We start from the raw sequence: 125,183 nt of genomic DNA on the forward strand, positions 1-125,183 counted from the left end.
CGGTGCGACTCTAGGGGAGACCCTTTCCGCGAACCAAACAGGACCCATGGGTTGCCGCCAGCAGAGGCAAGCACGTGCAACGTCGCCTAGGAGAGAGGGAGAGGCCGCCAAGCATCGACGGGACTCAGTACATGTTACGTGACGTTGACGTGAGCAAAATCCCGCCTACGATTTTAGCGGACCTATTTAAGCGGCCCCGCGATGCATTTTTTATTAATTCATTCTCTTCTTATTTATCCTTCGCCAACCATGGAATAAACAGTGCATGTGTATATCAAGTGTATATAAAGAATGCCTTATAAATAAAATAGAACGCATACAAAAATTAGCGATTAGGTTTGTGTATTCGGATTACAAAAGGCAGTCCAGTATCTCAGGTCTGCTAGCAAGGGCAAACCTAAAATCCCGCTCGCAGTCAGTGATCCGATAGAACCAGCAGAGTGTCTGAGCGCCCTTTCGACCACCCGAAGAAGATAACTTATACCTCTGGAGCGCTACGAAACTACCAGCCAAAATGCCATAAGACAACGCTTATGTATGGCATCACTGCGTATCTTTTTTTTTTTTTCCCCACTCCTTCGGCGGCGCGTCGTATTGCGCATTCTGGCGGACACATTTGAAAGTTTTAAGAAAACTTTCAGCCTCTGAGGTGACGACTGCGGATACCTAGCATTTTTCAACCGCTCAGCGCTTTGTCTGTGTCCCTGTGTTGTTGGGCGCAAGAAAGGCTTCAATTCGATCGTCATTTCATGAGACAACTTAGTTCTCTCCAGAGCTCAACTGCGCTTCCCTCCTCCTGGCACCCATTCTGTAACTTTAATAGACCCCCGGTTATCTGCTTTGCACATTACATGGCCAGCTAAACTCAATTTCTTCCTCTTAATCTCAACTATATCAGCTACTTACGGAATTGACACATGTCTGGTCTTTCCCTCACGGTGCCAGCTGGCGGTTCGACCCCGTCACTGGTGCACCATTGGCCGGTTTTCATGTTCTCCATTAATCGCCACATTATAGGTTGCATCTCAAGTGCTCTGTCGACTACTCTACTGGCGCAAGTGGATTCGTTCCTATTTCCTAAATGATGTTATCCGAAGTTGCGATACTGAACCAATCCATCCTTTCTCCTTTTCTGCATTCTGAGCTTTCTCCCACGTACAAGCCTTTGAATACATTTCAATCATGCAAAGTTGTACTTTACATATCACCATTATTTCAATTCTGCTTGCATTCTTGCGAGCGATGCCTATCACTAAATATTTATCGGGTAGGTTGTATTGGGAACGCAGTCGCAGCGGCGTATGTGAAACGTCTTGTGTATGCTGCTGAAGGTGTATGGGCATTAGGGAACAGAAATATCGTAACCATATATGAAGTGACGATTTATTCACACATTACAAAGCTTATATGCTTAGGACACATAGTGGGGGTCCTACAGTCTAATCTTGCATTCGTGCTCGCTGTTTATTTGTTATAGGGCCACCCCGGTCAAAGCTAGTGGGCACGTATTGGCATCCATCTGTCTTGCTGCCCGAGACTCTTTACGTCATTTCTGGACCCTTCGAGTGGAACGCGGGGGCGCCATAGCCGAGCAAACGTCCAATTTCCGCTACAAATTGCGCACTGGTAAGTGTTATAACTCGTGATGAGCACAGGTTTAGGTTTGATTGATTATACGTACTATGGCTGAGTGATCTCTCTCAAACGCGACCACTCCCGCTCAGATCGAGAAACGTACTGCCGAGCTACACCTCTTGGGACGTGGAGTGAGAGGCTAACCATCAAACCGATCGAGAAATGGATTCTTTGTTCTACACAAATTAAAGGGACACTAAAGGCAAATACTAAGTCCACGTGTACTGTTTAAATACCATTGCAGAAACCTGGCAACGCTTGTTTCGTGCCAAGGAAAGACTTACTAGTTTACGAGAAAATTGCATCTGAAGGGCCCGAACTTTGTCGAAATTCAAATCTCCCGCCACACAACCAGGGGAGTGGTGACGCTGCATACGCCATCACTGCACTTTGCTGCCGTCGGTGAGTAAAACTATAAAGGCTAGACGCATGGCTAGAAGGTTATAGCCTCTATAGTAAAACGTACGGCGCGCGACAGACGGCGGTTCCGAGCCAAGACAGAGCGGCTGATTCGCCGCTGCAGCTGCTTTTTGGTCAAGTGGCGTGGACCGTTCGGGCATCCCGCGACATCAAATGGAACTTGAATTCTCTGGACCTTGCAGTTAGTGTAAGTTTAGCGAGCCAGCAAAACCAGCGCGGCACCACGCGATAACTACTAAAACGTGAAAGCGCAGGTGGCGCGGAGTCGAGCGAAAACGAAACCTTTCGGCTGCCCGCATTGTTGTCAGGGTTATTTCAATGAGTTCCTTTTTCTTAACGTGAAATAGAACTGGACAAGCAGGATTTGTTTTCGTCTTATAACACAGCACAAGGGTGATTTGTGCAATGAATGATTGAGTCCCGGTGACAGAATTTAACTGAGGAGTGTTGTCGTCATCGGCCAAGTTCTTTAATGTCCTGGGGGAGCCTCTAATCATGTCCTGCATTTACCTCAATTTCTCGATTATTAGGGCTCTATTCGCGACAACATTGACGCCTTAGACCTTCTCCAGCATTAATCTATCACTTGAGCTTGACTTAATATTTGCCTTTAGTCTCCCTTTATAAGGTGCATGGGTAGTGCGATATAAGCGATAATAGTATTACATGTGTTCGTTGCATGCGTTTTGAGCAAGCTATTTTATTAAGTGATGCCTACCGCCGAAAGCAGCTTGCATGGAGGACACATGTAACTCTGCTGTACGCGACGTTGCATGTTCCCTGCACGTCGCCGCGCGCTTTGGAACATCCTGCATGGTTTGGAAATGTGCACTCGCAGTGAGCCGTTAGTAGACTATAGTTGATTACACTGAATGATGTGGACCATAAAAAGTGATGTCGCTTCGAAATTTGAGCGAGTACAAAACAATGATATAAACAATTCCTCTATCTCTCTCTGTCTTTGTATTTTTTTTTTTTTAAGGGAGAAAACTCAGTCATTGGAGGTATGGAGGTAGACATTTTCTTTCCTCCATGGTGGTAGTGCCCCGCATCGCACCCCCCAGCGACCGTGGAGGAACGGAAAAACTTGCAAGACGCTTAATCTTCGCCTTTAAGTGTAGAACACGATAGCGTTCATATCTGTCCTCTAACACACTTCATTAAGTTAAACACCACAACCCACTCACACACATAGCGTCCGCGACCGCTAAGACATACCTCAAACGGCAGCTGGAAAAGACGGTTTGTGTTTGAGTTTCCGCGCAACAGTATTATGTTTTCTCGTTTATTCAAATAACAGTCCGACGCTATGATGTCTGTATAGGTCGTAAGTCGGACTTTACGAATTTTCTGACCCATCTTCCTTTGAGAAATTCAGTTAGTTCAGTAACGCCCATGGGTCATGCGTAGGGCCTGCTTGGTTCCGGATAATTTTTCTCTAACCGACAACGACGCCTACACCGGATCTTCTGTGACACGGGACCCTTAACGATGTTGCGTTAATAAACTTCCTTCATCCATGTTAGCGACGGCTCCCTCAGAGGCCATGCTTGAGCGTACAGCAGACGCCAGAAGTGATAGCAGGCGCCGAAAAACGTGATGGTCGTAAACGCACCCAGCCCCCCTCCCCCCCTCCCCCATGAATGGTCTAGCTTTTTGACACTCCAGGGGGAATTAGGGGAGGGCGGCACTCCCTCTGCATTTTTTTTTTCTAGAGCCGCCCCTAAATCGCAAGGCTGACGACGGCTACCTTTGTGTAACTATCTCGAAGGCCATGCTTTTTGTGTACTTCAGGCTCCAAATAAGATAAAACGTCATAGTCACCGACGGGGGTGTCCAAAACGTGGTGAACATGATGTGTTTTCGGCTCAAATCGCACTTCCAACAAAAGCTCCCTTGGAGCATACAATTATTGTATCAAACTTTATGACTTCGTGTAACATAATATCTACGGCAGTGCTTTTGTGCATTGGAAACGCCAGAAGCAAGCATGTGAGCCGAAATCGTCACGGCCGCCTTGTTTTGACACTTGCAGCGCATAAAAGCATGGCCTTAGAGATTAACGTTTACACGCCCTAGCCACTGCTCTTTCTGAGGCAACAAAAGGCAATCTCGAAGGCCATGCTTTTGCTAAAACCAAAGCTTTTTTTTTTTTTACCTACGCCTGCTACACGAGTATACGTAGTGTAGAAAATTGTAGTATTTTTTTAACTGGTGTATAAAGAGCGTCGCTCCCCCATGGAGCCTTCTTCCATGCGCTCCCCCTACCTACAAGAAGCCATTTTTTAAAATGCCAATACATATATGCCAAAAACATTTGCGAAGGCAGAAAACGTCATAGACGCCATATTTTGACTGTCGTAAACCAAGGTTGCGATTTGTGCATGGCGATTTGGACAGCCCCAGTACAGAGGCTAGAAGGTTTTCCTAGTGTCGTGAACGGCCGCCATTTCAAGGGGCCCCTGTGAAACCAGTTTGGATGCACTGCGTAGGTGGCGCTGCAGCTACCAGGCGAGTTTTGGCCGCGCTGTTCTAGGCGCGCCCTCTTTATTCTATGGCGCGCCGTTCGCCCAGCCAGTTGGCAAGTGCGCGCGGGCTGGGATTTGTGCGTGATTTGTTTGTGCCTCTAGATGCACGTGTAATAATGCCGACAAAAAAGGTCGCACGTGTTTCGTGCCGCTCTGCAAAGGTGGCTACAAGTCGTCGAAAGAAAAAGTGTCGTTCCGCGCCCCGTCCGACCCTCATCGGTCGCAAGAATGGGCTCGAAACATAACGCGAGATGACAAGGCTCTCGACGAAACCTGTGTCGTGTGCTCAAGGCATTTCAACGAACGCTACGTTCAAAGCACGAGATAAATTGCTACTTTGTCCCGGCTGTTAGATTGAGCCTCTCTCACCTGGCCAACATACACAGTATGGAAAAGCGTACTTCTCGAAACCCTGCACTGTGACGACGTCCGATATGCAATACTTGCCTACGATGCAAATACTCAAGAAAGCTTATCTTGAACCAGTTCAGCTGGCAGCATAAGAAACGACTAACGACTTTGAAACAAATAAATGCAAGGAAGCGAAAATCCCTTGACTTATTCCGCCCCCCCCCCCAAAAAAAAAAAAACTTTCAGCAAGACCGTCAAAGACCTCCGGGTACTCCCGCAGTCCATCCCAACTATTGTGCTGGAGGAGAAAATCGGAGGCCTTCCTCCAAAGCAGCGCCTTGGTGTGAAGGCATGTTTCGAGGCAGCTTCCAGAAAGTCAACCCGGGGCATGCGGTTCAATCAGCTGTGGGTGTTGGAATGTATCCTCATGCGGATGAGGAGCCCACAGCTCCTGATCCGCATTTGCAAAGGGACAATGTCTGAAACATCGACACGACAGAACGGTTTCTAAAACTAATGGAAAGACTAATTTTTATAATGTCGTCTAGAATCCCATCAAAAGGCCTTCGTGCTGATTCAAGAAGTGCACAGTTTTTTAATGAGTTTATTGTTTTTCTCAATGCACGGGTAGAATATGCTGCACAGCATGGTGGCGGCTTTTTAAGTGCAAGAACTGCCCTTGGGCTGCGTGTAACGCTGCAAAGCACACTGCCGCTTGTAAAATACCTAACCACGTCCCTGCAATACAAGTACTTGTTGACCGCAAACCTAAGCCAAGACAGGATGGAGAATGTATTTGGTATTGCGTGCCAGTGCTTCGGTTGCAATGATCATCCAATAGTGGTGCAGTTTTTGATAATTATCAACAACCTGGCTTTCTACAGCCTCGCAAAGCCTCCAAAAGGAGCAAAAGTACCTGCAGAAGTAGTGACTGCCCTCTTGCAGCCATCTCATGTCCCCAAAGAAAAAAATGCGCGAATAACTGAACTTGTCGATAATTTACTGGATGGCGGAAACTTGGCTTCTGCTGCATGCAGAGCTGCTAGCACAGCAGCCTGAGCGATCCTCAGGGCTGTGTAGACAAAAAAAAAAGTGACAGCAGACTAATCTTTTTATGTAGCTGGGTATGTTGTAAGATAAATCCTTAAAAGATTTCCTTGCCCTCAATGTGCAACTTGTTTCAGCACTTTGTCTTTGCAAGCCGAGTCAAACAACAATACCTCGCTTACTCGAAATTTTGACCATGGAGGCTTAGTTTATCCATCAAGGCCAATTGAACAGCTCATAGCAAAGCTTGAGGACGCATTTACGGTGTTTTTCAGTCGCAATAAGCTACACGCAGATAGCATGGTCAGCTTTCTGCATTTTCTTCAGGGACGTGAGCTTCAAGGTGAGAGCTGCGAGGAGCATGGACGTCGAATTACGACAGAAGTGATGAAGTTTTACGCCTTGACTAGGATGCATTTTCTTGTAAAGTCAGTAAACAAAGCGCGCAGCGATAAAAGAAAAAGCTGCTGAAAATGAGGCGCTGTCGGTAGCCTCGCACAGGGCACTTCCCACAAGGAAAGGCATTAGTATATTGTTGCCATGGAACCTTGTGTAATAAAGACATTCCGCCCTGCAATTTGTCCCGCTTCATTTTCTCGTTTCGGTATCATGTACAACACTCTAAGAACAGTTTACACCCTTTGGCTTGCCCCTTCTGCCACACAAAAATAATCGTCATCTGCCTTGATGCGTTCCCTTTCTTTATCGCTGCAAGCCCGGAACTTTCCAGTGACGAACGGCACGCGCGTTATCAGACGAGGCACTGCAAAGGGTGTAAACTGTTCTATGCTGATAACGCGCGTGCCGTTCGTTACTAGAAAATTCCGGGCTCGCAGCGATAAAGAAAGGAAACGCATCAAGGCAGATGACGATTATTTTTGTGTGGCAGAAGGGGCAAGCCAAAGGGTGTAAACTGTTCTTAGAGTGAAGATGTGTTCTTACGCTTCTTTACGGCGCAGTAGGTCGGGCCCGAAGTGACGCTTGCATTTGCTCCTGCCGCGGCACGCTCTCAGCGTTACAGCTAGTCCGTGTCGAATCTAAATGACAAGAGAACCTATGCCAGAGTTTGCACTGTCTTTAGCATTTTAACGCCTTGTCAAAGCAGTGACAGGAGCACACACACGATCAACCGACTGAACCAGATAGCACTACCCCCATGAGAGCTTCTTACGCCTGCCCGCGCGCCAGCGGGCGGTAGCGCCATCTGCCTTGCGCATAGCAAGTTATTTCAGCTGCGCCGGCTCGGTCGTGACACTAGGAAAACCTTCTAGCCTCTATAGCCCAAGTATGGTAGCTCTTTCTCTACGAAATTTCTTTCTTTGTCTTCTCTTCTCTGTTACTCTTTTTTTTTTTCCGGGAACTAAAGTTATGGAGAAGACCAAAGCCAGAGGCTACAGATGGTGAACAAATTCACGAGCCAGTAGTGGCGCCCTCTGAATAACAAATGCATATTTTTCCTCGTTGCATTAGTTGTACCTGTTCTCTTACCCCCACCTTAGGCCACAGGCCTTCCTTTCTAATAAAATGTTTCAATCAATCAATCAATCAATCAATTGCATGCGGCGGAAGCGAGTGCTGGAGCCGAAAGCACGTCGTAGGCGTCAGGTGCAACTAGCAAAGCATAGCCTTTAAGATCCGCTTCTAAAGTCATAGAGTTACTATACTGACTCTAGAGGACAAGCTACCCATAGGGCCCATGCATTAAAATCGGGAACCTCAAGAGCGCAGCCATGTTGCTACGCGCCGCGGTTGCCAGCCCCTGAGACGCTTGCTAGACTTGGCGACAGTAGTCAGTTTTAATCCGGCAACCGTAGCAGCGTAGCAGCATGGCGTCTCGCTTGTAGTTTCTTTTGATGTGTGCGTGCAGCCGTGTGTTTGGGCTTTATAAGTTGGTTCTTTAATCTATGTTGCGGGACGGTGTGGGTGCGATCCATGTTGGCCGTACAGGTGGCAGTTATGCAACCGAGGGATGATCCTGTTGAAGTTTCCGGCGGTATGCGGTTTTCAGCGGTCACGCCTGTTGCAGGAGTGTCACTCGACGAGGTTACCTTGAAGCTGTGGTCAGATTCCTCGTTGGCGTTCCGTAATTCTGTTCGCACGGACGCGGTATGCTTCGAAATCCGCTTTCGCGATCTATCGTCGCGACGATAGATCGCGTTTTTTTTTATTATTATAAGTACTGATCCAGCTGTAAGGCGCATGTAACCGACAAACGGAAGTCTCAGGAGAGCACCTGAGATTATAATAAAGCAGGCGGCGCAGGAACTCGAGGGCACCCAAGGGAGAAGTGGGGGGATCAAAGCTCGAAGCAGAACGGTACGTAGGTTGGGGCCGCCGAGTCAGGTGTGTGCCAGGGAGTGTTCGCACGGACAGCTCCCCTGGCACGCGCAGCAGTGCCTCGCAAGGTCGAGATACTTTAAAGGCACCTGCGCCCATGATCTTTCTTTTGCCTCGGTGCAGTGAACACGATTAACGAGAATAATATGGAGGGCATCCGGTGCAGTCGCGAATGCGTCATGGCATGTAGCTCGCGTCGCCTGGCGTGTGTAGTAGTATCAGAGTTGGTTGTATGAACTTTATGCATAATACGCTTTGTTTCGGTACCTTAACAGAATGGGTCTAGACGGAGTTGGTACATTTTTTTCGTACCGCCCTAATCCTATACCCCCCACTACAAACACACACACACACATATCCCCCTTTTTTTATGTATACATACAATTCCTTGCCATGACGGATCATAGCCTCCTTTATTTTTGAAAAATAGAGGAGGCTATGGACGGATTGACCAGTTCAAGTTGTCAACTTGTCAGTAACTGTCATAGGAATCACTGTAATAAACACAATTCCACAATCGGATTGCTTACTTTCATTTTTTGTTGTGACACTGAGGACTACATAGAACTTTATTGTGCATATGTGAGAGAAGTATGTGGATATCATGAGCTTTAGCCAATGTGCAATACACAGACAAAGCAGCTGCTACAACATGAACTGCATTGAGGGCCACACAACACATACGTAAGTAAATGTGCAAAATATAGGGGGAAGCTTCAAAATATGCTCTGTAGCGCTGCAAAGTATAACATATATTGTATGTGTACAATAAATGTTCAAAAAAACAATGCATCATTGTCCCATTTGCCTTCAAGTTTATTATGAGCATATGTACGACAGGAATCTACTGACACACCTGCAGTCAAGGTGGCTGTTCGAGGTGTGCTGGCTGCCTCAGTGTAAGTAAAAAAAATTGGGTGAATGTCGACACCAGTGTCACTGCTTCTTGCCTCTGACCTGCACGTGCCTCCGCGGCATCTTTGTGCACAAGTGTGCTGGCGTGGCGAGGCGTAGGAGTCATCCGAGAGAAAGAGTATTGTTTAGATGGAGAAGTGGCTGTTCACATTGCCTGTTGCTTTCCCTCAAATGTTTCCTTGGTGAGTAGGGTGACACACCCACAGTCAAGGTGGCTGTTCGGGGTGTGCTGGCTGCCTAAACGAAAGAAAAAGAAAGAAATTAGATGAATGTCGAAACCAGTGCTATTGCTTCTTGCCTCTTACCTGCCTTTGCCTCCACGGCCTCTTGGCTTGCGGAGTCTGTATGAGGGAGCTGCTGTGGCTAGGCGTAGGCATTGTCTAAGCAAAAAGAAAAGGCCATTCAAATGGGGAATTATGGAAATAAATGCAGTTATGTCTGCTTCTTGCACTCCTCTTGCCTAAATGTTTTCAAACATAGTGTCCAGTACACACCAGCACTTTGACTGCTTTTTGCTTTTACCTGCAGGTGTTGCTGCGAGATCCTTAGTATGGCTGCGTGCAGCATTGTAACACTTAGTGGAGGCATTTGAAGTGGTAGCCAAAAATATAAAGAATCATCCTTGTCTGCATGAATGCTTTCAATTTCTAAATGCAGTGGTAACTATCACTATTAGTGCAAGGCCACCCACATCTATGCGGCAAGTGCCATAGCTCGAAACTGAATTTTTCCTTTTGTGTTAAAGGCGTCTGATATGTCCACATTAGATGTGATGTGTTTGTTTTTATTTATCCCAGTGTGGAGAGAGCATCATTAAATTTGTTTTTTATTTTTGCGTGTCTTGTTTTTTGGTCTATTTCTGAATTTATCAAGCAGCAGCCTCATGACGCTAAAGTGACTTATGTAATGGCAATCAGCTTTTGTTTTGCAGAAAAACAACGCATTTCCTGACCCATAGTTTGACATCCCCTCTCTCGCATAATTTTGCAGAGTATTCTACCTATATTGACTTGCTTGACCTCCACTGAACAGTCTTGCATTTTCAAATACGACTCTTTCCTTAAAATCATTCGACACTTCTCATAATTTCTGTACCTTGGGCTTCTGATACTCTGCATTCACTATTTTTGCTTGTTTCTGACTAGAAATGTCTTCTTTAATTCAGAGCTTAAATTTTACCTTTGGAACACACGGAAGGGCTTGCCATTGCATGTCTGCATAAAATTTGGGAAACATGTTTCATTAAACATTTGCAAAATCCAATTGAAGATTGATGAATGCAGCTTGCAGTGTGATATGACTGAATGAGCCATAAAAGTAACTCATCTCACTTGGTAAATTAAAGCACATATTAGCGTGATGTACAAGATACGTTACACTAACGTGGTGGGTTCTCTTGCTTATACAGCAAAATAATCGGTGTGCGAGAAAAAAATTATTTTTGCATACCCCTTGTACACATTGATTTATGGAAAATGAGCTGGAGCTGTCCACATGATCTACTTATTTTACCTGCGAGTATGATCAACAAAAATGTGTCCCAACTGCTTAGTGGTATTTGAGATTGTCAGTATTGTATATGTGCCTGTTGTCTATAATAAGTGAATTTTGAAAATGCTCGCAGGGATCTGATGTGCACATCTGCAGTTTATGGATACATGTAAAAGACTCAGCATCAAGTGCAAGTGAACGGTCCCACAGGCCCGGAGTCGATCATGCAAATAGATTCGCTGCACAAATTTGTGACCAGAAAAGATAATCCACATGAAATGGCATGCAAGGAAGTGTTGAAAATATTGCACAGTTAACAAAATGCCTACGCTATTAATATGTGGGTTGATGCACTTGTTATGCAAAACGGAGGTGAGGCGTGCAGACAGGACACAAGAGTAGAGTATTTAGTAAACAACACGAGCGCCGCCCACTTCTCTACTCTTGTGTCCTGTCTGCACGCCTCACATCTGTTTTGCATAATGAATCCTTACCAACTAGCTCAGCTTTCTGTCGTTCTAAGTCTCGATGAAAGAGCTCGATTTCGTCCGCATTAGGCACTCGCCTCTTGATTACTTCGTGGCACAGAAATACTCGGCATCAGGCTGTTTTTCTGCTGTGGCCTTTGTAGAAGCATGACTGTTCAAAGTGCAACAATTAAACAGATTCTTTGAGTTGCTTGTGGCTTCGCCAGTACAATTCCAGTGCGCTGGTCCGCCTGCAGCAATTTCCTACTGAAGGGAAACCTGCAAATAAAATCACCGCTCCGCATGTAGAAAAGTGACGCTTCTCAAACGATTGTGATGCACCACAAGAGCTCCCTACTCGCGTGATATTCTCAACAAGGAGATACATTCGTTTACTTACATGTGGAGGTATATGCCAGAGCACTTCGGGGCTTCGGTGGCACATAAGGCACGAGTGTGCCATCCGATGTCGACGCGCGATCGCATGTCAAACCTAAACTGTACGAAACTACTACGCATCCAAAAAACAGATTCGAAACCGAAATTCGCGTCATCCTTTATTGCATGAATGCGTACATCGTGATTTACATAAGTCACGGACTTAGCGATCGCTTTCTGTAAACTTAATATTAACGCACCACCTTCATAAAGCCATCAAATATGTGTTTTAGATGACAAAGCATGAGGTGACCTGTACTTGTTTTCAGCTCTTTCAATAGTAATTGCGCTGGCCACATTGACCAGTAGCAACAGGGCGGCGCCCTAGAGGTACCTGAACATCGCCCCCGAGTGCTCCGTGATCGCTGCGCATGCGTGAGCTGAGAGAAGGTGAGAAAGGAGAACAACTCTTTTTCGCAGGATGTGACGTCACATTGTTGCTTGTTTTTACTTTTTTGAAAGAGCTACTCTCGAACGTAGATACGCCATTGCCGTCGTGTCGGCTGCAAGAGGTTCTGCGCGCGCTTTTGTGCGTGTCGAGAGCGTATAACGTGCGCGATATTCGTGCGAGCGCAGTTTGACTTGAGCAATCGTGGGCTTGGACTCCGTGAGATTTGCTTTCGTCATATGCGAGTTAGGGGCTTGCCGACAGGTAAACCGCCGCTGTACTTAAGTGAATACCTTGTTTTTCGTGGTCCTGAAATAAATGGCGCGTCGTTGCGATGGCGACTTCAATCGAGTGCGGTAATTGCTGCGCATTACGGGCGATTTAATTGCACAATACGTTCTGCATTATCGGTGTAGGCAGAGAAAACTTATCCTGTGAGCCTTACTTCCGTCAGTCAGTCGATTACATGTTTCGCTCTTTTCCAGTGCACATTCCTTGATATCCACTAACGAGCTGCTTCAAATATCGAAGTGTCTATTCATCGTGCAGATGTTTTTTATTATTATTATTAACACAACTGGCGACGAGCAGCAGAGTTACAGCCGTGAGTTTTCCTTTCGAGCAAACCTTTTCAAATTGAAGTTTTCGCTCATGTTCGCAAGATAGCAAATTTAAGTGTTATACTCGCCGCTGTATTTATTGATTCCATGGGACCTAGATTTAAGCTGCCTCAGGTTGAGGTTGTATTAACGCGCACAGAGGCTTTTAGAAAAATAGTAATGCAGTGGGCCAGTTTATTTGAAATGGTGCTATTTGTGAAGTTGATATTTCCCCTAGTCATGCTCAACAACTTACTGGTCAGATGCTTGAACTTCTGAAGAAGTATTTGCAATGTTTCCCTTCCAAATCAGCATTGTAACCAACGCTTTTCAGAAGTATGAGTGTGGTATTTGCCCCTGCAGCAATGCCATGAGTTCAAATTCAAATTGTGCCCACCGGCTGTCTATCCGTGTGCCACTAGAAAGTACAAAGAATTCATTTCTGAATTGTCGCAACATTTCTTTTTCATTCCATGTTTAAGGAATTTGTTTACTTCTTTTCCTGGTCATTGTGGACTTGCACACATTGAAGGTTGGGATAGTTTGGCAAAAGCATTGCATAGTGGGCCTGTAGGTTTTTTTTTTGTATTTAGCGCATTGCCCTTCTGACTGGCCAAATTGTGACCCCTTCTGCCTGTTGGGCTTCAAATCTTGTAGAAAATGGTGTGAGCAGCCTGGAGCGCACCTGAAGAGTAATGCTAGTTTGTGCATGATCATGTTGTTGCTGCTGGGAAGATGACATCTTAGGCACATATTTTTCATACTATTAACACAAATGTTTCCATCTTAATCCCTTTGTGGCTCAATCGTAGTAGACCTGTTCCGTTTTTCAGTTACTTTGTTGTTTATTTTTGTTACATATCAGTATTATGTACTATCAAGTTAGTGGGAATATAAAGCTATTTGATGTTGTATTCATGGGGAATCCTAGCTGATCCCTCGTCATGGGTTTGTGCATGATCATGTTGTTGCTGCTGGGAAGATGACATCTTAGGCACATATTTTTCATACTATTAACACAAATGTTTCCATCTTAATCCCTTTGTGGCTCAATCGTAGTAGACCTGTTCCGTTTTTCAGTTACTTTGTTGTTTATTTTTGTTACATATCAGTATTATGTACTATCAAGTTAGTGGGAATATAAAGCTATTTGATGTTGTATTCATGGGGAATCCTAGCTGATCCCTCGTCATGGGTATGTGCCATATGTCACAGGCAACAGTCATTCTAGTCTCTGCTTGTGGTAAAAGTATCCCAAAGCCTATTTTGCACGCTTGCAGATGAGTTGAGATTTAGACATCAATGCCAGCTCACAAAGCATCTTATACGGCAATCAGCCAGCCACGTCCGCAGATAGAGAATTCTGCATTTTCCAATCGTATTGTTTCTGTTGTCCTTGGCAGAGATGTTGATTGTACACAGAGGGAATATATTGTAGGACAATAAAAACTTGTGATTACAAGGGCCATATATGGTGGAAATTATAGTAGACTATGACCAGCATCAGTGGAAGCCCTGCGGTATCTAAAAAATTAGTAATGTGCTGGTTTTCATATGCTACAGCTGCTATGTGCATTAAGCTCACAACTCCCTTTTTGGCAACATCACCCAGGAATGCCCACTCCTAACACTCTGTCACATGCACTTTGACAGCATCTGCTTTGATCTACTTGATTGCATATCAGTAAAGATGGGTCTAGTTCACTAAAGACTGACAATGCTGCATTCGAATGGAACCAAACCGTTCTCAAAAAGTTATTGAAACCAGCCAAGCAGGTTTTCGACAACTTTAATCTGGCAAAATGACAAAAAGAAAGTTATTTGAAATAAGTGATGCAATGCTGATGAAGTTTGGGCAAGCATTTCAAGGTGATTGGCCTTCATTATCTCTAGTAATAGTGAACCTGCCAAATTGGCAAAGATCTTGAATGAATTCTTCACAAGGCCCAACTATTTTGTTGCTGCCCTATATTGTCTCTATAGGAAGAGTGCATACCAAAAATCTTGTGGCTTCCTGTTATAACACCCTATAACTTCCTTAGATGTAGGGCCGTTTGATATTCACCAATATATACTTACACAGGATTTAGATGATGCCTTTAAAGATGTGTCCCTCATGCTTACATGTAAAGGAGCACTGACATTAAACTTTTGGACTGGACTTTTTTATATTAATCTGGTTCTACATGGCAACTTTTATGACCATACCATGCCACTGAAAGCTGCGTGTGCTTTGAGGGATTCTTAATGTGTGCTAAGACTTGCTTCACTAAATAAATTTTCTTATGACTCTTCTCAAACATCTAAATTAAAATTAATTTAATTCCAGTGTTCTATAAGTCACAACCACGATACGATTACGAGGCATGCCATAGTTGCAGACTCCGGCTTAACTTTAATCGCCTGAGGTTTTTAACATGCACCCACTCCACAGTGTGCACCAAGACAGAAAGGAAAGACCAATGTTGTGCTGCATAGTGGTCTTAACATGCTCAGTTTTCAATGACCTAATAATGGCATGGCTTACTTATGAACTGCAGCATGCATCATTTGTTTGTGACCTACCATGCAATGTTGTCACCAGGTTATGGGGCCACACTGCCTTTGGCACATGTTTAAATGTTTGCATTAAGGATATATTTGTTGCACATAGAAGGAATTTGAAGTTTTGTAGTGTAATTGACTGAATGACAGCTACACATGCATAGGAAAAAAAATTATGCCAGGACTAGTTAAACTCTGCAGTGTTTGAGCTTGACGAATTCTTGCGATTTTACACATTTTGGATGACTGCAGGTCATTCATTACAGTTATACCAGCTTTTGTACTTTCTAGACATGCTTTTTGCCCTGGTTTTATACAGTGATCATAGATAGCCACACCACACCATGTTGGTAGAAGAATTCAGAATTTTAGTAAAATGGGGTTGCTCCATGTTGAGGTGCACCAGCATGTCATAGTAAATGGAAGCCAGAAGCAGCAGCATTTTAAGGTATTGTGCCGCACCATGTAAAGTCAGATTATTGTGCCCCACTTCACTCGCTGGCAGAACCTGCTGGTGAAGCATTCTGAGGAAGCTTTCGAGGTATGCTGCACTTTTTCCAAAACAGCGTCCGAGGCGGCCATCTATTTTGCCTACAGGACGAAAAGTCCCTGGCCAGGAGTGCATCAAACATACGGAAATAGCTGTCAATTGCGCTGCTGAACTTCTAGATAGTTATAGTTTTGCCCTCAGTTTGCAGAACACAGCAATGCTATAGCAAGCAGCGTGGAGAAAGCTGTTTCGGGGCTCAACCACGGCATAGCCAGCACTGCATGTGCATACTATACACAAACATGAGGTTTTAGCAGCAATACTTAAGAGGAAGCTTTAGCTCAGGTGCTCCTATCTAAATACATGTAAAAGGAGAATTGATTTTTCTCGGCAACCACTGCAACGAATTTGATGAGGTTTGTTGCATTTAAAAGAAAAGCTTGAAATCTAGTGAATGTTAGTTCCGAATTTTCGATATAGGTCATTAATTTTTTATTAAATATTGGCAGAAATTGAAAATTTCCAAGATACGAAGCTATCAAGTTTACAACTCTAACTGACAATGATGAAGGATAATACAATTCTGTGAATTGCATCTAATAGTACATCTAAAGCGGACAAAATTGATGTACACATGAATATAAAAAATTTTAGTAATATGGAAATACAACTTTTGCAGAACCCTTGTAACCAACGTAACAAATTCACGTAATATGTAAAACGACCTATCGAATTTGTCCGCTTTGAATGATCTAATGTATGCTGTTTACCGAACCGCAATGTCTGTTCTTGATGCAGACCTATGAATTTGTAAACGTGCTTCTATTTTTTTTCAAACGGTCGAATATTTGAAAATCTTTTTAACAAAATTCAGGCCCTAAATCGAAATTCCACTTCCAACAGTCACTAGAATTTAACTTTCTTTCTCAAATGCAACAAATTTCATTAAAATCAGTCCAGGTGTAGTCCCAGGAAAACATTTTTGCGTTTTACATGTATTTGAATAGGCCGCGTCGGAGATGGGCCCGAGCTAAAGCTTCCTCTTAACAGCAAATGGTATTTGTACTTCACTCTGTCTAACATTGCCAGGCTTTAAAATAGATGAGGTCACTCTCTTTCATTTGATGTGTTTATACAAAAGTGTGTATGCATGGTAGGGGTTAAGGCTCCTTGGTCAAGCCAAAAAATCCTTCCTGACATGAAGTGAACCCTTGTGCATTTCAGTCTGCAGTCGCTCACTGCACTTTCAAAAGCGCAATCACCACCGAGAGCACAGGAAAACACACAAGCAATAGTTCAGCAATTTATTTGAAACAAATAAAACTTTCTTTTACAGAATGACCACATTCCAAAAAAGCAACCACATACTATGCAGATAATACAGCCAACTTATGTTAAGTGGACAGCTGTTAATGTGTCCTGCCTTTATATGTGCAAATGTTTCAAGTCTCAAAATGTGCCCCTACTTTGCAACTTGTCCTTGGAACGATGGATGATTTCAAATGCTAAATTTAGCACCATTGCCACACTGATAGAAGAAAACTACATATTAAAATGACAAGTCCTTGTAGAACAGAAAAGGGTGTACAGTAAACTTCCAATAATCCGACTCTCGTTAATTTCATTTTTCAGTTAATTCGGTCCTGGCCGGTGCCCATGCATTTCTATGGGCCTAAACATTCAGTATTTTGATCCTAAAACTGGCATTCGCCATATAATGCGAACTTGACCAGACCCCAATAACGACCCCTTTTAGTGGCAGCGTCTGCCTGAGCAGAGCTTAGGGGACAGTGAATGTGTTATACAAACGCTATCTCCTGCCTGAAATGCTTATTTTTGACCCAGCTGAGAAAGAATTTTAAGCTGTAACGGTAGCTGACAATGTCTGATTGTAGTACGTATCTGATTCTAACGAACAGTTTTTGTTTTCCAAGGACATTGAGCCGAAAATTGCCTAGCTGTACAATCAAGTGCGAAACTAAAACCATGTTTGTAGCATTCATATGCTTCACGTTAGAAGAGTTAACTGCTGGGCTAGTTGGTGATCTTGCATACTGAAATGATTTTGCACCAAAAATCAACGCACACATGAAAGACGACACCACAGGTGCCCATGGTGTCGTTGTCTTTCTTGTGTGTGTTGTTCTTTGGCGCGAAATCTTTTCAGTATATGCTTTACCGCTTATCATGGCTGTAATACAGCGAAGCTGACTTTAGAAAGTTGGCTGGCATACTAAAAAATCAGGTATGCGTAGGTTTCCACTTTGGTTTGGAGTTGTCATTTCTACTTTAGTTTTATACTTTGGACAAATAGAAAGTTGATGCATGTTCGTTTTAGAGGCAAATTGCGCAAGCACATACTGCCAAATGAATCAACGGTGTTTCAGCAGGTTTTTGCATCTTAATTCGACCCGTCAGTCTCGTCAGGGTAGAATTAATGGAAGTTGACTGTAGAAATCGTGCGATGAAGCACAAAGAAAGTTACCTTGCTCAGGTAGTGAAAAAGCAAAGAAAAAGTGCTTCACACAACATCCACCGATGTTCTGTTGCAGATGCAAAAGCTGCCTCCCTTATCTTGAACAGAATAAATTCCTTTCGAAGACAAAATAAAGAAAACAGAAAGAGAAGTCATCAAGGCATTCCACATCTATCTTATTCAGTCTTTACAGTGTTGCTACATCACCATTTCCTGAGCCTCCTATGCCAAAAAAAGTTGTTGTCAAAAATAAAATGACCTGATTCCCATGTTTTTCACCATCCAAGCAGTGTTTACTGTCAATTATTACTGCTTTTTGTAACCTCACCTGTGATTACTGTATGTTAACACTGAGCTATATGATAAGCTTAGTAAAAGTTGAAAAAGTATACTGAATGTTTATTTCTGTTTTTTTAGACATAAGGAGGGGTGCTTAAAAGCGAGCCGCATTTGCAAAATGCTTGCGTAAACAGCAACTACCCCGGTCATGTCCTAATTGTGGCCATGTTGTCCCTGCAAACTTATTAATCTCATCCGCCCACCTAACTTGCTGCCGCCCCCTGCTACGCTTCCCCTCTGTTGGAATCCAGTCCATAAACCTTAATGACCATCGATTATCTTCCCTCCTCATTACGTGCCCTGCCCATTTTTCTTGATTTCAACTAAGATATCATCAACTCGCGTTTGTTCCCTCACCCAATCTGTTCTCATCTTATCCCCTTAATGTTACACCCATCATTCTTCTTCTTTCCATAGCTCATTGCACTGTCTTCAATTTAAGTAGAACCCGTTTCGTAAGCCTCCAGGTTTCTTCCCTGTACGTGAGTACTAGTAAGACACAGCTGTTTCACACTTTCCTCTTGAGGGATAATGGCAACCTGCTGTTCATGATCCGAGAATGCCTGCCAAACGCACCCCAGCCCATTCTTATTCTTCAAATTATTTCAGTCTCATGATCCGGATCCGCAGTCACTACCTGCCCTAAGTAGATGTATTCCCCTTACCACTTCCAGTGCCTCACTACCTATCGTAAACTGCTGTTCTCTTCCGAGACTGTTAAACATTATTTTAGTTTTCTGCAGACTAATTTTTAGACCCACCATTCTGCTTTGCCTCTCCAGGTCAGTGAGCATGCATTGCAATTGGTCCTCTGAGTTACTAAGCAAGGCAATATCATCAGCGAATCGCAAGTTACGAAGGTATTCTCCATTAACTCTTATCCCTAATTCTTCCCAATCCAGGTCTCTGAATACCTCCTGTAGACACGCCGTCAATAGCATAGGAGAGTTCGTATCTCCCTGCCTGACGCCCTTCTTTATTGGGATTTTGTTGCTTTCTTTATGGAGGACTACGGTGGCTGTGGAGCCGCTGTAGATATCTTGCAGTATTTTCACATAAGGCTCGTCTACACCCTGATTCCGTAATGCCTCCATGACTGCTGAGGTTTTTACTCAATCAAACGCTTTCTCGTAATCAATGAAAGCTATGTATAAGGGTTGGTTTCTTAATTAGGTCTTTCATCTCCTGCGATAACTTACCGGTATCCTGTCTAACGAAGTTACAACCGACTTCTATTGCACACTCCTTAATGATGCCCATAAGATTTTCGTTCATTGCTTCAACACTGAGGGTCTCTTCCTGAGTTAAAGCCCAATACCTCTTCCGCAGCCTGATCCGAAATTCCTCTACTTTCCCTCTTACCGCTAACTCATTGATCGGCTTCGTATGTACCAGTTTTTTCCATTCCCTCCTTTAGTCTAGGCTAATTCGAGATATTACCATCCTATGGTCACTGTAGCGCACCTTGCCGAGCACGTCCACATCTTGTATGATGCCAGGGTTAGCGCAGGGTATGAGGTCTACTTCATTTCTAGTCTCGCCATTCGGGCTCCTCCAAGTCCACTTTCGGTTATCCCACTTGCGGAAGAAGGTATTTATTGTCCGCAAATTATTCCATTCTGCAAACTCTACTATACTGATGGGCGACTTCAATGCCAGGGTAGGCAAGAAGCAGGCTGGAGAAAGGTATCTTGTTTTGACTTTATCCATCGCCGATTCCGTCTTCATAGAAGCTTTCGACTTGCTGGTCACTGGATGTAGGCGGCTAGACATGTACGGCCTTCAATTTGTACCTCTTCTTAAGTTTTACAAGACCTGCTACCCTCTCGTTAATGCTACACAATTCCTGTATGTTACCAGCTATATCCTTATTAATCAGGAATCCAACTCCTGGTTCTCGTCTCTCCACTAAGCCCCGGTGGCACAGGATGTGCCTGCTTTTTAGCGCTGTATATGCTTCATTTGTCCTCCCAACCTCACTGAGCTCTATTATATCCCGTTTAATGCCCGCTAATTCCTCCAATAGCACTGCTAGACTCGCCTCACTAGAGCACGTTTTAGCGTTAAACGTTGCCAGGTTCAGATTCCAATGGTGGCCTGTCCGGATCCAGAGATTATTAGCACCCTCTGCGGCGTCACAGGTCTGACCGCCGCTGTGGTCAGTTGCTTCGCAGCTGCTGGGGACCGAGGGCCGGGGTTTGATTGCTCTATTCATATAGGAGGTTGTGGCCAATCCTGCTCTGGTAAGGGAGTGCATTACCAGTTCTGGTCACTGGGGTCAGGCCACCAGGCCTGTTTATACAACTGTATCAACGTGGATTTTTTTTATCCGGTGGAAAATTGTGTGGCACCTGGAGAGAGAGAGAAAGAAGTTTAATGACACGAAATGCCGAGAGGTCGGCCTGAGGTATATTCCTCTAGCCAGCTACTCGGCATTGGGGGAAGGGGAAGAGGGAAAGAAAGAGGGAAGAAAGAGGTGCATGATGGGTGACGATGACGATAGAAGGAAGATGTAGAACATATGGCAAGCAATTTGGCATGCTCAAAGTCTGCAATCCAGGCCCGTAATTTTTAAAAAGTTCGGTAATGCCTTGATTGCCTTGAAACTCGACTGAGCGTCTGGCCAAGGGCCTAAAATAACGTCCTCCGACAACGGTGCGCTGTCGAGACGCGTAAGGTCCTTGACCAACCTATCACGCTCTTCCACAAACTTAGGGCAGTCACAAAGCACATGACCTATAGTCTCAGTCACATTGCACACCTCACGTGTGGAGACTCGGTGCGTCGCATGAGGTGCACGTATCCGCGCGTAAACGCTACCCCCAGCCTTAGTCTGTGCAGAAGACTGGCACAGCTTCGTTGAATTTTCGGTGGTAGCCTAAAATTCATAGTGCGGTCCAATCTCTGGAGTCGTCTGTGGCGATTATCCGGATTGTCCCAGTGCTTTGCTGTCAATTTTCGGATGACACTGGAGAGGAGACAGTTGGCGTCCGCTCTTGAAAAAGGAATTGAAAGCAGTGACTCTCGTTCTTCGAGTGCTTTCTTCGCTTCGGCGTCGGCCAGTTCGTTGCCCTGTATACCGCAGTGACTAGGAATCCACTGAAATGTGATCTGGTGGCCGTTTTCTTGCGCTAAAGTGTAGAGCTCGGCAGTTTGAAGAGCCAACACTCTGTAAGCGCTTTCTTTCAACACCACTCTAAGTAGTTGAAGAGCCGATTTTGCATCACTGAAAACTGTCCATATTTGAGGAGGCTGTCGCGCAATATATTGAACGGCCTCTCTTATTGCCACTAATTCCGTAGATGTTGTAGTCGTCTTGTTATGCAGACGAAACCGTTGAATGACTTGATGCGCAGGCACGACAAAAGCCGCACCAGACGCATACGACGAGACCGAGCCGTCTGTATACACGCTCACCGAGGAGTCATATTCTTTCGACATATATTCAAGTGTTAAATGTCTGAGGCCGACGGTAGGTATTCGTGATGTTTTAGAAATTCCGGGAATAGATAGACGTACCGGTATTTTGGACATTACCCATGGGGGCATATGTGGAAGGTCAGCCGGGGCAAAGTATGCTGGCACCTGGATTTGAACCACAGTCCTTCTGCACGTGAGGCGGATGCTCTACCTCTACGCTATCGCTGTATCAGGGCGCAAGTAGTAAGTAATTATACGGGAAGCGTTTTATTTACTGTAATTGGAGGATTGGAGTAGATTAGTTTGACCACTCAAACAGTGGGACTGGTCCAACTGTCAGAATTCTGACAAGTTATAAGGACTGGAATCGCATAACCACAACTCTGTAGGAATGGAGTGGGAATAGAATGGAGCACCCCCACTCTGCAATTCTGCACCATGCCGTTAGACCCTGTTCTTGGGCAATGCCAGCACAGCTCTAGAATCACAAAGACGACCGCACTACCAGGGCGAAACACATAGAAGGCCCGTCAGCTGCCGCATGATCACGTGCTGCCAACGAGCAATCCTGCACATCCTATATATATATATATATATATATATATATATACACAGTGCACAGACTGGTACCCTAGGTAGGGGCTAGGACTCGCAAAAACTATAGTGTTCTCCACAACTGTGACGAGTACCAGGCCACCAAACTCCTTGCCCTGTGCACGTTGCTGTCTATCTTCATGAGCCTAGATCCTGATGCAACCACTGGTGCCACACTGCTATTTTCAAAGGCCACCACTAGGTAAAGTGCCAGGGCCCGCCCAGGCCAGGGGTCATCAGCTTGGTCCAATACACAAAAGACAGTAAACTTCGAATTGAGAGGACTACGAATTGGATTAGTAAATTATTAACTAACGCGAACCAATTTGTAACTACTAATGAATTTTCTTCTCCGTGATTGCTAGTAAGATCCGGTGTGCCACGAAGCTCTGTATTGGGACCAATTTTATTCCACCAAAAACATGGCTCCACACATTGTTTGAAAACATGTGAAGGCATATGCTTGTATCGGACAGCGAGAATAAGTAAGAGTCAGTAAGCAATGTCAAATACATGCAATCTGGCTCACAAAACAAAAGAAACTGGTCACTATTTAGTAATAGTTTTCTTTTGTGTGAAAGAACTGCACCCTTGAAAAGTTCCTCATTCTACAAAAGTTTATATAGTGAAATATAGAAATATTTGGATGCATTTGAGTTGTCACCTGGCCCAGGGAACTTCTAGTGGCGGTCTGTCTCTATCTCTCAATTCCTGGCACTCCCCAATATTGTCACGTGGGCAGCAAAACTGTTATTAATGAAACGAGCGTTTTATTGGGCGAACTTGTGCCCTCAAAAACAGGCTACACTCAAAGAAGGATGGTAGCGGCGAACACGATCGGCGGTCGTCGAAAATCTGATGAGCGGGTCAAGCGCGTCGGCTTTTATACATCTGTTGTCGAATGTTCCAGAGCAATCGCTGGGACCCGCGTGCCTTTCACAAAGTTTCACATTATTCACGTCACGTACACATGCATTTAGATAACACAAGTTGCAGTGAAAGACAGTGGATGGAACCCATCGATAACTTCCAGAAACTTCTTTTACATGCAGGCACGTCCTGCGCAGCGCGATTACATTTGTTAGGTGGCGAGAAGTGGTCGCCCGATAAAGAAGTACACGTGTCAATATACAGCATGCCTGACTGCTGCAGTGGTCAAGTGCTCTGCAGCTGTAGGAAACCAAGGGATAAGGGTTGATTTCACAATTTATGGCATTTCCAGATTTTTTACTTAGTACGATCTCTACACTATGTCGACACTATGCCACTAGACCATTGCTGTGCTGCAGTCATCATAATATTAATTACTCATTGTATACACAAGCTATACAGCTGGTTAGGCAAAATTTTAAACTCCGCAAGGAAGACAGGACATGAACTGAAACATAGGCACACACAAAGCACAGGCTTCCAACTGGTTTTATTTCGTGAAAGCAGAGAATATATAAGGTACTTCAAATTAGCAAAACAAGGAGCAATTGCGAATAATTTGTGCATGAGGCAGTGATGAAAAATATCATGGCCATGTATGCATTAAGAGTGCAGGAGAGTCTTAATGTGCCCATCTGAGTAATTCTTTCCTTGAGAATCTCCTCTTGCAGTGCAGGAGCTGCGACAGCAAAAGCTGCCTGCCTCATATGGAACAGAATAAATTCCTTTCGAAGGCAAGCTCAAAAGCAGAAAGAGAAGTCATCAAAGCATTCTACATCGCTAAAATTTGTGACAACTAAGTTAGCTCACCTTCTTGATACCTATCAAGGAAAGAAATAGAATTCTTAGAAGGGCACCTTGGGACTCTACTGCACTCTTAATGCACAGGTGGCCTTGCTATTTTTCATATCTGCCTCTTGCACAATTTCTTTGCGAATGTTTTTTGTTTTGCCATTTTGAAGAACCTTATAAACTCTCTGCCTTCACCAAACAAAGCCAGTCGGAAGTCTATACTTTGCGCATGCATCTATGCTTTTGTTCATGTCCTGTCTTCCTCACACAGTTTAAAATTTTGCTGAAGCTACAAGCTGACTAGCCCAACAACATGCCTTACTTCAGTGTCCAGCTGGGCTTGTTGGTAAAGCTACACAATGCCAGCTCAAGTGACCACCGTGTGTGTCTGCTCTTCCGTGTTCGCATGTGGCTCAGCCTTGATTGCATGTGTAGTTTCAATACTAGCTACTATATTTTAACTACTAATATAACTTCTATCTTCAACTTCCAGCTAGACAGAGTACCTCATACTACATTCTGAACATTGCTGCAGTCAAGAAGGATTTCTGTCTAATGCGCTGGCCTCTACCACCAAATGCCTGAAAAATTAAGAAACATTATGTAGATTCCAGACACAGTCGGGATTTATGTTGCACGTAAATGGCTATGTAGCGTTGGTTTGGGTTCTTCCAAACATTGCAGTGTTGACCAATGTGTTTGTGTATGGCGAGTGATTGCATATATGACACAAGCTTTGTGAGTAGAGTATGAATGCAAAGGCATGGTTTCTTTGCCTCTTTCCTAACACTGTGGTGGCAGCTGTTTTGACGAGTGGAAAACTTGGCTTATGCAGTATGCGCAAATGGGCACGTGCCTATTCTAGGCCCATCTCATAGAATGGGTATGTGTCGCTGCAACACAAGTATACAAGCCTTACATGTAGTATTAAGATAAGTGTCATATGTCTCTGTGCATACACCTCTTGTCAACGTTCTTCACTAAACAAGCACATGTCACCTTCATCCTCACTGCACAGAGACCAGCTATAGGTGATAAGGTGGCTTCCCTGCATAACATGCCTGTGACATCTGCTACTGCTAGCTTGCCAACGCAAATACGCTTTCCATCATTTGGATTGCAACAATGCATTAAATATGAATGTTTCATAGATTCTCATTAACCACTTTTAACATGTATGTTGGATCTACACAATTCCTTTTTGTACTCCAGTGAAGAAACATTACAGCATAAAGGTACAGTGTCCATGTTGTGCTAGCTGCTACAGTGAGGGGGACTTGGAAATGTGAGCGAATCCCGAAGGTGGTGCATTCTAACAAAGCACCTCGAAGTCCAGCTACAAAGGAAGAATGGGAGAGACTGACATGCTCACAGTTTGATAAGCAACTTGTATATGCACACATGCTCTGACATGTATTATGCACTGTTATACACGTGCCACTATCCCATACACACAGCAATGCATTGGGGAGCAAGAAGTATGTGCACGACAGTGGTCAAATGGCTAGAGTGTCAGGTTGTTATGCTGGGAAACAGGCTCGGGGTCACTGTAACATATTTTTGTTTTCAATGCAGAAGACCGAAACGAGTCGGGACGTAAAATTGCCTACTGCAAAGTGCTTGGTATGAAAAAATAATTATTTGCATTAAAAATGCCCAAATCTAGCGCATGCAAGTGTGCATTCCCACATACCTGAAACGTTTTGAGGTGCAGCACATTGCAAGTGCAGTGGCTTTGCCACAAGGTTGACGTGTATAACAGTAAAGAGCATAGCAACAATGGTAGCTTTTCCACATAACCAAGGTGCATTGCGGTGCAGCACATTGCAACAGCTGTGGCTTCTACACAAAGCTAATGTGCATAATGCTGCAGCATGATGGAGCATGTTTTTAACAGACACAACATAGAGGCTCTTTACATGTACATCAATGATTTTATGAGCAGCTAAAGTGGTTGTGAATGCTGCAACGATAATGTTTTTGTTTTCACTTTTCAGACTGCAGAATGCCGATTTCTACATTATACTAGGGCAAATAAGTAGCTTTTTTATTCTCAATGCCTTTTAAGCAGTGTGGTGTTATCGCGACCACAGTATATTAGAGAAAATATGAAAATTTAGTATAATACAACTAATAAGCTTTGCTTCTAGTATCACTGAAAATCATATCAAGAAGCTTGGAGAACTGTCTCCTACTGAGTGCACATAAAAAGCATTTCGAAATGGTGGGCTCAAAGCACTGAAACTTCAGTCACAGGCTGCATTCTTAGTCTTCCCCCAAATATAGGTCATGACCCTGAGACAGCATACATCAGATTCAGCTTGCAGTTGTGAAGTGGCTTGGGAAGTTCACAAATAGATCTGAAATTATTTTAAAGTTCAGGCTATAGCTTGTATGTGCAGTTGTGCCTGCTCATAGCACAACTGGTGCTGTATAGCATACTCGTGATAAAAACAGTTCCCCAACAGAAAGGCACTCCTTTTTGTGCAACTTCCGTGACTGTCTATTAGACAGTCACGAGAGCACGAAAAGGGTTTGAGACTTTTAAGACCAATTTCCTTGAGGCAAAGTTTAGCATGGAGCCAGTTTGGTCACAAGTTATTCCTACTCACACGTCTGTTTTCTTTTTTTTTTCATTTAGTTTCAGGTCCACCTAAATTATTGCCGTCATGACAGTCTTCACATAATATGGTAGCATCAATTGTTGTATTAATCATTCGAGCATCGAAATCTAAAAGTTTGCAGCAGTGTAAAAGGACAGGAGGACAACGGAAAAAAGGAGAAGTATCACATTTTAACATTAGTGGGTTGCAGTGCAACAGAAATAGGCAAGCACTAATTGAGCAACGAGACCGCTGGACACAGGAAACGCAGATTTAGTTGAAACACAGCAGCCTGTAAGGAAGAGATGGAACATTAATTCTTTGCGAAGCTTAGTCTGCATCACTATTTTGTATGCCATCGGTGATCATGAACATGCCAGAGGCAAAGCATACTGTTATGGGGATGTTGGAAGTATAGAAAGACTGTATTTACAATATAATGCCACGAGAACTTGGTCACATTCACAACAATGATGGAGAAAATCAACGATGTCTGTTGCACAACTATAGTTGGCAACACCTTTGTTATCGCGTAGCGTGTCGTGTAATCAGTAGCGATGGCAATCGACTTGTTAACTCTAGTCGTCGGAAAAGTGCCAGGCAAGTCAAGGCCTAAGCGAGAGAACGGTTCGGAAGGAACTTCAACTGGATGGAGTCATCCGACAGGTGGTCGGGGAGGTTTCTCTCGGTGCTGACACAATTCACAAGTTGCGACATAAGAGTGCAGTAAGCAGTAGAGACCCAGCCAGAAGAACCGGTGTCGTACGTGATCGTATGTACGCAAAACTCCAAGGTGTCCCGCCGTCGGTGCATCGTGACATTCAAGAACAGATTGCAGATGACAAGGAGGGACAAGGAGCAACTCAGGGCCATCAGCGTTGATAGTGCTGTGGTAGAGGATGCCGTTGTGCGACACGAACATGCGGCATGTGCCGTCAGTGCTGCTGGAGTGATTGTATTCCGGCGATGATGGGCTGTAAGGACTCGTCGCGTTGTTGTTCGCCGCGCATGTCAGTCATGTCAGTGAACGCCATCACACAGGTCATCAGATCATGCGTAGAAGGATTAAGTGGATCCACGGGGTGACGAGAGGCAGTCAGTGTCCTTTTGGAGGCATCCAGTCTTGTAAGTGACAATAAATGAAAATTCCTGGAGCCACAAAGCCCAGCGACCAAGCCGCCCTGTCGGGTCCCGGAGGGAAGACAGCTGGCAGAGTGCATGGTGGTCTGTAACAATCGAAAATGTGCAGCCGTACAAATATGGCCGGAACGTGACGATAGCCCAAACTAAAGCGAAGCACTCCCACTTGGTGATGGGGTAATTTCTCTCGGCAGGTGACAGCAGGCAGCTGGCATAAGCTATCACGCACTCGGTACCCTTGTGTTGTTGATCGAGAACAGCGCCGATGCCATGACCGCTTGCACCAGTGTGGACTTCGGTCAGTGCAGATGGATCAAAGTGGGCAAGTATGGGAGGGGTGGTCAGAAACCCGATGAGAGCGGCAAAAGCGTCAGCCTGCTCCGGGCCCCGTGAGAATGGCGTGTTCTCCTTTAGAAGATCTGTTAAAGGCTGAGCAATGTTGGCAAAGTTTTTGACAAAACGGCGAAAGTAAGAACACAGGCCGACGAAGCAGCGCACGTCAGAAGCAGAATGTGGCACAGGGAAACTGCGTATGGCACGAACTTTTTCCGAATCTGGTTGAACACCGGATGCGTCAATGAGGTGTGCCAACACTGTAATCTGACGACGCCCAGATTGACACTTCGTGGAATTCAGTTGGAAGTCTGCTTTTAAGAAGACCGCAATAATGGCAGCGAGTCGGGTAAGTCGGCTGCCGAACATGGGAGAAAAAACAACAGCTTCATAAAGGTAACAAAGACAGGTGGTCCATATGTAGCCTCGCAGAAGAGAGTCCATCAGACGTTCAAATGTCGCTGGAGCATTGCATAGGCCAAAGGGCATGACTTTGAACTGATATAAGCCATCCGGCATGATGACGGCTGTCTTCTCCAACCATTTCATCAACTGAAATCTGCCAGTAGCTGGATCGAAGATCGATGGACGATAAGTATTTAGCACTGTGCAAGCAGTCCAAGGCGTCATCGATGCATGGTAGTGAGTAGACATCTTTTCGTGTGATCCCATTTAAGTGGCAATAATTGACGCAAAAATGCCAGGCACCATCTTTCTTTTTTCACACGGACGACAGGCGAAGCCCAAGGGCTGGCTGATGGCTCGATGACCCCCTTGCGGAGCGTTTTGCCCACCTCTGGTTGGATGACTCGATGTTCATGCGATGCACGATAGGGACGCCGACAAATAGGATTTGTGTCTCCAGTGTTTATACGGTAGTGAACAACATATGTTTGGCCTAAAGGCCTGTAGCCGAAATCAAAGATGCCATTGTACGATTCAAGCAGGAGACGTATGTCCCTGGCCTGTGTAGAGGTGAGGTTAAGTGCAGTCATTTTTGCAAAGTCATCCGTTAATGAACCAGAGCTGGGAGCTGCAATTGGCACTAATAAACCCTTCTCAGAATGCAGACTCTCAACATCAAATTCAGAACCACTAGAAACGCTGTCCAAGAAAATGCTGGCTGGAATCACTTCAGGGCACAGGCTGAAATTCAGAAGCGGTAAAACGATGTCATTATTAGTAACCGTGACTGGTTCAAAGCACATCGATGATGGGGCAAAGAACATATTCACCATCAGGAACCTGTGGCTGGGCGGTCAAAGTGACGTAAGTAACTGCATCGGGTGACAAACGCACATCGTGAAGTGAGCACAAGTGCGGGGAGGCGGTGCTCGGAGCATCGGCTAGTTGAGGCAGTTCTAACTGAAGAACGCCGGTCATTAAGTCGATGAGAGCAGAATGAGTGGATAAAAAGTCAAATCCAAGGATAACGTTATGAGGGAAGTCGATCACAGCAAAGAGAACAGAACTAGGGCGGCCAGCTATACTTGCAGTACACATTCCAAGAACAACCAGCATGCCACCGTCAGTCATATGAAGCACTCGGGCAGCTGCTGGGGTGAGGAAATTCTTTAAACGTCTACACGGGCTAGCACTCATCACAGATATGTGGGCTCCACTGTTGATGAGTGCTTGGACAGCTATGCTGTCTATTTTAACGCCAATTACACTTATTCTTGTGGGCATAGACAGAGGATTTGCTGCAGCATTAGGCAATGCAGCACCACCTCCGAGGGCTGCATTTCTTAGTTTTACGAACGGGTGTGGCCAAATGCCACAGGGGACCAAAGGCGACATGGCTGCAGCGAACAGGAAGATGGGCAACATGTTTGCGGTGAACGAGACTGGTGTACGTGTGACGATGGTGAGCAACTGTACCACATGTGCCTAGCAGAGTTGGCGCTGTTAGATTCAGCGGTGGGCGAAACATTTTCATCAAAACGGCTCAGGTTGGTCGGCGTGCGAAGTGTTAAGGGCGACGAGCTGCGACAGTATCAGGCGACATGACCAATGCGGCGGCAGATGAAACATATCGGCTGGTCGTCTGCAGTTGTCCACTCAGTCGGGTTGCGATAACACGGAGAGAAGCGTCGGGATGGAGCAAAAATAGTAGAAGGGTATCTGTTAGCTCTGGTGTTGGCAAGAGCACAGACAGAACATAAACCAATGTTTTCAAGTTCCTGGTGAATGATAGCTTGTGAGAAGGGGACTGAAAATGTAGCATCAGGGATACGCGAACAGAAATGCAGGCGCCATCACATCCAGTTCATGTCAACGATTCACACCACGTCCTCCGATGGCGGTGCATGCTGCTGTGTGGGTTGATCTTCACACGTCTGCATTGCAGCAGTATTAGGAAGTCTGGCGAATGGTTGCAAGACGCATCGGCTTTTGGCCTGCTGGAATTCTCGGCACTCTTTAAAGATAACATCAACTGTAGGGCAGCTTTTGCACATGAGCAGATTAAAGGCGTCGTCAGCAATGCCCTTAAGCACATGCCCGACCTTCTCAGCTTCTGTTATGTTGTGATCGGGTTTGCTTTACGACAAAGTGCCAGCATGTCCTGGATGTACAAGAGACAGGACTCCATGGGGGATTGGGCAAAGGAGGCCAGTTCCTGTTTTGCATCAATTTTACGGCCGGCTGGTTTGCCAAACAACTCTGTCAACTTCTCTTTGCGTTGGTCCCAGCTTGTTAGCTCATCTTCGTGGTTTTCGTACCACACTTTTGCCATGCCTCTTAGGTAGAACAACAGGTTAACTAGCATATGCGTAGGGTCCCATCTGTTGATTCCACTCATGCGTTCGTACATAGCTACCGACTCTTCAACATTGGCGCCATCGGTACCGCAGAAAGTTCCAGGATCCTTATTTATCACCGCCGCTACTGCGTTGGGGTTATAAATAAGGATCCTGGAAGTTTCTGCGGTACCGATGGCGCCGATGTTGAAAAGTGGGTGGCTATGTACAAATGCATAAACTCGGACATGCGAGAAATCGTCAGTGCGTCTCTACGGGACTGCACGGTAGTCGAGGCTGAAGAAGCGGCCGTCGCTCTAGCGGCAGCGGAGGGCTATCGGACTAGGTGGTTTTTAACAATACTAACCAACTCCCAAACAGCATGCCGAAACTACATGTTAGGCAGAATAGGTCACAGAGCGCTCCACATACTTCGCTCTGAAGATCACCACACACAAAACCCAGAAAAAGAACAACCAATTAGACACACGATAGTGTGGACGCCGGGTCACACGGACGTGGAAGGCAACCGTGAGGTTGACAGGGTAGCTCGAGAATACACAGCATACCGAGCACCCTCCACCAATGACCTCGAGGAAACTGAGCCAGTCCCCAGAGAATACTCGGCTATCCTAAACCACTATAAGGGCAGCAGGAAGCGGTACCCCCCACTGCATAGCTCTCTCACTAGAGAGGACTCCATAGCTTGGAGGCTGCTACAGACGGGTGCATATACGAACTTAAACACACTCAGTAAAATACAACCCACACAGTACACTGACAAATGCCCATGGTGCCAGGAAACACCCACGCTCTACCGTATAACGTGGGCCTGCCAGAAAAACGCGGCACCAAACCTGAGTGCGGAGCAATGGAAAGGAATGCTCTCTAGCGACTGTCAGGACATCCAACTAGGGCTGATCCAACGGGCCCAGCTGGCAGCGGCATCCAGCGGAGCCCTGGACTAGAGGCAGAGGGTTATTGCTAAAAAGATGGAAGACACCATCTGACTCCGCGAAATTCATTAAATTTTTCTAGAGCTCAATAAACGTTTTTGCTCCTTTTCCAGGATCCTTGGGTTGCACAACCACAACCTTGGCTATGCCCAATGACAAGGGACAGCAAGATGCTACTTTATGCCCAGATGTCACCTCTTATGACATTTCAAGGCAGCGAAGCTGAGACTGCACTGTATTCAGCGGCACTGACAACCATGATGTAGAGGACTGACTTTCCCCCTATGTACAACACATCAGCAGAATAAGAACAAGGAAATGCCCCACACAGGTGCGTGGCACTAAACTGGACGCACTACCTGCTGTATGCAAGAGAGAATTAGGAAGAATGAGCTTCCCATTACTCCTGAGCACCTACCTACAACTGTTTTTATGGGCACAGCATTGAAGCTGCAATTGAGGTAATGCCTAACACCACATGAAATACAAAGCACAATACGTCAACACAGAGAAACCAAAACAACTGCACACACAACTTCTCACCGAAATAGACACAACGTCTGCTTTATGTTGCATCTGAGCTGAAACGGGAGAATCCCAAACTCTGTGTCACATAACATCTGAAAGAATCAGTTGCTATGAGAGAACCAGTGAGATTAATCTGGCGCGCTATGCATGCATCTGTAGCCTAACGGGTAAAGAATTGGGCTGCTGCACTAAGGACCCAGACTACCCCACCATCAGGCACGTTACTATTATTGAGCCTATCTGACGATGTACAAAGAAGACAGGAGACAGATCATGATAATGCTAATAATGATAAGCTGAACCCACGTTTTCTGCCTTGTGCTTGCAATGCTCTACCAAGTGAGCTTAAATGGCAGTTGTCCCAATGTCAATTTTCTTGGATAGCTGCGCATGTGTACTAAGCATAGCCCTAAGAGTGCTGGGCAGCAGCACTCACAGTCATGATGGCAGATGTTAAGTATCCTTTAAAACACCCATACTACAAAGTACATGATCTTAGAAGCTGGCAAGTGGCTAATAAACACTCGTTTTCTACCATGAGGAACCAAGGCAGCCGAAATCAAAACATTTGTAGCTTATGAGCGAGAAAAATCAGGGGAGTCACGCAGCTCAATTTTTTGTTTATAACAAGCATACGATGGCAACAGACTATGAAGCAACAATGACTATATAGAAAAATGGGTTAGAGCTGACGACAATCATTGGCAGCTCACACTATAATGCTTTCTCTACAATGTATTGTCTCAAGACATCTGGCAGCAAATCTTCTGGATTCTTCTACTATGTCTTTTGCAACTGAAATTTTAAATGTGTGTAATACTTCACGGCAACTTAGAACACTTACATGGTTAAGCATCTACATACCTTAAATTTGTGGACCAGCTTTGTCACCTTTCTAGAACAATAACTCCCTGGTGTCATACATCACTCAAACCACTACTAATTAAATCTACCTTTAGATAAGCAGTACCTGCATTAGATGCAGCAGCATACCCTTTTAGCAAATGCATATACATACCACGCTCAGACTGAGCAAACCAAACAAACCAACAGCGACCAGTACTTGTGTCCATTTGTCTTCAACGAGGCAGAGACAGGCCAGGTCTCAATAAACACAACAAATATAAGGTGCAGGCAGAGGAAATAAGCAGAAGCTGTAAAGACAGCAGTAAAGTGAAACAAATTAGACAAATTTGCACACAGTCAGCGATCTGGGCCGAGGACAATTCACAACGTTACTGCCACAATTAGAAGCAAATGCTCCTCATGCAACAAGAAAAAACACGTTTTAGCTGTAAACAGCACGAGTGCGTGGAGTTGGTTGATATTCTAAAAACAGCACAGACAACAATTAAAGCAGACACACTACTTGTGTCATCTGCCTTCTTGCTGTTTTTTAAATATCGGTCACAGTTGCAAAGCTACGCACATGATCTATGAACGAAAGCAACGGACGTGCATATAAAGCTTGGTGAGCCGATTCATACTCATATATGTTTAATTTTGAAAGTTCCAGTAAAAGCGATAGTAGCAGCAGCAGTAAAGTTGGTTCGTTTACCAGCTCGCTCACAACGTACGCATTGTATGATTTAACTCGACGGCTCGCAAAGGGGCTACTAAGAAGCTTTAAGTGAAGGAAATACGCTTTCGTTATCTCACTGCAACGAATGAAAGCCTCTGACGCCCATACCGCGGTCAGCAGTGAAAAAGTTAATTAAATGCAGCAATGCGCTGCATGGGTAAATAAGAAGGGCATAGCGTAGTCATCCTATAGAGATGGAGAAAAATAGACTTAAGAACGCGATAAACATCATAGGACGACATCCACGCTAGTTGAGTGCATGCATTTCTGGCGCGTGGAAGATGTCGCTGTTTTTTTGTTAATTTTTTTACATCGGTGCAACGCGTAGGAACTGCAGTGTTGAAGGCACGAACGAATAAATTATACTGCGATCACTGCGGGACCTGCGACAACCGTTTCGTGTTCCTTCGAATTTCGAGATCACATCGACCACAGCTCGAATGCGCAACCGGTTTTTTACGTGTCAGCAAGATAACGGGTAATCGCACAACACTTACCGTTGCTCCAAGTACGTCGCGGTAGCACCAGCAGCTGGGCCACAAATGTCATCAAGCCCTGGCCCACCGCAGTGTCCTCAACTTGAAGCTTCTATAAGCATTCGCCAAAAACTAAAAGCGGACCACAGCCATACGTACGCGCGCGAACGAGACGCAAGCCATGCGTCTGAGTTCGAGGGTAGTTTTTTCAAAAAAGCAAAAACAAACAACAATGTGACGTCACATCCGGTAAAGTCTATGTGTCCTCCTTTCTCACCTTCTCTCAGCTAACGCATGCGCAGAGACCACGGAGCACTCGGGGGCGATGTTCAGGTCCTAGAGGTTCCCACTTTTCCGGCCCAGCTTTTCCTCTAGAGTTGTTCTACTAACTCTATGCCAGAGGGCATCTCTCTATGCGACGGCGATTTGAAGTGGTGTCCAACATAAAGTTTCCTACAAAAATTTTTGTAGGAAACTCTATCTTGTCCAAGACCCGATATATGTGGCGTGTTTTCGGTTCCCCAGAGTAGTGTCTGGCGCATTCAACAAGCAAAAGTGTTTCGTTTTAAGACCTTCTGCATTTCAAATCTAGAGGACGCCACCCTGTGGAACGCGGATTTCATGGTAGATTTTAACACCTCTCCATCACCAGTCAATCCAATCCGCCAGCCAAAAGCAGTGGAGGCGGTAAACGCGGCGCGGATGCGACGCGGCACTTTTGGCATTATTCTCTGGGGACGTTCTGAAAAGAGTGTACTTGTGTCGTGCAGTGTTCGGTGACTATCACACTAACAGCTGCACTTCAGAACGTTGTGGTGGTGACTCGCCTTATTTTGATACTTCAGATATAACTGCGGACGTCACACAAGCTTCACTGAACGATGGGCGACCGTGCGATTGTGGTGAAGTACTTCCGAATTGCAGGTGTTGTAGGTGCATACTGGCTAATTTCAATATCCCTTGTTTTCATCAACAATACTTTGCTGTCGGACAAAAAGAGGAAGCTTGATGCCCCGCTGTTTATCACGTTCTTTCAGTGTCTTGTGTCTTATGTGCTGTGCGTGATACTGAGCTTCCTCAGCGAGAAACTTCCCAGTGTGTTTCATTTCCCGAAGATTAATCACGACTTTAATACACTAAAAGAGCTGATGCCGCTTTCTGCATTTTTTGTTGCCATGGTGACATTCAACAACCTCTGCCTGAAGCATGTTGGCGTCGCCTTTTACACCGTCAGCCGATCACTGACGACTGTTTTCAACGTGATATTCACCTACGTCGTGCTGCGCCAGACCACATCAGTGCCTGCCGTTGCGTGCTGCGGCATAATTGTGGCGGGTTTTCTTCTGGGAGTGAACCAGGAAGGTCACATGGGATCTTTGTCGGTGTTTGGTGTGACCTGTGGTGTGCTCGCCAGTGCAACCTTGTCGATGTACAGTATCTACACAAAGAAGGTGCTGCCGGTGGTTGGAGACAGTGTGTCGTTGCTCACATTCTATAACAACGTTAACGCTCTGGTGCTCTTCTTTCCCCTAGTCATACTTTTTGGGGAGGTGCCTGTCATCTATAATTTTCCATTTTTGTCGGACCCTGTCTTCTGGAGTCTTATGTTTGTCAGTGGAGTCTTTGGGTTTCTGATTGGCTATGTAACGATGCTGCAAATTCAGGTTACATCACCACTGACCCACAATGTTAGTGGTACAGCGAAAGCTTGCACACAGACTGTGCTTGCAGTAATCTGGTTTTCTGAAGTGAAGTCCGCCTTGTGGTGGGTTAGCAATGGGTTGGTACTTCTAGGTTCGGCGGCATACACACGTGTGCGTCAACTTGAAATGGTGAAACACCACATGCACACAACTAAGTCCGAGACCAAAGGAAAGGACTCTGTCGTCCAAGTTTGAAGCTAGCTGCCGTAAATTCAATAAGTGAAGATTGTACCTCGGATAAAATTGCATAGTTCTTATGCAGTGATGGTCTATCGTGCAATTTAGTGTGTTTGGTCTAACCAAGGTAATGCTTGGAAATGTATGAGCTTATGGTGTAGTAGAGTAGTGGGAATCAATACTTTGTATTCACGCAAGATGATGTCCAGATTAGTGTAAGTCTTGTCTGGATAATTTTTTCATTTTCTGTACTCATTTGCGAAATTTGCCATCCTGTTGAAGCAATGTGCATAAAAGCGTATGATTTAAAATTGTCTTTACATTACTGGATTTTGTACATTTAAGCACACAACCTTTGGTATATTTGGGATCTCTTTTGTGTGATGCTTAAGACAGCTTGTGTTGTCTGCTGCACAATCTAGAGCAAATCCTGTAGGAATATTTCCATGTGATAAACAGTGATGCACCTTACATGCATACATTGCTTTTGCAGGACTAAATTGGCTTCTCCATTTGCCTAAATATTGTTAGAGTAATATCAACTGACCTGAAGCGCTAAACTCATATAAATCAGTTTATTTTCACAAGTTATCACTTGGTAATAAACATTGAGTGGGGGCAGTCATGTTGACAAGATAAACTTGTAAATTCATATATGTATGTCAGCAGCAGGCAAGTGTTTTTATGTGGACTAGTGGAATGTGCCCTTCATAAACTTGGTTAGCCTTACTTCTCTGATGCAGTTAAAAAATTCCTAGAACCATTCGTGAAGCTATCGGGAGGCTCACACAAAAGAATAGAGTGCCATTCACATTTTTTTGCAACAATTCTATGGCTGGGCAGAGTAAATTAAGGTGCTGCTTTTTACTGTGACGTCCAACACGGCAGCCATAATAATTTAAAATGAACTGTTATTTTAGACTAGTGTCGGTTTCAATAACTTAGCTTCCTTTGTTTTTGGATGCTCATAGACAATTATTTCCAATAATTATTCACTAAACATCATTAGGCACTTTCTGTTTATTTTTGTCATAATAAGTGTATGTGCGGAATGAGCACACAATATGGTTGACAAATATGCAGAGAAAAAAATTAGCTCGGGCATATGTTGTATGATGAATTGTGAAGAAATAAGAATGCTATCTGTTAGCTGATATATAACACCTGCTCATGCTAATTGCCCATTGGAACATCATGCATGCTTATAAGGTACAAAGGACCCATTGCCATTACAAGACTGTAAACAAAGCATCGTCATTTTTTTTTTTTCAGAACGCGTGATTGCTTTTTGTTGTGAGATGAGAAAGCAAGCTTTCTGTGTTTTCAACTCCAGTTTGCTTCTGTGCAAGTATTTGGACAGTAGCTTGCTGCTATATATAATTCACTCTCTTGCAAAGTTGCCTCATCTAGTCAAATATACTGAGCACAGTTTGCACCCATGTAAGTGAAACAATTAAAAGTCTACATCTTGCCTTTTGCCTTTCCTCATGCTGTCATTTTAGTTGTGCAACTTTAATTTTGTTTTGCTGCTAGTTGTTCTGCCTCCATGAGCTATAAATGTAACACATATCATTGACTATTGGTTGAAACATTCATGGCTATCTTGTGCTTTCGTAGTGTCCTGCCTCTGTGAGCTTGCTGTCGCAAGAGTTATTCCTTGCCTGGCATAAGGTGTTTATTACGAACTTAAGATAAACACATGATATGGACATAGTGAGCTTTTCCATCGGCAGTCCGTTAACACAATTCTAACTGAATGAAAAAGCTGCCATACTTCTGAGACACTCGAGTTCTTTTTTTGACACATGCCCTGAATAAGGCAATCCTGAATGCATGTGCCTGCCACATTCATCTGTCCTGGATATGGCAATCACTTGTGGAGGAACATAATTAGGGTCCCTCATTTTCAAGTTTCATATTTCTTGAAATTGGGTGAGGGGGGGGGGGGATAAAAATCAGGTGCTCCTTATATTATTGCAAAACGCTTGTTGACATAAATATATGGTGCTTTGGGAGTGTTTGGGGGGAGGGACTTGTCGGGCTTTTTGCCTTTCTCTCATCATCCTGTCTTACTGGGTCAAAATACACTGTCTTGTAACAAAATTAATGGAATATGAACTAGATCAATAAGTCCAACTTCTTTGAACATAAAGTAAGATAAATATCATCTCGGTGTCACAGCTACCATTCGCAATGCACACCAACATCAGCACTGTGTTGATTTGCTTCCTAGCGCATTACCGTTGTTTACATTATGTGACGTGGAAAATTAGATGTAATGCGCCATTTTTTTATTCATTTAAACACAGCTGTTAAATTGAAAAAGCTACAAGCTATTGTTCACTGAAGGCCGGCACGTGCTGGATATATTGTACCATTATATATACCAGTTTTAACTTTTGTGTTAAGCGAGACCGAGGCATATACCATAATATAATAACAATAATATATATTCTGACCACGTGCTCACAAAAGGTGGCCAGCATTCATTAGTTTTGAAACACCTCCATTTATTATCATTTACAGAAGGGCAAAATTCGAGAGAAAATTGTCATAAATTGTCTTAAATTTTGTTCGGGTGCAAAAATTAGGAGTTATTGAGTTTTACTCGAAAAGAAATGACCCCAAACATAAGCAAAGGTCTTGGTGAATATTTTTTTTCTTTTTCTTTTAAAACCAGTTTACTTGTGCCAAACCTTAAATATAGGTCTCCATATGTAATAGGTTGAAGCTTATTCATAAAATTCACCAATAATATCAAGCGCAGCCCCATGTACCAGTACAAAAGCATCTACAGTATTTGCTGATGTGGTTGGGATTGATGTTTGCCATCACACCCACAGTGGCAGCATGTTAGGGGGCTATGTTAGGCATGATACATGAAACTTTTCGTCAAACCATTACAGTCGACTACCGTTAGTTCGACCGACGGAACTGACGAAATTATCTGCAGGTCGAATTAAAACGTCAGAATGCACTGCCGATTCATTTTGTAGTACTTGCCCGATTCTAACAAGCCCCGAATCAACACGCGCTCGCTTTCTATGCGTCTGAAGTAAAAAACTAACGTAGAGTTAACATTAAAGCTTCTAAACGAAGTAAAAACCTAAGACACCCGATTTTTAGCAAAAAAAAATGAGCACTGATCTAATACGTATTGCACAGTGGCGACCGGTTTTCTAAAGTCAGTTTCACTGTAATAAAGCTGCATTATGATGCAAACGGAGCTTACAGCCCAATTCTCTTAGGGGGGGGGGGGGGGGAAGAAAGGCACATGTTAGAATCGGATAAATACCGTAATCAGGCACTGTGAACTACCATTATTACTCAAAAATCTCCTTAGGGCAGGCCAAATATAGGCTTTCTCAGCGGCAGATGACGTGTTCAGTGCATTCACTGTCCCATAAGATCTGCCGAGACAGACGCTGCTAGTAAAGGGGGGTTGCCATAGAGTTCATGTGCGTGCATGCTAACTGGTCAAATTTGAACTATTCGGCGAAGGTCAATTTTAAGATCAAAATAATGATTGTTTAGGCCCATAGAAATTCATGGACGCCAGCGGAGATCTTAGGTTGGGATTGAATTAACCAAAAATTTTAATTAACTGTAGTCGAATTATTGGAAATTTACTGTATTTTGTTATGGAGCATGTGTATGCAAGGAGGGGCAGCTACAAGAAAACCTGTAGTGGCCCCTTAGCAACACTTTCTATCCAAGTCTTTGCCACCTTGTGCATCACCTCAACGTAGAGTACCAGCAAATCCATGGCATTGAGGGAAGAAAGTGGGTTGCATGATGCGACGTCAAACACTATTCATTGTAGATAGCCTCTTGTGCTCAATGCAGGAAGCCTTTGGGGTGCTTCAGCAAAGCTATTTTTGCTTCGTTAGTTGATCTTGCACACCATCCTAATTGACTAAGAAAGGTGCCATACTTCCAAGACATTCAACATTTTTTTTAGCAGGTGCCTTGAATAAGACAATCCTGCAAGCCTTTGTTGGTTTCTTGTTCTTGAACTTTCTTGTTCTTATGATGTACAATTTGTAGTGGATGTCTTCATGAACCAGAGGCTTGACACCTAATAGTTGCTTCTCAGGAGTTGTTGACTTATTGGGGTCACCATTGAGATCCTTCTGGACTGACGCCATCCTAATATTATTGGATTGTTGAGAATACTCAATTTTCTAAACCAAAGGTAACATGTCACCCTATGAGTCAAGCAGCTCTTACTACTTTGGAGGCAAATGATATTGCAACAGAAAGTTCCAACAAAAAGACTACGAAGGAGTGAGATGCAAGCTTAATCAAATAATGAGGTTTAAAGTCCCAAAGTAACACACGGCTTATGACCTGTGGATGAGCCACTTTAGTGGAGGATTCCTGAATAATTTTGATTTTTTACTAAAATTTAAGTATGCTAGTGTCTTTGCATTTTTCTATCAGAATGCTGCCATCGTAGCTAGGAATCAAACCTGCGATGCGTTTAGCAGATGAACGACACTGCCATTGAGCCGCCACAGCAGGTCAGTCTGTAAGCTGCTGTGTAAGGGTAACAGATGGACATCACTGCTTAATTTTTGCACACATCCGTCATCCTTCAGCTGGTTCTTCTTTCTATTTAGGGTTGCCGTTTCTGAAAAGTTTCTTCTACTTTGCCCTCTTAGTTGCCCTCTCCTCCAGCTTCATAATGTTGAGATTCTATATTTCGTATTATCCTATCACTTCTTCTCAAACCTACCTTGTTTCTTTTTTCCACCAGAGTCTGTTGTCGTTGCTTTCTTACCAAGATAACTTGTCTCTTCTCATTACATGCTGAAACCATTGTAGACTTCGATGTTGAACCTTTTAAGGCTATGGTCGCACCATTGACTGTTCCTTGTACTTGGTCGTCACTATTTCTCTGCGCCTCCATATGTAACGTGCACCTATACACAAGCCTACGGAACGGAAATTTTGTGAGAAGACCTCATTTCTTCACAGCCTTTGTATACAGTCTGAAATGAGGGAGGCACTGCATAAAGTGCAAGCAATCCTCCATGGTGCATGCCTCAGTTTCTGTCTGTTTACTTGTGTGAGCACATGTAATCAGGTCTAGATCAGTACTGGCCTGCTCAAAGGCTGAGCTTTCATTTTGTTAGATCATCATTTGATTATAATAAAGCCAGTCAGTATAGGTAAGCTGCTCACTGCAAGTCTTCTTACTGCATGAAATTTGCAAAATTTGGATGTTTATATATGAATGTATCAATTTCACTCTGAAAGAGAGCTGGCCTACCAGGCCAGCTTAACTACTTTAACCTACCCGTGTTGAAGCAGTGAAAGACCAAAGCACTAAACTGCTCCAGAGTGCCAGGCTGAGGTTGACGCCATGCTGAAGAGAGGGGAGCGACAATGTTTGTAGTGTAAACGCCAAAATATGTAGTGTTTTAGTTTTGTCTTAGTTCGAACACATTCTTAAAATATTGCATGGAGCAGATAGCAGAACTCAATCTGTTCGGGTAGATTAAGTGAAGCAGCAGACATACTTGCACGGCAAATTGTAATGTCCAGGTAGCTAAATTAGAAATTTCACTCATTAATCCTGTAATTGTTCATTTTAAGGCACATGTTGCAATTGAAAAATTGAAACCAAGCAGCGAAGTAGTTCTGTCTGCTTAGCAGAAATAGGACTAGCACCATTTCCGAGACATCCATCCTTAAAATATGATACAACGTACAGTGGCATTTCAGTTAAGAAGTTACCCCCAAGTCCTCCCTCTAGTGGTTTAAGACAATCTTAACTGGAATACCAATGCACTTTCTTTAGCAGATTTTGGAGATGGATATCTCAAAACTGGTGCTATTCTTAGGATTTCTGCTAAGCTGAAATGACTTCATTACTGCCAGGCATCAATTTTGCAATTACATCTCCCCTAAACAGTATACTTAATTAATTAAGTTGCTGTAATTAGCTAACTGAACGTCGCTATTCCTAATGCAGATGACTTTCACCTCTTCCAGAAATCCACCTAAGAAACCAGAACAGTGATATATGTAAAAGGCGAGTTGTGAAACCGGTGTGGCGTTGGGCAAGTTGGTGATCTCCAGAAATGAACATGTGTGCAAAATGGGCACCACATAGAGAACACCAAGTACTCTGTTGTGTTCTTCTCTGTGTGGTGTCCATTTTGCGCAGACGTTTATTTCTGAGTAATGAAACTTTTTTGCAAACTGAATAAACAGGTGATATATCAAAGTATGCTCCATGTTTGATGCTGTACTGTGCTGAGCATTTACCTCCATGATTAGCGTTGCAGTTTATCACTTGTTCCATAGTTATGTTTCTGGGCAGATTGTGATAACTAGACTTGTGCAACTGTAGACGAATGTCATATGTGGTTAATATAAACCTGATGATATCCCTGTGTGGGTGCATAAATATACAATGAACAATGCTTTTCTTTTAAGCATGTTTCTATGATGCAAGTCATCTGTAATATAGTACCAAATGAACATCAGCAAAATGTTCTAACCCACACGTAATGATAATAACAATGCTCTTACAAAATATTAAGTGTGACTGTTATGTCACTAGCATAACGATCCTTGCGCAAAATTGATGGAATGAAGTCACAATTACAAAAGCTTGTATGCATAGGCAGGAAATAAGAAATTGGATTACAATGAAATGCTGGCCATGCTAGCTATGCAAGTTCTTTTTCTTTTTGGAGGAATACTATTTCTCCTGTAGCTTCTGATTGCAAACAAAGTGCATGGGGGAGATATCTTCATTTATTACACGAGCATAGAATTCAGATATCAGAGCTACTGCTTACTTTTCCATGCACATTTTGTTATAGAATGAGACATGCACGACTGTTTTTGTGTATTAGTGTACACAACACAAATATTGCACAATATTGTAGCAGTCTGCATTACTGCTAATGTGTTACGAGGTCTGTTATTCATTTTGGCACATTTTGACTGAAAGCAGCTTCTTAAACTATTTAAAGAGAAGCTCATTTGATGGGATGTGCACGTTCATTAACGCACAGCTAAAGGCTTTATTGAGGGTGGCAAAAGGATTAGATGGAGTGACAAGATCAGGAAATTCATTAGTATGGCAGGAATTCACTTGAAACAGAACCGATTTATTTTGAGATCTCTGGGAGATACCTCCGTCCTGCAATGGGCATAGTAAAGCTGATGATGCTCGCATATTCTTTACTGCATAACCAGTACTTATGTTGGGATAACATTGTAAATATGCTTCTCGTTTCAACCAGGTATTTTTGTCTCCGATATTACCAAAATGCCGCTTACAATTGTGCTTTTGAACTGTAGCAGTCATTTTTTTTTTGGCAGTCTTTCATTATAGATTTCAATTTCTATAAGCTTTGTCTTCAAAGTTTCATTACACTTATCTAGAGTAGATAAGTGAATGTAACATTATTGGCTGATGGTACTCATAAACACAGGAATGCTTGTTTAAGTATTACTTAAACAAGAGAACAAGATTACAGAGAAGCTATTAATGGTTACTGAGAGGTGAAACCTATTTAATTTATATAGGTTTCGGCACAGAAAGGTCAGGTTAAATAGAATTGAGTCTGATTATTTAAACTGCAGTAAGAAAGGGGGGGTTGGTTTTGCTACCAGAAATCTGGACACATTTGAGCTACAAATTGCTCATGCTAACACATCCAACATTCCTGTGTTCCATCTCTTCCTTACTCTCCATAAAAGTATCTGCTTCCTCAGAATTTCGAGTTATGGTCAGGCACAGTTTGCCACAGGGTGAAATCGTAGTATCCATTCAGTATTAAAGCAATTCATTCTAATGCCTTGTTGACTTTCACACATTTTCATAGTGTGAAAGCTTTGCATGCTTCATGCAGCTGGTAAAATGCTTATTATTTCATGTTTGCAGTGTAAATCCAAGTAATTCAATGTAAAACGTAGGCAAATACTTTGCTGTTTCTCACCGCTACAACTGAATACCTTTGATGAAGGAATGCATGACTTAGTGGCATAGAACAAGTCACGTCTTTTCATTGCTAGGATGTACATAACCTGACTGCACAGACGTCCTTGTATCTCTAATGCAAAATTCTAGCTTGGTAAGACTTAGGAGAAGCTGTGCATCTGTTTTGCTCTTAACATTTGGTTCACATGAACAATTTCGATAACGTTGTGGCAAGAAGTTAGACTTTGGGGTTACAAGTTTATTTAGTCTCACATTTTCACTCCACACATCTTGCTGCCTCAGGCTAATGAACATGGTTCATAGATAGCCGACTTGGTTTTCAACACATCTTTTCTTGTGCATTCACTGTATGTATGCTCCTGCTGTGTTCTGGTGCCATGTCACTTATCATTCCTTTACTTACAACTTAAATTTGTAGCAGTGATTTTGCTGGGCGATTGATGAATGAAATCACTTGACATTACAAACAGGAATGGTGCCTGGTGAGAGTGATTGCAGGCAAAAGCGAATCACGATGACCCTTTCACAACAAATGCCACTAGGGCAGCCAGCAGCAAGGCTGAAGCACCAATGGTGGAGGCGCCCGAGCCACATGGCCGGTAGTCAAAGTTTTCACAATCCTTTGTGCTGGCCTTTCGAGCAAAATGGGCCAGGATTTCAATGCCATCATTCTGGCACTGTTTTCTCTGATACAGGCTCTTGATGCACTGGTTTGCCCTCATCAGTGCACTGAAATGAAGGAAAAAACAGGCATAAATAAAGTTTTTGCAATATGGACCTGCACACATGCTGTATAATCAAGGCACTGACATTGACAGCTGCCTTACATTTGGAAGAATCTTGGCAGAAAATATGTTGTGCAAGGTCACATTTCGTGGCAGGTTTACAGTAATAAGAGGAAGCTGTGCCAGAAGGCTAACCCAGATACATGTAGAGATGTTTTGACCACATGAAATGCTTTCATTGCACCGAGCCTATGTTGAGAGCTTGTTTTCTTACAAGCAGAAAATATGGTAATTTCTAAATATTGTGTAACATGTGTCCTCATCATTATATATAAGTGGCTTAGATAAAGCAGCATGCACTCAAGCACGCCTCTATTGCACTATTCATTTCATTTAATAAATGAATTTTTTATGAAACCCTATACAAGAAGGTTTTTCAAAAATTATTTTTGAGTGAATGAATAGAATGAGGTTTTGCATGAGCAGCAGTATCAAGGCTATGCACACAGGCTCTGGCCTCTGTTCATTCACAAGTGTTGGGAACTGCACTTCTGCTTATTGCTTTGTGGTTGCATGCACACATACACTCCCACTGCAGACCAATCATAAATAAGGAGGCACAATTTACTCAAATTCAACCTCCCCAATCCTTCAGTAGTGCCAGCAGCATTATGGATGAAGCTGAAAACGCATACACCTAACTTGATATAAGAATGATGCAATACGTAAACACCCAGTAAATTTGGTCCTAGAGATACCAAATAGAATTGTCACCTTTGTTCTTTATCAGTATTCTCGGTTAAGTGTGTAAGAGTTATACTGAGCATGGCTGTCTGGGGAATGTGGGAATTTGGGAATGGTGGCACAGCAATCGTCCGATTAATCACAAGACTGGGTTTTGCTCCTTTGCAGCAGTTTAAAAGGCAATGTTTGGCTGTGCACCACAGCTGGAACATTTGTCAATGGTAGAATTGTGCCCACTGCCTCATATACTTATGGACACTGTGAACAGTAAGCCACACACATAAGGTCTCGTGGACATTTTTGGGAGCTTAGGTCATGGGACATATCACTTGAGAATGTGAAATTGACTGCTACAAAATTCTTCATTTTTTGTATGGCTTTGGTTTCAGCAGTGACTACTGTGATGCTAGCTTACAGTCAGATGTAGGCACATATGGTAGTGTTCATGAAATGAATAGAATCCTTGATTTTTGTGTTTATTAAATAGAATCTGTCTACAATTACACAGTAAAATGCCATTACCATTACACAGTAAAATGTCTGAATTATTCTGATTATACTTAAAACTTAATTTGCCTTCATCAGTATAACTGGCTGAAAACATTTATTGGACATTTAATTGCTTTTAATATTTAAGAACTATCAGAAAATGAAGCAAAATACAAAGGAGGGGAAAAAATTGCAACACTACCTAATTCGCATGATGATGATATTTTTTTTCATGTGCATGCGTGTGGAAAAATGACCTATGCTGCTTATTGATGATGTCATGAGACCCATTTACTAAATGATTCCTTTTCTTGGTGTGCCACTGCACACAAATATTCATTGCATAATACATAGTTGTACGCAATGAGTACGTGTGTGCCTTAACTACCATTTTCTGTGAGCATTGGAAATGAGGCAGTTCTGGCATAGTATTTAAGTGTACTACCAAGTAAGCCACAGTCATGCCTGAGGAATAAGGAAAATTGTCAGTTTTCATGTCGGCATTAATTTTGTTCCAAACCGAAAAAAAGAAAGTAATGCTCTGGTGCTTCGTATCCGAGTGCATCATAGTAATGATCCAGACAGCGTGAATATGCTTCTGCATCGAACCATTGTGTAGTGAAAGGTGGCACAGTTGTCAGGGCAGGTTCAAAAGCAGTCTGATGCTGAATGTGATCGCTGCAATCAACGAGAGCCACTGAGTGATAACCGTGGATATGGACTGATACGTTTGCAAGACCACAATTAAGCACATGGAACCACAAGCTAAAACACAAATGCGTGCCATATACTTGGCTTCATTGCAAAGCGATACTGGCACCTAACCATAAACTGGAGCATATATATATATATACTTTATTATTATTAGAGGTAACTCTATTGTTGTGATTGTTCAGCTACCACAGAAACAATGTACAAGATCTGTCTAAAATTCATACTTGCAGCTCCAGAGGTTCTTAAGGCATTATGTGTTACACTGTTCTAATTTTCCACGAAATCTTAGTTTTCTAAACATGGCAAGGCACTATAAGCCTCTGTGCACATGCATAATCATTTATAACACATTATATTGTTGAAATTGATCACTTTGCAATGTAGCAAAGCCATATATGAAGCGAAGAGGATGAAGCTTATGCAAAACCATGTACTGCCCATCACCTCCGTAAGAGTTTACTAGTACATTCGAATTAGCATGTCCACTGAACCACCATCAGTGGCATACCGAATAATTCTCAAGTGAAGGTGGGGAGGGGCAAACCACAAACCATACGCTCTCTCTCTCTCTCTCTCTCTCTCTCTCTCTCTCTCTCTATATATATATATATATATATATATATATATATATATATATATATATATATATATATATATATATATATATATATATATATATATATATATATATATATATATATATATATATATACATATGGGCGCCGCCAAAAATGTATATATATATATATATATATATATATATATATATATATATATATATAGTCATATCATAAGAAGCCAACAAACACTGACACCAAGGACAACATAGAGGAAATTACTTGTGCTTAATAAATGAAATAAAGAAACGATAAATTAATGGGAATGAAGGTGGATGAAAAAACAACTTGCCGCAGGTCGGGAATGATCCCACGTCTTCGCATTATGCGTGCGATGCTCTAACTGATCGAGCTATGGCGGCGCCGTTTTCTCACCCACTTGGGCATTTGTGCTTTACTACTAGAACAAACCTTGGGAGTATTAGCCAGATTGTGTGTGTGTGTGTGTGTGTGTGTGTGTGTGTGTGTGTGTGTGTGTGTGTGTGTGTGTGTGTGTGTGTGTGTGTGTGTGTGTGTGTGTGTGCGCGTGTGTGTGCGTGTGTGTGCGCGTGTGTGTGCGTGTGTGCGCGCGTGCGTGTGCGTGTGTGCGCGCGTGCGTGTGTGTGTGTGTGTGTGTGTGTGTGTGTGTGTGTGTGTGTGTGTGTGTGTGTGTGTGTGTGTGTGTGTGTGTGTGTGTGTGTGTGTGTGTTTTGACATTTACTATTGCATTGCGAGGAAGACCTTGTAAATGCATCTGTTTATGCGTCACATTCACCACTTATCAGGTGTGAATGCGAAAGCATTAGAGTCCAATTGAACACCGCTGAGTCATCCTTTCAGATGTGAACTGCTCGCGGGCAAGCGAGCGCGTTGAGAAGCTTGGCCAATGCCTCCTAGATAGCACAAAGCCAGTGCACTGCGATCCGTGACGTCGTACTACCTTGCCCACTACAATCTTATAGGGACGCTTTCGAGTAAGCTGCGGGGCTATTGACGTCACTGCTTTCTTCGTGCCAGGCTCAACAATGGAAATTTCGGTCCAAGAAATTTCATGACATGTATATTACGATGTCATACAGCAGAGTGCACAGGCCTGCTATCTAGGAAGCGCTGGTTTAGCAGAATGGGTAAGACGCTCGGCCTCTAAGCGTGGGGTCGTAGTTTTGAAACTCGCTACCAACAGCATTTTTTCTTTTGAGTTTGTTTTGCTTTCTTATACATTAACTTCATTATAGCGATTACTAAGGCGAAGTTAGATTGCAGGCGAGCGCTTGCGCGGACAGGGAACGCGCGGACAACACAGGCCTCCGAGCTAGAGCGAGGATGACGTGGCGTCATAGAGATGCCCTCTCCCCTCACGCAACACTTGGTGCGCCAGCACTCCAGCAAGTGTTCCCTTTCACTGTGATTCATCAAGGTGCGCACGTCACGTGACGTCACAGCCAATTAAAATTTAGATGCCGTTTCGCTGCTACAGATGCCGGTTTTTTCGCTCAATGAGTAATCTGATGCTCTCGCATCAGAAGACAATTAGTGCCTGTAAGGCCGAGCATGCATCACTTAAGCATGCGTCATTGTAAGGCCGAGAATGACTGACAGCAGTGACCAACTGTGCTACCTGAGAAAAGACAGACTAACTCAAGTGAATGACCCGGTTCTCGCTCTTGACAGGCCGACCAAGTACAAAACTTGTCGCCAGGCGCTGAACCCTTTCTTCCTTTGTCATATGGGAAGATCAGACCGCGAAACCGATTTCCTGCTCCCCCCCCCCTTCTCCTAAATAGCTGAGCTTCATAGTGTCCGACGGCCTTGGCCCCTACTGGCGACTATAGGGGTGAGACTAAGGTCAGTGCACGTAAGCATCAACAGTGCATGGTACATCGGAATGCGAGAGTGGCGAGCAGAGAAGTTGAAGGGCATACAGTTATACAACCAGCGCTATTAGCAAGGAAGCGCACAACTCCATTCGTGCCGGGCTGGTAACGTTTTCGCTTTCTTTTGTTTCCATTACCTTTATAACCGCAGTGCAAATGACTCACGGGCAATCTCGGCTGTAAGCACGCAGTGGTAGTACGGTGAGGCTCCGTACTACGTGCGTCCTAACAGCGTCCTGTTCTAAGACCCAGCTAGGTGTAGAAGAGTGAGAGCCTTCTCTTCGCACTCCCTGTGAATGTAAATATGGCTCGCCTGTGAATACAGTTTGTGATGCTTGTTCAACGTTTCCTGTCTGCTACTTCACCCCCACCGAGCTGTTTCACAGGGACCTCATCCCTCAACGCCACGGGAAAAGAAACTTTGCTGTGCCTGACACGAATCCCTGACCCCACACTGTAGCAGCAGTACAGCATATATCGAAATAGACATTTGCTACAATTTTAATAATTCAATAAAAATAAACTATTTGTGTATAAGTCTACAGCACAAATTTATCGCCAGTCAAGCCAATAGTATTGTCGATGTTAAACACAACGCAAAGTCAACATAATGTCTACATAAAAGTCAACATTTACAACTTAGAACGTTCACATGAAAAAATTTAGTGCTGTTTCACTTCGTGAATGCGAGTGGCGCGCAAGCGTATGGCTGCTATAGCGCACACGAAGCCATCGGCCCTCGATGCGCCTGTCCGCCTACTCCTCCGCAACGCGGCCGCGCCATACGCAGCAGCCGCAGCAGTAGAACGCCTAGCTGCCACCTCCCTCCTCTCCCCCTGGTGCCTTGCGTGCAACGGAAGACGGCGCGCTTCTTCACCCTTTTCGTCGCTTGCTAGCGCGAGGTTGAGCCGCCATCGTCCGCTCACCGTCGCACGGTTTCACTCGCACGTACAGTATACGGCGCGCGGGTACGACGCTATCACGAGACGAACCCGGTACGCCCACACCGCACGCAGAACCCGTCGGAACTGCCGCAGGAGGTAAACCCAGCGCGCCTCCGCCTACCCTCCTACTGCACGACGCTTCGCTCAACGCCACCTAGACTTTCGTCGTCTAGACCTTCGCCGATTTCACTGACGGGCCATGTACGCTTGCACATAAAAAAAAATAAGACGAAAGAAAGAAAGAACACGTCAGCAGATGTTTGCGACCTTGCAGAATCACAAACCGATTTCCAGCGAAGCTTCTTTTTTCGAACAGTTGAAATAAGAGTTTTACTTTCCTGTAATTACACTTCCACATGACAGTTCCATTTGAAACCATGCTTGCATGTAACGCTTTCGAGCACTTGTTAGGAATTTTCGAAAGCGAGTAATTGATGAACACATACGTTACTTCACCAGAACATTAACCAAGCTCCGTATTTTCGCTAGATTTGATCTTGGTTTCGTTCCCAGTTGTCCCAGAGAAGAGATAAATCCTGCTTTGTTTGCAAAACAAGTTCATAAAGCTCCGATCGCTTGCATGCGTAATTTACTGCAAATGTCGTAATTTGTCCCTTCACGTACCTTAAGCTTAGCCTACATTTTACCCGCCGTGGTTGCTCAGTGGCTATGGTGTTGGGCTGCTGAGCACGAGGTCGCGGGATCGAATCCCGGCCACGGCGGCCGTATTTCGATGGGGGCGAAATGCGAAAACACCCGTGTGCTTAGATTTAGGTGCACGTTAAAGAACCCCAGGGGGTCGAAATTTCCGGAGTCCTCCACTACGGCGTGCCTCATAATCAGAAAGTGATTTTGGCACGCAAAACCCCGTAATTTAATTTTTTTAGCCTACATTTTGCCCATAATGTGTTCCTTATTTTTGCCAGAGATAACGAAGCTGCCTTGGTTAGTTCGCCAAGGGGCTCGTAGAAACCAACTACGAACGCCTTATGACGCATGAAAATGTGGAAAGGAAACGAAGGTTCAGTAATTATTTGCAACGCTTCTAACTGGACCAGGAACGTAAAAGCTTGGCACATACTATGTATGACCAGCCCTCCTATTTACACGAAATATCAACATGTTGTAACCAACAGCTAAGTCGGCACAATAGGAAGTATAGCTGATAGCGCCCATATAAGTATAACACGTTCTAAAACTTGACTAAGGCATTTTTTTTTCTTTTTTACAAAAGGTCTGTTTTATCGAACTCATTTAACTTCGCACAGAGATTTTCATAGCGTTCCACCTATATTAGCTAAATCTGATCTTCGTCATTTGTAGTTCTGCCAGGGCATGGGGTTAAATTCTGCCCCGTTCGTTAGACACACTCATAACGCTCTAGAGCACACACATGCGTCTAACATACACACACACACACACATAGTCTCAAATACCCATACACTTTGTTCTTTGCCTACACATCACCCATTACCTCGTCCTTACTGTCACCAAACGTAAAGAAGCTGCCTCATTTGATTCGCTGGGGACACCAGGTGCTCCCCATATACGTATCACGCATTTAAAACCTGCCAAAAACGAGCGGTAAATCATTCTGAAGTGACTAGCGCAAGAGTGGACACGGGGCACAAAAGGACGACAAGGACAAGCGCTTGTCATTGTTGCCCTCTTGTGCTAGTCACTTAGCATGGAATATCAACTAGCCCGGTATCACACCCTGCTTCAGTTAAATCATTATTCGTAACGCTTCTAGTAAACCAGAAACGTTAAAAATTCGCAACACATTCCACTTAAGCTGCGCCCCTTCCTTCTAAATAAAAAAAAAAAAGTTTGTGAAATGCAGAGTTATATTAAAAATTTGGGAAACGCGCAGCTGATGATGGCAGCTTGGCACTTTCGAACCCTTGCTTAATATTTTTTTTAATGCTATTTAGAAGATTTTTTCCAGCAGGTGTAAACGAGCAGTGTAGCAAATGGCATACTTCGCCCTTCCACTTCTGACAGTGGGCGGCAAGTGCCCCCCCAGTAAACTTGCCTATGGCCACTATACTTGCAACTCCGTGGACATTGGCACCAGATTTCCCTCTAGTTTTGTAAGAAACTGGAGACACTATCTTCATCACGCATGCGCAGTGTGGTTACTGCGCATGTGGTCGCCTTGCGCATTTGCTACAGCGGGAAAACCAATGAGGTCATCTATTTCTTTATAAACTCAGCTTCTCAGCCACGAATAAAATATTTCGCGTGTGCCGCGAGTTTCCAAGCACGTTTCCTGGCTGGCAACTATAGCTGCTGGAACTGGTGACGTACACGAGCGTGTGGCCACGTTCGCCACGCTCCGTGGAGCGCCAGTATAGTCGGCGCAACCGCACCGTACAGGTGCAGTGGCGCGTGTCGTCTGCGACACTCTTTGAGCCCGCCAAGCCTGCGTTTCGATGCGGTGAGGCGAACTTTCCTTTCAGTAGCGTATCGCCGTCGCGCCAAGCCAGCCTCGCGTTTGAGTGCCGCGTGTGAAGCGACGGCGGTTTCAGCACCTCGAGCTGAGTACACTGAGTCATCAACTCCAGTAAACATCTCTGTCGACGTGCCCCAACATTGTAACAAGTATAAATGCCCAATTTCATTAATTCCACATTTGCGGAGCATCGGAAAGAATTACCGTTGCTCCCTTGAGGAGCATCGAAAAGGGGCAACTGTTAGTCCTCGAAGGAGTAAGCGCATGGGGAGTAACAATTCATCCATGTCAGTTATAGTCCCCAAAAGGACTGATGGTTGTGGCAAATCAGTTAGTCCCCAAAAGGACTAACCTCCCTGCTCCTGTTAGTCATGTTTTTCTTAGAGTGTAGCCACGGCGAAAGCCCGGACGTTTCAAGTACGCCGTGCCGCCCACAACCGTTTAAAAATGCCTATAGGAGGTGGCAACGGCGAAAATGCGCAAGCCTTTGTGCACCCTGTCTCCCTGCTGTCTCCCTTCAGCGAGCAGGACGGTTAAAGGGGCCCTGAACAATGTTTTATCGAAGTGGAGAAATACATTTGGAGTTGAAACATGCTATCTTAGAAGTACGTTGCCGCAATACATTTTACAGCAACACGAAAAACTCCAGCTTTATGTTGCTCAATACGTGCTACATAAAAGTGTTTTTCCCAGCGAGAAAGAAGCCCGCGAATACCCGCAAAGTGCCTCGAGCGGCCAGTCGCGCTTCAATTATGCGTGTATTTGCGGGCTTCTTTCACGCTCGGAAAAACACTTTCATGTAGCACGTATTGAGCAACAGAAAGCTGTATCGGGAGTTTTTCATGTTGCGCTACAATTTTCTCATTGACACTTTTCACCTAATTGTAATATTTGAGAAGCTTAATTAATTAAGACGAATTATGCAATTAGGCGTAGTGCAAAAAAACAGTATCTCCAAGCGACAGCAAACAGCGTTACCTTGGTTCTATCCAGCTACGTGGAATCCATATATTTAAATCTTGGTGCACGATAGTTGGAACACCCTGTATACTTTCATCTATATTCACTACATATCTCCCTCTAATTTCTATTTTTTTTTATTTACAAAAAAAAACACTTGTTTGATATATATTGCTGTGGTGTACATTTTTTGTAAAAGACAACCGCAGTGAAGGAATTAATTGGCGAAAGAATGAATGAAGCATGCACAGAAGGCCGGCCTTACCAACACACAATCTCCCGACTCTTATCATGGTCGTGGTGATATTCATCGTAACTCCTCCGGAACTCATTCTCAAACGTGTGGGAACACTCTTGCCTGGTCCGGAAGAAGTCGAGATCGTGGCAGGCACCCGCAATTCCGGCCGCGGCTGAAACAGAATGGAAGAAATTATAGAACGCGATGAACATAGGGCGCACCAAACTGTCCAGGTACACGTGTATATGGCGTACCGATACTCGGAACCGCTGTGACGCAACGACGGAATGGAGTTGCGTTTAAACAATTTGAATGCAATACAGACGACACAAGTGTATATGCATTTTAAACTCTGTGCCTATACTACCATTCCTTGCGACAAATTTGCGTTGAGTTTTATAGCATGCAAATAAATAGGAAAAGCAATGGTTGCAGCTCCATGTGCTCAAAACGCTCTCAAACAATCAGATTCACAAGAAAAGGCTTAACTGCTTGAATACAATGCTTTGAAGGAAAGTAACGGGTAACATATTACATATACAGGTTGTTTTCGTAGCGCAAGAAATTAAATGGAGATCAATTTGTGCTCTGTGGTCGTTCCGCGCTCGGTTCAGATAACCGTATGAATGGATGAGTCACGATCGACACAAACGTTCAGCAATAACATTTATTCTCGCTTTTGCTGATCACCAGCGCACTAATTATAAGATATCACATACGTTTTAAGCTTCCCAGGTTCGCATGAGGTAGGCTGATATAGTTAAGATTTAAAAAATTTTTAAATGGCTCAGGCTCACTCCTTTATGAGGCAGCTTCAAAGGAAGAATATCCTGTCGCAGAGGCAAGAGCATTTATACCCATATTCCTGGGGGGAGAGGACGACCCAGACTGCGTCGCACGAACGGGGGGAGGCGAACGAAGTGTGCACTGAACAAGGAACACAAAATAAATGAATGATTGTTTGATCAAAATCTGGAAGTTTATTTATGCATGGCCCAGTCCTTCGTACAAAAAAGATATAATTGTAACATTCAGCAGCATGTACATGCAGAACAAAATGCAGCTGGCATTTGGGACTGCCTAAGGTTTGCGGCCCAGCGGGAGGGGCTTGATTTTGATCCCAATCAAGTTGGAATCGGACGTTTGATTTCAGGAATTAAGTGAATCGGACGTTTCATCGGCCGGGAATAGAATGTGCGACCCCGTGCTTAGCATCAGAACGCAGTCAATGAATGAATGAATAAATAAATAAATAAATAAATAAATGAACTTTATTAGTTGAACATAGAAACTGTGTACGCAATAACTGAACCGATAGCCATGAGGCTATTTTCCGGTCCAAAGCAAGATGCATCTGCAAGTAGGCTACAGGGACGAACACTAAAGGAAAAAAAAACGAAAATAAACACACACCCGATAAAATAGCCACTGAATCACCACGGCGGATACGTAAAGCTTAAGAATCAGGGGCCGAATTCACAAAGCTTTATACGTTCGTAAGTGCTCTTTGCCATTGCCTGGCTGCCTCCGCTAATATGTCCAGCATGAGGATTGGCTGGAATTGGTCCTTACGAACAATTCTGGCGTAAGAACTTTTTGTGTATACGCGCACAGGGTGCTATGCAGGACACCCCGAGTTTCTCGCTCGCATAAGTTTGCTCGATAACAGTCAGCGAACAAAGCGCGGAACACACGAAAGCAGCAGACAGCAAATTTTCGAGATAAAGCCACATATGTCAACACGAGTACATCCTGCACACGCCGCTTCCTCGTTTCATACACATAGACTGGGCATGGTTATGCACCAGCGCCGCTTATTGTTATCAACGGAATATTGCGATATACCGGGACTGTCCCGCTATCTATATATATACACAGTCGGCGCAAGCCGCTTGCCATGCCTTTCTAGGGTGCGTCACGGCTCATTCTCCTCTTTCGGACATTATCTGTCTATCCACTGTCAAATGCAAACATTGCAGACGTGGGCGCTTTCACACGCCGACCCTTACCTTTCCTTCGAATAGCTTAAAAGATAACATTTTTTTTTCTATAACTTACTCGCACTGGGCGGAACGAAAAAACAAAGGCGGCACCGACTGTTTCACCACGTGATTCCTTTTTCGGCCGTTCACGAGGTAACGGCCAAGTTATGATAACCCAACAGTGAATCTAGATACGATAATGAAACAGGAGGCGTGCCGAGGGTTGAATTTTATGCCTTGAAACCATTACTTCATCTGAGCGCGTCGCCAGAGCTCGCGGAGATGCCGAACCTTGCCAAAGTAGGGCCTTCCTGCGTATCACTCCATTTCTGTGCTTTACTGGTTGTGCACTGAAAGCTAAACGTCCGCGTGTTTGAGGAAATTCGCGGCAAATGATATGTGTATTATGGACGGGTTGCGAAATGGCATATGTTGTGCAACTAAATGCTGTACCTCGCTTCGTCTAGTGGAGATCCGTGGGTCTGCTCCTTACAGAGGAGTCAAAATCGAAATGTTCCCGCTCGGACGCTCATAGACAAACGTTTGAACTTGAAATTGATATGGATTTTTTGCTGCGTCGTGGCATCGTTGGCGCCAGCCGAGGGGGAGACAAGGCTCATGCCGCAGCGCGCTGCTGCACATGCGCTCCTGCGGTTACCACGCTTCCGGCGGGGAAAAACAATCGCGAACACTGTGCATGGATACGGCGGGTACGAGCGGGAATTTAGCGCTAGCGAGGGGAGCGACGAGGAACGAACGCAGTGTTTTGCACGAATAGTGTGGGTTGACGTAAATTCAAGTTACGGAAGATCAATAAATAAAGAAATAGAAGTTGGCTCCTGTACCGTAGGCCTGGTCTACTTGGGACACTATACAGCTACAGGTACATGGGAGAGAGCTGTGTCTGAGGAAAAAGAAATTTGGGATAATGCTTACAGCATGCTACGTAGCTGCATGCGCGCAAGCACATGCGGGAACAGCCAACCGTGCAGGGTGAAAGCATATTAAATGCTATTCGCGTAGCGCATCTAAGTCGGGACGGAGGGGACGCACGCACGCACGCGCGCGCACACACACACACACACACGCGCGCGCGCACACACACACACGCACACTGTCGGAGTTGTCGGACGATCCTACCGCTGTCAAGCAGATGTAGGACTCGTCGGACTACCTCGCCGCTGCCACCATTTGAAGGAGTCGGAGGTCGTAGATGAGAAACTCGGTTAACAGGATTTATTTACAGGATTAACATATTTTAAGACAAGATACATTGGCAGTCTAGCGCGACTCCCATATGGAGCCCGCAAGATTAACATTCAGCAAAACAGCATTCGAGCACACAGCTCACTACTACATTTTGGCATAACATCGAGCACTCAGCTCCTTACGACGAGCACGACACGAGCACGAGCACCCTCTAGCAGTCGGCAAACGCTGCTTATAAGCCTCCGCTTGACGTCATAGTTCGACGTCATCGTTCGGGGTGGACGGAGCACGAATGGTCGGGAATGCGCGTCCAATCATGGTAAACTTGCCGCCGCCCCGCAGTACAGCCCACACACACAAAGGCTAACACGTTCGAGGGCTTTGTAGAACTCTCGGTATAGCCCGCGGTGTCGTCGACCGAGGGCCTCGTAGAACTTTGCGCCGTCCCGGGTGGCGCGGCGGCGCACCACATTCCAGAGCTGACCGCGCGCCACGTGGCCGCCTGTCATCCGTAGTTCTCAGAAGGCGCCTCGTCTGGGGGGGTTGGAACAGGCGCAGCGGGCTGAAAGCTGCCACGTTGCCACCCCCGTACGGCCATTCCTAACAGCTCGCACACACACACACGCACACACACACACACACACACACACACACACACACACACACACACACACACACACACACACACACACACACACACACACACACACACACACACACACAGCGCTAATTTTCAACAATAGATTTATTTCCGAGATGAGCAGTACATATACATTCACTAGGTGCGTCAACCCGCAGTGGCGGTGTAGTGGCTTGCCCGAGAGCCCGGGAATACCGGCCGCGGTGGCCGCATTTCGACACAATACCTCCCATGTAGCGTGCATTGGATGCACGTTAAAGGACCCCAGGTGGTCGAAATTAATCCAGAAGCCCAGGTGGTCGAAATTAGCAAGTGACTAATATTACACCTAAGCTGGTCTCCCAATATAGTAAGGCAACATGATGAATAAAAGAAACAAGACAGGAGGCGTTTTTGCTAGCAGCTTCATAATATTTGTCCTCCGCCAAGTTCCTCTTGTTACAAATTAGTTACTTATTTTCGCAGCACGTTTAGTTCACTTGACTAATTTGTCAACGCATTAGGGTAAAAAAAAAAAAGCGGAAAGTTCCGCTTTTTTGTGACGCATTAGTGGATTGTTACAGCTATAGAGCAGGAAAAAAAGCCGGACAGGAGAGACACACAACGCTGACTTGCAATTCTTTGTTGTAAGTCAGCGCTGTGTGTTCTCTGTTCACGTACCTCGCGTTATCACGTTACAGGCCAAATATCCAATCATTGCTTAGCACATACGTGCATGCAGGTACAACAATTTGTGGGGCTTTGTGCACTAACCATGCATACACCTGGCGAGGTATACAATCGCGCTCAAGGTATAGGGTCCCCAGCAACCGTACTCCCGGCCAGCTGCCCGGCCATCACGGGACTACATCGCTAAGAAAAGGTTAAATCATCTCAAACCGAGGACGCCCCCACTTATTAGGCGGTTTGGGATACCATATACAGGGAAACTGCCGCAGTGGAAGTCGCTCAGATTCAATTTTACGGGTTTTGTGCCCACAGGGTTTCGACAGCATTGGCACAGCGCCGCGGCTTCTCCCAGGACCGGAGCACGTCTGTGCATGTCATTCTTAACGATATAGATAACCGGCGACAGCGGGGCTTCGAACCGACGACCTCCCGCAGCCGAGGCGGACATTCAACCCACAAAGCAACGGCTACGGTGTGCGCGCGTCACTTGTAGGCTTGCACTGAGCTTGTATATACTCACCGAAAAGCGTCACTACGGTGGCCAGCAGCAGGTGCCTGCAGGACAGAATCCAGACAGGCCGTGCCATGGCGCTTCGGCCTTCGCGCACCGGCTCTTGAGTCGGGTCCAACCTGCACGGGTAATCTATGAGCTGCTGTGCGAGACGTTACGCAAAGGGCAAATCTGAAGTGATTAGTGCGCCACTTGCTTCGACTACAAGAAAGAAAAAAGAAACATTCGCAGTAGTATATGCCGATCTGAGCAACTGATATATCAAAGACATCGAAGCTGCATAGCGAGTTCTCACACCCATCGGAAGTATACAATGGGTACGTTTTACAATGATTCGTCACCGACGCCCTGGTCGCAAAGGCGTTCTTTATTTTATCACACGGCTGCTTCGCCGCTCCCACGCAGGCTGTGTTGTGGGACAATGCCGTCGTCACGTTTCACCACCGCAGCCGCACACACTCCTAGCTGACCGTCAACGCTTCCCGTCGGTAAAACGCGACGTGAAATAATAATAAAAAATAATAATAATAAAAGGGAAAAATGAGTATTGCTGGCTAAAGAAGACGGCGTTGCGACTGGGGGTCCGAAGACGTGGAATGTACTTTGCTCGTGGCGGAGTAGAGGAACGTGGAGCTAGGCCCGGATATCCAGGTCGTTTTACAAACAAGTTTATATTACATATTTACAAGGAAATTCAAGGTAGTACAGAAAAAGTTCAAGGAGAAGTAGCAGCCGATCCTCCCGCCGACCGTTGCTCCTTTTATGCCCTGCGTAGTCATTGTTCAGTCACTTCCCCCAATCCGGCGTGAGGTGACCGATGACGTCAGGTCCCACCAATCCGGAGGCCTGTTGCCCTTTCCCTCCAAAGGGAGCTTTGTCGGAAACGCACGCACATCTCGGGGCACAAACAGGGGAAGTGGGGGGGGGGACGTACGCTGACTCCCATCATACAGACTCCGTCCCTCGCCAGGACATGCCAATTAGGGCGGCTGACAGGTGATGGACCGTATCCTTGCTAATTGCCCAAACCTCTCCTGACCGAGGTACTCCCGTGTTGGCCATAATCATCCGTTTTGAGAACCATTTTGACGAGGCCGTCGGCCCGTTCCCCATAATCGCGCGAGCCGTGACCGGAGGTTGTCGCGGAATGAACGGCCGATCACAACAGCCCGTCCACCACCAGGAAGAGGGCTCGAAAGGAGGCAGCTCATCGGTGCCCCTTGAGGAGGCCTTGGCCGCTCAGCAGGCTCAGCTCCGGCGCGAAGTCCCGAGCTCGCCGGGAGTATCGAACGGCCGATCATAACAACGGGTAAATAAGTTGTCTATTCGAGTGAGGTATACACGCATGTTAGCTTTTATTTTATGACCATTGACTGAAAGTGAAACTTTGGAACCAGGACGCACGGTGCGTGCTGTTCTTTAAGCTTCGATACAGACGTGGCCCCAGGCCGTCGCCGAACAACGGTAGTGGGTGCCCCCTTAACAGCTTCGCTGTAAAGTTTGGAAGCTGCCAACAGAAGTGAAAATACCGGCGCGAAAAAAAAAAAAAGCGCGTCTCTCGCGTTGGCTGTAACGACCTTCTCCCTGAGTTATTCAAGGGCCGAATTCACAAAGCAGTTCGTAAGAACTGGCTCCAACCAATGATAATAACATCACATGACGAACATATCATTAATAACGTCGGCCGGTTAATTACAAACTTCTCACGAACGAAAAATTCCATGAATTCCGCCCAACAGTGTCAGAAGTGTAGGCAGTACGAAAGGTGGGGGAGGGGAGCAGAGGGAAGAGGTCACACCAGAGGGAAGAGGGCACACATATCACGTGCCCTTCTGCCGTAATTTCTGTGTACCGGGACACCTGTCATAAAACGACATGCGAAAACGCCCCTGCTCTACCCCCCCCCCCCTCCCCGCCTCCCGCAAAAATGCCCTGGCTACGCCACTATATATGCATAAAGTGGAGAATCATATATGTATATGTAGCGCATATTTCTGCGTGAGATTTTCAGCAGTAGCTTGTTGATAACTTCATTCCTTCTCCTATAATCGCGAATGTGTCATTTTAGCCGCTACCCGAAGGTACCATACACAAGACGCTATACATGTCTTGTTTAATAGCGTTATGATTCCCGTTCGGTTGTTTCACTTGCATCCTGAGCCTCTCTAACCATTGTAAGTGTCTCAAGTGCCAGCACGAGCAACAAGCCACCATAGCGATTCAGAAAAACTAAACAGGCATACCTGTACCGGGCTTGCAGCATCGGCTGTCACCTGCATGGACAGACTGTTGCAAAAGCGCACTTTAACTTGCCGCCCGACTATAGATGTTTCCATGGTTGGGAGCGCATTGTATTGCTTCCCTCAACAGCTGTCCAGAAGAGCGAGGAATGTGTGAGTAAGCGCCGCGCAGTGCTGTCGTCGAGAGGTCCAAGCCTGCTAAGAGCGCCTTGCAGCTGTCGTTGAACCTATGGCTGAACTATATAGATGCAGCTGCAGTGACGCACTTTCCTGTTCGTTTCTGCTTCCATGGGAGAGCACGCGCACTTTCTTTATGTTTGGGAGGATTGCTTATTCAAGACTGTTGGCCGTTGCATTTGTATACTTTGAAGGTCCGCGTTACGATATATGGAATAGCATGTCGCATGGGTGCCAATGCGTACAAGCTTGTCTTTCAGCAGATAAAGTGTAGCTGCGCAGATGTCCTATCTGCAGATACTGTGCAAGGGCGCGCGCGTCAGGCTGTGCTGCTTGATGCGCATATTCGTCTCCATTTCTCGAAGTAGCGGCACCGCTTGAGGCCCACCAAACGCAGGAACAAAGGCACACGGACATGGCGCGCTCAGTGCAACTTTTGTCCTCTGTCCCGCGTTTTTAAAGGGCGTCGTATGAAAATTTGCGTTAAAGGACTACAGGGGTAAGTGGAAGCGCAAACTAAGCTGTAAGTACGAGGTGTCGGACATTGACACCGACTACGCCGCAGGGAACCGCACGTCGATTCTACTTAGCATGCGGTTAGTCCGTATATGCAGCTAAGCGTTATTATTATTTTTTTTTTCAGAAGCGTTAACTTTCGCATATTCGACACAGTACTAGCGGCGACTGGAAATGGATCGCTTTTTTGAACGTTTGCGCCGCAGGCCGCGCGGACGATTGAAAAGTCAAAGGAATCATTAATCAAAGCTGACAGTGAGGGAGGAATGGGGGGGGGGGGAGAAGGGGGCGCACCGTATCATCATACCTCCGCATACGTCACGGTGCACTCGTGCGAGACCACAACCTTGCAGCCCTCAGCGGCAGGCCTTCGCTTGCATCTGTGGCCTCGCGCGCCGCCGTTCGCGGAGCGACCGCTTGCCTCGCGCGCTCGTCGCCATGGCAACGCAGCCGCTTTGTCGATGACGAGCATAGTTTTCCGCGGCGTGTTTTGCTGGTCGACGCGCTTGCTGCGTTCAACGCCGGCACGTCATGCATCACGGTCGTCGTCGCGCGCGCTATACATTGTCGCGTCGCCGGCCCTCGGTATGCCGCGTCGCTCCGACTTGATCCGAGGATGTTGCGCCGCTTCATTTATGCGCGGATATTGACCTGCCACGCGCGTGGGGTCACGAGAGTGCTTGCTGAAACGCATGGTCTCATTACTACGCACGCGCAATGCATACCAGATACTGCGGCTCGCTTTGGGGTTCAATTCCGGCACAGTATATCGGGTTTCTGTCTTGTTCTGGGCGGTCCATATAATGAGGCAGGCCATCCCTTTATCGAGTTTTCAAAGCAGAGTTAATTATGGGACCCACTTTATGTAGAAGCGGACACACGAATGAGTGATCCAACGATACTTCCCAGCCTCTAACTGCTATTCAAGAAAACGCACCCGCACAGCAATTGCATGAGTAAACAAAAATCTACTCGATGTGGAACAAGAGCGTGCTTGCGACCGCAGCACTTTCGATTCTGTGGCTATGATAGCATTCTGCAATTAGCTTGTGATAGAAAAAGCAGCGCAGGCTGCCATTCCAACCCAAGATAGATCGGCGTGAAAAATCGCAGGCGCGAATGCGTTTAAGAAGCTAGCCAATTTTCTCCGTTTGACGGTGCCCTCGGTAATTCGAAGTTATGTCCCCACGCAATTAGATCCAGCCTCATAAGCCCCGTGCGGCGCAATAATGATTCTCCGTACTTCACACTGACAACATTGAGATAGCCTTTTTCTTGCTGCGCGAATGAGAAAAAGCTTTGCTTACGACGCGCGACTCGGATAATCGCAATTTTACGTAAACGTCACAAGAGCTGCAGTTAACGTTTATCTGAAGAGTTAAGAGAAAAACCATGGGGCACCTAAGCAAGTCTTATGATGTGTAAATGTGAGAGTACTACTTGTCGCTTAGTGTGTCGCTGAGTTATGTCGCTGTGTTTAGTGTTGCGGCAAAATCTTGCTGCGTTTAGTGCTTCCGCGTTATGCTTTCGAGTGTAGTGTAGCTGCTTATGCAGTCGCAACAACACAAGACGTCAAACCACTGCAGCCATATTGCGATCTGTCAGCTGAGTTTTATTTGCGGAGTTCTCATTTAAAGTATAGTGTGTCACGCACAGGGCGTTGAGTGTTCTTTCTCGATGACACCATATACTTTTCAGCACGATGACAACACTTTGCCGAGCGACGGCAGTACTTTTCCGAGGGGCACCTCGGTGTGTGTGAAAACGTTTATTGTACTGAGGTCCGGAGGCTCGACTTCTCAAGCCAAGGCGGGCCGCTCCCACGTTGGCACTGTCAGGCCAAGCCTTTCAGCGACATCATGGGCCCTCTGGACTGCCCTTAGTTGGTCCTGAAACAATGGGCTTTGAATCCTTTTCTCCCACTGTGTCCATTCTTCAACGAGGTTGGGGAGAGTCGCGGGACACCCCGCCAGCATATGTCTGATTCCAATGATGCCATTACAATCATTGCATTCCATCTTAATCTCCCTCTCTGGATATATTTTATTAATGGTATACGGTGTGGGATATGTACCCGTTTGCAATAAGCGCAGTGAGACTGCCTGAGCCCTGTTCAGTTTTGAATGTGGCAATGGGAATTGTCTGCGTCCTAAATAGTAATGTTTGGTAACATCATTGTATGTTAATAAATGATCTCTGGATTCCCTCGCTTGATGGTGAACGGCTCGGTTGTGACTGTCACGGTTAGCAAGTCCTCGTGCCAAGTCATGAGCAACCTCATTGAGGTTTACCCGAGTATCGTCCACTTTCCCCATATGCGCAGGAAACCATCGGATTTCACTTGTCATAATCACAATGTTTTCAAAAAGTTTAGCTGCAACTCCAGCTACGTAGCCTTTATCAAAACACTTTACAGCGGTTTTCGAATCACTGTAAATGAAGGCCCACTTATTACTCCTGATGGCTAGAGCAATTGCCGCTTGTTCCGCCACCGTGGGGTCCTTGGTAAAAATTGTGAGAGCGTCTTGCGCCTTCCCTTGATAATTTGATACAATGGCCGTATAGGCTTCTTTACCGTTCACCCAGGCGGCATCAACTATAGCTGCCAGTTGGTTCTGCTGCTCTATTTCCTTGCACCTCGGTGCTGGTACTACATTTCTTCATCGGGTTCGAAGGTGAACTCCTCCTCATACTCTGGGAGGATGTCGTAGTCGTCGTGCGACGGGTACCTGAAGCGCGTTGCAACTTATTCGTCGTCGTCGTCCTTGGGCTCCGGTGACGGCACAGAGTTTCACACAGTAGTTATTAGAGAGTTTTAGTTTATGGGGACGCAAGCGGCTTGCGTACGCTAGAACTAAAACTCTCTATTGTAGGAAACTGTGGGCGACGGCGTCTGCGGGCCCCCAACAACACGAACGGCAGAGCGAATGGTTGCAACTCGTCGTGCTCGCTCTGCCATCTAGTGAATCGCCCGCCAGGCAGAGCCCAACCACGTGCACAGGCTCCAACATATTCACCACTGCACATTCATCACAGTCGCCTGTTGTAACGGTGGCACAATGCAACGGTAGCGCAGTGGTTACCGCGCTCGGCTACGGAGCGGTATAGCAGTGGCGGTGGGGCAGAGGACCAAATCCTCATCGTGGCTACATCTCTAGCTGCTAGTTTCTAGGTGGTCGATCGGCATTTTTCGTGTCCGTCCGTGAGTAGAAATTATCATCATCAACAATGGCTCATACCCGCCCCCCCTAAGCAAGCAAAGATGCAATGGATCATCCCCCTCGTAGGAAGAGGAGGAACTTTATTATTGCAGAAACTGTTGCGCGGTTTATTCCTGAGTGGTTCCCTCTGACAGGGCTCCACTGGCGATCGCGGCTCGCCGGGCCTGGTCGAGGGTCGCCAGTTGGCTTCCCAAGTCCAGTTCGGAGAGTCTCGATCGCCTCCCAAGACCACACAGTGAGTGTGTGTGTTTTGACTCGTGGCGAAATTGCGTCACCCGGACGGTCGGTACATTCATGTGTTATGTGCGCGAGTGTTGCTGAGTGGTTGCTACACCAGGGACATGTCCGGGACGTATAACTGTCTGGAGAGATTGCGTGTAGACGAGACAAGTGTGGGTATGTGTTAGTCTGCAGGCGGCGCCAGTCCCTTGCCTGGAGTTTATTGAGATCTTTGTGTGGGGGAGCGCATTGCGTTCTTCCGAGACGTTCCCCCTCGTAATGCAGAGGCTACAAGCGCTCGGCAAAGTGAGGCGAACAGTTAACACATTCATTGAAATCATCCACACAGCAGAACAGCATATGCTTTAAGCGAGAACAAGCTCGAGTCAAGCATTCGAACCATAAATTAAGCATTGCATTACCCCACTCAGCATTCGTAGAGGTGGTTTTGCAACAGCTTCGCTGGACATCCGCTTTCGTAGGGCCGGGATGCCGAGTCAATTTTTTGATGCCACGGCTTTCTGACGAGGGCGCAGTCGCACAATGAGCCAAGTAATGCTTTCGCATTTAAAAAAGTAGTGCACACGCGACGCACTGATGCGCTTTATAGATCATTCCGATCACATTTACTGATTCGATGGACGCTTGTCGCAAACTTCTGCAAGGAACGCTTCCCGTCCCCACTTGGCTCTCTCATAACACATTCTTTACGCACACAGATGGAGGTTTGCGTATAAATTCCTGGCCATGCGGGATCGTTGGGGAACGAACGGGCTCGCCTGTGAAGCTTTACGTCGGGCTCCCGATATCCCCGAACCACCTCTTCACGCTACACACCCTACAGCCTAGAACCCTATCGTCTCCTCGAACGCGTCTTTCCCCCTCCCCATCCGGCACTTCCGCGTGCTCATGGCGTGTGGGAGGTGCAGTTCAACTCTTTGTTTTCTTAGGCCCATTATTTTTCAATATATTTGTGAATAAGCTTTAAGAATGTTTGCGTCATTCGCGTCTCCTATTATACGCTGACGATATTAAAGTTTGCCGTGAAATAGAATCAGAGCAGGATTGTGAATTATTACAGGAAGATGTGAATTCTGTTGCGGAGTGGTGTGCTTCCAGCTTTTTGCACATTAATCCAACTAAAACACTTGTTGGTTCCTTTAATCACAAAATCTACCCTTTACTATACGAATGCTCACTTGATAACATTCCTTTGAAAAGAAACAGTTGTACGCACGACTTAGGAATATAGGTTGACTTCCAGCTGACTTTCGAAGAACATGTTTAGAGCATCGTTAATGTATCCTACAGGAAGTTAGACCTCATATCAAGGATGACTAAACAGTTTACGAATGGGAACTGCGTTATTCCCTCGTATTCTTCTTTTGTCCACTCGAAGGTAGAGTAGTTCTGTTGTATGGAACTGTATTAAATTGACCAATGTTGCAAAAATTGAATGTGTTCAGCGGCGTTTCGTTCGTATCCTGTACGATCAATTTCTGGGACGCCGTGTGTGAGCGTGTACTGCGCATGTTTAATGTTAGACCCTTAGAAATAAGGCCGAAATATTGCGATTCCTGATTCTTGTATAAACTAATTCACAACCTCTTCTCCTATCCGCGGTTACTGCCAGCTGCAACGTCCTGAGTGCCTCGCACAAACTTGCGTGATCCTAGCATTTTCTACGTGAATTCCTCTTGCACTTCTGACGCTATGGCATGTCTTGTAACACAACGAAACACCTTGCATCATGATCTTGATACATTCAGCTCTACTATTTGCTCATAATCTGACTTCTGTAATTAAATCATTTTTGTTGCATTTTGTACCACTGTTTTTTGAGATTTTCTGTTTTGTTTTTCGGTTTTATGTTCTTTGTGTAACACAAGTGCAGCAATACTAAAGCGTAAAGCTGTTCTTGGTCACTTTCAGAAAATAAATAAATAAAACGAAGTAAGTGACGTGAAATGGACATACAAAGTATACAAAGCGCACCAACACAGCTGCTACCTCATGCAATAAATATATTCGCATGGTGTGTGGACAACTACTTGGTGAGAAAACATTGTTTTGTGAGCAGCCTATGAAAACACAAACGTAAACCTTGCGACGCGTAAAAGGACTCCAGAAAAGCGGGAAAGAAAAACACTATAATTGAAACTCGATAATTAGCGCGAACATGTGCTTCCGCGGGTGCAGTGCAAGCAAAATGTGAACACGATACTGTTTGCGAAGACCATGTATGCAACCATGGTCTCCGCGTTCGGTGGGAAAACACCGTGAATAAAATAAACGATCGCACACGCAAACCGGCTGGGTCCTTATTTTGCCGGTAGTAAAAGGGAGGGAGGACTGGAAACTGTCAGTATATTATTATTAGTGCAGGGCTTCATTCCTCAGCCATGTACACAGCGACGATTCCGCACCCCGAGGGCGTTGCCCCTGACGCGTGACGCGTTCATGCGCGCGCTCGCAAGGCGGGCGAACGTAGGCTCCCGCGCTTTCCTGCCTTCCAAACGCGTCTCGGTTGCCAATGGCCATCGACGCGTTCGCATCTCGGTGCTATCTACTGCCGCGGGTACTGCAACAGATCTCGGGAACACCAGGTGCGGCGTGGGGCACGTGCTCAGACCGGGCGGGGGTGAACAGCACTCACCTGCGTAGTCTCACTCGACGGCGTCCGATGCATTTGCAGCGCCCGCGAACGCTGGGAGCAGCACGGGGCGAGTTCCCGCCGAAACGAGGCCGCTTGACCGCCTTACCTGGATGCCACGACTAGCGCGCGCGGACGAGCCGCCGAACCGGCTGAGCTGCCGCCCGTGCGACGCCCGCCCCAAGGCCGCGGCGTCATAAGCCATGAGGGGCTGGTGGCGACGGGCACCGGAAGCGCCCGCTAATCGTCCTCTCGTTACGCGAGGCTACATTTAGCGGCGCATTGCGGCGATACTGCGCATCATTCACCGTGAGTACGGTGAATGAGGGACGTACTGTTCCTGGAGCATGCACGCCGGCGCCAGAAGACAGTTCACGCGCGCATGCGCATACATTTCATGTCATAGGTTACCTTTTGAAAAAACTATACTCCTGCCGTTGAGAAACGGGTGGCTTATATAGTTTCTGACAGCTGTACATGGGGGGGGGGGGGCGGGGAGGGAGGGGGAAGGGCACAACTTGGTGAAAAGTGGGGAACGTTCGTCGAAAGGTAGGTACGATTCGCCCCGGGTGTTTATATCGTTACCGGACTGTCTGACCTTAAACCGCACGAGAGAACTGCGTGTCCCTCGCGAGCCGTCGTTTGGCCATTACACCCGTCCATCGCGCTGGTACGTTTGGACCAGTGGTGCCTGTATCCATGTGATTATTGTGTAAACCTCGGGCCAAATTCACAGAGCTTTTTGGTCGTAAGTGCTGTTTGCCATTGGTGGGCCGCATTCCCTAATAATATGTTTAGCATCAGGATTGGTGGGAATTCTTTCTTACGAACAATTCTGGCGTAAGAACTTTTTTTTATTTTTGTCTCAGCAGAGTAATGCACACGCGCATACACACAATAAGAGGATAGGCACAAAGGAATCAAATCATTAAAGGCGGTTTCTAGTTGAGCCCCTGAATTTTCGCGTCGTTTTTCTTATCGTTGTATTCGGATGAATAGACCTGTCAAATATCGCATTCAGTTTGCTCTAGTTATCTCTAGAGCGTTAGCTCAAAGAAATTTAAAAGTTACAATGGTGTCTGTTTTCAGTTGCACGAACCCCTTTAATGGCATAGAATGTGTATGCGTGCGTGCGTGCCGAGTGAGGGATGTTCAAATAGTGAAATTTCCGAATCAAACATCGAGAATCGTGTATTCGAGAATAACGATCGCCGAATATAGAATCGAATGTTTTCTCACTTATAAAGGAACATGAAATTTGATGTTTCCGCATAGTCCCTTTGGTAAAAATATACATCAGGTTTAAAAGCACTGACACATGCATATAATACCGTTCCCAATGAGCCGTAAGGACGACTGAGGCATGCTATTGAACAGCAACTGAATCGAAAACAGGAAAAGAGCGTTATTTTTACTCGAACCGGAACTGAACTCGAACGCTACGATTTTTTTCACTCGGGAGCGAAACCGAAAGGAAAGAAAATATCGATTTTCGGTTCTGGTTGGCCCCCTTTTCTGGAGCTTTTCATCCATGCAATGCCTGTACTTGTGGCTCAGCTTTGCTGCCTCATTTGTAAATGCACACCATCTTCTCGCGTTTTTAAATGCAGCGGCACCGTTAGTGTGGTTTTCAGCGTAATGCGTCAGGGGGCAGAACAAGTTTTGCGTTAATGCGACAATATTTGCATCGCATCAGACGTGCTTCGCTAGGGCCGATTAACATCAGGCCGTTCAGACAAAAAGTGTTACTGGGCCGTCGACCGGGGATGTCAGTGAAGCGATCCCTCAATCTGTCGCCAATAGTCGCATCCTACTGCCTGTCCTCATTATTACTCTTCAGTCTCCTAGTTTCCTCTTCCCTTTGTCCGTGAGCAGAGTAGGACGCTGGATGACCTCTCTGAGTTTCTTCGATATATTCTATTTTTCCCTCCCCATAAACAAAGCTTCGCTTCACATAGATTCCAGCATTGGTGTGGGACCTACATAATTATTTTGCAACTATGCGCGCTGTGAGGAACAAACAGGCGTTATATTTCAGTGCAGCTTAGCAGCAGCGTCGAGGTTTTGTACAAGCTAAATGTGTTGATTTTCTGTTTCATTCTTCCGTTATGCAAATTGACTTGAACTGTTTCGAACCGGTTTGAATAGTTGTTTTTTCGTTGCAGAGTTGAACCGAAATTGAACCGCATCCAGTGAACAGAAACAAAAACCGGGGCGGAAAAAGTTTCGGTTGGGCACTTTGTACTGAGGAGCTTGCAAATGATTAACTGTTCTCAACTAGCTAGAGCACCATGACAATGACAGTAATGAAACAAGAAATCAGCATGTTTCAGATGCACGTGCAGTGTTGTGATCGCCGAAAGAGAGAAGCGTGACACCGCACATTATTTTAAAGAAGCGAAAAAAATGATGATATCGGCCAGATAATAAATCGAAACACATTCGACATAGGCTGCCTAAGAGCGATTCATTCTTGTTGAACGACTGAAAATTACTGAGCACGTTATCAGACACGTGCATTCACTCGGAAACTGGTGTCGTTGCTCAACAACCGCATCTATCCTGCAGCAGAATCATTCGGAACAATTCTCATATCCATCGTTCTGTTTTCCTCGAGTGCCTAACAAGCATGTTTATCCCTTATATTATGGAAAGAAACAAATATTTGGCAACTCTAAATTATGATTTCCCGAATCGAATGCGAATCTAATAGTAAGGACTATTCTATTCGTATTCGAAATTCAGAATATTCGCACACCCATACGTTTGTTGGACAAAGGTTGTACAAGAAAGACATGAGTTCTAAACCACAACAAACTTGAACACACACACACACACACACACACACACACACACACACACACACACACACACACACACATATATATATATATATATATATATATATATATATATATATATATATATATATATATATATATAAAGGCCGCAATTCAGAGAGACAAAGTTAAGCACATGACTCCAAAGGCTGCAGTCAGGAACGACAGCCGCCCCTATATAGTAAACGCGCTAAGTTCAAACGGCGTAACTGAGCACAGCGGCAATTCGTTATGCCTAAGTTGTTAGTTATAAAATTTGTTTAGAAAAATGACAGCGCCACATTTTGCTCGCGACGTTTCCCAGGGGCTATTTTCTCACGAGGAGACAAATTGAACGATTTTCACGAAGGGTGAATGGCCTTTTATTTTTGTCACTTCCTGCAAAGGAAGCGAGGTAAACCTGGTTTCAGTCATGACGAGCGGATAGCCTGATGAAATTGTTATATATATATATATATATATATATATATATATATATATATATATATATATATATATATATATATATATATATATATATATATATATATATATATATATATATATATATTATTGATTTATTGATTTATTTATTTATTTATTTATTTATTTAACATAGTCGATCCCCTGCCGATGACTTTCGCACTATTGCCACAATTCTGAAACTTCCCCACATTACGTGAACGTAAGTGTACCAAGGGCGCGCCGTCAATAGGTGGTCGTTACGCTTTCGCCACAATGGCCGCGGGTGTCCTCGCCCCTGAGACGAGCGCGTGACGCCTGTTTCAGGGTCAGACCGCGCTATACAGCGAACGGCCTTTGTCATGCTCGGCTCTTCAGCTGACGCGCCGTCGCACGTGAGAAGAGAACGCGGTCCTGAAGCTATGCCACTTGCTTCAACAGGCTAAATATTTAAATGCAGCCAACGATTTGGAATACAGCACAGTCGAGGTAACAATGTGTTATTGCGTTAGCATTCTCATGTCACGCACTTTCCGGTGACTATCTATCTATCTATCTATCTATCTATCTATCTATCTATCTATCTATCTATCTATCTATCTATCTATCTATCTATCTATCTATCTATCTATCTAATGGTTAGCGCATAGGGCTGCTGTGCTGCGGTAACTGGGTTCGCAACCAACCGTCAGACCAACTTGGGTCACTGAGTATGCGCGAATGTGTACATAAGTGCCGCTCTCAACCGAACATCTTTCATGCCGACATGGGTCACGGTAGATGCGGGACTGGGTAGGCGCCGCTGTTCGAAGGAATTCTTTCACGCCGATTTCGAGCACTGACGATGCCAACTTGGGCCACTGGGTATATGCGCAAAAATGAGGTTGACTTACGAGCTGTTGAGAGAGAATCTCAATTGCGACAAAGTTCGGGCCTCATACCACTGAGCTTGCTGTCAGTGGATACAAATAGCTCATGTTCGAAAACATATGCTTCTGCGCTGTACCGCTCTTCAGTATGAACGTATTTGACGGCAACTTGGGTAACTAGGTATGTGCCGCTGGGAATGTGCCGCTCTACAATGACGAAAAATATCCGTTAATTTTCTCTGGTCCTGAGCGGCATCGCGAACCCACGTCCCAAGGGTTCTTCAATGACAACAACCCGACGCATTAACAGGCTGCGCCACAAATGCACTTGTTATGTGCCGCTTTCAATGACCGCCTTTCACGCCAACGCTTTAAAGGGAAGCTTAAGAGTTTTCCAGAAGAAATGAGTGAAGAGCTGTACGTAATGGTTTTCAACCCTCCGAATTCGAATATCGCACCGAAATTGAGCGAAACAAAGTGCAAACAGATTTTATTTGGACGAAAAGTGCAGTAGAAAACTCGGGGCAGCTTGCGCGCCTCGTTTCCGCCTGTGATTGGTCGGGCGCCTCGTCACGTCAACAATGGTGTTCGTCCGGACCGACCGTTGCCGCTACACATGAAGCACGGTGGAAGGTGGTTTGGCGCTGTTGTTTTGCTGAGACGGTAATGGTAAATTTCGAGAGCTTGCGTTTTTCTGAGGAGTTCGGCGTTGCTCCCTATAGATGTGCGAGCCGATTGCGAGGAGCCGGCCTCTCCAAGAAGCAAAAGATGCTTGCAGCAAGCAGTACTTTCGACGTGAACGAAAGCGAAGTGTTAGCATCTCCTCGTGTTAGAAATGTTCTTTGGGGGGTATGTTTTTTGCAAAGCTGCATTCAGCGATCCAATGAGATCGTTTCCGGGCAAACAAATGTACTGTTATGTTCCTGCATGCCTCGTCGTGGAAGGTAAGCCGGGATGCGATCGTCGGTACTTGTGCGCTGCCCCAAAGCTGTCGGCAATCTGCACAGACAGGTTACATGCGGGAAAAGTTTTCCGGCTCTTGTAGCACGTGTGGTGACCTTCATCAGCGCACCATCCGCACGCTACTCGTAATCGGAACCATAAAGGCGGCGAATTCCGTCGGCTACGTGAGACGGTCGTTTTATCTCTGTGCGCGAGAGAAGGGGGAGCGCAGCGTACTGGCGTGCGCCGGCTTTCACACACATGCAAACTTTACACTTGCACTATGGTAGCTTCATGTAGGCTCTTTCACAACACACGTGCGAATACAATATTAACGGCTGTTTGCGACGAAACCAGCGTCAAGGGTGGGAGATAAACATGCACCTTCTGTTCAGCGTGCTAACACGACGGAGCTAGCAGTGAATCAAAATCAAGGTTTGGATGAGTTCATGTATTCATAAGGTCTTCCAAGACCAGTTACCATCCGTCCGCCCGTACCCGTCCCGTCTTTGTGCGTTCGTTGCCCCAACCTTTTCGCTCTGCGTTTAGAAAGGATGCTAGCAGCAAGTCGTACTTTCACTCATTCACGCATTATTGATAAAGTCTGGTAGTATAATCGTCGTCACGGAAGTGGTTAGAGCACAGCACTGTTGTTCTTGAGCGCTTGAAATTCTTTCGATTCACAGCAGCCTCCCACTTAGCTGAAAGCTTCTTCTCATGCGGGAAGTAATGGAACATCGGAACATCGTCGCGGCCGCTGGTGTTCGTGCAACCGTAGGCAGCACAGAACGCCCGCATGATGGCCCCACCACTTCAATTGATGCTGCGCGCGTCAACTACCACTCTACATACACACAAGGAAAGGAATGCAGGCTCGAGCGAGGCAGATTATGACGGCACGCACGCAGAAACAAGCGCGGTCAGGCACGGTCGCGGAGACTGCGAAGGAGCGAAACACCAGTGCTGACGTCACTACGCCGCAGCTTCCGGTCTCCGCTCGCATCGTCAGCGTCAGCAGCAGCGCGCGGCGCTCGACGGGGGGCGGAGCGACAACGCAATTTTAACCGGCCATTACGTCGTTCCTAAGTGAAAAATCCCGCCCAAAATTTTACGTGCATGGTTTATAAGGTTCCCGCATCCGTATATGAGCGTCTTATTGAATTCGACAGACTCTTCAGCTTCCCTTTAACGAGCTGCGCCATGAATGCACCGGGTATGTGCCGCTCTTCAATGAATCTCTCGCCAACTTCGGTCACGGAGTATGTGCCACTAAGCGTGCGGCAAGCGAGGGAAGAATTTGCATATATATATATATATATATATATATATATATATATATATATATATATATATATATATATATATATATATATATATATATATATATATATAGTTATGGCTGAGGAAATCACGCTGGCCCCGGTAGAAAATGAAGAACAAGAGTACGTCGTGCTCTTTTTCTTCACACACACACACGCACACACACACACACACACACACACACGCATATATATATATATATATATATATATATATATATATATATATATATATATATATATATATATATATATACCGGTTCGTGAAGCCCTGAGAGCGGCAGAAGAAAGGAGAAAGGCAGGGAGTGTAACCACAAGGAAAAATCCTGTTTGATTTTGGGGAAGGGGGTAAGGGGAGGTAAAGAGATATAAAAGTAGAGAGAGAGAGAGAGACTGATATTAGAATTCGGCCTTCGGGGCCCATCCAGACCTCCATTTTAGCCCAATATATACAAAAATCCTCGCATGAGAGTGCAGATTTAAAAAAGAATATGACACGCAGTCACGAACACTGGCATTGTACTTCACCAAAACGCATTATCTGCTAGAAGTTGGGGGCGTTGTGCTGTCGTTCGTGCGCATACGTCTTCCACTGCTTACCAGCAGCAGTGGCTATGGCGTACCGGTGCCGAACACCATGTCATGGGTTCCATCCCCCCAGCCTCGGCAGATCCATTCCATTGAAGCCGGAATGGAAAAACACTAGCGTACCGTGCTTTGGGGGCACTTTCACAGATTGCCAGGTCGTCGAAATATGTTCAGTAGCCGCATGACAATGCCGCTTCTTTCATAGCCCGTGAGTTGCTTTCGGAGGTTAAGCCAGCGATAATTTAAAATTTCACAATCTTACCTGAAATAAAATACAAACGTGCGCAAACAGCGATTCTCGTGTACGATATATATATATATATATATATAATATATATATATATATATATATATATATATATATATATATATATATATATATATATATATATATATATATATATATATATATATATATATATATATATATATATATATATATATATATATATATATATATATATATATATATATATATATATATATATATATATATATAAACACTCAGACGCACACCCACGCAAAAGCCCTTTCCGAAACATTACATGGCATCTCTAGCCAAGCTTCTGCTCTCTGCTTGGCGGCTCATATTCGGTTTGACAGCGCCGGTACCCTCCGGAAGAGTCGGCGATGCAAAAGCTTGTCGCGCTTTTTTATGGTCTACGGCAGCACACAAGAGCTTTCGAAGAACAGCGCCAATGCAGTGTTTCACGTACACCTTATTAAGGTGTGTTGGAACTTAAGCGTCTGAGCACCAACATACATTCCATTACCATGTTTCCTTACTATTTTTCGCGCATTTATCTTCGACGGTCACAGACATTCCACGAGGAAGTGCATGTATAGACTGCGCATACAGTTGGAATAAAACACGACGTAAATTATTTTATAACTGCATTTTTCAACTGCAAATGCCAACATTCGATAACGTCAGTATCCAAAGCATTCAAAACGTTCGCGCCACTGACAATATTCTTGAATCCGCGATTGTATGTCCATGGTAGAATTAATTTGCTAAAGTATCCTGCAAAAGGTGAAACATGTCAGCTTATACTTTCCTATATCCGTTCCGTTCTCTATCTTCTCTTACTCGGAAATTTCCGTTGTCGTTGGTCGCGGAAAGCCGGAAATTACGTCTAGAGCGGTTATACTCGTAGCACGCTGCGTGACTACTGCTGCGGCCGCTACTAATTGTGTGCCTCCGGATGCCAATAGAGAAAGGCCGTGACGAATCTGCCTTTTGCATAGACGACCTTGAGGGACGCTCCCGGTGTGGGCCGCTTCAGCGCAGCATGCATCAAACACGGGAAGAGCGGCGGCAAGGGAGCCAACCATATATGCAGGCAGTGCGCATGTTTGTGCCCGCGAGCACAGGGGCGTCTATATTGTCTTTTGCGAGACGAAAACACACCGCCGTGCCCCAGAAGCAAAGTGCGCGCCTCGTTGACCCGCATAGCGGGGGCCACTCTTCCAGCGTTGAAATAGTGGCACCGCCGACGTGCCATCACGACGCATGGCTCGGCACGCCCACGCGCGTGCCCCATCTCGTGCCTCACTTCCTCGCCCTTTCATGCATGCTCTGCCACAAACAGCAACATCGTGAGCGCACTCGCGGAAAGTGGTCGCCTCTCATTTGCCCGATGGACATCGCGTGAGCGCATATCTCCGCGGACTCGCCACCCACGGCATGCGTGTTGTGGGCAACAGCCGCGCGGTGAGGATCCAAGGGAGCGACGTGTGGTACACACCGTGAATCAAACCGCAAACTGCGCTTCGTGGAGTTTCGTACTCTCTTAGTGTGAGAAGCTCTATGCTGCGCGGTAGGAGGGCGTCCGCGAAACGGTTCGCAACGCAAATCGCGCGTGACGTATTCGCATTCCTTGTTCCTCCTTCCCGGCGTTGTGGCGTCAACAACATCGCCCCGCCGGCGCGAACCACAGAAGGGAATGATAGGCGCCGTTCGCCCCATCATTCAAAGAAAAACGTCCGTCACTCTTTAACTCAAGCCTTAACTTGGTTACTGCAAAGAACTCTCTTGACTCTTAGCAGACTTGGCGACCTTGCTCAATCATTTGTCAAAGAACAGTGACGCTGTGGCGCTTTCCCTCCCAAGCCACTGTGATCGTCATCACGCCATTTGGATGTATATTTCCTTCCAGTATAAATCCCACGACACGCGCTGCTAAAGTGATATCTCATCCTCCTCTTTCTCTGCCGCCGCCGCCACCGACGATGAGGACAAATGTATCTCGCTCTAAATAGCGCGCTTAATTAAGTGTTTCAGATTTTGTTAAATAATTTCTGTGCACGCAACGGCTTTTTTAGAGGAATTAAAATACAGTTGTGCAAAGTTTCAGTGCAAAACCTGCATTCCTTGCTCTTAGCCAGAGTATGTAAATAAATTCTATCCCCTTGTAAGACGTCCAGCAATTCTGGTAAGTTGTTTTTCCGTCCACTTTCATTTTCTTTTTATTATTTCGACATTTCACTTGGAGGAACAGTAGATTTACCCAGTTCCCCAATGCTTTCTTCGACTTCATTGTCCGTTGGCTTCGTGTGCTTGTGGCCAACGAAAGATTGAGCCCCTGGACTCCATAATTACCACCCGGCTTCCGATTCCACACTTTGGACGTGTGCCCTAACGCGAATACAGTTAAGAAGTTCGTTAGTCAAACTTTATAACTTTGAAAATTTGACATTTTGATTTGTCGTGCCAAGTAATGTGCGTCTTCCATAGGCGTTGTATTTCTTAATCTGTTCAAAGTAAAAACAACAATAAAGAGAGAGAGAGAGAGAGAGAGAGAGAGAGAGAGAGAGAGAGAAATAAACGTGCGTTATATGATGAACCAGTGCTTTGGATGCACGAATGCTCATAGCAGGTACGTTCTCCAGTGCACAATTACTATTATCCCACCTAACGGAGCAACAATGAAGCGTTCGCTGATTTCATTTTGTCTGAGACTTCCATATTTCTCCATTTCCCCCGCGACCATTAGGTTTCATAAGCGAGGTAGAAGTTCTCTTTAGTACCAGCAGCCGTTCTTCCAAGATGACTTAATCGACAGTAATTACTCATGCCTTAAACAAAACTTTAAAAAAAATTATATTGTGGGGTTTTACGTGCCAAAACCACATTCTGATTATGAGGCACGCCGTAGTGGAGGACTCCGGAAATTTCGACCACCCGGGGTTCTTCAACGTGCACCTAAATTAAACAAAAACTTGGCTGCACAGAGCTGTACCTTTTCTTTTTATAAAGATGATTGAAAACTTTAACTGCTCTGTTTACCGAAGGTGACTAAAGCAACTGCGCGCCATTTCTCTGCCTTTATGCGAATGAGTTACCTTTTTTCTTTCTTTACCCCCGCCTTTTCTTTGTACATTAGTCCCGACATCTAAGATTAGTACATTCTATAGCATCCTTCCAAAAACAGTTTCGATATCTAGAGCATGCGCAGGTGACGTGAATAGATCTCGAACGCGAAGAGAAAGAAATGAATTGAGAACGTAGCGAAAGAACAAGTGCAACCATTCCCCGCACTTACGGCTGGTGCTTCCTCAGACGTACCGCGCGCGAAGTCCGAGCGGAAACGGGTGCGTAAACAAGAGAAGGTCATTTGTTGCGTAGCAGCAGCAAAAAAGAAAACAAAAGAAAAAAAAGAAGTGGGAGGGGGGGGGGGTACATGGTTCGCTAGCGTCCGCGAAGTCAGCAGCGCTCGATTTCGCTGAGACGTGCATGAAGAGAAAGCAAACAGTACGGGACTTTTGAGCTCTTCCACGCGAGACGCAAACAGGTGTCTTCCACCTGAGGTTTCCCTCCATGCAGGCACGCATCGCATTCTTCGCTTACGTTCTCAGTTGTCACGGAGGCTACAGCGGAGCGCACATTTGCCCAAGTTATTCGCGGCTGTCAATAGTGTTTCGCGGGCATCTTTGTTTTTGTTTTTTTAATTTATTTTCGCGGGCATCTTTGTTATGTTGCGAACTTACAAACCTAAAAGGCTTCATGACAGAATGGCCGTGAAGCTTTTAGTTTTGATTGGTTACATTGACGCATTGTATATGAAAGTGCGCAAGAATATGTCTTTCTTCATTGCAGTCACCGAGGTCGCGGGATCGAATCCCGGCCACGGCGGCCGCATTTCGATGGGGGCAAAATGCGAAAACACCCGTGTGCTTAGATTTAGGTGCACGTTAAAGAACCCCAGGTGGTCAAAATTTCCGGAGTCCTCCACTACGGCGTGCCTCATAATCAGAAAGTGGTTTTGGCACGTAAAACCCCAAATATTATTATTATTATTCATTGCAGTCACAGCAGAAAATGTCTGCATTGATACCACAGCATACTTTCTGCAGTACATATTCGTTGTCTTCTTTCTAATTTATGATTAAATGAAAAAACGTGCAATTCATCATTGGTGCTGCGTTTGCGCGGTCGTTTCTGTTGGTTTTGTTTTCTACTGGCTCATTTGTTATTGGACTTGTCTGTTTATTATTATTGTTGTTATTATTATTACTATTATTATTATTCAAGGTAACGTATAACGCAGCATTAGTAAATTTTTCAGTGATTGCATCATATCCTGCGAATGAGCTTTAATTTTTGTTTTCTGACTTCTTATGCCGCATTTCGTTTGCTGGCAAGACACGACTTGGCCCACAACAATGCGCTTAGCAAGCAGCAGAAATCAAGCCAACGGAACACTTCTGTCGACGCTTAGTCGAACTACACTGTACCAAATGATCCTATGCACTATGACGTGCGAGGCCAGCTGCAGCGGCAAGTCGCGCGTCAGCACATGCGCGACGGCGCGTGCTATGTAGACGAGCTCACCGTTTCGTGCGCAGTAGCGGAGTGCGTCGCAGCGTAGGACTTCAGTGGCTCGGTTGAGTTACCGACACGTCCAACGTCGTCCGCGCATCAACACCGGGCCGGCGCCGCGTCGTCTCCGGCATGTGCGCCGCTGCCGGTTGCGCAAGTTGGTGCCTGGCCGGCGGTCACCATTGGAACAACGCGGTCCTGACGTGACGCTCGCGTCACGGCCGGAGAGGAGGAGCTGCGCGTCGCTTGTATAACGACGCGCTGCTGCGGATGCCTGCCGGTGAAGGGCGCGCCGTCGTTGCCGCGGTGCTGCACGCACACCGCTGGAACGGGGAAAAAAAATGTATCCGTTAGTGGGATTACTCATAGGGAGGTGCCAGTGCAACTCGCGGCTGTTGCGTGCCGCTGTGCGCTCGACGCTGCCTCGGGACAGCAGCCAAAGCTGGAGACGCGCGCTTGTCAGCACTGGGGCCCCAGTTTATTTGACTGATGTCCAACTGGGTAGCTTCCCCTGGGACGCCCACAGATGAACGCGTTGAATAGCCACTTATTGTGAGATTGGAGTTGTAAAATATACGCTTGCGCGTGAAGAGCAGCAATAGTTTGTAAATAAAGAAAAATAAAAGAGGCAAAAATAAAAAATAAAAAATAAAGAGGCGAGGCGCTATCCTGGACACTTTCCGCCACATTGTCGAATCCTGCAACGATGGCAGCCAACCAGAAGGGCTGTAGCAGCAGGGTCAATCAGAGCTGGCAAACATGGCGAATTCGACAGTTTTGGCGGAATTTGACCATGTCCAGGATACCACCCCTGGTGAGCTAACAGGCAATATACACAACACCGTAGGACGGTCATCTTCTTGTGCTACGACTTGGGCTTGTGTTGCTGATGTAGCTTATGACAAGCCAGCAAGCTGACCCGTCTGAGCGGTTGTTGAACTTTAATGAAGGCCGCACAAGGCCAGCCAGCTCAGCGGCACACCGTGCTGCACGAGGCTGCTACCATGGTATTGCGACTCGACCAATAATAAAAGGAAGTTAGCGTTGAATTGCAATACCCTGGCGAAGGGCCAACGGAGTGGCCAGGCGTGCCGCTATGCTGGCCGGCGGCTTGAGCCTCTTGTCCAAAGCAGTTCAAGACGACCGAGGCATGGCAGCGCATGCTCCTATGCGCTGCCCCATGGTCAGGCCTCCGCCATGCGTGCTTCTTGCTGTGCTATGGCTCCTTGGATTTTTGCAGAGTTGATTGAGTGATGGGACGTCAAACGTCTCAAAGCGGGCAGTCGCACCCGCGACCTCGTTCTAAACAGCAGACTGTAGCCACTGAGCTACCGTGGTGGCGGGTTCCTTGCTGTCTTCTTGCGGATGTCGATGTGGATGATATCCTCATTCGCGCGACCACTAAATCATTGTGGTTTATGAGCACGGTAACCTCGGCAAAGACAGTGCTTTGCGGACGCGGTACGGTGCCGCAACAATGAAATAACGTTTCAAAGGACCTGTTGCGTCCCGCATGTGTCGAAAATGTTAAATTGAAGGCAAATATGGATGAGCAGTAACTCGGGGAAACTGGCGAATCGTTATGAAACCGTGCGTGCGTGCGTATGTGCATGTGTGCGTGTGCGTGCGTGCGTGCGTGCGTGTGTGTGTGTGTGTGTGTGTGTGTGTGTGTGTGTGTGTGTGTGTGTGTGTGTGTGTGTCTGTGTCTGTGCCTGTGTCTGGGTGTCTGTGTGCCTGTGTGTATGTGTGTGTGTGTGCCTGTCTGTCTGTGTGTGTGTGTGCGCGTGTGCGTGTGCGTGTGCGTCTGTGTCTGTCTGTCTGTCTGTCTGTCTGTCTGTCTGTCTGTCTGTCTGTCTGTCTGTCTGTCTGTCTGTCTGTCTGTCTGTCTGTCTGTCTGTCTCTGTGTGTGCGTGCGTGTGTGTGTGTGTGTGTGTGTGTGTGTGTGTGTGTGTGTGTGTGTGTGTGTGTGTGTGTGTGTGTGTGTCTGTGTCTGTGCCTGTGTCTGGGTGTCTGTGTGCCTGTGTGTATGTGTGTGTGTGTGCCTGTCTGTCTGTGTGTGTGTGTGCGCGTGTGCGTGTGCGTGTGCGTCTGTGTCTGTCTGTCTGTCTGTCTGTCTGTCTGTCTGTCTGTCTGTCTGTCTGTCTGTCTGTCTGTCTCTGTGTGTGCGTGCGTGTGTGTGTGTGTGTGTGTGTGTGTGTGTGTGTGTGTGTGTGTGTGTGTGTGTGTGTGTGTGTGTGTGTGTGTGTGTGTGTGTGTGTGTGTGTGTGTGTGTGTGTGTGTGTGTGTGTGTGTGTGTCGAAGGGAAATGTTCCAGGTTAATCTTGACCACATCAGTTCTTGTTAACGCACACCCTAAAATCGGTACACGAGCGTTTTTTGCATTCTGCTCCCCATCGGAATGCTGGTGCATCCACCGGGACTGGAACTCGTGATCCTGAGCTCATCAAAACACCCATAATGCTTGCTTTAATGAGACAAACCTTAGCGCATTTAACAAGTGGCTCTGGGGCGGAGCAATTCCCAATAGTGGTTCAGAATTATGATGCTGGGAATTTTTTTGTCTGTTAAAGAAATTCTATAGGTAAGACGGTAGGCAAAATAATAAAAAGTGCTTGATGACCCAACCCAAATGAACGTTTCGTTTCTCTTCTTACGCTTACTCTCACGTTGGTTCGCACCGACTACCACCATTTAAACGAAACTCTCGTTCGGCCTGTTCGACAATAATAATTATTCCTTTTTTTTTTTACTGTTGTGTTGTTAGAGCTGGCCTATGCTTTCTATCTCTTGTATCGATAAGCGAGCGAAAAAGAGAAGCTGCTACCGATGCCAACGCGTCTCCTATACATACAGAGATTTATATTTTCTTTAGTTATGAGGTGCAGTAGTTGTGTTATTAAAACACACGTTATTTAAAAGGTGACACACCTAAAAGGTGATCGTAGGCACTCCTCCACATAGTCCGAACGACCTGGCTTTAATAAATTTTAACTGTGACTGCAACGTAGCTACAGTTCATTGTTATTCATATTTACTTTAACGTGGCTGAAGGTTACTATAAGCAAGGGTTAATTGATAGTGTTCAACAACGTCATCGGTTATTTCGTGGTAAAGCCTAGCCGACTCGCTCGTCTTATGCGCCTTGTTGTCGCGGTTATCGGAACCGATTCGTTCTCGAGCCAACAAGAAAACCACAAAAGTACGAGAGAACGAGAGAACACTGAAAGGACGAAAAGCGCGCAAAATGCGAGCTTGGGACAGTGATTGAGCTGATTAGCTCAATATGTATCTGTAATGGGAAATAAACATATAATGAAGGGCTAAAGGACGGCATCGCAGCAAAAGAAAGAAAGAAAGAAAGAAAGAAAGGAAAGAAAGAAAGAAAGAAAGTAGGCGTGGCTGCTGTATGCTGAAACCCGACGCTCGAACGGGCACGCAGGAACGTTGAACTAAGACCGACGTGGGCACAGCAAAGTGTTCCTCAATCTACTCCGTCCCCGGCATACGAGCTAAGAAAAAAAAAAGAAAAAAAATTGTTGCTGCAGAACAGGCATCCCGTGCGATGCCTCACACAATGTAATGAATTAAACATATAGGGTGTGAGCAGTTCTTCAACCCTCCTCGCCTCATGTGCTCCCACGTCTTTCCTGTTTCCCTGCGTCTCCGGGGCGTTGTCCGCGACGGTATGCCACATTGCATGCGAATATCTAGCTCAATATGTGACCATTACGTGCACATTAATTATATTGTACTCTGTGTGCATAGGACAGGCATATGCACCCGGGAAACGAAGGAGTTGGTAGAATATGGGACGCACAACGTCTATTCTTAGTAATCGATGTTCGCAATCTATATAGCAGTTGGTGAACTGTAGGAATTGCTTAATTTTGAAACACGAAAAGTAAAGGAGAGAAAGAAAGGGGGGGGGGCAGAGCGGGAAGTAACCTGGGCCCGTATTCGCAACAAAATGTGTCACGCTTGAACTGTTCGCAAGAGCAAGCGCCAGGCAACGGCAATATTGCATGGCCATATAATTAGTGGATGTGCCTGACCCCATGACAAGCACCTCCTCAGAGCGAAAAGCTTTGTGTATTCGGCTCCTGAGCACTTTGCTGCTGGGAATTCTTCTATGACCGTAACCTCTTGTACGTGTGTTACTTTGCGCAGTTACAGTGTTACAGAGTAGTGTAAACACTGTTAACCTATTTATGCACTCACTCTGAGTGCACGTGGGGGGTTATCGCCACTCTTCTGTGCTGTCGGTATTGTGGATCAGCGCTTATCTTTCAGTAAAATTAGAAGGTTTGAACGCAGACATATACTTGGCTACTGATACTTGGACGCGAGCGTCGATTCGAACACCTGCCCTAGACCTCACTGGGTACCTTGGTGGTGAAAGTTCAATATTTTAAGGGTTTGGCGAATATACGAAGTTCTGAATGCAAATCGAATATTGCACATCAACTACTCGTATTCCTGTTCAAAAAAGGAACTACTTGGTATATTAGAATGCTCGAAACTGACTAAATATTTTGCAACAACCTACTGGTAAAGTCTTGCTATTGTTTTCGGTACGTTAAATAAAATATCGCAAATTATCAGGAGTGACACGGCGACAATTTTTTTTCGAAGCAATGCAGAAACAACATGGGTATTGTAAGCGTTGTTTTCGGCTCTGCAATGGAAGCCTACGTGGCAACTGCGATTTTTCTATGTAGTCTGTGGTCTAATGTTTTTGGGAATTTAGTCATGTAGCAGTTTCATCTTTTACCTTACAACTGCAGCGATGTTTTTCCTTGTGGCAGGCGCGTTTACATGTGTTTGCAGCACAAAAGCCTTTCGGCACGCCCCCCCCCCCCCGCCTTTTTTTTTTCTCCACAACTTGTGATCTTCTTTAGCCAAGCATTTATTTAACGTCTATGGAAAGCTAGTAACACAGCAGCCATTGATTCTTGGAAAGCTTGTTTGTAACCGGCCTATAATATGTTGAGAGGCTATTCGTACAGTATTTTTTATTGAAATTAACAATCTTGCGTAAAAAAACTGATCGTATGTTCACAATTCAGTACAGCGTGGTACCAAATTATACCGAAATATATATTTCTGCTTCAAATATATGAGTCTGCGTTTCATTAATCGATATTTGTTTCTAGTATACTCTGTACTTACAGTTCGTATTCGATTTGTTTTCGAAAAAGTTTATGCTCTCCCACCTCTAAATATTTCACTTCTGAACAAAGGGACAGCGCTGTATGTATGTATGTATGTATGTATGTATGTATGTATGTATGTATGTATGTATGTATGTATGTATGTATGTATGTATGTATGTATGTATGTATGTATGTATGTATGTATGTATGTATGTATGTATGTATGTATGTATGTATGTATGTAATGTTTCTGTCGATTGTTTCTCTTTTACGGTGAAAGATGTATATGACTACCTTTCCGTAGTTCTTTCGCCATCCGGCAACAGAAACGGACTTAGCGATTTCTAGCAAACCTACGGGTGCAGTGCGCCGGCGCATGATGTCAAAATGCTGAACAGATTAGAACGCCCGCCGTGAAAAATAGCGTGGCGTCAAGGTTATCGCAGTATATCAGCAGGAGAGGCATCGGCGCTAAAAACGGCTGCATTAGCGATGGGGCGGCCACGTACAGTTCGTACACCCGAAGAACAACATGCGCACCAGGAGCGCTGGAGGGAACAGGAACGAAAATGTAAACGGCGCCGGCGCGAAACGACCACCGACGAAGAACGTTCCCGCGATGCTGAACGGAAACGACAATCGCGATCCCCGGCACCTCCGAACGAACAACGACGCCAGACTCGCAACGCAAAAAATGACAACCATTCCACTCTGTGAAGATGGAATGACAGCGAAAGCACTTTGCTTTTCGTTTGAGACCTTTGACTGTCGTCAGCTTTCACTGCCATTCCATCTTCACAGGCTGGAATGGTTGTCATACTTTTTTTTTACATTTTGCGATTACTTCTCTCGCTTTAGTGGGCAGGAGGGAATAGTCTAAAACGCATGTTAGATTGGCAACCGTGATGGGGTCGTTCAGATAGTAACACCATGCTCTCCAGTGTATCATAGCTCTTCTTTCTAACGCTGAGAAGCTTCTTCAAATATATATTGTAAGGTCAATCACTCGGAGATCGCGTTAGCGCACGTGAGGAATGGTCTGTGAACATCTGGAGCCTGTACAAGTACGCGCTTGAAGTTCGTTATGCGGCCCGCACTGCTGGACACTCATGAACCTTTTCATCTCTTGATAACTTGTATGTAAATTTAAGTACGTAAATTCCGACTCACAATAATGAATTGTCAATTATTTCTTCAACATTTCTTTCCTATATACACTCTAAGAAAAAAAGGACTAAAAGGGGTAGGGAGGTTAGTCCTTTTGGGGACTAACTGATTTGCCACAACCATTAGTCCTTTTGAGGACGAACTGACATGGGATGAACTGTTACTCCCCATGCGCTTACTCCTTCGGGGACTAACAGTTGCCCCTGCCCGATGGTCCTAAAGGGAGTAACTGTAATTCGTTCCGATGCTCCGCAAAGGTGGAATTATTTAAATTAGGCATTTATACCCTAATAAAAAAATTTAATGAGGTGAAAAAAAAAACGCGCCCGAGAGCAGGATTCGAACTTACGTCCTCTCGGCCACAAATCAGGTACTCTAACCACTTCACCACGCCGCTTGCTTGAGGAGAAGGGATATTTAGACAAGGTTAAGTATGGGAACTCAAGTGCGGCAGTATAAAAGTGACTCCGTATTTTGTGCAAGCTATGCAGTGAGAGTCTAACGTTGAGTGTATTTGTAACCATAAGGGACTGCGAGAAGAAATCAGCCCGAGTATTTTTAGGGTGACTTAAACTGAGGCACTACGCCATGTATACGTGTAGCGAGCTCAAGCGGGGCACCGAAGACGACAGAGAAGGGCAATTTCTCTGTCGCTTAGCGTGTGCCGTTTGAGCTACACATCGCCTCAGTTCGCAACCTCCTTGGAACGGAAGGAACTTACGTGCTGTTGACCAAGAAAATATAGCCGTCTATCAATGACTTGCGCGTTTAATGCGTATCGCTCACTTATGGGGTGCGCACGAAGGGCATGCCTCTTCACATTCCAGTTTTAAGTTTCACGTAATTATCTCACGAAGAGGCAAGGTGCTGCTTTGCATGTAGTTCAATAGGCAATACACGAACTTCGAACATTCACGATTTATAGGCAATACCGTTTTCGCCGCATCGCTCCATGACACGGACGAAAACAGCGAAGTCCCTGGGGAGTAACTGTTGCCGTTCGTCCTCCCATTGCTCTCTTTCCGAGCAGGGACTAAACACTTACTCTCCGAAATTTGCACACGACACGCACATTCATGCAGTTAGTCCTTTGAGGGACGAAAGCGCCCTTTTTAGGACTAACGGCGCAGTTACTCCCGTTTTCCCCGGGATTTTTCTTAGAGTGTAGATTGTCCTTGTCTAGTACTGGGCACCTTCGAACTTAGCCGGAGAGCTGCCGGATCGACACATCTCTTGTGCAAGTGTATATAGCTCGTTATTTATAATCGTGGAACGCCCTTACGTGTAAGTTCAAATTATGTGGATCCATAGGCCCGGATTCACAAATCTGTTCACATTACGTGGCTGTATGACTTTGTATCTTGTTACTTTTTTTTTTTTGCTAAAGCCGGTAGTTGGTTTATAGCTGCTCGTTTTTCGAAGGTGTATGAACTTCGGTTGGATTCCCTGTTAAAATACCAAATAAGCGGCAATTATTGGTTCAGAATAGGAAAACAAAGAAAGGAAGCTGTATAAGGCTATCATCAGGAACGCTTCGCCTTCGTGGTGCACTTAATTCTGACCACGTTGCTTGGTTCAATCCGCAGAAGACCGCGACGTGGCTGAGCTGCAGCAAATCGCACCGCGAGCAGCTACAGGTTTTGCGCCCTGGTGCGCACTGCGATTCGGTGGCGCTGAGCCACGTCAGGCCTCTGCCGCAGAGGGAGTCGGCAATTTGGCCTATCATGTGAGTCCAGCTTTAACAGCGAAGTACGAGACACACACACACACGCACGCACGCACACGTACACATACACACAAGGAGCGTGTTTTGTAACTATAGATTTCCTGCTCCATATCATTCGTCGCGATGCATATAGCCACTGTTATAGCCAGTCCTGGCTATATAACAGTGGCGCGCGCCGGCATGCGAGCCAATTACAAATGACAAAAACGCCGGAGAATGAAATGGAACGTAATAAGATATGGCTCCCGAGCAGGGGAACGGGAGCTAGCTGGAATTAGGTGCCACGTGGAAAATACACGCTGTCACGGATCAGCCATATTCGAAAGAAACGAATGAATCAGTTGGCAAGGACGGTCGAATTCTTGCTTCGCTTTATACGGCGCATGCCCAATGCACATGCGTTTCTATGTTTACGTGACGTGGGGCTTGCATATATATATATATATGGCTGTCGTTGTGGTCAACGACAAAAGCTGTACAATTCCGACGGTTGGCACCTGTTGCGACTGACACTCAAAGCACCGGGACCCCTTCAGTTGCTTTGCGAAGCCGCGCGTCCTGAAGAGTCGCGCGGGCTCTCTCCGTTTACTTCTGAAGCCACTTTGGCGCCCCATGGAATGTGTTAAAATTTGGCGAAATGTTACTGTACCTTCTCAAGAGAGCAGCCAGTAGTGCGGGCCGTACTCAGCACGGCTGACCTCTCGCCGGCAGTCTTGCCCGTCCTTTCGGTGCGAACTAAACAGACTCGCCCAGACGTATGCGAAATGCCATTGTCATGTCACCGTTCTCCCGTTCCCGACAAACTCTAGACAGAGTCTCGACAGAAGTGCAACAAGAGGTGCCGTTCCTTCCTGCTACCGCACACGTTCCGTTAACGCTCCTCCCCTCGCTCCCCTCCCCGCTCACATGTTTTTCTTATTTCTTTATTCACCCTTCGCATCTGCGCGTGTCACATAGCTAGCATATGAGCAAACCACGGGAACACTTTGCTTGAGACCTATCACGAAGGGAAAGAGAAGCCGGCTGCGCTGCGAACAGGATGACGTGACAATGGCGTGTTCTGGTAGATGCTCTAACTGATGATAGACTGCTAACGGGCTGCCAGCTCGCTGTTCTCTGCTGCATCACATTTCGGGAGGATTCGCCTACAACACAGCCTTTGAGGGACATTAAAAAGAAGCGTTAAGTTAGTTTAGACTGGCGGAGCATCCTTTCAAAACTGTATTTTTTTTCTTTAGCGGGAAAGCGTCGAACGTTACTGAAGAGGTTAAAGACCGACTTTCACTTTTTGATTTGTGTCCCTACCGCCCCACCCACGACTCCTGCGGGATGCGACTGACAGCACAAATTTGATTATACGTTTGCGTCATTGGACAGACTTCGTGCAAGGAACGTTCCAAAAATTTGCAATGTTAGGTAGCCGCTTACTTTCGAACGCCACGTAGTCCTTCATTATCCATATAAGTAACAGCCTAGCCAGAGGCATGCGCTGTCAAAATTTGTCACATCACGTAGCGATAGTTTAGAATTCAAACAGGCATACCACTCGTATCTCGTTCTCGCATCGTAAGAGCGTCCAGCTGACCCCAAAAAGTTAGAGAGGAGCAGGCGTTAATAATGACATGAGACGGAGGAGGAAGACTTTGTGCACACGTCAATGCGCAAGGTACTACGTCGCATAGTCAGAGGCCCCTTACGCAGACCAGCCAGTGTTATGAAACGTATAGATAGCGCCTTGGAAGCCTTGAGAGCCAACAAACATCGATGTTTGTGATCCAGGGCCCACTTGGACAGTGGTTGGTGGTGTGTCGTCCTAATGCGTTGGAGAGCGATCGTATCTGTGCATCAAATTTGGCGAGTAGCACAAATGATGAGTCAATGGTCTCTTCGCAACTATTCTCTTCGCAGGCAGCGGTGTCAGCCATTCCAATCATGGAGGAGGGGCTTTCGTGCACGCTTTCGAGGTTCCCATCCCAGTGGGTACCACGTATGACAAAGCCAATACATGAGTGCTGCCACGCATCGGTGGGGCTATATACAGGTGGACAGATGAAGGACGGAGGATTCAGGAGTGAGACTGACTGTCGCCCTCGTGTTGGCGGGGTCACCTTCCCTGCATGAAAACCTACAGGGCATCCACCCGGGACCAAAGAATTTGTGTGAAAAACGTGTTACAAACTTGTTTCATCCTGCTCTTCTGTGCAAGTAATCTTGTGCATTCTGCTCACCCTGCTTGGACTGTTTGTCCGCAGTATTTTATAAACAAAACAAAATAAATAAATAAATAAATCCCCATGAGGAGGGGCGGCCATGTCGCGATCGGTTTTTGAAGCTTTTCGGCCTAATTTCAGTACGGCTGAGCGATTCTCAGCACGTACTCAGCCGAGTGCGTGCAGGGAGGGGAGTCGAATGCACAAAGCTTTCGTTTCGTAATTGCTATTTGCCATGGACAGTCGTTTTCGTTAATAATATGCCCACTGTCAGGATTGACTGGAATTTTCTGTTCTAGCGCGATAAAAACACGGAAACAAAGAAAGGTGGACAAGGACAAGCGCTACTCACAACTGTTTAATGGAAGGATGGATAGTAGATATATATCCTCTTGTCACGCATGCGCATACGAAGCAGAATAAAACAGGCACATGCACATCAAAGGCGGTTGCGCAAGAAGTCAAATTCGGCATCCAGTAATGAGATAGAAGGCTCACTTATACACCTATTTCTATTCTTCTTGATAAAGAAAGCCTCAAGAGCGAGCCTGGAAGAGGCGTTGCCGCTCCTGCCCAGAATAGTAGTCGCAGAAAATCGAGGGTCACAACCACACGCGCTAACATGAGCCACCAAATGTGCGCCCTTATGCTCCTTTTTCTTTAGTTTTTGCGCGTGTTCCCTTAAATGGTCATTTCCGCAACGCTCGGTTTGTCCAATGACCTAGCAACCGCCTTTGATGTGCACGTGCCTGTTCTCTTCTGCTTGGTATGCGCATGCGTGACAAGAGGATATATATCTACTATCCTTCCTTCCATGAAACAGTTGTGAGTAGCGCTTGTCCTTGTCCACCTTTCTTTGTTTCCGTGTTTTTTTTATCGGGCTAAGTTACTACTTCGATTATGGACGACCAACTAGCCCAACAATCAACTCTTTTACAATTATCCAATATAGACACATCCACCCAGAATTTCGTAACACCTACGTGCGTCTAGGGGGTTGTTTTTCAGCCAATTATTACGCAACTGCAGGCTTCATTTTGTAACGATCGATTTCGTTTTCAATTCCTCTCGGTCATCGTATTGACTCAGCCGCAACTCGGACACAGCCACTTGGCGCGTGAGATGATAAAAGTATAAAAATTGAATTTGAAATGAACCGTTACAAAACCCGCTCACACGGAGGAACGCAGCATTTCGTTGAGTTCATGTTGCGTAAAGCAGCCGCATGTTAATATGGCCGTACAGTGCGAGATCACGACGCAATGGAGCTGAAAGTCGGAGCGATGCACTGAATCGTCTGCCAGACGTCTGAAGGATATCCAAAGATCTGAGACCGAATTCACGAAGCCTTTTAGAGTGCGGCTCTGAGACGCCCGTTCCTGCGACGAGCGTGGGCGGCGTAACCGAGCGAACGAGCACAGCGAAAGATGGGAGAGTTAACGCGGAATGGGAGATGGAATACGCGAGCTGTGAACGCTGGAGACTAACGAGAGCTGTCCCTGCGGTGACGTGCACACAGGAAACTGTTGTCACGCGGACCCGCTCGACAGCTCGATCCGTACTCGTATCCAGTCTCAGCCGGATCGCTCGTTTCGTACCGTCGTCTGCTCTCGTAAGCTCTCGCTCGCGCTTGTTTGGTTTGCTTGGTTTGGTCTCGTTCGCGCTAGTTTCGATTGTCGTGGTTTTCGGTTGTTTTGTAATCCGATTGCATGCGCGACGCGAGTTGTGTAGTACTTTCAGGAAGCCACGCAGCACCGGCGATTACATTGGAACCTTCGACGAGTCATGTATAAAAGCCGATGCGCTTGACCCGCAGATCAAATTTTCGACGATTGCCGACTCCCCATCTACATGTCGCTCTCAAATTCTTTGCTTCAATATATCGCGAAATGAAAACACCTATAGAGCTGCGCTCAAACTTCGCATTAGGGAATAACGTAATCGTCGGTGATTTTTTTTTTCGTCTTTTTTTTTTCTCTCGTAGGTGGCCGGCCGCCTTGGCTAATCACATGTCCGATATTATGATTGGCTGACACCTTCTCTTACGAACAATTCTAGCGTAAGAACATTCTTTGTGAATACGCGTGCCTTGGGCCCGTATTCACAAGAATCTCTTACGCTATAGAATGTGTCGTGTCCAAAACCTGACGTTCATGACGCGTTTCCAACTCCTGCAATCGCTTCCGCTGCATGCAACCAGCAGAAGCATGGCCTTCGAAATCTCATTGAGGCTGTCGCTGGAGCGTGGATTTGGACACCACCTATTCTTCATAAGAAAAAAATTTCAGTCAATCCTGAGGCTGGAAATCTTATTAACGAAGGCGGCTGGCCAATGGAAAACAGTACTTCTACGAACAAAAAGCATTGTGAATTCGCCCCTGGCCTTCGCGCCTCGTGATTTTAACCTTGTGAAACGATTCGCCCTTTTATCGGCGTAATGACGTCGCACTGTATTATAACTTTACTGTATGACTCCCCATTCCCCTCCCCACGTGTAGGGTAGCAAACTGGACTCAGTCTGGTTAACCTCCCTGCCTTTCCCTCTCTCTCTCTCTCTCTCTCTCTCTCTCTCTGTATGATCTCGGAACACGAAGCTTGACAGAGAATCTTTGTGACGAGCATTTTACATGTCCATTACCTTCGGTATGATTGCCTTATAGGCTCCGCAACGGTAAGCACAAAGTCTCGTAGCCTCATATTTGTACAGGGAATCACTTGACTTCTGCGCAATAAAACAACAGATCACGGCATATATTCTGTAGATATAATGTCGGCGCATGTGAACCTATAATGTAGACGGATCTTTTTATCGAGAAGCGCATGATACTGAGCGGCTTCTTTGATTTTCTTAAGCTTTCTACATTTGGTCTACGTCATTCTTGAGCAGGTGGGTATATTCTGCCGGATGCTACGGCTTATATACTACGGACTCTTAAACGACAACGTAGAGCCAGTCGGTGAACCTCGCTTCTGCGTAATAAAGCAATGAAACACAACGCAACACCTAGCATCTAGTATCAGTACCTGTAAAGCACACACATCTCTTTATGTCTTGTCGCCACGAAGGACGGACGACGAACGTGCTACGGTTCCGCCGTGACCCCGAAGCAGGAGATCGACGGGGTGTCGCCTTCCAAGAAGAGGAAGACCATCTCCCCTGTGCAAGAGGTCATTCCTCACAACGCGGCGGGAACAGGAGAGAAGCGCAAGAGGAGAAGCGGGGCAAGCGACTCGTCCACCGATGACGTCGGCAGCAATGAAGAGTCGCCTATGCCCAATACGGCGCGCATGGAAGTTCAGCGGTCCAGGTCCGCTAAATCGGTGTAACTATGCAACATGTTTGCCATACCACAGGCACCCGCCGCCACTGCTTCGAAGACTGGCTTCAGACAACCCGCCAGTGGACGACGCCGTGCCAAGGTAACAGATGCGTGGGCGGTGGACGCGATGAAAGCGTCCTGCAAAACGAATATTTCGGCACTCGCAAAGATGACCAAGAAACACGATTCTAAAGCGTCACCTGAGGTGCTTTGAACAGGGAAGCGCCAGATAACGGCTTACATTCTTTTTTTCAGTCTAGTATGTAGGATATTTCTACATTATTTATTCTAATAAAATATATATCTGTATATGTTTTACACTTACTAACCTGAACCTGCACTGTATTCCGCTCCATCTCTTCCCTGTTTTCTTGCTTTCCGCTTATACTCTAAACTTCTCCCGCTTATCTCGGCCGCAGAAAAGTTAACGGTCCCATATCAGATTTGAATCCCATCGCTTCTGGAAGGTGGACGTTCCCTACGCTCCCCACTGGGTGATTATTTTGGCATTCTATTACAATGCGTTGAATCACCTCCGGCTGCAGCATATACATGCCTCAGCCTGTTGCTAGTATTTTGTCGCGGCCACACATCTCCGTAGCACCACTATAGACGACGCCCTTGCGCCACTAAAGTTTTAGGCGACCACATAAATACAATCTGCAGCGGCCGCATCCCGATAACGGTAGAATACAAAAAAAAGAGAGAAAAAAAGAATGCAGTCTCGCCTCTTTCGCTCGAAAACTATTGGACCCATTAAACGTTCATCTATGCGAGATGGTAATACTGAATTCCTTGGTTCCAGATGCTAAAGTTGAATTCGATTATATTTTTCCAAATAATGCTAGCCATCTTCCCTATCAATATCTGAATAGTATTCCGGGAGATCACCTTGCACACCTGGACACGAAGACCATTATAGCAACTGGTGCTTCCGTCTGTGAAGAAAAGGCAGGTGTGGGCATTGCATCACCACATCTAAATTGGTCTTTTTCGTTTCGGCTACCTGACTTCACGCCTAGGTTTCAGGCGTAATTTTTGGCAATTGTCTTAGCTTTACGCAAATTACCACCATCTATACCAGCAGCCATAATTTTAACTTATTGCCTGTCTGTCTCTTGTTCACTAACCACCCCAAAATTGTCTGTTTCAATAAAAACTTTCTATTCTCTTCTCCCAAGACAATTACATCTAGTTCGTTTAGTGTGGGTGCCAGGCCACAAAGGCCTAGCCTTCAACAAATATGCAGGTACACTCGCAGTATCATCCTGCGATGGTCCTATAATCCCCATTTTATACCTTTGTTAGCTTTAATCACTGCGGCGTTATTCAGAAAATATACCACTACAAATAAGTTTGCGCAATCATCATTAGCAACATCTGATTTCCCGCATCTCAATTGTCCTTGGAACAACAAAAGGTGCTCCTCTAGATAAATTGAAGTAACGATTACAAGACTACTGTGCCGACTCCCTCCTCTGAACTTTTAACTCCACAGGTGTGGTTTGGGTATATCACCCTTGTGCCCTTTATGCAATGAGAGTGAATCTCTGGAATATCTTTTTGGCATGGCACCGTTTCACTATTCAACGGAAAAGATTTTTAGAAAAACCCTTCCAATAGCTTGGCTTGAATTTGACTCGTCTTGTAACTCTTTCCTTGGGGGCTATACCGCACTGCGTTACAGGCACAGGAAACGTTTGTGAAGCCCTATCCATCTTTCTGCGTGAGACAAAACGAATTTCATGTTAGAATTCTTCAAAAAGCTTATAATGTTCGCAAAATTCACAAAATATCTAGATAATGGATTATTGATATCTGTGAAAGTAGACACCTTTAATCCCATTTGCAAGATACTTACTTCACTTCAACCTAATTTATTTTTGAAAATGCTAACAGTTCCTTCACCGCCAGATTCATGGCTGATCCCCCAGAGTGCGCTCCGCCATTTCAATAGGGAACAAGAACAAGATAAAGCGAAGCAGTGGCTCGAGCGCGGCCTCAATATTATGCGCAATAAGCCTTCCACAGTTTTCTGTTTTTTTTTTATTTCTTGTCGACCATTACTTGCCTTAAGAAACCAAACCTTGGAAGAACCACTCCGCCTTCTTGGGTTAGATTTCACTGTTTATAATTTACCTTGGGTGCCTCTACTCTTGCGCACAGTGACGGGATGGTTAGCGCTGCCATCCAAGATTATATTTTAGGATCAATCAGATTTAAGCTCCAAATTCAGCATTTTCAGCTTCCTTAAGTTCCCTTTCAGCTAATTTGAATGTCGATTGTTTTATTTTTATGGTTTTGATTTAATTATTCATTTCCATAAAATCAATATCTACAGTCTCCATCTTTCGATTCTAACTTACCGTTTATAAAACTCTGTCTTGTTATTTTGTACTTTAATCTGACCTACCCGCGTCTTGGCCAATCCCCCAGGTGCTAGTATCTTCAAGGATCTACATCTACATCTACGTGCAACACCACACGGCTTCGGATCTTCACGCAAGGAAGCAACGAAAGACTGATCGGACAATGCTTCGCTACAGAGGTTGAAGACACACAGAAAACCAGTGGGAAGAAGCGAATTCCACGAGCAGCAGTCAGCCCTTCCGAACGATCAACCGTTGCCGTCCCGATGGTTTCCCGCCCCTTGGAGATTACGGAACATTGCACGAACACCAAGAGCCATTCTGCGGCACAGCGCCGAAGAATCAACAAGTCATCGCGGCGTCGGCAGAAGCTGCAGCGGCAGACCACCGCCGTAACCACTGAGGAGCGGGGGCCCGCCCAGGGCGTCGGGAATGGGTCTCGAGCACGATGGTCGAAGCCGCTGCTTGGACGGCTAACGTGGACAGAAAGCCGGCCATTGGAGGACGTCGCGTCGTCACGAATGACGGACGACGCGCTTGCGATGGCTCCGCAACGAACCCGGAACACCAGGTCGAGGGGCCGCCGCCTTCCGAGACGAAATCAGCGGTCAAGGAGGTCTTTCCTCACTACGCGGCGGGAACAAAAGAGAGCCGCAAGAGCAGAAGCGTGGCAACATGTGACTCCTCCACCGATGCTGTCGCCAGCGCTGAAGAGCCGCCCGAGTCCAAGACGACGCGCTTGGAATTTCGGGAGTCTAGGTCCGCTAGACTGGAGGAGCTTTGCAAGACTCGCACCATGCAGCTGACACCCGCCACCACGGTTTGCAAGTGCACCATGGTTTGCAAGAGAGTGCCTTCAGAAAGCGTTCTGGTGGACGAATCAGTGAACTTTTCTCTTAGTTCCTGATTGCGCGATATGAATAGCGATAAAGCTCAAGAGTATACAGTCTTTGACGTAAACACTGCGGACCTTCACACTGCAGTCATGAACAATAGATGATGCGGATTTGCCCCAGAATTTGATTTCATGGCTCTTGTAGCGCCAGGTTTCCGGAGCACTCGAGGCTCACTTGACGCTCCACCGTGTTGCGTGGAGCCACGGGCCAATTGTGTGGTGCGTGAGCCAGATATACCCACCTATGATTTGCCGTAAAATTTCTGTACGGTACCCTAACAAGTACTTATAACACTCTCGTGATGAAATGAATATCCGGGAATGTCTTAACGCCATAATTGTGAATTGTGGTGCAATAGCTCATCGTAGTGCCTTTGTTCGGAGAGAGTGAGTGAAAATTACTCCGATCGAACGCCCACGTTGATATCTATGTGTACTAGCAAGCTTAAGTGGTACGGTTAAGTAAATGCTAGTTTGTATGTAAATAAAAGACAAAAAAAAGCTTCGCTGTAAAACACATGTTGCGGTGGATTGTTTTCATCACCCTGCAATATACAACCAGTGATCGAGGAGATGCCGGTAATGAAGTGTGCAATGTGCACGACGCCTTGAATGTAGGAAACTGTGGCAATCCAGGAGAGGCCAGAGCGCTGGTTGAGTGTCCCGTGGGGCATTCGTCCGACTATCCCAAGTAGCGGTGCCATAATGTCCATCACGAAGCGTCCCTCATCTTGAGTTAAGCAGGTTAGTTGCTTTAAATTCTAGCAGTATTGTATATTTATCCTTCACCTTAAGTTCACTTCCCCAAAACTTATCTGTTTACCGTGTACCGCTACCTATGTCTGTCTTTCTATACAAGCTGCGCCATCAAACGTCGCCGCCGCGAAGTTGGCGCGTGCCTGAATATGAATTCAGACAAGGGTGTGTGTGTGTGTGTGTGTGCGTGTGTGTGTGCGTGTGTGTGCGTGTGTGTGTGTGTGTGTGCGTGTGTGTGTGTGTGCGTGTGTGTGTGCGTGTGTGTGTGCGTGTGTGTGTGTGTGCGTGTGTGTGTGTGTGTGTGTGTGTGTGTGTGTGTGTGTGTGTGTGTGTGTGTGTGTGTGTGTGTGTGTGTGTGTGTGTGTGTGTGTGTGTGTGTGTGTGTGTGTGTGTGTGACGCAGGTTCGATTCCGCCCAACAAAGGAGAAATTTTAAAGAATTTTTAGTTGTCATTCCACAGCGGTGCATACCATGTGGCACATATACCCAAATGGACGTCAACCAGGTTCATTGAAGAGCGCCACATACCCAGTTGCACATATTCCGAGTGACAAGTATTAGTCAAAGCGGTTCACTGAACTGCGACACATATCCAGTGGCACTCACCTGGGACTCAACGGTTGGTGTAAGCAAAATACGGTTATATATCGGTTCAGATAGATAGCGGAAATTCCGCGAGGAATCTAAAGAATAGGAATCGTATTAAAAACCCCAGTGCCAAGTAGTACGCATACCAGCTGTTTTATTGAATCCAATAGCGTAAGCAATCAACAGCTCTTTCAACATTGGTTGACGTAAGAATTAAACATTCTTAATTTTTTTTAAACCGCCTCCCCCCAAATTTATACCAGACAATTTGCATTTTTCCTGAGCTAATGCTGTGCTGTGGGTACGAGCCATACATTTAGATGGTTCAGAAGAAAAGAAAAAGAGGAACCGACCGGCAGCGCATGCATCCGGGGCGCGCGGTGCCTGCAACGAACGAGTGCATTGCAACGCCACACGGCTTCGAATCTTCTCGCAAGTAAACAACGAAAGACTGAACGGACAATAACTGTTTGCAAAGGTCGTCGACGCACAGAGAACCAGTGGGAAGAAGCGAGTCCTACGATCGGCAGGCCGCCCTTCCGAACCGTTGAAGCCCTCACGCGCTGCCGCCTCCAGGGGATCACGGTACATTCCTGGAAGAACGCGAGGGATTCTGCGACGCCATGCGGATTAACCGTAAAGTCATCACGGCGTCGGCAGCAACTGCACCGCCGAACCGCCACCGCAACTGCTTAGGAGGGCGCGCCTGTGCAGCGGGGCCGGAATGGGTCTCGAGCACGGCGGTCGAATTCGGTGCCCGGAAGGCCAGCTTGGGCGGAAAGCCGGCCATCAGACGATCTCGCGTCGCCACGAAGGACGGACGACGAACCTGCGACGCTTCCGCCGTGTCCCCGGAACAGGAGGTCGACGGGCCGCCGCTTTCCAAGAAGAGTAAGACGATCTCGATCCGCTGTCGAAGAGATCGCAACGTGGCGGGAACAGGAGAGAAGCACAAGAGGAGAGACGTGGCAACAGGGGACACGTCCACCAATGCCGTCGGCAACGACTAAGAGCCGCCCATGCCCAGGACGGCGCAGGCACCCGCCGCCACGTCTTCGAAGACTGGCTTCGGAAAACCCGGCCACCAGTGGACGATGCCGCGACAACGTGTCGGATTATTTTTTTCAGTCAAGTATGTTCGATATCTCTATATTATTTCGTCTAATAAAATATCTATCTGTATATGTTGTAAACTTATGTGAGCCTGCAGTGAACTCGGCTCCATCTCTTCCCTGTTTTCTCTTTCCCGCGAATACACTAAACGTCTCTCCCTTATCTCGGCCTCACAAACGTTAACGGTCCCATATCCGATTTGAATCCCATCGCTTCTGGAAGGTGGACGTTCCCTACGCTCCCGACTGGGTGAATATCTTGATATTCTATTACAGTGTGTTGAATCACCTCCGGCTGCAGCATATGCATGCCTCATTTTGTTGCTGAAATTTCTCGCAGCGATACATCGCCTTAGCACCCCTGTATACGACGCCCTTGCGCCCCTAAAGTTTTAGGCGACCATATAAATAAAATCAGCAGCGGCCGCATTCTGATAATGGTAGAATACAAATTTATTAACGTCAGTCGCCTGCAATCCCTACACTCAGTCTCGTTCCACACAGGTTTCGTTAAGCAAGTGGAACATAGTTACAGAAATGATCCACTTACGAAGCTACTAAATGATCTGGAACTAGTGTCCATGAGTGTCGGTTCTTCATTCTGTCGAGCTTCTCACCACTGTGACTGCATAATCTCGTTCCACATAAGTTTCACTAAGTAATCGGAAAATATCGTTCCACATATAGTCCACGAGTGAAGTGGAGCATGCTGGCAAACATGTTTCATTTACTTAGTGGAACGATATCAAAAGTGTACGACGACCTTTTTCTCCTGCCTTTTTAACATGGTACCTTTTGCGATATATGTAGTAGTGGCTCATTATGTACGAACTTTTCTTAATAAAGCTTTATACAAGAAAACTGGGAAAGAAAAACAATTCGCAATAATTTTCTTTGTTGCTGAAGAACGTTCTATCTTAGTACACTCTTATGATTAGTTAGCACCTTTAATTTATTCATTTCTTTCATTCGTTGTTTTTAAGAAAATTAAATTAAATTGTAGGGTTTTACATGCCAAAACCCCTTTCCGATTATGAGGCACGCCGTATAGTGGAGGACTCCGCAAATTTGGACCACCTGGGATTCTTTAACGTGCACCTAAGTCTAAGTACACGGGTGTTTTCGCATTTCGCCCCCCATTGAAATGGCCGTGGTCTTTCGTGTTTAGCTGAAGCTAGCTCGTTGGCGTGAGAAGAAAATTGGTAGATAAGTTTGGGATTCGATAATGGCAAATTACTCCAAGATGTCTGTCGCGTCTTCCTTAGTATCGAGCACTTCGAATTTTTTTAAACAGGTATAGGTCTCGATTTTCTACGGACGCTTTATCTATTGTTTATTTTTTTTTCTATTTTTCATTTTGAAGACGATGCCTTTCTTGTCCATAGTTACTCCACCTCTTCCGTGTCCGGTATACATGTGCTTATAGCTTCTTTCGATCATGAGTCGATCCGGATAGTACAGTATATGAATGTGAGCCGGTCCCGAAGATGGTGCAGCAAAAAAAAATAAAAAAAAATTCAGCAGTCCGATGCTCCTCCTGCTCCTCTCACGCGAGGGGTGGCAGAGTACCATGCGCGGTGACTCCTCTCCATTCTCACCCAACTCGTTCAGAAAGACATTGTCTTTGATCGGTGTCAACTAGAGGTTAAATCGCCTTCCAATTTTTCTCACTTGTTTTGTAGGCTGCGCTAACAAAACGTGGCGCACAGCCTACGCACTACACGGCTGAAGTTTTTTAACGCGATAGCGTTAAGGGCCCTGTGTCGCAGAAAATCCGGCGTTGGCGTCCCGCGTCCAGCGTCGATCGTCTTTTCTCCGAAAATCATACCGAACCACGCATACCCAATCACTCTTCTATCACTAAAGTTGCTCATACCTTGTCTTTACAAAATTATTCCTCAGAACTTCGAGAATGACAGCCCAGAAACAAATGTCACGTAAAAAAACAAAAAAAACACCGACAGCACATACCTTTTATGTTAGATCTTCTCAGTCTGAAATATTAGAAGTGACAGGAGATCGGCCCACACAAGATGCCACGTTTTTACCAGAAAGCCCGCCTTCGTGCGCAGCATTCGCCGCCAGCGTTTACTAGTAAACATTACGGTTACATAAGCTGCATTTGCCGGGAAGCGTGAAAAGCACTCAGAGGTCTTTGAATGCTATCGCGTTCCACTCTTAAAGGCGAAGTTTGAGCATCCTCCAAGTTTCTTTAATAACGAAAGAAGCGTAGAGAGAACTGCCTGTCGCTTCAATGCTACTTATCCAATACGGCATGGCATTGGGCTAGTTGGCGATCATCATAATAAAATACTATCTTGAGCTCGTACGAAACAGCACTTGCAAGAGAGAGACAAATCGCTCCGTTGTCTGCCTTCTTCGTGCTGTTTCGGCCGCACGCTAAACATCTTCCACTAAGATGCTATATACTGAGAGTAAAAATAGCGATTCTGGGATGTAAAGTTTGGCGACCGACAAGCGCCGCGCCAAACAAAGACATACGCAAAAGAGGTACGATTAGACAACGCACGTTTATTCATCATCATACAAAAAGTTACCTACTTCAGTCGTAAGCCGAAGCTTTGCATTAGATATTAGCTGCGACGTCGACACCATGCGTTGTTACGGCGTTTTTTTTTTCTTTTTTTCGGCGATAACCAAACTTTCCTCTCTCAACTTGCAACACATGTAAACTCAGAAGACGACACTTTAACAAAAAACACAGTGTCAAACGTCTTTTTAATGTTGTACCACTAAAAGCGTCCTTTCCGGCTCGTAGGGATCACTGAAACAACACAAACACAGCACGCACTCGCACCTGCATACCTATACAGTTCACGCCTCCTGAGACTGCATGAATAACAAGAAGCGTATATACGCATTTGTAAAGCGCAACAGTTTTCGCTGCATCAAAGCTTTTCGCATCCGCCCTCATGACACACGCACACGCACTTGAAATGACAACTCGCTGGAGCTTATCAGCAGTGGCAACTTGCTGTTTAAGGCTCCGGTAAGTATATGGCACAGAGACATTTCTACTCCATCACTCACTTTTCAGGCCTTCTAAATATTAAACGATTTTTTTTTTTGTCTTGCAAAATATTCCATAGAACAACAACATCACACACAAATGCTCTTCTGTGGAGGGACGATGCGACATATACGTGAAAAAGAGGCCACGCTCAAAACGAACAGTGTGCACAAATCTCCCGAACGTAATGCATGGATCCATTGACAGAGTTATCCGACTTCGAACAAGTGCAGCCTGTACTTTGGAACGTTTGTCGCAGTAACGTTAGATAATTTGATCATTCTCTCATCTACTTTAATGCCTGCGATGTTTTGTATATGTATATGGGGATATTGAGTGGCTCACACACACTTTGCGAACAGCATATTTGCGAAGCCAAATGTTACTCTCGCATTCATGGCTCCTTGAAGTGCAAGTCACTGTAATTTACGTAAGATTTACCCTTATACGGGTATATCTTTCGCGAACACGAACACGGAAGTTTGTGTTTCACGTGCGATAACTGTTGGGAATACCCGACCATTCTCGCACTTGAAACAGTATGCAAAATTGTACACCTCTCGATGAGTGGAGGAAAAGCTGTAGCGTCGTGTCTCTACGCGGTTGATAGCCTTATAACAGAAGTGCTGATCCTTGTTACGCATTCTGCAGCACAACTGACACAAGCATAATGTAGCTATGTGATTTTCAACTCCTTGTGTCTGCGAAGGACGTCTGTTGTATTTACGGTGTCGAAAAGGTTTACCACTAGCGACTAGCTTTATTGTTATCCGTATTTCGTTCGTCTCGAAATTTCAATTACAGATAACATTTATGTGGTGATCTGAACGTTAGGCTATCAATATAAAACAAAAAGACTGTTACGTAGAGATCGCGGTGGTAGACGCTCTGGCAGTGAGATTAAAGCCTGCCTGCTCCCGTCATAATCATTCCTCGTCATTAAAGTTACAACCTATATATATGGGGGCTTACACTCAAACGGCCTGTTTTTATTTACCTTTTAGCTATAGCACTTTGTCATAAATGAGACCAATAGTTCCTATGCGTTCATCGAGAAGCCTTAGTGAATGTCATTAAATTAAAAACTCCCTCTGTGCTACACATATGCATGTGTGCCACAGAAGCCATAAACCGCACTGAGCGCGTCATGCCCATATTCAAATACGTCGTTTCTTTTTTTTTTTTTCGTCTTGCAAATTGCACAGAGTGCTGAATGGAAGCGAGAAAAGGTTTTACGTCACCGGAGAAAAATGACGAATAATAAAGGGAAGCATTCTTCAATATGTTTTCGGTAGTGTTAGGAGGTTTTTCTTCATTTTTCTTTCTTGCTTGCGTTTCTTTTTACCTTTTGCTAGAAAACTGACAAGAACATGGGAATGACACCTATTTGGACGTGGAGACTTGGTGTTTAAAAATCATGATCCTTTCCCTTCCGGTATATATTCCTCGATAAACTGAATCGTGTGACATGTGTCGGCTCTACGCGCTACTGCACAAATACCCAACGTTAGCGTTCCTCTTGGTCACAAAAAGAAAAGGACGTGCCCGGCACGGACAGCCTAATCGAGCTGAAAACATCCCGTCAGCCTCTACGATTCTTGGTCATTTCTATATTGCCCACAGGCCGCCTCCTCCGTCAAATGGCAGCATTATATGTCAGGGTCTCCTTCTTTCGTAACAGGACCTATAGGCTTGACAGCGGGGCATGTATAGGCGAAACGCGACGCATTCCGGCATAACTCCGACAGTGTGTGTATCTGTGCCGCCCAGGGTTTTCTTTACGTAGAGCCGGCAACACACACTGGCGCGTTAACAGACTGCCACCGCTCCCAAGACTGGCATCACCCTCGGTTGGGCGCGCATGCAAAACCGCGGCCCTACGAAGGGCCGCTGCAGTTCGAGTCGCCCTTCACTCGACGAGCACCATGTCGCTGGAGCGCAAGCTGGAGGTGTAGTTCCGCGTGCGCGCCCGGGCCGCCTCGCGCTTGCGTCGGTCCTCCCTGGCCAGGTAGAGCCCCACGGAGCCGATGCCGAGGAAGAAGAGCAGTCCCCCGGCGAGCAGCAGCACGATGCCGGCGATCCATAGGGCCTCGGGCTCCTGCGGCGACGAGCCGAGCACAACCAGGATGATGCCCGCGCTGAACAGCAGTCCCCCGAGGCAGCAAGACAGCACGCCCAGGTTGAAGTAGCGCTTGGGCGTGCGCGGCTCCTCCTGGTAGTAGGCGTACGTTGAGCTGGACATGGCGGCCGCCGGACGAGCGCCTCCTGCGAGCGAGGGCGCACAGAGAAGGCGCGTGTTTGCAGTGGTGTATACCATCGCTTCGCGGGAGGCGCGATCGAAAGTCGTCGCGCGAACTGTTGCACGTTCGTTTGGTGCTGCCGCTTGTCGCAGGCACAGCATGGCGTCTGCACGCACATCTTGTAACCTCCATTGTAGAATAAGAGCCTTCGTGTCTTTTTTTTTAATTGCATATATACAAGTCGTCCTCTAACACAAGGCTATATATATATATATATATATATATATATATATATATGAGAAGCACAACTGCGCAGTTACAAATATCAGCGGTTTATTTGCCCAATAGTTCCAGGGTTGTTCCGATGGTCCTTTTTCAAGGACCAGCTGTAGCCCTTGAAAAACCTCAGGCCACCAACCGATACTGTTGGGCGAATAAACCATAGATTACCGTGAAGTTTTGCTTCTTATCTTTAGTCATTTCATTTCATTAATTAGTAATTCAGAAATTAGTAATTAATGTAGGAATACATAGGAAAAATTACTTATAGTTACTAAACGAAAAAAACTGATAAATTAATGAAAATGAAGGTAGATGAACAAACAACTTGCCGGAGGTGGGGAACAATCCCACGTCTTCGCATTACGCGTGCGATGCTCTGCCCACTTCCTTCTTGTTTATTACATAACGGGGGTCTCGAATTTGGCAACATTGATGCCCTCAGGTAGCATATATGGTTTTATTGACCTGTTGCGCAACAGGTGATCTTATTGGGCGAAGGCGCCTTCGCCCAATATGATCACGTGCTCGTGAAGCCTGCGGCGGAGATGATGTTCCACATCCGCCGCCAAGGTTTGTGAGTGGTGGCGCGGGCGAACCCTCCTAGGGTTAGTTCTAGCAGTATAACATAAATACTCAAGACAGTGGACGGAAAAACGGCTCCGCGGTAGCTCAATTGGCAGAGCATCGCACGCGTTATGCGAAGACGTGGGATCGTTCCCCACCTGCGATAAGTTGTTTTTCATCCACTTTCATTGCCATTAATTCATCATTTCTTTAATTCAATTAGTAAGTACAAGTAATTTCTCCTATGTTGTCCGTGGTGTCATTGTTTGTTGACTTCTTATGATATGATTAATAAAAATCGGGCCCCTTGTTTACACTCTTTATTTATATATATACATAGAAAGAGAGAGAGAGAGAGAGAGAGAGATACTATGTAGTGCAGAGTGAGATTTGCCACTATTACAGAAAAGCTCTACTCAAAGATAATCGTCAATAGCCGGGCAAGGGAACAAGAGTTCAGTTACGCCAGTCAGCCTCTAGAGTCTGTGAAGGAGTACGTTATTTACCTAGGTCAATTACTCATAGGGGACCCTGATCATGAGAAGGAAATTTACAGAAAAATAAAAATGGGTTGGAGTGCATTTGGCAGACATTGCCAGATCCTGACTGGGAGTTTACCACTATATAACTGAAAAGAAAGGTGTACAATCGCTGCATTCTTCCGGTGCTGACATATGAGGCAGGAACTTGGAGACTGACAAAGGAGCTCGAGAACAAGTTAAGGACCGCGCAAAGAGCGACGGAATGAAAAATGTTAGGCGTAACGTTAAGAGACAGGAAGAGAGCGGTGTGGATCAGAGAGCAAATGGGCATAGCCGATAATATAGTTGACGTTCAGAGAAAAAAAAAAAAAGAAGGGACCTGGGCAAGCAATGTAATGCGTAGGATGGATAACCGGCGGACCATTAGAATTACGGAATGAGTGCCCAGAGAAAGGAAGCGCAGTTGAGGACGGCAGAAAACTAGGCGGGGTGATGAAATAAGGAAATTTGCAGGCGCAAGTTGGAATCGTTTGGCGCAGGATATGGGCAATTAGAGAACGGATGGAGAGCCCTTCGTCCTGCAGTGGACATAAAAGAAGAAGAAGAAGAAGAAGAAGAAGAAGAAGAAGAAGAAGAAGAAGAAGAAGAAGAAGAAGAAGAAGAAGATGATGATGATGATGATGATGACGACGACGACGACGACTAGAATTGCAGGACGTGCTTCGATCGACTCGACCGGCAAAGAGCCACACGCGCACGCATGTGCTCCGCACGTAGCCGGTGGTGAGAAACACGCCCACGGCCTCTCCTTGTTTGCGCCGGCGGCGAAAAAGGCATGTCGCCGTGGGCGGGCTCGAGGAACACCGCGGAGACGATGCCGTATCCGAGGAGGCGAGCGTGTCATCGCCGTGTGGACACGCGTGCAGCGCGGCCTTGCTCATTGGAAATGCAAACGCCGAGTACTCGTGGACCCCCTCGCGCGTGCGGTTGTGCAATCGAACTGTGACTGCCTGCAAGGTGGGTCGAACCGCTGCTTCGAACGCACACGCGAGTCCTCCAAAATGGCACCGCAGGCGCACTGCAGGAGGAGCCTATACTATATGTACAGCACCGCCCATGCCTGTTCCAAGACGCCGCTTTTGCTTCGTCGCTTGAAGCAAGTGAAGCAGACAAGATAGCGAAACACTGCTCGTGGTGCCTCGTCTCTGCAAGATATCTGTACAGAAAACACGATGGATGGATGGATGTTATGAGCGTCCCCTTTGGAACGGGGCGGTGGGTTGCGCCACCAAGCTCTTGCTTTTCTACTGCCTAATGTCCTACCTAGGTTAAACAATAACACAGAAAAAAAACACTATGAACTACCCACCCAAATTTTCTGATCCCCTATTTCGGACTGTGCTTTTGTACGTATATATAGGATGTATCAGCGCCCCTATGTAGCATCCGCCATTTAGCGCGTTTTCAACGCTCCAAACTTCAGCTGCGAGAGAGAAGCGAGATGCTTAATTGACGTTGCTATGCTCTGTAGTCTCAACCCTCACGAAAAGTTGAAGTGGGAGTTGAAAAACCACATGCCATCGAAGGACCGGCAGCTACAGCAACAGCTATGCACGCCGCTTTTGAGCAAGTCGCCCGCCTTCAAGGTTGGCCCGAGGCTGCATTCACTCAGCCATGTCGCTTTTCATTGTGTATTCAAGAAAACGCACCGAGCCGAGCAATCCACACTTGAAGGACTTTAATAGCTTCATGTGCACACTGAAAGAGAGACCTACGCCGGATAATGCTCGTAGTTGCTGTGGTCTATGCTCCAGTTTGGCAGTTATGCGTGTCTTCTATGCGACGAGGCTGAGAGTATACAGCCTGAGTACAAAAAAGGAGAGCGACACCATCAATGTGGAAAAACTCTCTCGGCGACATAACCCCTGAGCAAAATACCTGGACCACAGGTTCGTCAAAAAATATGAATTTCTTCTTAATTCAGACGCACAAAAAGAAATTGATGGGGGTACTAGAAAGCAGCCCCACTTTGTATGCAGACAGTCCCATGCAGTTCGACTGCACAACTGCACGCGTGAGGGGGCCCTGAGTCTCCAACTTTCAAGTTATATTCATGTATGCGCGCAGAAGAAAATCGTCTTTATCGCGGAATCCCTTGTCCGCATACTTATTTCTCAGGGGAATGCAACGAAGTGTTTACGCTCGCACCGAATTCGCGGTATTTCACACAGAAGTTGTGCCTAATTCATGGCTCCCGCAAAGAGAGGATCGTCCGTTTAAAACAAATCATTTTTTTTTTGTTTCTCGGCGTATTGCGAACGCTCTGGTTAGGAAAATACTGCGCGTGCACTGAAATCTGTAGCGGCGGAAGCGCAACCCTGGCTCAAACGAAAAACGGCACCCTTTGAGTCAGCGCAGTCAGCGGTTCTGAAACCGGTCAGCGCATCACGAATATTTTTTGAATTTGTAGGGCCGACGGAATCTTCTCGGGTAGCGTTTTTGCTGTGACAAATGTGAAAGACATCGAAAAGAATGCCGCCATAAAATATGCAGAGATCGCAATCGCAGAGATCGCAGGCCCAGGTCTCCGACTGTATACACGTATATTCTGGCAGACCGTCGGCAAGAGCACAGCAGGAAACTAATAGTCGTTCATGAACAACGCTTGTTTTTGGTGAACTGTCTCATTGTGTTTGCGATATGGTTTACTCGTCTTCAGTTTCGTTAACGCAGATCGAAACTTTTGCACAGCGCTTAATGTTTCCCGATGCTCCATATCTGCAACCCCAGTTTTCATCTTTCATAAGGCGGAGTCAATCACGCGTTCAGCTGCAAAAATAAAACGTGGTTGCTTCACATGGCCGCTGACGCGAACAAAAAGTAATTGGCACGAAGATTATGCATTGCTTTTCATTACAGGGTCGGCGAGTAGACGTTTGTAAGCATAATCTGCAATGAACAAAAACATGCAGTTGAACGCTTTTTTTTTTTGCATGGCGGTATTTTGACGCCATTCACTGCGATTTGCTACTCCAAGGTCAATTTCATAGACATTTCTCAATTTTCATGGTCGGAGTGTGGTGCCTGACACTATCATGCAACTATGTTGTAGTACGTAATAATAATAATAATAATGCGCATGAACTGTGGGCTGTAAGGCTACAAAAATCCGGACTAGTGGTGACATTAACGCGTCCCAAAATCAGTTTTGCATTTCGATTTCATCAAAATGTGGCCGCCGTAGCGGTGATCCGGCGAAATGCATTGCCATTTTACTGGCCTGAATACTTTAGGCACTTCATCCTTATCTCCGCGCATTAGGTCTAAAAACGACTGATTAGTTTCTGAGCCAAATATTGAGGGCTCGCAAGTGCATCCAAGAAGTGCCATGAAAGACCGAGGTACTGAAATACCGCACCTCGGCCGTGTCGTGACAGCAGATTCGATTGAACTGCTATGTGAAAGCGTAATATAAAAATGTAGGACGTGGTGACGTCCGGTGAAACACTGCGGGTATGCTTTCTCCACCGGGGATCTCCCTACTCCAGAACAGCGATGACGGCGACTTTCACGTCGTGCTCATGAACGTGTCCAGTGGCCTACATTTGACGTACATGAAGGCAAGGTGGAAACTATTAATTTTGACATTGTGTTAAAGTCGCAAAGCAAAATTTTGCGTCATTACTGCTGTGTAAGCATGGGCGCACACGCGGTCACACGTTGCAAGCACAACGCGAGGTTTCGTCTCCGCCCATTTTGACTCAACAATGAGTAATTCCCCTCTTCGTGCGCGCGCACGCACGCACAGTATATGGTTGGTAACGCTTGCTAAGAAAAAAAAAAGAAAATTAGCAATGATTGTCGCATATATTGCTTGGTTACATCTAGGCAATGTTGCTTCCCGAGCGCTTATTGCGCACAAATGTTTTCATTTAGAGAAAGTAGGTGCGTCCTCACCACTACATGAAAATTTTCACTGCGTCATAATGGCACTAATACAATACTGGACAATTTTACACGGAACACGTGATGAGCAGCAAGAATGAAACAAACAGTTGAGCACGACGGTCACTCCACGACATAGGTATACAGGAGGAGGACCTCGTACTGATTAAGAGACCTAGATGTCCTGGTTGGTTGCTGGCTTGATGGAACTTGGTTACAACGGCGCGTTTTGAGGACGGGACACAGAAAGAATGCACGAGGGACAGTCGCTGAAGTTCAACTTAACTTTACTTCATACCGGAAACACAGAATCGCACTGTGGACACGCGCTTGCGTGTTTCGCTCAGCGGCATCTGTCAAATCAAGCTTCGTGTGCTGAAAAACAACACATAATTAATGTTCAGTTAGCCAAGTTAATGCCTCAATTTTGTTAAAAGCGATGCGCCGACACCTGTCTATTTTGCTTCTGTGCAAATGTGAGGCACTTACACATTAAGGTGTCTCGTTTTAAGTGGAACGCTTTTTTTTTTTTAAAGAAATTGTCGTATCTAGGCCGCTGCCGTTCTTGCTGATAGGCGACATGGATAGGAGGACATCAGCAGCAAGAAAAAATGTTAACTATCATTTCGCTAACGAACTGAAATATGATAACTTCTTAATTAGTGACTTCCAGGCAAACGTTGTAATTGCGAAATTAAATACGGGGAGTAGTAAAGTCGTGTATTCTTTGCAAAAATCCTATAACTAGCACCACTTTCGAAATATGCGACCTTCGCGGGATCGAATCCCGGCCACGGCGGCCGCATTTCGATGGGGGCGAAATGCGAAAAACACCCGTGTACTTAGATTTAGGTGCACGTTAAAGAACCCCAGGTGGTCGAAATTTCCGGAGTCCTCCACTACGGCGTGCCTCATAATCAGAAAGTGGTTTTGGCACGTAAAACCCCATAATTTAAATATGCGACCTTAAAAATGCGCGACAAAATACATGGGCGTTTCCAGTTAAGAGTTTACTAAAAGTGTGCCTCTAGCAGTTCCGGGCTATCATTACTGCATAACGGCAGAGGCAGTTTGTTTTCTTTCTTTTTTCCACCCCTTTTTTTTAAAGAAAAAATCTGTTCCACATAACAACTGGTATATATGATGGAAGCACAGTATACCCAAGCGGTTACTTTAGCACCCTTGTAACATAAAAAGGGTGTTTCGGGGCGGTCATTTCGACTGTATCATTCAGCTGTGCGGGTGTGTCGAAAGACACTGAACTTACAGACGCGCGCGGCTTATTTTTTCGGCCAGTCCGGATCTCATAGCCATTATATCAAATTTATATTTATTCTCTTATCATCATCATCCATCCCAATACTTTCACTCCCCTTCCCTCTTCCCCAGTGCAGAGTAGCAGACTATAGCGCACTAGCTCAGGTCAACCTCTCTGTCTTTCCTATCAATAAATTCTATTCATTCATATATTTATTCTATATATACACGTTGGTGCTCTGTGTGTGCGCTCTCTAGCATATATAAGCATGAAAATTTCGTGTAGATAGACCGTCTGATGACGTCACTTCATGTATGATGAATTGTACATAATGGACGTGCTTATATGCATACAGCATCATATATATATAAATATATATATATATATATATATATATATATATATATATATATATATATATATATATATATATATATATATATATATATATATATATATATATATATATATATATATATATATATATAGACTCCAGCATTTTTATGGATTAACCCCAACCATATACAAAATGCCTTGATTGCTTGTATCGTACCGTCCTGGTGGTATTGTACTGTCGATGTGCCTTGCAAGGGTCATATTGTCAATCGTTGAAATAAAATTCTTCTAAGCACAGCCGAAGGGGTTAACTTGCATGTTCTTTTTACAGCTGTTTGTTCCCTTTCCATGGATTCCCTATACGCTGGCGCTGAAAGTACGGAACATTAAATCGCCATAGTCTTCACTGAACTATGCCAGCTCATCTTTATAATAATATTTGACAAGCTGTTTAAGATCTCAAAGTATGTGAGCTATGAGGAACTAACCTGGGATTAAATCTAAATGCATGGGCGTTGTTGCGTTCTGTGCGGCTTAAATTTGATCTTGCAACCTCGTGTTGAGTATAGGCGAACGCCATCGGAGGTACTGCGGTGGGAGTCCGTGCATCCCTGTAAGGTCCTTGAGGCATAATTTATCGTCACCTCAAAGCAGCATCACTTGCCACACTTTGTCACCATTTTGCCAACGCTTTTGGGCCTCGTAAGATGCGAAACATTAATTCGTACCCCTTCCTATAAAATACACCCACGCTTATGATTTCCGCGTGTCACGCTGCCTCGGCAGGCGTGCACGCCTTTATGGAGTCAACTCAATGTTGCTAACCCTGGTAACATCGTATCTAAAAGTCAGCAATACTCTATAGGCCACGCGCACCATTGTGCAATCCCATGCACAGATGTTCCAGAGGACTTCTATCGTGTGACCTGTTTCTGCAGTCACTACTCGTCTTTTGGAGTGTCTCTATCAGCTGCAATGCATGCATATAAGCCACGACCCATGGCTCAAGCTGCAGAGTGTTCCCTGCCCGCAGCGACGCCCCATCTGTTAGCAACAAAAACTTGGAGGACTCTTGAGGTTCGCTTTTAAGAGTGGAACGCGATAGTATTCAAAGATCCCTGACTGCTTCTCACGCTTCCCGGCAACTGGAGTGTATGTATCCGTAATGCTTACAGGGAAACGCTGGCAGCGAACACTACGCACGAAGGCGAGCTTTCTGGTAGAAACGCGGCCCCTTGCGCGGGCCGATCTCCTGTTATTGTTTCGCACTTTTAATATTTCAGTCTGAGAAGATCTAAGAAAAAAGGTATGCGCTGTCGGTTTTTTTTTTAAACATGGCATATGTTTGTAGGCTGTCATTCTCAAAATTCCGAGGAATAACTTTGTAAAGAATGAAAGACAAGGTATGAGCAACTTCGGCGATAAAATAGTTCTTGGGTATACGTGGTTCGAAATGATTTTCCCGAAAGAACGGTCGACGCTGGACGCGGGATGCAGACACCGTGTTTTCTGCGACACGGAGAGCTTAAAGCTCTCGCGTTAAAAGTGCCTCTGGCCTTATGAACTCTGCGTGTGTGCGCTGGCGCTCGTTGCATGCGCATGTATGCACGCGTGTGTCGCTCCATCTTTCGCTCCTTCATATGGAGCAGCATACACTCCTGTGGTCGGAGATCACGTATCCACTTTTCTTCAATGACCGCAGCATTCTTAGTCTCCATGGTTTACAGCCCATATTTAACAGACCTCTGTGTGGCAATTGACTACTCTGGAGACTTACACTTCACTCAATACTCATCTGCGTGGGTGTGAAAAGAACGTACTTAATTACGAATCGCTGTCTTCTTCAACAAGCGAATCGCGGTGTCAAAGGTGCATGAGCAAGGCGTCTCTACACTTTCCAAGCGTTCGCAAGAACGCTGCAGGCAGGAAGGAGGCCCATCCACCAGCTGACTCAAAGGCGGAGGAGTGGTGCGGTTTGTGTGGGAGTCGGTCGCGTCAGACGGCGACGTCGCCAAAGGAGGTGTCGCGGCGGAGCAGCGCCTTTCAAGGCGTTCCTCCGACGCGCACGCTTTTTCCGCAGCGCAGCCGGGAACACCGATTATTATTATTATTATTATTATTATTATTATTATTAGTAGTAGTAGTAGTAGTAGTAGTAGTAGTAGTAGTAGTAGTAGTAGAACTGAAAGATGTTAATGACCAAGTCATGCACGGCATTCATGAATATTATTCACGATGGAATGAAGAACCTTGTACCACTAAAGGTACTAAACGATCCAAGTTTCCTCACTGGTTTTCTGTTGAACTGAAAACAACTTCGAAGCTAAAAGACCGTGACCGCAGGAAGGCACAGTGTACAAATCAGGAACACTGGCATATAGATTTTAAAAGGTACAGGACACTTCTAAACGTCTTTACAAGCGTGATCATTCCATCTATATAGCACATGTGGAAGCTAGTCTTTTTTAAAATTCAGTCTTTTTCGAGACACGTTCGTGAATAGTCATCCAACAATACGAAACAAGAGATATCTCTCTACTTAGTGGCGACAGCCAACCTGTCCCAGATGTCGCGGACGGAGTGACGGAGTTAGTGAGCTTTCCGATCACTCTTCCCTGGATTAGAGTCTATCGGTCTCAGAGGAACCTGTCTTTAAGAGCATCAAACGCTTAAAACCGTATTTTTCGTGTGGCCCTGTTGGCATTCCACCTGCTTTGATTAAGACGTACGGGTCCTTCGTTGTTCCAGTGCTTACTTGTATTTTTAATTCTGCTTTAACGACGGACACATTCCCAAAGGCTTCGGAAACAGTGCGGCTCGTTTCCGTCTTTAAATCAGGGGTAAAAACTGCTGCGAGTAATCACAGGCCTTTTTCTCTCCTATGCGCAGCACCTAAATTATTCGAGTCAACTCTGCACTCAAGAATTTCATCCTCAGTTGAAAATAATATAATTCCTCAGGAGCATGCATTCATATCGGGACGCTCCGCAACTTCCAACCTCGTTAGCTTCCCGATGCATGCCTGTCAAGCAGTCTATAAGATAGGACAGCTGGATGTCATTTATTTTCACCTCAGTAAGGCGTTTGATGCCGTATGCCACAAAATATTCCTTCATAAGTTGACACAACCTGACAACCTTCATAAGTTGACACAACCGACACGACCGGCACTGCTACGTTAGCGTGAATGGTCAGTCGTCAGAACTATGTGCGGTTACAAGTGGAATTCCTCACGGGTCTGTCCTGGGCCCTCTTCCTTTCTCGCTGTTTATTAACTACATTTCGGCAGTCATTAAAAACTCTTTTTTTATTGAAATGAAAATAAAAGAAAGAGACGCAGTCACATTATAATGATGACGGCTGCTCCTTTTCTCATAGCGGAAACAACAGTATAAAAAATATCTAAGAAAATGAAAAGAAATCACCTCATACGGTCAGAAATCCACAGTACCAGTCCTATGCATCCATGAACATAACAATATAAAAGTGAAATACAAGTTGCACCCCCTGAGTTCGTAAACAAAGTCACAAACACACACAAACGGCCGTGATGTAGACTGCGATGAGCGTATAAACTGATGAGGAATTACACTTCAATTTTGTTATATGCTGATGACGCGAAACTTTTCAAAGCGGTAAAAAATTTTAATGAGTGCGCCGCTCTTCAGAAGGACATTGCAAATTTTGCGTCATGGTGCGCTGCGGAAACAGGCTATTCATAAATGCATCAAAAACGAAAGTTGTAAACTTCCCGCGGAAGGCTGACAGGTCTTTATTTCCCCATAGCGTTAAAGATGTTCTCCTGCCAAGCGCTCAGGGAACGAAGGACCTTGAAGTGTACTTCGATAGCTCTCCGAGTTTCTCGCCCCACGCTCAACAGACGAGGCAGCCTGCACTTCGAACGCTCGTCACAGTATGTCGGGTGACGACAGACTTCAAACAACCTGGGCCATTTGTAACGTTATATAAGAGCGTATGCCTTCCAGTTCCTGAGTACACCTCCGTGGTTTGGGGCCGCACTCGTAGGTCAAATTGTGAACTTCTCGAAAATGTGTAAAAAAAGTTCGCATCTATATTTAAACATCGATTCTGTAAAGCCTTCCGTCTCCATAGAGCTAACAGAGACACTCACGTTACCTACCCGTTACCGCGCTAGTCTTGGGCTTGCGAAACTTTATCCCAGTTCACAGACGGCGTAACCGCGTTTTCTATCCGATACTACGTAGCGCCGTACCACGGGACCCCCAGCAATTACGCTTGCATAGTTATACGCTTCGAAACCAGCCGGCCCAGTTTCAACGCCTACTCTACGGATGACCGCTTACACGTCGCGTACGGACGATCAGTGTTGAAACGCGAGCAAAACCGTGGGTGGCGAGTTGCGCTGTTCGCGCGATTTCTGGAACAATGCTGAAACGACTTCAGGGCGTGCACGCGGTTCAGTTTGCGTAACAAACTTCTACGACTTACTATACTAAATACTATATACCTTACTGCGTAAGGTATATGCTGCATTAAAAAGTCGCACTGTAGGCAGATACCCACGTTTGCTCGACAGGTAGTCGCATGCCCGACGCTCGTGAAATATAATCATCCGAGTAATTACGAACTTTGACACCATCTGGTGAAATATAGCTTGTATCCGTTCGGTAAAGTTGCTAGCAATTTACATTTTAAAGCGAACTTTTTTTTTTTTTTTGCACATAGCTCACCACGGTTTCCAGTCCGTCGGACGGTCGGTTTGTGAGTCAGTATCTCGCAGGATATATTTGTGGATACATAAACGCCGGCCTCCATGACAACTGCATGTTGATCGACAAAGTATAGTGCGAGCGAGTGCACCTCTGTCCTGCGCAATACAGCGATAATCACGAAATAAAACCTGCAGATATATATAATATAGTCTCATAGATTTATGTATATTTAAAGCACACAGACATATTAATGAAATTGCGCATCATAATGAACGGCTCATTTCAGTTCTTTAATTTGGGCTACTCAATTCATAAAAACGTTGCGTGGGCCGTCGGATGCGTCATTTTCAAGAAACCTCCCAAAGCGTTTCAAAAAATTGAATTCCACACACCTTTCGAAAGGTTATTGTCTAAAGAATTTCGTAGACTTCCATGCAAGATCTCTCTTTAGAGTTGATCAGTATTCAAAAGCAAGCGCTAGCTCTTAGATACGAACCATGAAAAGCAGGTTTGTTTACAGCAAGTATAGAACATACAGAAGTTTATCAATTTCTTTTCTTCTTCTTCTTTGTTTGTGCAGGAAAAATATTAACTAGAAAGTATGTTATAAGTAACAATCTACTTTTTAAAACGCATTTGCTAATTTACTGGGATATAATTCGAAGTTGCATTCTATTGGTGCTAAGGTACGGGGAAGAAACTTGGATGTTAACAAAGAAGCTCGAGAACAAGTTCAGTACCGCTCAAAGAGCGATGAAACGAAAAATGTTAGGCGTAACGTTAAGAGACAGGAAGCGAGCGGTGTGGATCAGAGAGCAAACGGGGATAGCCGATATAGTTGACATTAAGAGAAAATAATTGAGCTTAGGCAGGCCATGTAATGCGTAGGGTAGATAACCGGCGAACCATTAGAGATACAGAATGGGTGCCAAGGGAAGGGAAGCACAGACGAGGACGGCAGAAATCTAGGGTGGGTGATGAAATTATGAATATGCAGGCGCAGGTTGGAATCAGCTAGCTCAGGACAGGGGCAATTGGAGATTGCAGGGAAGGCCTTCATCCTGGCAGTAGACATAAGAATATGATAATGATGATGACGACTATTATTATTATTATTATTATTATTATTATTATTATTATTATTATTATTATTATTATTATTATTATTATTATTATTATTATTATTATTATTATTATTATTATTATTTCGAAGTTGAGCTAAGGTGGATTGCACGGGAGTTCACGGACTACTCCGTATTGGAGAACCACAAATGCAGAGCGAGTTGAAATCGGATTAACGCGCAGCTTTGCGACGTGATTTTTAGAGTAGCTGAAGTAAGCTGATGGTAAATATACTGCGGTGGTCGTAAAGATGAGGCAACAGCTGTGCCAAAGAACAGCCGCGGACATCTATACGTAATTCCCCTAGAATGTGTGCAAGCGTACGCGTGCGTGTGTGCGTGCGTGCTTGTGTGTGTGTGTGTGTGCGCGCGCGTGTGTGCGTGCGTGCGCGCGCGCGCGCGCGCGTGTGTGTGTGTGTGTGTGTGTGTGTGTGTGTGTGTGTGTGTGTGTGTGTGTGTGTGTGTGTGTGTGTGTGTGTGTGTGTGTGTGTGTGTGTGTGTGTGTGTGTGTGTGTGTTTGTGTGTGTTCCATAAAAGATGCAGATTTCGCACCATGTCGTAAGATATATGTGACCGCATGCTCGACACACTCTTCTGCTAATGCGTGCAGATGTCATGCTTACAGACACAGGGTAGGAAAGCCACGAGGCGCGAAGGTTGCATGGCAAGAAATTCGACTGCGAACAAGGTGGGACCTACACAGAAGGGAAGCGAGCAACAATGACTAAGGACTCTCGCCAGTCCTCTTGGCTCCTGCTAGCTGTTCCAAGATTTGAGCCCTTATATAGTTTGCGAGGCAGATAACAAATGTGAGAAGATTGCATGTCCGAACAAGAGGGAAAAGTAACAGGGGGCACGCCGGATTATGTGACACACACACACACACACACACACACACACACAGACATACACACACACACACACACACACACACACACACACACATATATATATATATATATATATATATATATATATATATATATATATATATATATATATATATATATATATACACACACAGCAGGACATCTGCTTAGGCCAGACCTTGCCATTGCGACATTGAAGCCGAGCAGTGGGCAAGTGATGAAGGGTTAGCAGAAATCTGGAAACTGTAGCGCCATTTATATCTGTCCTTAAAATGTGCTATGATCTGCAACGGCGTTCGAATGTACCAGTCATTCAATATATTTTCTTGTAGCGTAATTTTTCGTAACTTCGGAGCAGCACCACTTGTCACCTCCTTCACCGCCTTGCCAGTACTTTTTCACTTAGTACTATGCGAAATATCAATTCGGAACAGTTTCCTAGAATTGACTAGAATTGTCTGGAATCTTAACTGGCGTGTGCATATTTTAGCCCATTTGGGGGACGGATATACCGAAAAAGGTGCTAGTCTTACGATTTTTGGTAAGAAGAGATGACTTCAATACTGATTCGCAGTTTCGACATCTATGCTGAAGTGAATAATTAAAAAAGATAATTAGCATATTTTAGATAATTAGTCAAACTACAGTGTCCTTTCTTTTTTGCTTCTTACTATAGTCACGTAACCTAGATTCAAGAACGACAGGGCCATAAATAACATATGCATTTTTTTATGTTCAGCAAAAGGGAAAAAAGAACTTCCTGTATATATGATATAACTTTTTACCTCTCAGAGTGCGCTATAGCGTACTTTTCGTGCTCTCTATAACACAAAAAAATGTCGAACCTGTTAAAAGCGCCACTGGCACAGCCATAGTATTTGCATATTTTTACATTGTCTTAACTATAGAACATTCACGCTGCAGCGGCCAGAAAGCGTGTACGTCCATAAAAGTAGTTTAAGTTTCACATTATATACAATAATACGTTTCCAGACGACCGTTCAGGTAATTTATCTGTGTCATTCGCATGGCACGAGGTTTCGACAATCTCATCGCACAGCGATATAGCATGGCTTTCCCGCATGGTGACTACTCCGTTTATAGTATCCGGCGTAGCATGAACACAATTATACAGTTACGTGAGCCTGGAAATGAGTCATGCGCAGACAACACGCCGACACGGTCGAGGCTCTCAATTACGATCGTGTCAGCGCGTCCCCGCTTGTCTAAACTGTCCAATAGCCCGTTCCTCAAAGAACAGACGCCTGCGCGTTCTTGCAGCTTTTTCTAATAAGTTATTTAGTGCTTTTCCTCCCTCCCCCCTGTCCTTTCTTTTTTGTTACCATTAGTTGTATCGTATCTATATGCTGTGTATGCGAGTCGTCGAACACTGTCACGATATACGTCGAGCGCACACAGACACAACACTGCGGCAGCTGACACCCATGCGATGCAGACAACCGCGCGCGCACGCGCCGGAACAGTGGGAGGGGGCGCGATTCCGGAGCGACACTTACGCGGCGGTTGCGTGACGAGACCGCTCCCGAGCGGCTGGAGTCCCGGGGCAAGGACGTCGAGCACGGGTTGACACTCGCTCACAGACCACTGGTCCAAAGTCAAGCCATGCTGCCGACCTGGCAGCGCTTAGCGCGTTCGCCGTCTCGTCGCGGGCCGAGCCCGAGCTTTCCGACTCCGTGGGCCGCGCTGGCCGAGTGTGTGTCGAAAGTTCCGCCGCACCCGCGCGATGCCGCTGCGAGGAACTGGGACAGCCACGGCTGGCAACCATGACGGCAAACCGGTTTTCAAGGGAGGCCCCCGGTGCCGGGATAGTAGCGCGCGACCTACGGGATGGGCCGGTGGAATCGTCTCCCCCTGCAACGAAGAAGCGCCGATTTTTTCGCGCGGTTGCGAAAGCGCGATGAGACCATTGGGCAATCGATGAGTGGATAAGCCACCCACTTTTTTTCACGCCCCCGGAGGAAACAGAGAAAGTCGGTCGGCCGAGGCTTGCGACCGTTACACCACGCTTGCACTTATACCAGAGCGCAAAAAAATGCTCTGTATATATCTCATCGCATGACTGCATCATGCATGCCGTGTCACTGTTTGTTGCGAAATGTCTGGCAGAGGCCGCGCACTTGAGTCGCATGTCGCGTTCCTTGGGGTCGCGAGTGAAACCAAACATCATTCTACGGATATGGGCCCTGGAAGCGCTGTGGCCTCCTCTGCGTACGCAGCAGCCATGCTTCCGAGTGTTGGGGGCAAAAGCCACGCGCTCCGTCGTGTCCGAGCGGGTTTCCGAGTGAACGCCGCTGTACGCGCGGTGCAACCGCAACCTATTTGGCGAAAGGTAACCAGCGCACCATTTGGGACGCCCTAGCGCTTATCAAGACGTGTTAGCTCCTGCGCTTAACCCGTGGAACACTATTGAGAGGGTTTATGGAGCACGAGAGCTCATGCGTACGTTGCTGCAGTTACTGCATATGTTGCAGCAGACAGGAGTGCATGCACGTGTGTCTTTGAGATTGAATTTTTGTTGAAGACTGCAAAATAATATATATATAAGTTGATAAGTGTCGTGGATAGCCATTGGCGATGGCATGCAGGATAATGAGTGCGTTGTAACTTAAATGTGATGGAAATGCGCTTGTTCAGTAATGAGCTGTCTATATTCATCAGACTTATCATTATTACATCTAAATACGAGGAGCCTCAAGAAACACTATACGGCGAATTTTTAGGCCATTGTGCAGCACAACAATGAGCCACACATTTCGCTTCATCGCTTTATCAGAAACTTGGTTAACCGAAAACGCGTGTCAACATTACTCCCTACTTGGCTATCATCTCGAGCTTGTATGTCGGCCACGTTTATCTACCACTATGACAAGTAATGAGAGGATGCGTGAAGTCATAGACCTTTACGCACGTCAGTGAATATGTGACGTACAAAATTAGCAAGGGCATGGTTTTTGAGTCTGCGTAGTGCGAAGTATCGAGGTATCATCTGATAATGCAATCAACCGAGCGGGGCAAGACGAATCGTCTCGTCAATCCCCACCCTTTACCTTCATGCCCCTGCCGTCCAATTACTGCGACCGACTCGAGATCCAGCGACTCAACCGCAGGATTTATCCTCCGCCTCACAGAAAGCTCAGCACTGAAGATGCCGTAGCTCTCCGACTTATTCAGACAAACACATTTCCAAACCTACACAGATACAGTAAAATGTTCCCACATACACATCGCGGCATCTGCCCCTGGTGCGGCGACACACGCCCTACACTCTTTCACATCTCGTGGGGGTGCGGGGGCAAACCTCAACACTTAAAGACGCCTAGCACGTCATTTGACCGGTGGGAGGTACAGCTGACCGGCGATACCCTGGCGGGACAAGAAGCTCTCGTCCAGCAAGTACGTCGAGTAGCCATGGCCAGTGGAGTCCTGGAATGAGGACACCACCCACTCGATCTCAAGAGCAACCACCTCGATGGTTCGAATAAATGTTTTCTCTCTCTCTCTCTCTCTCTCTCTCTCTCTCTCTCTCTCTCCAAAAGCTTTGTGCCTCAAAAAAAAATTTGCACATTAGTAAGCGTGGTCTACAGGTCACACAAAAAAAATAGTTTATCTTGCCACTTGACAAGTTGTTTGAAAATCATAGTGACAGCACTACCCAGATTTTTATATTGGGGGACCTTAGCATCGACATTAATCAAATCAAAGCGATATTGATATCCCCAATTACACAGATCTACTCAGTGACATCACCAACACGTATTACTAACTCAAGACAGAGCGCACTAGACCACGAACTCACGAGCGTGCCAGACGCCATGCTTTCAAGCGGGACGTTATCATTTATATCACAGACCACGCTTCTTTTTTCTCAACAGTGTCATCCTGTATAATAACGCAACGCTTTCGCAGACTCGTATCATACATATACAAGGTACGAAATTATTTTGGCTGCTGTAATGAAAGAAAATTGGCATCCCGGGTGGTCATCAGCGACTTCCGATAATAAATATGAACAGTTCGCTAAAATACTCAGTAGATGTATTAAACTAGGTAAAATTGCATTAAAAGTTGCAAAGAGAAACGTGAAGCGTAAACCTCGGCTAACCACCGGCATCCTCAAGTCGATAAATAACAAGACAATATGTTAAAGAAACTAAAGCAAAAGCAACACCATTAGTTTAGAAAAACGAGTATAGGGCATATAAGGAAAGACTAGGAATTTCTAAGCAAAGTTATTTCGAAATAAAAGTCAAGCAAGCGCCAGCGCGACGTCCAAGCAACACGGAAAGTTATAAATACTGCACTTAACAGCTGGGTTAGGAACCGCACATGTGGTTTCTCTGTGAAAGGCACAAAAACAAGTTATCCATATATTACTCAAAGCTTCAATAGTTACTTTGCGACAATTAATTTTAATATGACCACAGTCAATACATATAATTATTCCACAATCAGACTCCTCATTAACAACAAGTAGCCCTAATTATTTCTTTCTTTAACCTACTGACCCACAAGTCCAGACTCCATTTCTATGGTGTTGCTAAAACGTCGCTCGATTTGCATGTGTGCCCCATTGTCACATATCATTAACTAAATGTGTCTTTCAAGCGCATTTCCGACGCAACGTAACATTTCTAAACTTGTACCAGTGTTTAAGAAAGGAGAAAAGATGGACATGAGTAATTATACTATCCAATATCTATATCGTCTCCGTTCTCCAATTTTTTAAAAAGAAACTGCTAGCTAGCTGGTTTACACAATAAGTTATTTGCAATACAACACATTTGTGCAGAATAACAATAAGGTATAGAAAAGAAAAAGCGGCGGAGACTGGACTACTCAACATTGTAGAAGGAAACAAAAGCAAATATTGAAAGAAAATATTATAATTATGAGTGCTTTCATGGAGCTGACTAAGGCTTTTGATCTAGTGAATCGCAATATAATACTGAAGAAACTTGAGAAATGTGGTGCTCGTGGCAAGCCTCATTAGTACATATTTTAAAAGCCGCCAGTGGTATATCCCACTTAATAACATAGCGTCTTCGCCGCAAATGACTAACGCTGGAACTTACCTCAGGGGTACATCCTCGTTGAACCCTTTTCTTTCTTTGGCATATACCAACGATCTGCTCGGCTACCACTCAGAAGATGGCAACTTGTACGCAGACGATACCAATAGTTTATCAACAGCCGAAACGGAAATTGAAATTTAAAAGAGACCTAATAATTTTGTACGAGAACTGATGAACTGGCTTGGTTCTAATCGCCTCCCAGCAAACATAACTTAAACCAATTACACAATCTTCGCCGCGAAAAACACCCAATTAGCAAACACTAAATCCTTAAAATTTAATAGCCGACGCTTGCGAAGCCGAAAGCGCAGGGTCAAATCCCAGCAGCGGCGGCCGTATTCCGATGGGGGCGAAATACAATAACGCTCCTGTTATTATCCGGAGCGGCCCACTACGGCGTGCCTAATAATCATATGTTAATTTTGGCCCCAGATTTTTTTTCTTTAGATTGAACTCGGTTAGATTCGCTTAACACACTAGCCGTAAGAGATTGCATTCATTACCATTTTCTTGTATTGCTTTACAAAATAACGCGCAAAAATTTACTCGCCACCGCTGCCCTGCGAAAATGGACGTCCAGCGAAGCTGTCGAAAACCACCACTACAACTGCTGATGGGAGGTTTGCAATGCTTTATTGCTTTAAAATAATGATAGTAATGGTAAAATAGAGTACCGGGAGCATTGGTAATTTTGACAGCACGCCGCCCCTCATAGTAGCGCTGCAACAACACTGAAATCAGTTGCTGGGCTGGTTCTTTTATATACGAAAGGCTAAGGACGTCGCTTCCCACGTCACAAGCTGCCGTCGCTGCGGCAGTATGACCTGTTCGCTTCACTTTGTTGACTGGAAGCCTCTGCCTTACGGGGTACGAGCCACTGCTTCTGGCCTGCACAGCCGGCGGGATCGGCCCACATTTTTGCTAACCGACGCGGACACAAAAGATGCCGGCCACCGAGAAGCTAACAGCTTCACTGCAAAGATGATTTATGTTGTTCAGTAAAAATTACTTATCAGAATATTGCATACTCGCTACTACATTGCATACATTGCATACTACGATCAACGACCCCGAACACGCTAGTTGTACCAAAGGCCCGTACTAAGTATGGCTTGTTTTCCTTTTCGTATACTGCAGCAGATTAGTGGAACAAATTACCGACATATTCAACATCACAATAGTAATTTAAGTGCCACAAAACCAACATTCGCTCTTTCATGCTTTCATCATTGCAATCAATGAACATGCCATAAATTGGTATTGTCGCAAACTTGTTTTATTTTTTTGCAGTTTTCCTTCTTCATTTATCGCTCACTATGTTTATACCTGGATTGTTCAATAATGGCTAATTCTAATTCTCTGAAATTTTTATTTCTGAAACTCATTCACCGGCACCGTTATCCATTTCTTTATATGCTCCCCTGTGAGTTAAACGCACGCGTTCTGCCTTTTTTGCCCAGCTTAGAAAACGTGAGTCAAGCCATCTTCTCACACCTACTTCAGAATCACCTCCATTGTCTTTACTATACCTTGTTTCACGTCAAAGCAATGCCCCTTCTTACCATGAACTACATAAAGGAGTCCAACAGTACTGCATCTGGACTGTACAACGGGCCAGTGGATTGCTGCGATGCTTCGAAGAACGGTAAAAAAATGACGTTGCTTTGACATGAAACAGGACATGGAATCAGGCGTAGAAATGCATTGGAGGCGATATTTAAGTAGGTATCAAAGGATGGCTTGATTCACGTTATCCAAGCATGGTAGAGACGATGGGACGCATGTATTTCGCTTACAGTGGAGCACATTACAGAAAAGGATAAAAGTGGTGAATAATACATTTCAGAAATAAAGATTTCAGACAACTAGTGTCAGTATTTGCTGAACAACCTATGTATAAAAAACATATAGTCCGGGAACCCCTTTTACAACTTCTGCGAAAGCTATATGGGGTCCCACCCAATTAAAA

The 125,183-nt window shown here is 45.5% G+C and overlaps 3 protein-coding genes and 3 long non-coding RNA genes across 8 annotated transcripts; 2 read left to right on the forward strand and 4 right to left on the reverse strand.

Moving 5' to 3' along the window:
* Positions 1 to 8,119: 8,119 nt before the first annotated feature.
* Positions 8,120 to 11,678, reverse strand: LOC139056401 (uncharacterized). The gene is made up of 4 exons (XR_011512341.1): positions 11,592 to 11,678; positions 11,219 to 11,470; positions 9,539 to 9,613; positions 8,120 to 9,470 (listed from the first exon to the last, which is right to left on the reverse strand). It is a non-coding gene; the product is annotated as an uncharacterized lncRNA (long non-coding RNA).
* Positions 11,679 to 12,141: 463 nt separating this feature from the next.
* On the forward strand, positions 12,142 to 24,971 carry LOC139054272 (uncharacterized). 2 transcript variants are annotated; one of them, XR_011511098.1, is made up of 3 exons: positions 12,142 to 12,281; positions 12,503 to 12,621; positions 24,695 to 24,971. It is a non-coding gene; the product is annotated as an uncharacterized lncRNA (long non-coding RNA). The 2 variants fall into 2 exon arrangements; XR_011511097.1 differs by lacking the exon at positions 24,695 to 24,971 and adding an exon at positions 18,203 to 18,412.
* Positions 16,941 to 34,719, reverse strand: LOC139054271 (uncharacterized). Its single transcript, XR_011511096.1, has 3 exons — positions 34,582 to 34,719; positions 33,521 to 33,656; positions 16,941 to 20,816 (listed from the first exon to the last, which is right to left on the reverse strand). It is a non-coding gene; the product is annotated as an uncharacterized lncRNA (long non-coding RNA).
* A 477-nt stretch (positions 34,720 to 35,196) lies between these two features.
* nac (GDP-fucose transporter nac) lies at positions 35,197 to 37,912 on the forward strand. Its single transcript, XM_070531019.1, has one exon. The coding sequence runs from the start codon at positions 35,442 to 35,444 to the stop codon at positions 36,456 to 36,458; it is 1,017 nt and encodes a 338-aa protein (XP_070387120.1). The 5' UTR covers positions 35,197 to 35,441; the 3' UTR covers positions 36,459 to 37,912.
* A 6,711-nt stretch (positions 37,913 to 44,623) lies between these two features.
* LOC139054274 (uncharacterized) lies at positions 44,624 to 88,832 on the reverse strand. 2 transcript variants are annotated; one of them, XM_070531021.1, is made up of 5 exons: positions 88,699 to 88,832; positions 80,016 to 80,326; positions 59,166 to 59,275; positions 54,173 to 54,317; positions 44,624 to 45,135 (listed from the first exon to the last, which is right to left on the reverse strand). In XM_070531021.1, exons 3-5 carry the CDS (start codon positions 59,230 to 59,232, stop codon positions 44,916 to 44,918), a joined length of 432 nt encoding a protein of 143 aa, XP_070387122.1. In that variant the 5' UTR covers positions 59,233 to 59,275; positions 80,016 to 80,326; positions 88,699 to 88,832; the 3' UTR covers positions 44,624 to 44,915. The 2 variants fall into 2 exon arrangements, with proteins under 2 accessions (XP_070387122.1, XP_070387121.1); XM_070531020.1 differs by lacking the exons at positions 80,016 to 80,326; positions 88,699 to 88,832 and adding an exon at positions 68,186 to 68,485.
* A 12,979-nt stretch (positions 88,833 to 101,811) lies between these two features.
* LOC139054275 (uncharacterized) lies at positions 101,812 to 119,879 on the reverse strand. Its single transcript, XM_070531022.1, has 2 exons — positions 119,639 to 119,879; positions 101,812 to 104,595 (listed from the first exon to the last, which is right to left on the reverse strand). Exon 2 carries the CDS (start codon positions 104,570 to 104,572, stop codon positions 104,240 to 104,242), a length of 333 nt encoding a protein of 110 aa, XP_070387123.1. The 5' UTR covers positions 104,573 to 104,595; positions 119,639 to 119,879; the 3' UTR covers positions 101,812 to 104,239.
* Between the last annotated feature and the right edge of the window lie 5,304 nt (positions 119,880 to 125,183).

This window comes from Dermacentor albipictus, chromosome 1, assembly GCF_038994185.2.
Source record: "Dermacentor albipictus isolate Rhodes 1998 colony chromosome 1, USDA_Dalb.pri_finalv2, whole genome shotgun sequence".
Lineage (NCBI taxonomy): Eukaryota > Metazoa > Arthropoda > Arachnida > Ixodida > Ixodidae > Dermacentor > Dermacentor albipictus.

Coding starts and splice junctions, on each gene's coding strand:
- LOC139054275 (XM_070531022.1), bottom strand. CDS start 104,572: ATGTCCAGCTCAACGTACGCCTACTACCAGGAGGAGCCGCGCACGCCC.
- nac (XM_070531019.1), top strand. CDS start 35,442: ATGGGCGACCGTGCGATTGTGGTGAAGTACTTCCGAATTGCAGGTGTT.
- LOC139054274 (XM_070531021.1), bottom strand. CDS start 59,232: ATGGCACGGCCTGTCTGGATTCTGTCCTGCAGGCACCTGCTGCTGGCC. Junction 54,318..59,165: donor CACCGTAGTGACGCTTTTCG/GTGAGTATATAC, acceptor ATTCTGTTTCAG/CCGCGGCCGGAATTGCGGGT. Junction 45,136..54,172: donor AGTCGGGAGATTGTGTGTTG/GTAAGGCCGGCC, acceptor CCTTCATTTCAG/TGCACTGATGAGGGCAAACC.